This window comes from Lissotriton vulgaris, chromosome 12, assembly GCF_964263255.1.
Source record: "Lissotriton vulgaris chromosome 12, aLisVul1.2, whole genome shotgun sequence".
NCBI lineage: Eukaryota > Metazoa > Chordata > Amphibia > Caudata > Salamandridae > Lissotriton > Lissotriton vulgaris.
In genome coordinates, this window is record NC_141700.1 from 804,973,789 (window position 1) to 805,117,967 (window position 144,179).

Here is a 144,179-nt window from a genome sequence, read left to right on the forward strand (position 1 = left end):
GCTGCTCAAGGGAGCTTTAAGTTACAAAGAGGGGTGGGGTCGCACACTACTCACACACCGGCGAAAGTTGCCCCTAAGGACACTGGTCATTGTAGTAGAGTGTTCGCGATGCATCATCTTTCGATCTTGCTATCTTCGCTGTCTTCGCCATCCCTGGACACGTGTTTCGGGTTAAATACCCGGAAACACGTGTCCAGGGATGGCGAAGAAGGATACATCGCGGAATACTAAACTGCACTGACCATAGTCCTTAGGGGCGATCCCGCTGGTGAGTGAGTGGTGTGCGACCCCACCCCCTTTTGAAATGTTTAAAGCTCCCTCGAGCTGTCGGGCTGACGAGCCTGGGACCCCGCACCTGCGCGCATGTGTGGTACTAGACCTGGCAATATTTGGCAGCCACCGGCAACCCCAGAAGATAAGAAGATGGCCTATTCCCTGCTGATGAGGGGTAAATACCCCGAAACACGTGTCCAGGGATGGCGAAGAAGGATACATCGCGGAATACTAAACTGCACTGACCATAGTCCTTAGGGGCGATCCCGCTGGTGAGTGAGTGGTGTGCGACCCCACCCCCTTTTGAAATGTTTAAAGCTCCCTCGAGCTGTCGGGCTGACGAGCCTGGGACCCCGCACCTGCGCGCCTGTGTGGTATTAGACCTGGCAATATTTGGCAGCCACCGGCAACCCCAGAAGATAAGAAGATGGCCTATTCCCTGCTGATGAGGGGTAAATACCCCGAAACACGTGTCCAGGGATGGCGAAGAAGGATACATCGCGAAATACTAAACTGCACTGACCATAGTCCTTAGGGGCGATCCCGCTGGTGAGTGAGTGGTGTGCGACCCCACCCCCTTTTGAAATGTTTAAAGCTCCCTCGAGCTGTCGGGCTGACGAGCCTGGGACCCCGCACCTGCGCGCCTGTGTGGTACTAGACATGGCAATATTTGGCAGCCACCGGCAACCCCAGAAGATAAGAAGATGGCCTATTCCCTGCTGATGAGGGGTAAATACCCCGAAACACGTGTCCAGGGATGGCGAAGAAGGATACATCGCGGAATACTAAACTGCACTGACCATAGTCCTTAGGGGCGATCCCGCTGGTGAGTGAGTGGTGTGCGACCCCACCCCCTTTTGAAATGTTTAAAGCTCCCTCGAGCTGTCGGGCTGACGAGCCTGAGACCCCGCACCTGCGCGCCTGTGTGGTACTAGACCTGGCAATATTTGGCAGCCACCGGCAACCCCAGAAGATAAGAAGATGGCCTATTCCCTGCTGATAAGGGGTAAATACCCCGAAACACGTGTCCAGGGATGGCGAAGAAGGATACATCACGGAATACTAAACTGCACTGACCATAGTCCTTAGGGGGCGATCCCGCTGGTGAGTGAGTGGTGTGCGACCCCACCCCCTTTTTGAAATGTTTAAAGCTCCCTCGAGCTGTCGGGCTGACGAGCCTGGGACCCCGCACCTGCGCGCCTGTGTGGTACTAGACCTGGCAATATTTGGCAGCCACCGGCAACCCCAGAAGATAAGAAGATGGCCTATTCCCTGCTGATGAGGGGTAAATACCCCGAAACACGTGTCCAGGGATGGCGAAGAAGGATACATCGCGGAATACTAAACTGCACTGACCATAGTCCTTAGGGGCGATCCCGCTGGTGAGTGAGTGGTGTGCGACCCCACCCCCTTTTGAAATGTTTAAAGCTCCCTCGAGCTGTCGGGCTGACGAGCCTGGACCCCGCACCTGCGCGCCTTTTTGTGGTACTAGACCTGGCAATATTTGGCAGCCACCGGCAACCCCAGAAGATAAGAAGATGGCCTATTCCCTGCTGATGAGGGGTAAATACCCCGAAACACGTGTCCAGGGATGGCGAAGAAGGATACATCGCGGAATACTAAACTGCACTGACCATAGTCCTTAGGGGCGATCCCGCTGGTGAGTGAGTGGTGTGCGACCCCACCCCCTTTTGAAATGTTTAAAGCTCCCTCGAGCTGTCGGGCTGACGAGCCTGGGACCCCGCACCTGCGCGCATGTGTGGTACTAAACCTGGCAATATTTGGCAGCCACCGGCAACCCCAGAAGATAAGAAGATGGCCTATTCCCTGCTGATGAGGGGTAAATACCCCGAAACACGTGTCCAGGGATGGCGAAGAAGGATACATCGCGGAATACTAAACTGCACTGACCATAGTCCTTAGGGGCGATCCCGCTGGTGAGTGAGTGGTGTGCGACCCCACCCCCTTTTGAAATGTTTAAAGCTCCCTCGAGCTGTCGGGCTGACGAGCCTGGGACCCCGCACCTGCGCGCCTGTGTGGTACTAGACCTGGCAATATTTGGCAGCCACCGGCAACCCCAGAAGATAAGAAGGTGGCCTATTCCCTGCTGATGAGGGGTAAATACCCCGAAACACGTGTCCAGGGATGGCGAAGAAGGATACATTGCGGAATACTAAACTGCACTGACCATAGTCCTTAGGGGCGATCCCGCTGGTGAGTGAGTGGTGTGCGACCCCACCCCCTTTTGAAATGTTTAAAGCTCCCTCGAGCTGTCGGGCTGACGAGCCTGGGACCCCGCACCTGCGCGCCTCTGTGGTACTAGACCTGGCAATATTTGGCAGCCACCGGCAACCCCAGAAGATAAGAAGATGGCCTATTCCCTGCTGATGAGGGGTAAATACCCCGAAACACGTGTCCAGGAATGGCGAAGAAGGATACATCGCGGAATACTAAACTGCATTGACCATAGTCCTTATGGGCAATCCCGCTGGTGAGTGAGTGGTGTGCGACCCCACCCCCTTTTGAAATATAATTTTAGTGACCTTCAAACGTACTTCTCACTTTCCACCTCCCAGTTTCGCCACCTCCAAATAAGGCCCTTTCCCCTTACACTGCAGAGCTACATGATCTCCCAGACATCAATCCCCTTGGGGCCCACTTGCTCCTCGGGAGACTTGGGCAAAGATTGGATTTCCCAACTATATCGAGCCCTGGTGGATAATGCACTCAGGTTGTTGGACCGATTGCATCACAGGTGGGAGTGATGGGTTGGTGAGCTGGACGATGTGGAGTGGCGTGAGGCTTGTAGGACTCCTAGGGAGCTGGTATTATCCTCCAACTCAGACTAATCCAATTCCATTATCTCCATCTTACTTAGCTGACCCCCCAGCGATTGGGTTGTGGGTTACTTCTTACTAATATCGGCTGCACTCTGTGCCATGCCAAAGAGGGCGACTTCTTCCACATGACATCGAAATCTCCCAGGATTATACCATACTGGTCTAGTGTGGGCTCCACCCCTCCAACGATCTTGTGTTTTCCCTTGCAATTACAACTCAAAGTAGCATTGCTGGGGGTACTGGACAGGTTGGAGGGGTCCTGTGGTGATCAAAGGATGACTGGACTAGCAAGATTAGTTGCAAAGAGAAACTGCTTGCATTTGAAAACAACAGTCTCCACCGACCCCGAAACAATAGTGCACTGGCATGGACTTGTATGCTCAGCTAGAAGAACCTATTTACACTGCCAAGAGCTGCCCCGCTTAATTCTCTAAAATGTGGGGTAAATTGTGGAAGTACTACGGCTTGTCTTCGACGTAGAGATCTTCGGTGCCGCATGTCCATTTAATGTGTTGCCTTTGTGGAGGGTGAGGAGATGGAGGATGTGAGCTTGAAGGTAAACATTGTTTACCACGAATGTGCCATTGCAACGCAGTCGTTACAAAACTTGCCATTACAACATAAGTCGAAACAACGACTTTTGCAACTACTGTTGCACAGACTGGAGTTGGAATAGTACATTATAATATTTCAACATCCAGCGCCACCCCAGAGGATGTCGCTGTTCCGACTTGTTTTGTGATGGCATGCTTTGTTACAACGTGGTCCTTGTAACAACTGCATTGTAATGGCATGCGTTAAAAGCCACTGAGTGTGCCTACTCAATATTAAAGTGCATTTCCTTTCCTTCTGCAACGTTAATGTGCCTCAAGTTTCATCAATTTTTCTATAGTCCTCGGATCCCTTACACTAAGATTATCTTTATGTATTATTCGCAAACCTTCTTCTTTGTTTGCATGTATCCACCCAAAACAGTTTCACTATCATATCATCACAGATTATGTTCCATAATCTTTAGTATTTGAGTAGAAAAGACATTTGTCTATCCTAGTTTTGGCCCTTTTTTATCTGTGTGAAATGCTTCACATAATGAACAAACTACTTTTAAGTAAACCGCACCAATTATCCTGCTCTCACACACTACAGTTGGGTTTGTGGTTAACAAAGCAACACAATAAATTAACAGTTGGTGTTTGCCCTTCATGTCTTCAGCATGCAAATATCTACTAAGACAAGTGTTACAGTGCTAAATAGCCCATGCTGGATGGGAATTTAGTAGATATATGTTATAGCAACAAAATTAGCTCATTGAAACAAAGAACTAATTTGAAAAACAATGCCTTAAGAACTTACTTCAAACACTAATAATGTTGCAATTCTTTTTTAATTTATGCAACAACAAAAAAACAGAATTTCACTACTCACAAATCATTTCTAGTAACTAACATGTAGGAAATTAAACAAATAAAAAATATGAGACCACCCAAATCCAACCAATACGAATTCTATGGTGATTCGTTAATTGTATTTGCTTACTTGGATTACTTTCCGTGCCCTATCCCTGGAATCAAGAATGTACTATTTCTTTCACTGGGTGGGTTCTTCTGAACCACTTCTGCAAATGTGGGCATACTTATCTCATCCGCTTCAGGTAACGCCTCTGCTGCCTCCTCACCAGAGTCTGATGAAGCCTCTAACTTCTCACTCCAATCTAACAATGGAGACACCTCCTCCTGCTCTTCACCAACCTCATCTAAAACTTCGATCTTCTCACTGACTTCCGCTAACATGTCTGCCTCCTCCTCCTCCTCCTCACTAGCTTCTGCTAACATGTCTGCCTCTTCCTCCTCACCAGTCCCAGTCAAAAGGTCTTTCTGTTGCTCCTCACTATTTTCTACTAATATCTGGGTCTCATTCTCTTTTGCTAAAACATCAGTTCCAGATTTACTCTGCTTTCCAAATCTCAAAACGACGTCCTGTCCATTTTGCCAACGCATTTCCATGGAACTGCGAAATCTTGCTAAAGATTTAAGAATTGCGTAATCCCCCTTAAGGAAATTACCACCAGACTTCTCTCTGATTTCATGTATGGCTTTTTCTGCACTTGAGAGGTCGTCGAAGAAAACCATGGCTCTGCTACTTGAGGAATTAAACAATATTTTTATCAAATTTCCAAACTGACAAAAATGGTGAACTAAAGATGAAGGTGTGAAATTGGTCTTACTAAGACCATAGACAAAAATGCAGTGTGAAGAAAAACTATCCCCAAACTTTTCCTTGAGCATACTCCGGGAAAGGAAGAGTCCATTCGTTTCACTAATGACCTTATTAACACTGGCGTCGTCTTGAAACTGCACAACACCATAGTTGTAAAGCCCGGGCAATTTTTGGACCTCAATATACAATATCTCCCCAAACCTATTGCAGTAATGATAGATGTTAGTCCGAAAAACATTTTTATTCAAATTGCTAATAAACAGTGTCCCTGATCCCTTCTCTGCAAAAAATCCATTGACTTCTTCAGCTGTGTGGGATTGATTTTCATTCTTATTCAAATTGCTATTAAACAGTGTCCCTGATCCCTTCTCTGCAAAAAATCCATTGACTTCTTCAGCTGTGTGGGATTGATTTTTTTTGTATGGCCACACAGTGACATCAATTTTAGTGCCAAAGAGACTTGTCCCTTGGGTTCCTGATAAAGCACTGTTACGATCAAATACAAACTTGTAAAACACCATGGCACTACGATGCGTATCCTTTCTGTTGACCTGAATTGAAGTAATCTCTCCATACTTTCCAAACATGTCCTGAAGGGCTTTTTTAATTTTTTTCACTTTACAGTTTCTGGGGAAAGGTTCAACTTTTAGGGAACGCATGCGGGGAAGACCCAGTGGTGTTCGGTTAATCAAGGGTATCGGCAACCCAGAAGCTGGTGTGTCTCTCTGGCGGTTCATCCCTGCAGGAGAGCACTCTGTGCTGCGACTGGTACCTGCTGGAGAATGGTCTCTGCTATGGCCCACACTCATGGGAGGGCATTCCAAACCCTGCCCTGGTCCTCCAGACTTGTATCCCTGGTTCTGGTTTTGAGATGAGATATAGATCCTGCCCTGGTGCACCACAGGCATCTGCAAACCCACACCCGGGTCTATGTTATTGTGGCCCCCCGGCTGCGGTACACATAGCCCTGGATCCTGAGGGCTCAGGGGGGCACCCGTCTGCATGCCCATGCCCTGTCTGTAGGGTCCTCCAGGATGCTGAGGGCTCAGGGGGGCACCCGTCCCCATACCCAGGCTGTAGGGTCCTCCTGGATGCTGAGGGCCCCGGCCAGGCCCCGGTGCACTGCTGGGAATCCCACCCAGCTGGGGCCCTATCCCCGCGTGTCCACTGTAGAGTCCACCATGATGGTTGGTCTCTGGGGCTCGGGGCCCGGGTCCCAGGGCCTGCTGAGGCCACCAGCCAGGCTCACTGCTGCTCGGTCCCCAAGGCTGCTGGCCGGGCCCTCCGGAGTAATGGCCCCCGGGGAGGTGCAGGCCCAGCCCCGGGCCTCCGCCGTACGAGGCCCCCGCCTGGGGGGTGAGCAGGACCAGCGGGGGGGTGTACTGCCCCCACGCGGGAGCGGCAAAGGCCGGCCAGTTGAGGCCGAACGACGAGATCGCACCTCGTCCCAAGTCCATGTCCGAGCAGCGGCTGCACCGGCCTCACCGGCGGCGCCGGTACCGAGCTCCAACGGAAAGAGAAACAGACGCAGGACTACGCGGCGCCCTGACGCGGAGCAGAGTCCGTCTTCAGTGTCTACTGGCGCTTGGGCTCTAGAGTCCGTCTTCAGTGTCTACTGGCTCTTCATAGCATCTAATGCCCGTCTTCTGTGTCTATTGGCTCTTCGTTGGAGTCTATAGTCCGTCTTCAGTGTCTATATTCTCTTCATCGGGTCTAATTCTATGTCAGGACGGAGGCTCCGATTATGCTTACTCAATTTCTTTACTGAAAAACACAGCAGCCAATCAAAATGCAGTAAAGAAAAACAACAACACTACCCAGAACACCAGGTAACCATAGAGTATGAGAAGGTATAAATAGGGTCATAGAGGTGAACACTTCCTCTTTCTTTGCTGCTTCGCAGCCAGTTAAGTGCTTTTACATTACTCGCTTCTATTGTGTTTTGATTTTAGCTTAGTGCTTCATTAATAACTTGTATGGTTTATTGTTAAAGCTTATTACAGTATTACTTGCCGCTTTGCGCTCCGTTTTTCTAGGTGCGTTGTTGACGCGTCTTCGAATTTTACTCGGCTTCTGTGCCGGTGCTTGGGGAGCGTGGGCGACACCTCCCGACAGGGTTATCTCTTAACCCGGGTTTTTTGTGTGGAGCGGGAGCGGGGCTGAAGAGACGCGCGTCTTCCGCGCTTCTCTTCTAGGCGGCAGCGGCTGTTCGCGCATGCGCGCTGGTTTGTTTACACGTCTTCGAGCGTGTATTTCTCTCAGACGCCGCCTGCGCCACAGCTTCGATCTGGTGACTAAATTCACAGCGCCCTTCTTGCTGCCGCTTGAGCTCCTTGACGCCCTCAAACTAATGAAAGTTTTGGGGTTGTAAAATCTTTACTAGGCTTTGCCTGGAGTGGGAAAATATTTTTTGTGTAAAAAATTTTTTTTTTGTCTTTTATAATATTGACATTGTGCAGGTCTGCTCCCTCCACATTCAAATCATTGTATTTTCACAGATTTTTTCTGTGTTATCAGACTTGTGCTAGGGGTACCACTCCCCCAAACTGTTTGGCTTTGCCTCTTTCAACTTAACCTTCACTGGGCATTTTTTCTGATAGACATTGTCGCCATGGCAGATTACTGTGATGAAGAAGGTTATGAATATTATGAGGAGGAGGAATCCTCTACTTCTTTTGATGAATTCATGGGCCAGGCGCTTTCTCAAGCAATCGCGCCTCTGAAAAAACATCTGTCAGACTATGCTGCGCAGCATGGCTGGGTCCCTCCTGCCTCAGGGCGTTCCAAAAAATCGCCCAAAACTTCACATTCCAGTCATTTTCAAAAACTTGCGAAAACCCTTTCTGCTCCTTCTTCAAAGAAGCGCAAGGAGTCCTTTCGTCCTGACCCTCCGTCTGACTCGGATGATGATACTTCCTCATCTTCTTCCTCCGAGACTACAAAGCCTCCTCCTTCCAAAAAATCACGTAAGGAGCATTTTGTTGACGCGCCTTCTTCCCCGCAATTGTTAAATTTCAATCCCGCTGATATTATCCATCCCAATTCTTCTTCTTGGATGCCTGCTCCAGAGGTGGCTGATTACATTCAGTCCCACATCCGTCATTCCTATGACAAGGATGTGAGAGCGCGTTTGCGTTCTGAGTGCCCACGTCCTGATTTACCAAACAAGTTGTCCGCTACTCCTGATGTGGATCCTACAATGGTAACGTACATGAAGAAATATTCTAAAGACCCTACCAAAGGCCTCGATAGATCGTGGCGTTTGTGTCAAGACAAACTTTTGGATCTCTTGGGCCCTCTTACAAAAATTTTGAACTTGGCCTTCCAAGCCAAAGAAACTGGTTCCATTATTGATCCCGATGCTCTGGTTGGTTGGTCTCAGCGGGCAATCTGTATGCTTGGCAACGCAAATTGTGCCTTGTCCTCTGAGCGCCGGCGCTCTATCCTCATGAAACTAGACCCAAGGCTTACGGATTTGGCCTCTTCGGAGTCGGGCCCTATGGCCCAAGGTTTACTTTTTGGTACCCCCTTCCTAAAGGAGTTGTCAAACTTTGTTTCCACCTTTAGTGGCCTTGACAAAGCCCAGTCTAATTTAAAAAGGGCTTTCCGGCCGGTTTTCGGCAGGGCCGGACGAAGGGGGCGTTCGTTCGGCCGTGGTTCCGACAATGCTCCCCAGCGAGGGAACAAGTCCCAACGTGGTCAACAGCAATATTCTGCAAACAAGTCTTCCTTCTACCCCTCTAAGAGGAATAGAGGTCAACCAGGCAAAGGTGGATACTCAGGAGGTTATGGAGGACGTCAAGACTCTTCCCCATCAGGTGAGCTTGATTTCAGCATCAAATGTAATTTTGGGGGGCAGGATTCAGTTTTTTCTCGACAATTGGCGTTTGATCTCAAACGATGCCTGGATTCTGGAGACGGTGAAAGGGTACAAAATAGAATTTTACTCTCGCCCTCACCAAGATCTTCGGCCTCGCCCTCTTGTTTTTTCCCAACAAGATCAGAACTTCATCTCCGCGGAAGTCTCCTCTCTTTTAACAAAGGGAGCCATCACTCTTACCTCTCCTCATCCCCAAGGCTTCGTCAGCACAGTTTTTCTCGTGGAGAAAAAAGGGGGAGGATCTCGTTTGGTCCTCAATTTAAAGGACTTCAACGGCAATGTCGTTTATCGCCATTTCAAGATGGAGGGCATCCATCTTCTGCGAGATCTTCTTCAAGAAGGAGATTGGATGGTACGTCTCGACCTAAAAGATGCTTATCTTTCAATTCCGATTTACGCTCCGCATCGCAGATTCCTTCAGTTCCAATGGATGGGCAGGTGGTACGAATACAAGGTACTTCCTTTCGGCCTGTCCTCCGCACCGTGGTGTTTCACAAAGCTCCTTCGTCCAGTGATGGAGTCGTTGCGGTCACGCGGAGTGCGTCTTATTGTCTATCTAGACGACATTCTCCTTTTGGCTCAATGTCCTGTTCTTCTGCAGTCTCACTTGCACTGGACCATAGACCTTCTGCAATCCTTGGGTTTTCTTATCAATCCCCTGAAGTCCGACTTTTCTCCATCCCAATCTATGTCTTTCCTGGGTTTTCAGATAGACTCGGTCTCTTGTCAGCTTCTTCTGCCAGGTCAGAAGATAAGGTCCATCAAGAGGGACTTGAGATCGTTTCTTGCTCAACAGACGGTCTCGCTCAGGTCAATAGCCAGGATTGTAGGTCTCTTATCGTCTTCAATCCAAGCGATCTTTCCAGGACCTCTACATTATCGGGCTCTTCAGCGCCTCAAAATCCGTCATTTGCAGAAGGGTCTTCGTTATTCAGATCACATCCTCCTCTCGGAGGACGCCAAAACGGAAATGAGGTGGTGGTTAGACCACATGGATTCCTGGAACGGCCGGGCTCTGTTTGGGAGGACTCCCGATGTTGTGATAGAGTCCGATGCCAGCCTTTGGGGCTGGGGAGCCCGTTGCGGATCAGTATCAACCGGAGGTCGTTGGTCTCCGGAGGAATTGACCCTTCACATCAATTGCCTAGAGCTGCTAGCGGGCTCCTTTGCGATTCGGTGCCTCTCCCCTCAGAAGACGAATTGTTGCATTCTTCTCCGAATGGACAATGTTTCGGCGGTTCGTTATGTGAACAAACTGGGGGGTACCAGATCCAAGCTTCTCTCGGAGATTGCAAAGGATTTTTGGCACCTTTGTCTCGAGCGCAAGATCACGATTATTGCAGAATACCTTCCGGGTTCTCGCAATCTGATCGCGGACTGGAACTCTCGTCACCTGAGAGATTTCAGCGATTGGAGACTCCACCCTCGTGTGTTCCGCAAGCTGTCCCGCTTTTGGGGGCCTTGTCATCTGGATCTTTTTGCCTCCCGCCTCAATACCCAGCTTCCCCGATTCTACAGCTGGCGTCCGGATCCGGAGGCGTTTGCCACGGACGCATTTCTCCAGAAGTGGCCTCGCCAACTGTGTTATGCATTCCCGCCATTCCTCATGATTCCCCGGGTGCTGGCCCGAGCACGTCTATTCTTATCGGAATTGATTCTAATCTCCCCTCTTTGGAGGGCTCAAGCATGGTTTCCAGTTCTTCTGGAGATGAGCTGCTCAACGCCGCTTCTTCTTCCTCACAGGTGGAACCTCCTGTTGGATCCGCTTTGCGAACCTCACCCACTGGTGCTCTCCGGTCAACTCCTTCTGGTAGCATGGAGAATTTCGGGGGACGCTGGCAAATCCAGGGCTTATCGAGCGACGCTACCAGATTTATCAATGAGGCTTGGGCACCCAACACACACAAGCGTTATGCATCATGTTGGAAACGCTGGTGTGATTGGTGCTCACAGCGGTCAGTGGATCCCGTTTCAGCGGATATTTCTTTAGTTCTTAATTTTCTGGCGTCCTTGGCATCCTCTGGGCTAGCCTACAGAACGGTTAATAACTTCCGTTCGGCACTTTCTGCAGGCCATGTGCCTTTTGATGGTAAACCAGTGGGGGAACATCCCCTGATCTCTAAGTTGTTAAGGGGCATCCGGATGGAAAAACCTCCTTGTCCCAAATATGTAGCCCTTTGGGATGTCTCGGTTGTTTTGCGTTTTCTGTCAGCCTGGCCTTCCAACATTCTTTTGACACGCAAACAACTGTCAGCCAAGCTCACTATGCTTTTGTGCTTGGTCTCTTGCAAACGAGTTTCTGATGTGCGGGCCTTAGATCTCGCCGGTCGTTCTTTTTCTCCTGAAGGTGTTACCTTTGTTATTTCAAGAAGGACTAAGTGTAATACGCCTTCTGTGTCTTACCCTTCTTTTCCCCACAATCCTCAATTATGTGTGGTTCAGTGTATTAAAGATTATGAGGTAAGTACAGCACCTTTTCGGCATGATTTACATGGCCAATTGCTTATTGCATTGCAGAAACCTTACAAACCGGTGACTCCGGCTACCTTGGCACGTTGGCTACGGTGGCTCATGCATGAAGCGGGCATTGACATTTCTCTGTTTGGTGCTCATTCTGCTAGAGGAGCCATGGCTTCTAAAGCTTTCTCCATGGGTGCCAGCCTTCAAGACATCATGAAGGCTGCAGATTGGTCTTCTGAAACTGTGTTTAAGACTTATTACTTTAAGCCTATTCTTGATGTGGCATCTGTTGTGGTGGCGAAGCTTTAAACAAGCATAATCGGAGCCTCCGTCCTGACATAGAATGGAAAATTTGCTAACATTCGTGCCAAGAATTTTCAATTCTATTAAGGACAGGAGGCGAGGATTATCCCACCCTTATTTCATGATTGTCTTTATAAATGCATCTGACTTTTTTATAATGTATAACTCTGGTTCTTCCTTATGAAATGTTTCCCTCCCTGTAATGGTTACTATGTTCAACTTTTGGGGAACAGTTTTTACGGCTTCTGTCTCTTTCCCTCAGGCTCCGACCTTAAATGAGGTGTGCCGGGATTTTCTTCTCCTAATTGGTCTCCTGCTGTTCCTCTGGTTCTTTGAAGTTCCTTCTCCACGTCAGCCGGACGATGACCTCTCCGGGGGACTCCTTTGATGGACTGTTACCTTGATGTTGATTTTTCTTATTATTGACTATGGACAAAGAAAGAGGAAGTGTTCACCTCTATGACCCTATTTATACCTTCTCATACTCTATGGTTACCTGGTGTTCTGGGTAGTGTTGTTGTTTTTCTTTACTGCATTTTGATTGGCTGCTGTGTTTTTCAGTAAAGAAATTGAGTAAGCATAATCCTCGCCTCCTGTCCTTAATAGAATTGAAAATTCTTGGCACGAATGTTAGCAAATTTTCCATTCTGTCGTCCATGTCTGAGGGCGCTTCGTGGATTAAAAGTAAAACAAGCACTGGCAAGGCCAATAGCTGCCGAGGTTTCAGATAGCCATGGGTGACATTTTCATAATTTGTGTGTAATTATGAATATGAGTGACAGTTCAATGACCATGAGTGACACTTTCTCTCGAGCAAAATAAATCACTTAAGAGAGGGAAACATAAAAATATCCGAATTTAACGCACTTGAACAACGAGAAAAAGATGGTTTTAAAGCTGCTGCAAAGCACCAGCTATTGAAGATCAATAATCTAGTGCTGTTGCAATCTAGTTGTACTGTTAAACTGGGCTGGATGGCCCCGCGGTGCTGGAGAGATCGTTGTTTAATTCGGCGCACAGCGACGCCCATGGCACTATAGTCAGGCAAATTGCATGCAGACCTAACATGGCACCCTCCCCCACACAACCTGACTTTGTTACATTATAGTAATGTGCACTAATGCGTTACTGCTCACACTGTTTGAGCTGTGCAGGTAGCTGACTCTTTTCACAATGGTGTTTCTCGTGTCGGGACTCAGGAAAGACACTGATGCAGGCAGAGATAGTCAGGGTCAAACCAGTTAGGTTAAATGTGCTTCATAGCTACACTGATTCTCCTCTACTACCCGCCCCCACCACTGAATCGGCAACTGTGGCTAATAGAGCAGCACTGTTAGAAGCAAGGCAGAACAATTAAAGCAGGACTGTCCCAGTTTTAGCTGGTACTTGGTAGATGTTCAAGAAGTATGGTGGGGGTTGGTGTTGTGGTTAGTCAGTGGCCTAATGAATCCACTTAAAAATGTGTGTTTGACCTCTTGGTCTCAGCTTTAAAACATAGGAGGTTCACTTAGCCTTTCATCCTTCTGAGGTCGATAAAATGAGTAATATTGACTTGGTTAATATACATCTTTCAGAAAGCACCAAAATACCTCGAGGGATAACCCCTTTCTTTAACTCAGACCTCCTCCATTTGCTTTGCTACTACGCAAGGGTCAATTTACTATAGTGCAAGGAATGGGGTTTCTTGGCTTGGGATTGGCATCTTCAACCATTTCTCCACGCCCCACCCCACCCCGGTTTCATCTGTATGCCCTTTAAATTAATACCTTAGTCCACCGCCTCTCCTTTTAAGTTGGATACTCAATGGTGATTGTCGATGAATCTCTGCATAATAAATGTGATTTGTGTGCCATTTGTGCACCGGCAATTTCATATTCAACATTTGAAAGAGAATGTAAAAAGTATCTTTATCACAAGCAAGGGTATCAAAAATATATTACAGTTTGAAGCAATTTGTCATTATTCACTCCCTCAAAAATTCTTGCGCCCTTTAAAGTGTCATTAGCCCCGCCCATTGCCCCGCCTCCTTGCCACGCCCCCAGCTCAATTTGATGAGTACCTGCACTTCTTTTTTCCCATTTAAAGCACTGATGCAGACCTAGCACGGCACCCCCCCACACAACCTGACTTTGTTACATTATAGTGATGTGCACTAATGCGTCACTGCTCAAGAAAAGACACACTGCTGTTTTACCGCACAGATCCTACAGTACAGGGTATGAACGACGCTCAGAATGAAGCCAACTTTATAGCCAATGCCAATGCATACATGCCAACATTTTAGGACAGGGACGTGGGAGATTTAAAATAAAAAATTGGGAGAATGAAAATTCCCCATTGACTTCTATTGTAGAAAATGCAATTTCAAGGGGGAGATAGCTAAAATAAAGCCATTTTTAGTTTGAAAAACCGGTAGTCTTCCAAAAATAAAACCGTGCAGTGGGTAAACAGCAAGTCATTTTAAATGCTTTTGCTTGTTCAGGCAACGCTCAGTGGGAAGATTAACCAGTGGCATGATGGTAATTAGTAAAACGAAATTCCCCAGTGGCAATGTGTGTATTTCTAAATTCGGTGTTCCAGGCACAGGACATAGAGAGATCTTTCGTGCTGAAGTGCGCAAAAGGCAGAGGGCGAGCCACTGAAACACATAGGGAAACGTTATTGACTGACCAGCCACAGTAAGGACTGTTGCTTGAAGGCAATGTGGAGGGTCATTTTTAACAACATCTTGCAGGGATTGAGACTTCAAACTTCAAGAAACTATTTCTCCCCTGTCCCACAGTGTGAATCCTGCCCGTCCCCCCAATAATAGTCACTTACTGTGGCCCGGCAATAAGTGTAAAGGTTGTCAGCAGCTGCATAGTCCGTGAGATGTGTGTGCTTGCCTGCCGCAGTTCCTGCCATGACTTCAGGGTGGTCCAGTCGTGGCAGTATCACATTATGTTGATTTATTTAAGATTTCACCATGGCAGTACGAGCAGAACTGCCATTTGCCGCACAGTAAGTCTGGTGCCTGAACCCCACTGTGCCACAGGCGGCAAAAGGACATGACGTACTTCGGCAATTGAGATTCGGCTGCTAACAGTTTTGGTACTCTATTGGGGAAAATTATTACAATGTAGCAGTAATGCATGGCCAGCCAAGCCTGCTGGAGATGTGCGCTGCCACCCCAGCTTTAACTTTCAGACTATCATTGCAATTAACAATGCTATGTCTCCACAGCCCGGGGGCAAGCACTAATGCGTAACAATGCATTTCAGTGTGGTGATGCGGACCACCACACTGAAATGCGTTAGTCAAACAAGTGATGCGTGGTACTTGGCAGGGCTGCTCTGCAATTCAATTCAATAATACTTTATTCGTTTTTTTTTGTTGTAAAAACCATAAAAGTTCATATTACAATAAAAATAACATTTCAGGTTACCAGTTAAAATTATTAAAAAACAAGATGCAACATGCAGAGCACCCACAATTCATGACAATGGTAAATCCAGACATTTTCTATACTTCAGAGTACATTTTAAAAAGCCCGCCACATGAGGTATAATTTCGGGATTCAACAGTTGAAGATAAAATAGTGCAGGCCGAGTTTGTACAAAGTTCATCCTTTTTAAAATAGGTTTGAGGTAAAAAAAATCCTTGGGAATTCATAATATTTACAGAAAAACATAAAGTGAAGCAAGTCCTGTGGAGACAAGGAGTCGCAGCCACAGAGTGCTAACACCGTTCCCTTGTGACAACCCCTAGGAACTGCCAATAAAAGATGAAACATGTTAAACATGAACCTGGTTAAAAGAAAACGATCATGTGCTGGTATGGGCCAGAGTAAATATTGCTCCTCCGTTGTCGAGGTTTTTAACAAAAGGTGGAGGCGAACGCTAGGCTTCAATACTTCCCTGGCCTCTCTGTCCAGCTTTTGACAGGTAATAAAAGACTGTTTGATGAGTATAGGATCTTTAGTAGTTATACCAGCCGGGTTTAGAAAAAAGTCGGGTCGCCCTTCCTTACCAAAAGAATCTTTAAGATAACTAAACCAGGGAATTTTGGACATATTGTCTAGGCTCAGTATTTCTTTTAGCAAGCTATGTGTTAGCACTAGATGTTCGTTGAGCCAACAATGCAACCAGAACAGAAGAGGGCGCAGTGACAGAGTGTCACACAAGAAAGGCATGCCAGTTTCTTTGTGTACTGATAAATTAGGGGTTCCTTGAGGGACGCATAGGAGTCTTTTTAAAAATTTGTTTTCGGAAATCTGTAGGCACTCATGGTTACTATATCCCCGCAGTTCGCTCCCATAGGTAGCTATGGCTATACTCTTAGAGCGATAGACTTTTAGCATAGCTGCCAAAGGTCTATTACCCATTCTAGCCGCAAAATCAAAAAGCGCAGCATTGGCCCTGGTGACTTCTCCCCTTTTCCTGTTCATACAGGCGACCAAATTTAATTGTTGGTCTAGAAGAACCCCTAGATAAGAAAAAGAAGTACATATGGGCACCCTGGTACCATTAACCTTGTATAAGTGCTGTTTTCTAGCTGCCTTCCCTACCTGCAATACATAAGATTTGGTGTTATTTATGTGGAGATCTCCTTTTAACATAAAACCAAAGAAGGCATCCAGTCGTGTTTGAAGCCCGTTGGGGGTACGGGCTAACAGGACGGCGTCGTCGGCGTATAATAAAACTGGTAGACCCCGACGACCCACATACGGGTAGTCCGCCCCTGTCTTAACCAGGTGATTTTCTAGGTCATTAATATATAAGTTAAAAAGAAAAGGGGCAAGGATACACCCTTGCCTTACCCCTCGACTAGTACTAAAATTTCGTGTGACTTGAGATCCCTGGTATATCTTACATTGGCCTTTGTGTCACTGTGTAGGTCCATTAAAAAGTTCACAGGGTGTGGCTCTACCCCCATGGCCTCCATGGACTGCCACAACTTCCCCGGTTGACACAGTCAAAGGCCGAGGAAAGGTCCATGAAGGCCATATAAACTGTTCCTGGTTGTGCAATGGTATATTTTCCCAGGAGTAGGTAGAGGTTAAGGCACTGAGCCAAAGTGGAGTGCCCTCTACGGAACCCATATTGAGTGTCGGAAATAATCTTGTTATCTTCGGCCCAAGTGGACAGCCTCTTTAGGATGATACCCCCAGAACCTTTACAATTGAATCTATCAGGGAGATGGGCCTGTAATTTAGTGTGCAATTTCGGTCTCCCTTTTTAAACACAGGGACTATTGTAGAGAGACCCCACGATGCTGGACAAGCCTTATCTGCAGCAGCGTTTCCCACGGCTGTAAGAATAGGAGCCCAGAAAGTTGGGTCAGATTTATAGAGGTCTGGGGGCATACAATCTGGACCTGGCGCCTTTTTATTGGAAAGGTTGCTTATTCCCTCCAGTAGTTCTTCTACAGAAAACACCAATACCTCCAGCCCTTGTCCCTCAGATGATAGGGGTCGCTGTATAGTAAAATTCTGAAAGATGGCAACAAAGTGATCCACCCATTCGCCCTCCGTAATATTTGACCCCACTACGCTATCCCCTGTTGGTTCTAAAGGTGACTGGTTGATTGTATTCCAGAACCTAGTGCCGTTAGAAAGGGTCAAGGGGTTTAGCAACTCCTCCCATAATGCCTTTTTCAGCTCAGACTTTCTTTTAGTTAAAACCTTTTTATAGGTTGACCGGAGCGAGCTGATTAGTGCTTTGTCTCGGGGAGATGTTTTGAGAGAATTTCAAGTCTCTTGCTGCTTTGGAGCAGTTTTTGCAGAACCACTTGGGTTTATTCATGTCTGCAATTCAAAATTCTATGTCAGGACCAAAGGCGAGGATTATGCATTACTTTCCTCACTCTTTATTAACAGAATTTTCAAAGATAAAGTAAAAAACCATATAAAAAAACTACAACTCCATGATCACCGGGAATAACCATGGTCACCAACAGTCCAATCATATCACATTCCGACAGTCCACATATCATAATCAGCATCATAGTCCTTCCTCTTTCTTCAATGCTGCCTCGTCAGTTAAGTCCCTTCATGCCTTCTTCCTCATGTCAGGGGTTAGACTTTAGGGCTTTTTCAGGCGTGTGTTTATTATTATAAAATTGTTTAGTGCTTATTTAGGCAATGCGCTGTGAGCGCTTTTACTTTGTAAGGGTTTTCATCACTTATCGATCATGCAGCAGGCTCTTTGACCCAAGCGCGTCAGTTTCTGTTTCTCTTGCGGGTGCGCAAGGTGGCACTGTTTCGTGCCTCTATCACACTTTAACGATCCTCAGAGCTGCTCGCTGCGCTCCGGTGGTTCGTGTGTGCTTGGGGAAGGTGAGCATTCTCCACTTGTGCCTCCTTCTCCCCCAACCCTTGCCTGAGACCGCGCTGTGGTAGAATTCTATGTCAGGACCGGAGGCTCAGATTATGCTTCTCATTTCTTTCTTTACTGGTAAATTTCTCCACAGCCAATAAAAATACAGAAAAACAAAAAACTTCAATACCCATGAATACACTATGTGTCACATGATCAATCATAGAGTGTATCCTGTATATAAACTGCAGTCTAGATTACAACTTCCTCTTTCTTTGCTGCTCTGCAGCCAGTTAAGTGCTTTTCATCATTTATAATGCTTGCCACTTTTGTTGTGGAATGTTCATTGATTACATTGTAATTTCCTTTGTGATTATTGCATTATTACATCTTTGCGATTGCCCATTGTTATTATATTTTGTTGGTGACTGTTTTTATGCGATTTGCATTGAGAGCAGCATTCCTTCGCCCCTCACCTTGCTGTCGCACTCGTGGTCAGCGGTCTTCTGACTAGTTTGTTGTCAGCGTGCCCCTCTCTGAGCGTGAGTTGGGAGCGTTTAACCTCCCAGACCAGGCGACCTCGCCCGCGTTTTTTTTCTGGTGGAGTGGGAGGAGAAGGGAGTGAGGACGCGTGTCAACTGACGGGTAGTCCTTTCTGTGCACCCGAGCGGCCGTGACTGTGCATGCGAGGTGGCCATTTTGACCACATGGTGTTGATATTATTAGTATTTCATAATTTTGGGCTTGAGTGAGCTCGGAAGCAGCGCGTCCTTTGCTCTTATCCCACTTTGGCTCATCCAGACTCCCAATGACGCCCCCTCTCGTCTCTGAGTGTGCCTGTATAATTGTGCATAGGCTTTGCCTAGAGTGGTTCTGGCAAGCCCTTCTTCCACGTTTTACTTAGGTGTTTTCAACCGTTTACTGTTGTTCCTTTCACTGTTTTGGCTTGCCTGGGGTTTATCCACTTCCCATTATTGTTTACAATTACAACTGTTACTAGTTCTTGTTTATTTACATTAACCCTTTGTGTAAGGGACAGGCTATTCCTCCTGTGGGAACGTGAGTCACTTGAGTGACACAATGTCGGAACACTATTATGATGAGGAGCCCCCTGGGTCCATGCAGCAGGATCATGTGGATGCACTCAACGCAGGTGTGCAACAATTGATCAATAAGGTCCTCATGAGGGCCATAGAGCCACTAAAGTGCCATTTATCCACCTATGCCAAGCAACAGCGACCCTTAACCATTGGTAGGTTGCTCTCCACACCGCACAGCTCCGCCTGTGTGACCGTGCCTTAGCCTGCTATCGTTGTCAGGGGTTCGAGGCCCTCCCTGATCCTGCTCGTGGTTTGAGTTCTTGTCATTGTAATTTGTGCTTTTTACTGCCTTTTATTAAGTTCACTGTTGGTCTTTTGTTTCCCCCTCCCATCTGTGCCATTACTGTGCCATTACTGTGCCCCCTCCATTGTTGCCCATTCCTTCTCTGCCCATCGCTGTTCTTCCCGCCCATTCCCGCCGCTGCGTCCCCTGCGGCCCCACCCCCCGCTCTCCAATTGACCCGCTCCCACCTCCCAGCTGCTCCTCCCTCGCACCTCCCCTTCTTATGACGGCCCAGCGCTGGCACACCAAAGGTGCGCCAAAGGCAAGCCCGACTGCGCCTGTCCGCGCCTGGATCACGCCCAGCGCCAGGACCCCTGGCCCCCGTGAATGCCACGGCGCCCGACTCCACTACAACTCCAGCACCCTCCACGCACTCAATGCGGGACGATCACGCACCTGCTGCCTGGCCGCCCGAAGCACACACAAGGACCCTTCTCCTGCCGGAACTGCAGCTTCACCAGAATCCGACCCGCCAACCCACCGACCAGGAAAGAACCCAACTACCACAGATGCATTCTCCTCAACACCGGCTACGCACGCAAACACGTCGTCGAACCCTGGGACCTTCTTGACTCAACCTACCCAGACGTCGCCTTCCAGCAGCGGGTTGGACTACGGACATGCCCTCTACGGAGGAGCCTCAGCCAAACTCCTGAAACGGCTTCAACGCAGCCAGAACGCCTCTGCACGCCTGATCCTCGACATCCCTCACTGCAGCCACATCACACCTCGCCTGAGAGACCTGCACTGGCTCCCCATCAACAAGAGGATAACCTTCAAGCTCCTCACCCACGTCCACAAAGCACTCCACAACACCGGACCAGCATACCTCAACAGTCGACTTAGCTTCTACACCCCCACCCGCCATCTCCACTCCGCCGACCGCACCCTGGCCACAGTACCCCGCACCCGAAGAGCGACCTCCGGCGGCAGATCATTCTCCCACCTCATTGCCAAGACCTGGAACAGTCTCCCCATCCACCTACAGCAGACCCAAACCTGCTGTCCTCCAGAAGACTCCTTAAGACAGGGGTACTCATAGTACGGCCCGCGGGCCGGTGGCGGCCCGGCAAGCCTTCCCTGGCGGCCCGCGGACCGTCCAAACATAGTACCCGTGTTTTAATAAATATATATTTTTTAATAGTGAAAGCAAACACCCCTGTGGCAGCGCGAGTCAAGAGACTGCTGCTCTGTGGGGGCCGGGGCCGGGCGATTCCGTGGAACTGCAGGGGCCTACGAGGTGAACAAAGCCTCATTAACACGGGAATGGTCTTTTAAAGACCTGTTAATTGCTCGGGTGCGGCTGTGTGTCTGTGTGCTCGGAAGCTGTCTCAGCCCAGGCACACGCACACACAGGCAGGATTTGAAGACAAAGGTGTGTATAAATCTGGTAGGTTTTGTGCTTTAAACAAGGGGAAATCTGGTTGAGATTGATGCTAGCTATACCAACTATAGTTTGGCTTCTGAATCTAAAAACATCTATATTTGGTATTTTTGAGCAAACCGGCACCAGGGGGAGGATGGATGGCTACCTGGTCTTAAAGAGGTACAATTCATCCCCGTCTGCCAACCTACCAAATGGCGCCATTTGAAAGTCAGGGGGAGCTAGTGTAGAACCAGTCACAGGTAAACCTTGCATCTTTAAGGGAATGAGAGCTTTGAACGAGTGAGACCCTGTAAGGCCGACGGGGCTGTGCCAGCGTCAGCCACACTTGTGCAGCTAAACGATGAAGAAAGACTACTAGGCTGGTCACTGCATTTTAAAAGTGCAGAAAGGCAGATGTATGCAACAACATTATATCTATCGTCTCACCTTTAACACCTTCTCGGTTTTTACTGATAAATGACAACTCAGCAGCACTGTTTTTGTTATAGACATGCAAGGACTATTTTCTCAGTTTAGGTCCTATCTGGAAATCAAATGAGGTGGGGCGGAGTCAGTCACGTCATGTTATTAGGTTGGCATAGAAGGGTTTGTCATTCTGTTTGTATCTGGAAGAAAATGGAAAATGAAACACTATATAAAAAGGGAAAAAGTGTTCCAAGAAATGGCACACGTTTTTAAGGGAAGACAAAAGCAAATATATGTTATATTAAAATGTCTATATATGGAGAGGAATTTGAGTTTGATCCTTAGTCTAGATGGGGCTAATGAGTTTTAATTAAGGGTCTCAGTTAAGGTTTGACGGGTTGGGCACCAAACCATTGGGCTGGGGCTTAGGACAGATACACATCTCCTTTCCCCTGACATACACTGGGGTGAGTGTTGGGGGGCTTAGGACAGACACACATCTCCCTCCCTGAGGGAGAGCGAGGGATAGCCAGACAGAGGGAGAGCGAGGGAGAAGCAGACAGAGGGAGAGCGAGGGAGAGTGATGGAGAGGGAGGGAGACAGAGGCAGACAGAGGGAAAGCGAGGGAGGGAGACAAAGGGAGAGCGAGGGAGGGAGACAAAGGGAGAGCGAGGGAGAGCCAGACAGAGGGAGAGCGAAGGAGAGCGAGGGAGAGGCAGACAGAGGGAGAGCGAGGGAGAGCGAGGGAGAGGCAGACAGAGGGAGAGCGAGGGAGGGAGACCTAGGCCGAGGGAGTGAGACAGAGGCAGACAGAGGGAGAGTGAGGGAGTGAGACAGAGGGAGAGCAAGGGAGAGTAAGGGAGGGGGACAGAGGCAGACAGAGGGAGAGGGAGGGAGGCAGAGGCAGACAGAGGGAGAGCGAGGGAGGGAGGCAGAGCGAGGGAGGGAGACAGAGCGAGGGAGGGAGACAGAGCAAGGGAGGGAGACAGAGCAAGGGAAGGAGACAGAGCAAGGGAGGGAGACAGAGCAAGGGAGGGAGACAGAGCAAGGGAGGGAGACAGAGTAAGGGAGGGAGACCTCAGAGTGAGGTAGGGGGAAGGAGAGAGAGGGAGACAGAGGGAAGGAGGGAGAGGGAAGGAGACGGAGGGAGACAGAGGGAAGGAGGGAGAGGGAAGGAGAGAGAGGGAGAGGGAAATAGAGTGAGGAGAGGGAAACAGAGAGGGAGAGGGTAACAGAGAGAGGGAGATGGTAACAGGGAGAGGGAAACAGAGAGATGGAAACAGAGAGACGGAGATAGAGAGCGAGTGAGACAGTCAGAGTGAGTGAGACAGTCAGAGTGAGTGAGACAGTCAGAGTGAGTGAGACAGAGGAAGAGCGGGAGTGAGAGGGAGTGAGACAGTCAGAGTGAGTGAGACAGACGGAGACAGAGAGACAGAGGGAGAGAGAGGTAGAGGGAGGAAGAGGGAAAGAGAGAGGGAGGGAGACAGAGCGAGAGAGAGAGAGACAGAGAGAGAGAGAGACTGAGAAAGAACAAGAGAGAGAGAGATGTGTGTATGTCGGGTCTGGTGGCTCAGTGGACGAGGGCGTCCGCTGCAGGGACCAGTGATCAACCTCATGGTACCAGTTTTTTTTGTTGCTCGAGCCCCGCCCCCTCCCTCACTGACCCCGCCCCCACCGGTGCGGCCCTCGGCCACAAACCACACTGTAAATTTGGCCCCCGAGAGAAAGTTTGTGAGTACCCATGCCTTAAGACCTGGCTCTTCGAGCAGTAGCAGTATTCCCTACCTCCCAGTGCCTTGAGACCCTCACGGGTAAGTAGTGTGCTTTATAAATGCTATTATTGATTGATTGAACAGGATTGGCTCCCCAGCTCCAGCAGTCATTCTAGCGCCAGTTGGAAGGGATCCAAGAACCCCCATGTGGCAGATTTTGCAAAGCTGGCAAAAGCAATGGCTTCTGACCATGACTATGGCATTTCCTCAAAGGAAGCATCCATCACTGAGTTACCTCAGGATGATGGGGATGAAACCTCCTCCAAGCAGGTGTCAGACCAGGAGAATCCTCCTAGACCTGCCAAGAAAATAAGAAAGGAGCGCTATGTTGACAAACTTTCCCAGTCTAAGCTCTTAACTTTCAAGCCGGCTGAGATAGTGCATCCTAATTCCACCACCTGGCTTCCACCTCCTGGGGTAGCCGAATATGTACAGTCTCACATTAGACAGGCTTTTGGTAAGGATGTGAGGGCGCGACTCAAATCAGAGTGCCCTAGGCCTGACTTGGCGCATAAGGCGGGGGAGACACCAGAGGTGGATCCTTCTATCCTCACGTATCTAAAGAAGTATTCTAAGGATCCTAAAAAGGGTATTGACCGGGCGTGGAGGTCATGTCAAGACAAACTTTTGGATTGAACAGGTCCCCTCTCTAAAATTGGGTTTTAGCGCCAAGGAGTCCGCAATGGCTATTGATCTTGATGAATTGATTGGCTGGGCTCAAGGAGCGGTTTGTCAACTGGGTAACGCTAATTGCACTATGTCCAGTGAAAGACGTTGCTCAATACTTTTGAAACTTGATCCAAACTGGTGGAGCTTTCGTCTTCCGAATCGGGTCCACTAGCTCAAGGCCTCCTCTTCAGTCAACCCTTCCTTAAGGAGCTGACAAAGGTTGTTGCCACTTTTAGTGGTCTAGACAAGTCCCAGGGTTCGCTTAAACGTGCTTTCCGCCCGGTTTTTGGAAGGGCTGGATGGTATAGAGCGCAGTCGTCTGGCCATGGTTATGGTCAAGGCACCCCACGTGGTCAGTGCCAACAGCACAGAGGAAGTTACCAGGACTCCAGTTACAACGGTAACTCCTCCTTCTATCCTACCCGTTGTTCAAAGGACAGATGCCGTAAATGCAGATATGGTGGACAACAGGGAGGTCAGCAGGATTCCGGTGCTTCAGGTGAGACTGATTCTATCTACAGAAGTGATGTTGGGGGGCAGGATAGTTTTTTCTGCACACTTGGCACAAGATCTCGCTAGATGCATGGGTCTTAGAGACAGTACAGGGGTACAAGATAGAGTTTTACAATTCCCCCAATCAGGTTTCTCCTCCTCATCCAATTTATTTTTCCTGACAAAGAGATAGATTCCCTCCTAAAGAAAGGGGCCATTGTGGTCACAGATCTTCATCCTAGAGGTTTAGTCAGCAGCATCTTCCTAGTAGAGAAGAAGGGGCTGGATCCAGGCTAGTTTTAAATCTAAAATACATATGAAAATCGCCTGCATGACGCACAAGGCTACACACTTGAAATCACCCGGCTACCTCAATCAAAAGCTGACAATTTCCGGCGGGTCCAGAACAACCAGAAGTACAAACAATCTTCTGCTGAAGCCTCGGCGATTCCGGAAGGAAAAAACTTACAAACGCTCCTTCTCAGGAATGGCGCCTAGGATTTGGAACTCTCTCCCTCCTGAAACCAGGCTCATATCATCCACTCACCTTTTTAAGAAAGAAGTTAAAGCTATCCTCATGGCTAAATACACTTGAACTTCTACTTTGATGTTTAAGACTCTGCGTCGAACTATACTATTTGTTTGTTTGATCCCTTTGCACATATGTTTTACCTGTAATATTGACCTAACTGATTGTTCTTCTCCCCTCTTATTTGTACTACTGCATTGACCTACCTTGCCTTACCTTACCCTCCATACTATGTTACCTCGTGTACCCACTCTTCCACTCATTTTTACCTGTGTAAAGCGCCCTGTTATCTGCAAAGATCTTGTTCGCGCTATATAAAACTTTTAAAATAAAAATAAATAAATAAATGATTTCAATGGTTGGTTCGTATATCTGCATTTCAAGATGGAGGGTATTCATCTTCTGCGTGACCTCGTCCAGGAGGGGGACTGGATGGTCCTTCTGGACCTGAAAGATGCATATCTGTCTGTTCCCATTTACAAACCTCTCAATGTTTTCTTCAGTTTCATTGGCAGGGAGTTTGGTATGAATACAGAGTCCTTCCCTTCGGCCTCTCGTCAGCACCTTGGTGCTTCACAAAACTTCTGAGGCCAGTAGTGGAATCCTTGAGAGCATGGGGGTTCGTCTGATTATCTACTTGGACACCCTCCTCATCATGACTTGTTGTCCCTAACTTGTGATAACCCATTTAGAATGGACAATCAATCATTTGCATTGTGTCATTGAGATCTGTAGCCCGGATCGTAGGGCTGTTAGCTTCCTCAATTCCAGCAATCTTCCCGGGTCCCCTTCACTACCAGGCATTTCAAAGGCTCAAGATTCAACATCTCCAGAAAGGCCTCGGTTACTCAGATCAGATTCCTCTTTCTGAGGAGGCGAGGTTAGAGATGTTGTGGTGGTTGGACCACAGAGAGGCCTGGAATGGTCAAGCCCTTTTCGGATCTACCCCGGAGGTAGTGATAGAATCAGACGCCAGTCGGTGGGGCTGGGGAGCCAATTGTGGTGAGATGTCCAATGGCGGCCGCTGGTCACAAGAGGAACTTGCGTTGCATATCAATTGCCTGTAACTTCTGGCAGGCTCCTTTGCGATCCGCTGTCTTTCAACCCGCAAGACGAACTGTTGCATCCTACTTTGCATGGACAATGTGTCAGCAGTCCGCTATGTAAACAAGCAAGGGGGGACAAGATCCTGGATTCTAGTGGAGACTGGCAAGGATTTTTTGCACTTTTGTCTTCAGAACAAAATATCGGGGATAGCGGAGTACCTTCCAGTCTTGACCCTGTGGCCCATGGGAACAGTCCAGACCGAACTGCCAGACCAGGTCCTCCCTGGACCGGAAACAAGCATCCTGGGACCGGTTTCAGGGTATATCACCCTTCTTCAGTCAGTCTAGCTTGATTCCATTGGCACAGTGAGCAAGGGACCCACGTCTGGGCATACCCACCCCAATTAGGGTGAAAAGTGTTACAGCAAACAAATGATGGATGGAATTCTAACAATGCAAACATTCTCCCCCAGTCAAAAGATCTGGGTTAAATCCATCATTCTTTTGCCCACTACGCCACCCCAGTTTGGACCCAGGCATATGCAAATCAGTCTTGACCGAGTGCCCCATGGGAACAGTCCAGACCGAACTGTCAGGCCAGGTCCTCCCTGGGCCGCAAACAAGCATCCTGAGACCAGTTTTAGGGAATGTATTTGTAAGGCCACAGAGGGTAGCACTGCAGTAGTCTAGCCTTGGCAAGACAAGCGCTTGGACCACCTGCTTGAAATCATTTAGTGGAAGGAATGGTTTTATATTTCTCAGTGATCTCATCAAGTGGTTTGCTCCCTTGCATACATTACTGATATGATTTATCATATGCAGGTGCTTGTCTATGGTGATTCCAAGAGACTTGGCTGAGTCTATGATGAGAGGAGTGCAGCTGAAAGCAGTGAGGTGAGTCAGCCAGAGGTCTAGCTTGGGGATGGGGATCGGAGGAGAGATGAACAGGAATTCCGTTTTGGAAGTGTTGAGCAGGAGATGGTTCTCTGTTAACCAGTTTTGAGTAGATGTTAGGGAAGTGTTGAGTGAGATGATGTTTTCAGGGGATGAGATTTTCAGATAGAGTAGTGTGTCGTCCGCATACTTGTGGAAGAGAGTGTTCATGGAGTTTAGTGAGTTAGCCAGAGGTTCCAAGAAAAGGTTGAAGAGGATAGGAGATAGAGCAGACCCTTGGGGGACCCCCATGAGTACAGGTGAGGGCTAGGGAGAGAGTGGTTTGCCTTGGCTCTTTGTGATTTGTGATGTAGGAAGGATGAGAACCATTGTAGCACCTGATCAGAGAAACCCATTCGGTTTTGCAGGATGTATAGGAGGTTGTCATGATTAACCGTGTTGAATGCTGAGGAAAGGTCAAGGAGGATCAGGAAGCAGGATTCATTTTGATCAAGCATTTTTAAAATTTCATCCATAACGTGAGTGAGAGCCGATTCGGAGTTGTGCCCCTTCCTAAAACCGGATTGATGCTGGTCTAGGAGTTGGTAATTATTTATGTGAGCACAAAGTTGGGATTGTACACATTTTTCTAGGAGTTTCGCTAGGATGGGGATGTTGGAAATAGGGTTATTGAGATCAGATTTGTCAGCACTAGGTTTTTTTTAGTATAGGAGATACTAGAGCTGCTTTTAGGCAGTCGGGGATCGTGCCTTGAGATAAGGAAGCGTTTACAATCCTTGTCCAGGTGGGGATGAGTGCATTCTTGATTTCTTTGAAGATGGACGAGGGCAACTGGTCATTGAAGTGGTTGGAAAGGTTGATATTATGAAGAATATTGTTAGTATCATTTTCACTAAATGGGGTAAAGGTACCCCATGACACATTGTTCTTGGGGTTCATGGTGGTAGATTTGAACTTTTCACAGGGGTCAATGGTTGAGGCGGCACTGGACGAAGATAATAGAGCCATCTTGGAGATGAGGTCAGTCGAGATGAGTCTTGATTTCTCAGTGAAGAAAGCGGCAAGTTTGTCACATGAGGGTGGGTTGCCACCAGGATCCGAGTGGTTAGGACCAACGACTGATTGCTGTTTGACCAATTCGAAAAGTTTCCAGGGGTGGTTTGCCGCTTGATCCAGTTGGTGTCTGAAATAGTCAGCCTTAGCACTCTTGAGTTGTTTGTTGTAGAGGCTCCTGACATCTCTAAGGAGTTTTAGTTGGTCCGAGGAGGGATTGGATCGCCAGGAACTGTCCTAAGATTGCGGTGTTCCATGTTTAAGTTGTCGTTAATACACGGTTTGGATATTTTTGTTGAGGCATTTTTCTGTTAGAAAGGAGCAATGTTATCCATGATATTGGAGATGGTGGAATTGTAGGCGTCAGTGAGTGATTGCACCTCGAACAAGTCAGCATGGGAGGAGAGGGCAGATTTACAGTGGGCAGCTAGTTCGTCAGAGTTTATTGATCTGAGGTCCCTTTTCCATATCTTCGATTTCATTGGTTGAGCCTTCCTCATCAACACTTCCCTGTTAATATAAAAGAGGATGCTGTGGTGATCGGACCAGTCACACGGGGTTATGGAATCTAGGGTGATAGTCTGCCCTTTAGAGATGATGAGGTCTAGAGTTTCTCTTTTGATGTGAGTTGGTGGGTCACAGTCCTCAGTCATTTAAGAATGATTTAAGGCAAGATACACCAGGTCGTTGGGGCTAGACCAGTGGAAGGTGAAACCACCAAGGAAGATTTGGGATACTGCTGAGTCAACATTGCTAGTCTTGACTTCCATTAGTTGCTCAATGAAAGGTAGATTGTCTCCCGGGGAGTGGTAAAAGGTGTGAAGTTTGCAAACCGGTAGGTTCTTACTTGATATGCTGAGACACAGGTATTCACTGGAGGAAGGCGTAGAGGACACTAAGTGAGAAATCAAGAGTGTGTTCCTGTGAATACAGGCTAGGCCAACCCCCCAACTTCAGAGTTCTGTCTAGCCTAACTATGTCATGAGTGAGGGGTACTAGGAGGTCTAAGAAAGGAGTGGAAGCGGGATTTAGCCAAGTTTCAGTGAGGACGATAATGTCTAAATCATTGTGTTGGAATGAAACTTTGTCTAGATGGATGCACTGGCTCATGGGTGAAGCAGGTATCGATGTATCGAAATTTCGAGCACATTCAGCTAATGAAGCTATGGCATCTAAGGCTTTCTCTATAGGGGTCAACTTAGCAGATATTATGAACTCTGTCAGACTAGCACACTAGAGTTCCATCGAAGCCGACGATTGCTCCCAATGCCCCTCCGCCACAGAAGCCGCCAGAATAATATAACTCTTGGCAACTGCTGAAGCAGCAGGGAAAGGGGAAGTGGACAGAGAGAGACACAGCCAGATAGAGAATACGCTTCTCTGGTCTTCTATCTTCGCTGGTGTAGTGATACTGCACCTGTGGAAAGACAATACTTAACACTTGCAATCTATGGAAAAACTCTATTCTAAATTCCCATGGGAAACGTGTGTTACCTGCAAAGACTGGCTTGTAGCTTCTCTCCCATATAGTCTAGACTGACTTCTACACACAGTGGTTGTGAGTTTTCTGCGTCTGTAAATACATATGAGGGTTATCTATATGAGCTTCGCTGTTTCACCACACCTTTCCAACCCAGAAACCTTAACTTACCAATTGGGTCTAGACTATGGCTGTAAATAAAGTTCCAGTAGAATACTTCTACTACGGGTAATGTTCAACTGAATAATACTGTTGCTGCGGTCAAAAATTATAACACCAGATAGCAAGCTGTCTTTGTCTTTGTAAATACCTTCTGAAAAATGCCTTCAAAATAAACAATGTCTTATTTACCAGCTGGAGATGCTTAGGATGCTACACCCAACAGCTGGTAACTCACGGTTCCCCAAGTTACATCCGACTCAAGGAAAACTCGTTCGCTGCATGACAGTTCTTACTCCCTCGTTGCGCATGCGATAAAACTCCGTAGAATAGGTGACTTGAACTCCGACGAATCTGTTCTACAACACTGAATTCGTATAGCTCCAAACAAGAACCGCAGACTTCAATAACGCACGCTCCAGGTGCGTAGTTCAGTTGAAGTGCGAAGTTCCAAATTCTTCCTCAGTTCTTAAGCGGATCAGCAGTCGCGCGACCACAACCGCTAGACTGCGACTTTTGGATTGCGTGTTCTGGACATTTGGCGGCCATACTGGTAGTAATCACCAATGACCGCAGACACTGCCTAAACATGAATTTGGACACTATAAACCTTTTCTTCCAACGGGGCACCATTCTTAACCTATTAACTCTGGGGAGCTTTACCTGTGCCTTACCCTTAAACCTGGTGGCTGCAATGAGGTTCCTGACAAACACAGCTGATTGGTCATCTGACACAATGTTTAAGTCTTTTTACTATAAGCCTATTGTGGATGTGGCATCAGTAGTGGTGGCTAAGCTTTAAACATGCATAATCGGAGCCTCCAGGCCTGACATAGAATTCAAAATTTGCGAACATAAGTGACAAGGCGAGGATTATCCCACCTAAGGACATGTATTGCATATTGTAAATCGCATTATATGATTTTGAGTATCTTCATACAGCATGTATGCTTCTGTGTTTTTCCCTTCCTTTGCTGATGTATTGATGAGATTTAAGAGGGCGTATGAGGTTACGGCCTATCCTTTTTCATTTCAGGTGCTGATCTCAAGTAAAGCACGTTGGTCCTCGTTCTTGGAAGATCTATGCATTTTCACATCAGTTACCGTGACACGCTGGCTCAGGATCCAAGCATGGAATAAGGAGCCCCGTTGGGCTGCACGTTTTTCTCTGCCAGAAGAGGTTCTTCTACGTTCAAGATGGTTCTTCAAGACCATGTTGTTGTTCATGGACTCAACTAGTTGATTGTTTGTCAAAGAAAGAGGAAGTTGTAATCTGGACTGCAGCTTATTTACAGGATACTCTCTATGGTTGATCATGTGTCACATAGAGGCCGATTCCTATTTCGTCCGGAAGGGCTCCGAACCATGTTCGGAGCCCTCCCGACCAAATCAGTCAGTGCCGGCCGGATTCTTCCCGACGGAGCCATTCCGATGGGCTCGGTCGGGAAGGAATCCAACTCGGATTTCCGGATTACGGAAGACAGGCTCGGAGAGCCTGTCCGCAGTCTGGAAATCCTCCAGTACTCCCCCGGTCGCCTCTGTGCGACCGGGGGAGTATGATGGTAGCTTTTCACTGCCTTTTCGTGCCGATCTGTCTGGCACGAAAAGGCAGTCAGAGCTGTGTCTGGGGCCCCCAGCAAGGCCCCCATGGGTGTGAGGCTGGCGGATGGCGGCACCTATGGTGCCCCTCCGTTGATCCCTGAACCCGGTGGCAGGCACCTTGGGGTGCCGGACACAGGGTGCAGGGATGAACTGCACCCCTGCTTTCTACATTGCAAGCATGCTTTCCGGTCGGAAAGCATGCTTGCATTTTAAGGTATACGAATGCGACCAAACCCTGTTCGGTCCCATCGTACTAGCAGGGCTGTAACCCACGACAGCAGGTCGGTCGGTTACAGCTCCTGCCAGATGTCGGACGGACTTAGGTCTGTCCGACATCGGAATAGGCCCATAGTGTGTTCATGGGTATTGAAGTATTTTGTTTTTCTGAATTTTATTGGCTGCTGAGAAATTTACCAGTAAAGAAATGAAAAGCATAATACCCGCCTCCGTGTCCTTCATAGAATGGAAAATTCTTGTCACGTATGTTCACAAATTTTGAATTCTCTTTCTATTTTTAACATGTGGAAGATATACGGGAACTATGGAAACAGACATATTCCTGTACTTTCATCTCAGGCCCATTCCAAAGTGTAAGGTGTGTATCATGATACATTAGATCAGGGGTCTCCAACCTTTTCTGTAGTGCGAGCTAATTCTGCTCACGGAAAGTCCTGCTGAGCTACTAGCATATTTTATCACTGTAAAATGCTGATATGTATTAACATTACACTATGACCACCATAAGAATGATTCATCAGCAGTAACCACCCAAGCATTCCAGATGATGTAAAATCAGTGTTCATTGTTAGAAAATACACCGTCCCTAAACATCAGCTTTTCGTTTTCATTGAGTACCACCATGTAAAAATGCCTCTGATGGACCAATTCTGCTTCAAATACCCAGGAATTGGAATCATAGGTCATGCTTGCTCACCACAACACTAATAATGCATCTGTTATGCTAATAATGCCCACCATCAAACCGGGGCTACCACTGTGCCACAGCTGGATGCCCAGCATATATCAGTTATGGACATCATTATGGGAGAAGCGGTTGCCACTGTCAGGAATGGCTAAAAGCAAGCCAGTCATGCTCTTAATATGTCAGTGATGGCAGCAAGTATGGAATTACTATACTTGTATTCCCAAAATAGTCATGGATGAAAATATTATGGCAATGGCACAATTATACCATGAACTGGCATAATTGCGTCTGAGATAATACTCTTATTATGGGGACCAGCATACATATTTGGCAGCCCTTGACACTAGGAGTAGCTTTAAGGAACCAACACTGTTTATTATGGAAGGACACAATGTCACACACCCACACAAAAATGAATGTGTTGCTTCTAACTTTCTCTGCCCTGGATGCATACTCTCTTCCTTCAGCTCTTTGGTTGATCATGCTCCCAACACATTTTCACTCTAGTTCTTGCAGTCACACACTTTGGTGGGTCAGCCCTGGTTACTGATGCCACTATTCTTTGATGTCATACACAGTCTGACTGATAGAGCAGGGCATATAACAGCCAATATCCTTCTTATGTAGATTTAAAGTGGATAAAGATGGTTCATGTGGCAGACCCATAGGCTAACACCATAGCTTCCACATGCTTAAACACCACTCTGCATACTTCGCAAGACCTTTAAATGGACCCCCCCCAAATCCAGGAAGACTGTCACCCATGCACTCATCACCAGCAGGCTGGACTACCGGAATGCCCTCTATGTCGGAATCAACAAATCTCTGCTCCACAAACTCCAGACCTCCCAGAACTCCGCAGCCAGTTTCGTCCTCACCATCCCATCCATATCCCCCAGCACCTTCACTCACTCACCTTCGAAAAAAGAGTGACCTTCAAGCTGCTCACACACACACACACCTACAAAGCCCTCCACAACACCGGACCCGAGGAACGAAAGAATCACCTTCTACGCCTCCAAGAGAAACCTCTGCTCTGCTGACCAGGCCTTGTCCGAAATCACCTGCATACACAGAGCCAGAACAGGAGACAGATCCTTCTCCTACAACGTGGCCAAGACCTGGAACAAACTCCCCCTCAGCATCAGACGAAGCCCCACACTGAAAGCATTCAGGAAGAGCCTCAATATCTGGCTTTTCGAATGACCGGAGCTGCCCAAATGCCCCCCTCCCCAGCGCTTTGAGACCCTCACGGGTGACTAGTGGACTCTATAAATCTGATTGATTGATTGATTGATTGATAGGCCAACAGAGTGTGTGTTTGAGTTTGAGTGTTATCAAGAGGTGCTGCCTTCTTTAATATACAGAGAATCCCTGAGATCGGATTGGTTTGGCTTCACCTCTGAGAGCTACTTTGAGGGTGCTGGTGAGCTACCAGTAGCTCCCGAGCTACTGGTTGGAGACGCCTGCATTAGATAATGGTAACATGGAAGGTGTGTGAGATTGTTATTGGTTAAATTAATGTTAATAGATACTGATTTAATTCAAGGCTTTCAGAGATTATGACTTTCTAAAATTACTTTGATTTGTAAGCACCAACTGGGGACAGCAGTGAAGACCGTCTTTGGAAATGGCTATAGTGGATTTTTACTGGCTCACAAGGATCAGGCATAAATACAAAGATGGAGTTTGGGCATTTAAGACTGCTGCAGTGCTATACAATTGCTGCTGCCATGTCTGCACTAGCCAATACCGGGCACAACTTTTTTGCGGGGTCTCCGGGATCTGCCTCTCTGCAGCACTCTGCAATGGTCCGTGCTGTCTTCCTGGAACACAGCGTTCACCAGTTGTAGTGCCCCATGACCAAATTCTGAGGATTGCTCCCGAAAAGCCACACCCACCTGGTAGAAGACGTGCTCCTGGGTAATTCTCCCTGCCCACTGCTGTTGGATCTCCTGTTTGGCCGGCCCCCGAGCAGTCAAGCCTTGAGCGATATACACCCAGAAAAGCCCCTGGGATAACATGGTCGGACTCTAGACTTTTGGTAGCAACGCGTGTTGAAGTGGATTTGTCATTGCTTGACCTGCCTCTGCACACCTACCATCTTGGCCTGGTCCTCTCCCACTAATGCTCTTTCCTCTCACAAAAATACAACATCTTTACCAGGCTTTCATCTATTTTGGATGCCTGACTGTAAAAAACTAAAAAGGACAATGGAAGAAGGCCCACTTTTTCCCTAACTATAATGATGATCCGAAACTAGAAAAGTGACATAGGACTCTATCCTACCCAGAGCCAGAAACTGAAAGAGGAATCTCCTCTGATTGTGAGCCTCCATCTGGAAACTACAAAGGAGGTGGCCATCTTGAAAGGGAACCCTGGTTTCGCATCTCTACCCACAACTTGATCTATTGCGTTATTCTTCACCCATTGACCCTTGCCTTCCGCAAACAATGCTTCTTCGTTAAGGTCTTACTAATGGCAGCACCGCCATGTTGTGCTCTTGCTGCAGTGCCTGCTCCCTCTGTGCATATTATGACAGTTTCATCAATCCCCAATGTCTTGGCTCATTTTCGGGAGACTCTTCTTTTTCAGGACTATGCAGGGTTTTATGCTATGTGCCTGTAGGTGCTTGTTGGTTCTGCTCATGGAAAGTGTTTCAGCCCTCTATCCACAGCAGGCTGGATATTGACCTAGCCCCCATCCTAGCCTTTGAGCACCTCCAGTCTACTCCACTCCCTACCACAGAGCCAACCGCCTCTCAACTGACCCCCATTATAGCCCACCTGGAAGTCAAAATCAACTCTATACTGGATGAAATCTCCTCACTACGCAAAGATTCGCTCCAGCCTCCCTCCTCTTCATACATCTATGGAGAACACTGATCCGGCCACAAGCATGCACTCTGACCCCCGCACTCTATCCCATGATAAACTATCCACTACACTCATCACCACATCAAGTCTAGATGCACCACAACTAGAATAGAGCACAGGGAAGCCAAAATGCAGAGCAACAATTCAATTCAATTGCATTTGTGCATGGCTACCCAAACGGGCCTCTCAGCACTAGATGACACCACACCCTTCCACTCAGTCTAACTGCACTTTTTTCTGAACCTCTTTAGAATAGGTGGGTCTTCAGCATTTTCCTAAAGCAAGCTTCTGATGACTGATTTATAGGGAAAGCTGGAAGAGTATTCCAGGGCCTCGGAGTGTGAAATGCAAAGGAGCGCCCTCCAATACTTGCTCTTTTGATCTTGGGCACCAACAGAAGTCCTTGGTTACTAGAGCGAAGGGCTCTACCTGGCGCAAAGGTAGTGAGCAAAGAGCGAATAAGAGGTGGGCCTGTCCGTGAATGGCCTGGTATGCCATGTACAGAGCTTTAAACTGAATTATTTTCTGAACTGGCAGCCAATGCAAGGCAACCAGAGCTGGAGTGGCTGACTGTCGCTTTGGCATTTTTTGAAGGATTCTTGAGCTGCATTTTGTGCCACTTAGAGCCTTGTGATTACGTATTTCGGGCAACCTAGGACTATTCATGCCTACCACTAGGACCTCCATTGTCTTGCCATTGAGCTTTAACCTACTACTAGTCATCCAATCTGTAACCTCAAGACAGCAGTTTAATTGGGAGGTGATTTGAGTGGTATTCGAGGAAATGGCTAGGATGACCTGAGTCATCAGCATATGGCATGTGAGACTGTGGGCTGGGCGGGCCGGAATAACAAGCGGGGAGGCCGGATGTAGTGTGCTATGGTCAAGGATTTATTGATGAAAAGTGAATACAAAGTCCGGGGTAAAGAGTTCGTAGGGAAGAATAGTTCTGCCAAGAAGCTCCCAGCCGGGAGGGAATCTCGATGGTAGGTGGATTTCCTGGATGTGGTCCGCTGCTGGGCTGTTGTCGTCAGGTTACGGCCGGTCGATGGGTCTCCTCGGAGATAAGTAAGAGAGAGTATAGGGGTTAGTCCCGTCCAGTAAGGACTGCTGAGTACTACCACCGACACCGGTAAGTGAATGGCCAGGTAATGAACGTGGGGGAAGGAGGGAAGGGTAGGTAAGGATAAGATCACTCGGCAAGCAGGAGGGGTTTGTGATTGGAGGGTTCGGGATAAGTGTGGGGACTATGAATACAGTGCTCGTGATGTTACTTCTACGTACTAAGGCTGGTGCGGAGTGCTCGTGGGGGCTCTATATACAATATCTTACAGTTAGTTACAATATTTACACTAGGGAAACACGGAGAAGGATAGAGTGTACTCACGTGCCCCGCCGTAACTCTCATCCGAGTTACGGCCGCTCTCCCGCCACCTCCGGAGGTCGCCACCAATCCTCCGTCCACAGGTCTTCTTCCTCGTTCTCTTCTCCGGTCTCTGCCTCCTCTCCGCTCTCCTCCTTCCTTCCTCTCTCCGTCGGGGGTTCCGCGCCGTTCGCTGTCTCCTGCCACGAGTCTACTGGGCTGAACACTGTCACCTCGCTCCTGCCGGCTTTTACAGTGTCTCGGCTGACTGCCGTGGTTGTGCTTCCGGTTCCGGTCGGGTTGGTTTCCGGGTCGTTGGCGGGAGTTCTGTTTCCGGTGTCCTGTTCTGATTCCGGGTCTTCGGGGGTTTGTGGATCCTGTGGGCGAAGAGAGGGAGCCCGGTGACAATGGGACGATGTTCCTCCCGGTGTGGGGGTGTGGCTTCCCCACCTACTCTGTGCTTCCAGTGAGGTAGGGACCGCGGATCTTTCACATCCCCTTTCCCTAGCTGTCCTACTAGTAGGGGTATCCGTAGTGGGATAACGTGAGAGGTAATCTGCATTGCCCTGATCTAGTCCTTTTCGGTGTAGTGTTTTGAACCGAAAGGGTTGTAGGGACAGGAACCACCTGAGTACCCTGTCGTTGTGGCCGCGGTTCCGTGACATCCATTCCAGTGGGGCATGGTCCGTATACAAGAGGAACTCCCGACCCTCCAGATAGTATCGGAGACTGTCTACTGCCCACTTAATCGCTAGAGCCTCTTTTTCTACCACAGCATAATTTTGTTCTCGCGGGAAGAGTTTTCGGCTGAGGTACAGTATCGGTCTTTCGACCCCTCTTTCATCTTGTTGTGACAGGACAGCCCCCAAACCCTGATCGGAGGCGTCAGTTTGCAGGATAAAGGGACGGGAATAGTCAGGACTGACTAACACGGGTTCAGACAATAGGGACTGTTTAAGGAGGTCGAAGGCTTCCAGCAATTGGGGAGAGGGTTGCTGCAACTTCTCTTCTGTTCTGGAGGCTTTTCTCAATAGGTCGGTTAAGGGGGCGGCCATTTGGGAAAAGTTGGGGATAAACCTCCGGTAATACCCCAGCAACCCGAGGAATGCTCGGAGTTCCTTCTTGGTATGAGGGAAGGGTATGGAGTGAATAGCCTGTATTTTATTGTGTTGAGGGCGAATGACCCCCTCCCCCAATAGATACCCTAGATACTTCACACTTTGGGCCGCCAAGGTGGTTTTGGCAGGGTTGATGGTAAAACCGTGCTTACCCAGGGATTGTACTACCGCCTGCAAGTGTTGAAGGTGTTGTTCCCAGCTGTCACTATGAATGACTATGTCATCGAGGTAGGCCCCGGCATAGCTGGTATGGGGTCGTAAGACCAGGTTCATGGCCCTTTGGAAGGTAGCCGGGGCCCCGTGGAGCCCGAAGGGCATTACCCTGAACTGGAACAGACCCTCAGGGGTTGAGAAGGCCGTTTTCGGTCTGTCCTCCGCTTTCAAAGGGATCTGCCAGTACCCTTTGCACAAGTCTAGGGTACTGATGTATTTGGCTTTGCCGATACGCTCCACCATCTCGTCCACTCGAGGAAGGGGGTAGGAATCAAAGGCAGAGATTTTATTCACCTCCCGGAAGTCTATACAGAAACGAGTAGAACCATCAGGTTTAGGAACGAGCACGATTGGGGAATTCCAACTGCTGCAGGAGGGTTCGATTATACCCATCCTTAACATCTGGGTCGTTTCGTCCTTTATGACCGCCCTTCGCGCTTCAGGGATCCGATAGGGTCTCTGTCGCACTGTTTTCCCCGCTTCAGTATGAATGGCGTGTTCCACAATGGTGGAGTGCCCGGGCATGGAGGAAAAAACTGTTTGTACAGAGGACAAGACCTGTCTCAGGTTCTGTTTGTTCTTTTCCGGGAGGTCAGGATCGATACAGTTCTCAAAGGGTAGAGAGGGATTGGTTGTCATTACAGGGACGGGTCCCACCCATTTCTTCAATAGGTTAACATGGTATATTTGGGTGACCCCTCTGGTGGCATCAATATCAAGCTCGTAGGTAACAGGGGTCACCTGCCTTAGGATAGGAAAGGGGCCCTGCCATTGTCCCAACAGTTTATGGTCGGAGGAGGGAAGAAGCAACAATACCAGGTCTCCTGTGTTGAAGGTACGGGCCTTGGTTCCCTTGTTGTACTGTTGTGTCTGAGAGACCTGCGCGGCTACCATGTTTTGTCTCACTATTTCTCGAATTTGTGTTAAATGGGTTCGAAGATTATCCACATATTCCGGGAGGGGCCGGGTTCTGTCGGGTTCGGCTTCCCAGGCCTCGCGGGCCATATCCAGTAGTGTCCTGGGGGCTCGGCCATACAATAATTCATAGGGGGAATACCCGGTGCTACTTTGCACCTTACACCGGATTGCGAAAAGAGCTAGAGGAAGCATCTCCTCCCACCTTTTGCTCTCAAGGCCTAACAGTTTTTTTAGCGTGGTCTTTAGGGTGGCGTTATATCGCTCTACCAACCCATCAGTCTGTGGGTGATACGCCGAAGTTCGTATCTGTTTAATACCTAGATGGGCACAAACCTGACGCATGAGGGAGGATACAAAAGGTGTGCCTTGATCTGTTAAGATCTCCCTAGGAAACCCTACTCTACTAAAGATGGAAATAAGAGCCTTGGCGATATTTTGGGTGGTGGGTTGTTTCAACGGGACGGCCTCTGGGAACCGGGTGGCATAATCTACCAATACTAGGGCGTATCTACACCCCGTTCTAGAGGGCAACATGGGTCCTATCAGGTCCATCCCGACTCGGGAAAAAGGCACATCAATAAGGGGAAGGGGCTGGAGCGGGACTCGAGGGGGCCGGTACCGACTGTTTTTTTGGCAAACTGGGCACTCCCTACAGTACTGCTTTATTTGACCGTGTACGCCCGGCCAGTAGAATTTTTCTAGGATAGTGTGGCCAGTCTTTTCGTCACTGAAGTGGCCCCCTAGCAAGTGACTGTGGGCCAGATATAGGACTTTGTCCCGAAACAATCCTGGGATAACCAACTGGGCCGGTAGCTGTGGTCCACCTTTTCTATAGAGGAGACCATTTTTTCGAAAAAAGTAAGGACCTACGTGTAGTGGATCCTCATTGTCCAGGGCGCGATTCCAGGCTTCCTGCAATACGGGGTCTTCTTGCTGGGTGGCTCTGAATTCGCGGTCTGTTTCCCAGGGGTGGGCCTCGATTTGAGCCGGGTAAGCGCCAGTAAAGGTCCTTTTCTCCCTCTTCTTTTGTTTCTTGGATTTCTCTGGTTTTGAGGGTGATTCGGCTGCGGGGGAATCCTGGGGAAACGGGGCCTCTGCCCACCACCGCTTTAGCGAGTCCGTAGTGTCTTTCAGGAGGTGGGGAAGACCACTGTAGTCGCTTCCTAGTATGACTTGTTCAGGAAGGTTAGGGACCAACCCGACGGTTAACATTCTGCCTCCATCGGCCTGTTGTTGTACCCGCACTTGAGTTGTCGGATAACTCCGAGTGTCTCCGTGGACACACTTGATTGCTACCGTTCCGGTCAGGGGCCCAATGGGGTGGGGTAGTTCCTGGGGTCGGAGAACGCTATGTCTACACCCCGTGTCGGCCAATGCCATCATCCGGTGTCCCTCGATTCTCACGGGACATCGGAACGGCGGAGGAGTTACTTCGTTAGTCAGGCAAACATAATTTCGGGCCATTCCAATGTCCATCGGTTCCTCTTTTTGGGGACACACCCGAGCTATGTGGCCATATCCTCCGCAGTGATAGCACTGAGGACCAGGTGGGGTAGGCCGAGGCATGACGGGGTAGGGTATCAAGGGAGTAGGATCTGGTCTTCTGGCCGTCGGTGGGGGTCTTTGTGGACGTGTGTGGCTTCCCTGAGGAATTCGGGTATGTGGTTCCTCTCGGGTCCGTTGCGACTCCTGGGCTCTGCTATAAGCACTGGCTATCTCCACTGCACTGTCCAAAGTCAGGCGGGCGTGTTGTCTCACCCATTTTTGGGTGGCAGGGTGTAGGGAGGCCAGATATTGTTCCAGATATATTTTTGCGAGAATCTGGTCTTTGGTGGCTGTGGCGGGTTTCAACCACCTGTTTGCTAGGTCCTGTATTCGGAATGCGAGAGCCCGTGGTGTTTCTTGGGGTCCTTCTTTGGCCTGTCTCAGACGTACCCTGTATGTTTCGTCGTCTATTCCCAGCCTCTCGAGAATACAGGTTTTTATGTCCTGGTAGGGAGTCTGACCCTGGATATTGGCCTGCTGATATGCGGCCTGCAGTTCACCAGTCAAGAGGGGACCTAGATAGTGGCCCCAGCGATCCTCAGGCCATGCTGCTGCTTGAGCCAGACGCTCGAAATTGGTAAAGAAATAATCGGGGTCTTCACCCGAGACGTATTTCTGGAGAACTACGGAGGGTAAGGAGGTTGTGGGTCTTGGTTGTCCCATGACTGTAGTTAGTTTTTCAAGGGCTTGATCCTGAGCGGTCCCTTGTCCCTTAAGGACGTCATGGAGTTGACCACGATCATCTTCGGCAGTTTTCAGGAAGCGTTCCATCATCTTGCCAAGCTGCTCTTGGCTCTCAGCTAGCTGCTTGACTGCGGCCTCCATGCTTCCGGCTGATCCCACTTCTGACACCACCTGTGAGACTGTGGGCTGGGCGGGCCGGAATAACAAGCGGGGAGGCCGGATGTAGTGTGCTATGGTCAAGGATTTATTGATGAAAAGTGAATACAAAGTCCGGGGTAAAGAGTTCGTAGGGAAGAATAGTTCTGCCAAGAAGCTCCCAGCCGGGAGGGAATCTCGATGGTAGGTGGATTTCCTGGATGTGGTCCGCTGCTGGGCTGTTGTCGTCAGGTTACGGCCGGTCGATGGGTCTCCTCGGAGATAAGTAAGAGAGAGTATAGGGGTTAGTCCCGTCCAGTAAGGACTGCTGAGTACTACCACCGACACCGGTAAGTGAATGGCCAGGTAATGAACGTGGGGGAAGGAGGGAAGGGTAGGTAAGGATAAGATCACTCGGCAAGCAGGAGGGGTTTGTGATTGGAGGGTTCGGGATAAGTGTGGGGACTATGAATACAGTGCTCGTGATGTTACTTCTACGTACTAAGGCTGGTGCGGAGTGCTCGTGGGGGCTCTATATACAATATCTTACAGTTAGTTACAATATTTACACTAGGGAAACACGGAGAAGGATAGAGTGTACTCACGTGCCCCGCCGTAACTCTCATCCGAGTTACGGCCGCTCTCCCGCCACCTCCGGAGGTCGCCACCAATCCTCCGTCCACAGGTCTTCTTCCTCGTTCTCTTCTCCGGTCTCTGCCTCCTCTCCGCTCTCCTCCTTCCTTCCTCTCTCCGTCGGGGGTTCCGCGCCGTTCGCTGTCTCCTGCCACGAGTCTGCTGGGCTGAACACTGTCACCTCGCTCCTGCCGGCTTTTACAGTGTCTCGGCTGACTGCCGTGGTTGTGCTTCCGGTTCCGGTCGGGTTGGTTTCCGGGTCGTTGGCGGGAGTTCTGTTTCCGGTGTCCTGTTCTGATTCCGGGTCTTCGGGGGTTTGTGGATCCTGTGGGCGAAGAGAGGGAGCCCGGTGACAATGGGACGATGTTCCTCCCGGTGTGGGGGTGTGGCTTCCCCACCTACTCTGTGCTTCCAGTGAGGTAGGGACCGCGGATCTTTCACATGGCATTAATACAAGCCCATGTGATTGAACAATTTCCGCCAGAGGGCGTATATATAAGTTAAATAGTGTGGGGCTGAGCGAAGAGCCCTGTGGGACCCAACCCAACAGCGGATGAATTCAGGAGGCAAGGAGTCTTCACAAACTTGGAAACTTCTGTCTGCTAAAAAGGCTTTCAGCCATTTAACGGCAATAAGACAATGCTCCAAGTCATCCTTGCTACTGCAAGATCCCGGTCATCGTGGGCACTAGTAGGGTCCCTGCCACTACTCGCCATCCCAGGGTGACCTGCCCAACTAGCTACCATCCAACGCAATCAGTTTGGTCTGAGATCAGTTCCTATGCTATGTCGCATGCTATTAAACTGTCGGTCAGCAGTCAAGCATGCCACTGAACCAGCTGAAACCATCATACAACACAACATTGGCATCTGGTTTCTGACTGAAACCAGACCACTCATTCCCTATAATCGATTTCCTCCTCCCACCTGGCTTCTCATTCATTCATTGCAACCGTAAGGATCATATTGGTGGGGGATTAGTTCATACTCAAAAAACGATCTTTGCCAAACTCCCTTCCACACAACCAAATACCTTTGAATATTTAGGAGTTCATCTCTCCTCTACAGGCCCCAACCCAATCAAATTTCATGTCGTCTATCTTTCACCAGGTGAAAAACCTCTATTCTTTCAAGACTTAACAGACCTGACAACGCAAAACCCCCTGAAGGGCAGCACAGACACTATACTAGGAGCCTTAAACCTCAACAATGCAGAGGATCCAACAGTACCTGCCTTATCCACCATCCTTGAATCAAATGATCTCACCCAACACTGCATAAAGCAAACCCACAATAAAGGATCCACTCTCAATGCAATCATTTTTAACTATAGCACGATATCCCACCATTCCATCATACCCACCGACTGGACCGACCACCACCTCATTCTATTTGATCTCAATGTCAACCTACCCAGTTTCCACTCCCAGACTAATCGGCCTAAGCACTGGGTGATGAACACCCTCCGGCTCCACCAGTCAGAGTTAGAAGCACTAGTCAGTTCCCAAATCCAAACTCCACCCAACCTCACTTCCACCGATGACCTCATCTCCTACCACAACACAAAAATGGCAGAACGTCTTGACACTGTCGCCCCTCTGAAACTCAAGAAACTAAGAAGTATCCCATCCAGATCCTGGTTTAGCAAAGACCTTAACAAAGAGAGACAACTTAGACGGGCTGAAAGAAACTAGAGACAACAACCCTTGCGTACCCACCTCTTCGTCCTTCAAGCTGAACGCCTAAAATACCCAAAAAATCTTGCGAGTCCAACTTGACCACTCTTGGAACAGCCCTATAGACCTCTCCAACATTATCCAACAGCAAACTTCCTCTTTCTCGCAACATTCACTTACTAACTCTTACAAGCACTGTGAAGAGTTTGCCACGTTCTTCGCTGGAAAAATAACAAACATCGAACTCTCACTAGACTTAAAATGAGGTTTGGGTTGATCCAGGGAGGGATAAAGAAGGGAAGTCTCTAGAAATGGTTATTTTGGATATCACAGTAGTAGAATGGAATTTGGTATGAGTCAGAGAGTGGAGGTAGATGATATATTGAGAGAGGTATAGGGTGGAATATAGGGTGGTGCATTGGAGAGTCTCAATTTATTTGTTTACAGTAGGAGTAAAGTAATAAATATAGAGACATAAGTACATATTATACATATTTATATCAAGAAATACATATAATCAAATTAGATGTTTATAAACACAAGTAATATGATGTACATTTGGGTTTGAGTATAGCGATTATGTAGGAAAGAACCAACTCTTGAGTATTCTTCTGCAGATAAGATAGGTATCTGTAGATCTTATGTTTGGGGGTAATGAATTCCATAGTTGGGCTGCTTGATTTTTTTCTAGTATGGTGGGATTTTGAGGCGAGGAGCCAATCTGGAATAGAGGCTCCTTTGTAGAATGTATTTGGTGATTTTATTCCTGATGAAGAGCAGTCCTGTTTCAGGTATTGCTTCCTGGGTGACACAAAGCAGCTTCAATGTGGATCTTCTTGCAACTGGTAACCAATGTTGGGCTTTCAAAGGCAGGGGAAATGTGCGCTTGTGGCTTTATATGTAAGAGTAGTCTGCTCCGGGGCTGCTTCCTATGTACGAGCTGCTGATCTGCCGCTCCTTGCACTTATACCAATGCCACCGGAGCAGACCCAATTTTACAGAAAAAGCCTCACACCTCATCCCCTTTGCAGAACCTTATTCCTCATCCCCCTTGCAGAGCGAGACCATTTCCTCTGCTATCCTAGCGTCCTAGGTTAACAGGCTACACCATCTTTCCCAAGCACCCCAGCCCTACAATATCTGGATCTTTCTTCCTGCTTCCTCCTGAAGGCCAGGTTTGCTCCAGGTGGGCGCCTGCTGTCCTGTCCATTTTCTCTGCAGCGTTAGTGCGTAAAACCTGGAGCTGTCACCCACCTCAAACACCACTTCTTTTTCAAGCCAGCAGAGGTTGGGGTGTGCGCGTCTGTAGGGAGTCTCCTCTGCTTGGAAATTACAGCAGCCCTCCTGTTGAAACTCTGGATCTGTCTTGTTCTCAGGAGGAGCAGTCACTGGAATCCATGTTTAACTTGTTTGTGCTTCAATTCAATGTAGACATGGAGGGAAGGGGTGGCAGTGGCACAAAAAATAAAGACATAATTAACTGTATTTAGCCTGGCACATCTTCTAAATAGAACTGACTAAATTAATCTGTAGAAACCATGCTGTCATGGCAGCTTGGGTATTACAATATATGTATTTGTAACCGCTATATCCACCTCTTATGCATCAAACAGTCTTCTACAGGACCGATGTACCAGTACGAAGAGGCTGCTTTACAAGTCTCTTTTTACAAGGAAACAAGTAGCAAAATAAATTGAACTTTATTAAATCAGCATAGCAGAAGGAGTTATAATGGAGAATAACATGTCTATAGGGAAGCGGGAATACACAACGTGTATGGTTTTGTGGAAGAGCAAGCATCATTGATGAGAAAGGGGCAGCTTAACGTAGGTGCTTCCTGAATACAGAGAGGCTGGGTCAGCTCTGAAGGTGAGAATGAAGGAGGTCAAGTAGTAACTGCGACAACAGTGCAACACTGCTTCTGGGATCCGGGCGTTCCAAAATCAGTGACTTTAAGATGTAGGGTGATCTGACTTCTTAGGCCTCTTTGTCGATCAGAGGTAGACAGCAGTTCAGTTTAAATAATTAGCACTACATAGGAAGCAGGCTAGTGCAAAACTGAGGCTTGTGATTACCTTCGGTAGGCCCGGATGGCCAAAGTGGTCACGGTTAACTGGACCAACACCACAGCTCACTTAACTGCTCTGGACTATTAGAGCAGCACCACACATACTGAGCAAAGCTATGGTACATTTAATCAGCACCTTTCCATATATGAGCAAAACATTATTAGAAGCAACATAGAAAACCGACCGATACACATCAGGATGCAGCCCTCATATTTCAGTCACTCCCAAACAAATAACACTGGGAATTCTGTCAGGAGTCTATTCTGTTGTGCACACATTCTTGTGGTGCTAGAAGTCATGGAAATGTGATGGGCATCATATTGTTTGCCCAGTACTTAAAGCCAGGGGCGGTGCCTCCTAAAGGACCGAGGGGTGTTGCACCACCCGCTGCGAGCACAGCATGTACACATGTCAATACTATTTTATTAAAGGCACAGGCTGGACTGTTTGCCTGAGGGTGGGGGCAGGGCAGCAGCATGATTCCTCTGTAAAGCTGGCTGCCAGTGCGGATTGCGCATGTGGGTTTGGACAGCTGTCTTGCAATGGCCAGCTCGACATGCGCACTTCAGACTGCAAAAATAATAAGGGTGTTAACCTGCTGGGGATTGCAGGCACAGACACCTAAGCTCAAAAGGAGCGCTAGGTAGGCCTGCTCAAACCAATCCTGGTGCTTCTCTCACTGCATGAGAGCAGCTCCAGGATTGGTTAGGTTCACGTTGGCTACGCCAGGCTGAACCACCTTCTATTCACCGTAGCCCAGCAGCAAAGAAGCCACCCCCCAACTCTGGCCGCAACTGTCAGCCACCATAGGAGTTTGTTTCTACGGTCAGCAGGTGCCACCGCTCTTCCCCCTCCTTGAGGCAGTAAGAAGACAGCCGCTGCGGTGGGAACAGATATCTGCGGACATTAACTGGTGTAGGATAATGACGAGATGCTCCAAACCAGACACTGAGAGCAAAAGCCCAGCTTAGAACTTAGTCATCCATAATTATACTCTCTGACATCAAAGCTGGGATGGTTTCTGCAAAATATACAACAAAAAATGTATGCACCACCTATCCTGTCATCGAAAGCATACCCAGCTGTAACAAAATCGTTAGGAGGGCTGGGGAAGCAGGGCGGGTTCGAGAGGTCAGCCCGCCTGGTTCAGCAGCAGCGAGCTACACCCAGTGCTCCTCGGTGGCCAGCAGCTTCTGGCACTATTCCGGCTGTAGCCTCAGCGAGCATAGCATGGTGGTCCTCTCTGCTCCGTCGGTAGTCGGGGCCTTAAGGCCCATTCATGACAGACAGAGGGCAGGCACAGAAAGAATGCACGGGGGAAGGCCGGGACTCAGTGTTGGGGTACTGGAATATAACAATGCGAGTTCTGGGAATGGGTAGGTGAGCTGTTAGCATTTCGATGCATTAAGGAACCAAAAAAGGTGCAGAATATTCCCTAACTCTTGAGAATGTCAGAATGTGCAACACACGGAACATGTTGGAAAGGGTGAGTACAAGGCCTGGGGGTGAACTCCGCTCGCAGAGTTTTCTGCTCTCCGCGGAGGTTGCAGAGTGCAGAAACTCCTCTCCGCGTAGTGTAGCTGAGTTTTTTGCCCCGCTCATGAACGGTAAGTTTCTAATCGAGCGGAAGGAATATCAGCGCAGAGTTTGTACGTCACTTCTGAGTTAAGCATAGCGAAACTACGCCCAGGCCTGGTGAGTACACAATTATATGTTACATTTAAATAATTTACGGTAGCCGAAAAGGTATTCTGTAGCTTTATTTCTGAAACAATTTAAAATGATTGTAAAATACTGCTGCTCTAGCTTTCAACAGCGTTAACAGGCGATTACATGTTTGGAAGATGAGCATTCTTTGTCGCTTCAATTTATCACTGCACGCCGGCTAGCTACTCTCAGATTTACAACAAATTGCACAAGAGGGATTAATAATATCTGAGAGTCTCTCTTTCCGCTCATTTAATCATCAGACAATTTATAAAGCAGTGAGGTAGTGTAGGGAGGTAGAAGTGCATTGTTCGGGGACATAACTGGAAATACGTGAAAAGCGGCTGGTGAGGTCAACATATGTCCATTAAAATGTGCTCTGTTTATCGCCAAAAACGCTACATTTTGCTGGTTGCCCATACTAACCAAATGCATATGGCTCAGACATGTGTCAGCCTTTTCATGGTGTAAAATGTTCCTCTTAGCATACAATCGTAACCCTGGCATTTGAATGGGCTTTTGTGGATCCTCAGCGTGCCCTCAAATCACAGACCAAAGGTGTCCAGTCCATCAGACAAATACAGTGCTCCCTTTGTACCTGGACACCCCTCCCCCCCAACCCGGGCAGGTAGGAGGCCTCTTTATAATTGTGGATAATTTTATTTTGTTAACATGAGGCAGTTAAAATGAAACACCTTGCTCAGTCTGGACACAGTAAAGCACAAAAGTGGCCGCGAGTTAAATCACAGTCTAACATTTACTCGGAATCCAAAAACGGGTCACAGGGCAGCCACAAATTGAGTTGGGGTTTGCTGCAAGAAGAAGAAGGTATATCTCAGTTCCACATAGTTTAGGATTGCCCACGCGTCAACTAATCCATGATCCAAAATAAGTTGCCATAGAGCTTTTAAGACCTTGGGTTTCCAACCAAAATACTTTTTCTTATTAGGGTCCCATTCCCGCCCTTCCACATGGGTATTGAAGTCTCCACATATAATCAACGGAGCGCCCCACATCAGTAATTCAACATTTAGTCCTGCCAATATTTCTGCTTCATCAAAATTTGAGCCATAAACTGTACATATGACAATCTTCTTAACCCCTTATTACCAATTCTGCAGTAGCCCACCTCCCGAAATTATCAGCCTTGGTCTTCCTAATCACCACCAGTCCATGCCTAGCCATTATAGCTACACCCCTATTTATAGAAGTCTGATTGGATGCTACTGCTAAGCTAAATCCCAATTCCTTCATCACCATACGTCTGTCCCAGGGTATATGCGTTTCCCGTATACATACAATATCAGGATTAATTAACCGCAAATCAGCTGTGATCTGTAATCTTTTACTGTTGTGGTTCAGACCAAAAACATTAAACGAACAAAGCCTTAACCCAAAATCCCTAATTTTATCTACCACGTCTTATACAGTATCCAAACAATACATACATTATAAATTTAACCTCAACAGAGCTGTTCACAATTGTCATGTTTTTATCATCATGGATTGAATTCCCCCCATTCCTTCCCCACATGCCCTGTGTCTCAACCCTAGCCCCTACTCAAAACCACCCCCGTGTCCCAATGAATACCCCACTCCCCCTCCACCTACTCCCGAAAAAATAGGCAATAGGGCCAATGGCCCTTGTAATGGAAAGTGAGTTTGTAACCCTGTGTTCCCCCACCCTTCGAGCATATTCCTGACTAAGCTTTAATCTAGACCAACCATTTACATCACAAGAAGACATCAATTACTTTCTTAACCTGTTTTACCACAATCTACAAAATCTTCATATGCCCCCATTTATCCTTGCTTCAAAGCCAGATAGGGAGAAAACTCATTATATAGCCCACAATCCCTTTAAATAGGTGTCAGATACTCTTTAGCTTGCACCTCTGAGGTGAAAAAACGTGTTTGACCCTTAAGAATTACTTTAAGTGTGGCAGGCTGCAACAAAAAAGTGTGTGCCCCCTTTCCATGAAAGGGAGTGATTAACTTACGCAGCTGCCACCTTTTCTCCACTGTATGATGACAGTAATGGGGTCTCACAAAAAATTGCATGCCCTTCCCCTCCCTCTTTCTATCGGGCCATGCAAGATCATAAATGGCCTGACATGCCAAAAAATTGTTCAAGCCGATCAAAATCACCCGTGGTCTTAGATCAGATTGCCCAGCTTTCACCATCTGTTGTTTAAATGGGAATCTGTGTGCCCTCTGCACTTCCATCAGCACAGTTCCACCCTGTCAGTTCAGGAAAAGCCTCTACAATAACTCTACCACAAACTTACGAACATCATGTCCCTCAATACCCTCAGGCATGCCTAAAATCCTAAGATTGTTCCTCCGAAGTCTGTTCTCCAAGTCCACAAGCGTATTTTGCATGTCATCTCTGTGTAGCCTTATATCTCCTATAACCGCCCTCTGTACCACCATTTCATCCTCCAATGAAGAGATTCTTGCCTCTGCCTCGTTCATTCTCTCTGTAAACTCATTGCATGTTTTAGCAATCCTTCTCACTGTATTTTGAAGTTTGCGACACGCCGTATGAGTTTTCACGTTCTCAGTGCGAGTCTCCACTCTGTGATCTAAAATGCACTTATAGATTGATTCCAGAGATATCTCATAGTGTGGTTTTTCCACTGGGCCGGCCGCCATTAAATCAATGGATTTAGAAACTTATGGGGTTGATTCTCCTGAGGAAGATAAACCCCATAGTAAATGCTTGGTTGCATCAGACCAATCCCCCTTCTACTTGTTAACCCTTGCCTGCCCACCATGGTTGACTCCAAATGTTCATCTTCCAAATTTGAGCTATTCAAATCACTGTCAATGTTCCTTACTGAGCCCTCCAATGATCCGGATTTGAGCCCCAATTCACTGTTGTCATCCTACAGATCCGAAGGGTCTGATGAAGAAAAAAACATTTCCCCTGAATCACTCTTCCCCATTCATGACCTCAGTAATTAGCCCAGTTTCTACTACCAAAGGCCTACTAGCCACTTGCAACACCATTATTGCTGGGTTTAATTCAGTCACTGCCCCTGGCATTTCCGAAACTAATCCAGTATACATAACACTTTGTTCAGGCTCTATTCGTGGCTGTCGGCTTTCCTTCTCCTTCTCCATCAATTCCATTTGCTCTATATCTGTCGTAGCCTTGGTCCCATGCTTGTTTAGTTGTTTCTTCTTGTTTGCTGCTAAAAATATCTGGGGTACTTTTTTGCTCACTTTCCCTTGTTCACTACCTTGCAGCAGTTTCTCCATTAACCCCTCTGTTGTCGCCAAAACCCCCATAGCTTTGCGTCCAGCAAGTGCCGCTCTGTTGCCGGTCACTGTCTCAGTAATACCTCTAGTTTTTCCACCACGGGCCGTTTTGGGAGGCATTTTTAACACACGTTTTCAAAAGACGTTCACTAGGTATTTAAGACCTGACCCCCCGCAGCCAAATTGCTAGCTAACTCTTTTATTAAAGCCCTACATCCACACTCAGCCACTCTCACCACTTTTCGCCTTTCGCCTGGTCTGTCCGTTTTCCGACTCAACTGACTAATGGCTTCCCCGCTTCAAAGCTATTGCAGCGTTTTTCCCCCAATCAACCCAGTCGCCGCCGCCACCGCTTACAACAAACCAGCCAAATCGCCAGCCTTAAGGCTTAGTGCTTACTATTTCCAGCTTCCAGCTCCTTGCTGCCTTCTCCACACTTTGGCACTCCCGTCCAGCAGCCCAACTCCCACCGCCGGATCTCCCAGGTTCCACAGGTGTGTTCAGCAGCTGATTGTGCCCTGGCTGGGTAAGCCTTCAAAGGTCTTTCCTGCTTAATTGCTTTTTTGCCGCTTTCAATGCTTTGATTTATTTGAACAATGCCTTCCAAAAGCGTAGTTTTAGCTTCTTGTGTTCACGCCTTTTAGGTATTTTAGCCTCCTTCTGCTCTACAACGTTCATGCCGTTTTTCCTAGACCTGTTGGTCCCAAAAATGAAGGGTGGGGGGAAAAACATCGGGGAGCTCCTCACTCACACGTCCAGGCAGTGGACGCCATCTTGACTTCTCACCTGCAAATCAAATTTTTGGACCTTCAGAAATATTTATTACAAGCCCAATACACTGGCGAAGTAAGATTTGTAATATTTTGGGAATATCACTTATAAAAAGTTAGCATATCATTATCTGAAGTCCTAAAAGCTAAATCTGCATTTTGCCCGCCTGCTACGGCCAGCCAATAATGCGCATTTCATCAGGCATGCCTGAGGTGTAAACTTGCCGACAAGAGGCCTTAGGGAAAGGTATTTTGCCCTTGACAGGATGGCCTGCGGGCTGGGCCCAAGAACTTGATTAAATTAAAAGAGGCGTACCCTTTCAAAACCAGACATATCTATTATATCTATTACCCAGGCTTGCACCCTTCTTTTGTTCCCGCTAGCCAAACAAGTGGGCCTCTTGTTGACATCAGTGTAAGATCCTGCTGGAGTCTCAAGACCTGCTAGACAGGTCTTTTGGAAGTTTTTCCACAGGACACTCTCAGTCACAGGAAAATGCATGCTGAACCCCCCAGCCTCCCTCTGACCCAGAAAGGCCCCTAGCAGAAAGTACAGCGGCAAAGTCAATTTGACAGACCTGCTGGGTTTACATATAACATTTGAGGAACACGTCAACGCAATGTGTGTGTATCCATTGTCTGGTCGCTGAAAGCTCAGCTCTGATCTGTTCTAACAGACTTCTGTCTCTGAAATGGTTGGGAGCACAGTGACGGTCGGAAACTTGGATTTTAGTATTACATCTGGGATAACACTAGAATAACCATATTCCAATTCCTCACATCCACACCCAACCTTCAGAGCTAGATGTTGTGAGCCCGAAACCTTCAGCCATCTTAAAAATGCTCAAAGTGGGTACGGTAAGCCCAGGAAGTTTTACCCCATTAGTAAGAGCGCCCCCAATGTTCTCTCCCACCCACTAGCTTGAGCCGAGCATTAATGCAGCTCCTCCAGGCACCCACTTCAGAACACTCCTGGATCTGTGGAAGAACTGAAGAGGACTAAACTTGCTGTATGAGACTTGAGAGAGGTTAGAAGAATGCACCTGCTCTCCCTCTGGGGTCCTGGACAAAGAGGTGGACTAAACGGTCAAAGTCTGACCTTCTAATAAAGCTACAGGGACACAAAAAGTTACAATACGCCTTTCGCTGCAACTGGACTGGACCCTCCTGTTAGCCTCTGCCTGCAGCCTGGTGAGTTTCTAACTGTCTCCCCTAAGGTCATTGGGGAGCTTTAGAAGTATACTCCTGTGGCGAATTGGGAATTAAAGGACTAAAGTCTAAAGGTAAAATCTTTGACCAAGACAAACTTGGTTAGTGTATACGACCCGTGCTCCTTCGTGGTCATCAACAAATTGTTCTAACATGACCATTGACATTTTGTGCTTCTTGGCACCATTTTTATTTAAAAATTAAAAAATTATTTTCTATGTTCCCCTTTTTGGATTTTTATCATTTTCTTTATGACATTTTTCAAATTTCTTTTTTGGATTGTTTTGCATTTTGACTTTATTCCTGTTTTATTGCTACATACATACTTTACACATTTGTCTCCAAGTTAAGCCTGTCTGGTCTGTATCATATCTACCAGGGTGTTAGCTCAGGTTTATTTAAGTACTTCAGTGGTTTGCCATGTCAAGGATTGAAATTATCACTTGAGTGGGTACTTATCCCCCATCCCCACTAATAACCCAATTTCTAACACTGGTGTTTAACAGTGGGATTCAGGACTTCTGCTTTGCAGTACCACTCAGTGATTTCAGTTAAAATCAAAAATCTCTTTTGTAACTCTGACAAAACCGAAATACTTCCCTTGACCTTTTCTTGTCTTCCACATATGTTCTCTTCGACTGGTTTTGCTTGGAACACAACAAAGATCAAATATCTTGGCATTGTGTTCCCTGAATCCATTTCTTCTTCGGTCACATTAAATATGTCTGTAGTTTTATCCCGGATTGAGAAATGATTCTCCTCATGGAATCCTCTTTTTGTTTCCTGGGGGGTCGTCTTGATTCTATCAAGATGATGGTTGCTCCTATTCTTATTTATACTTTTTCCATGTTACCTGTTCATATCCCCGCTCTTTATTTTAAACGAATTGATTTGTCTCTACAAATTTCTCTGGAATGGTAAAAAGTCTAGAATCTCTTTGCCTATTCTTCGTAAATCCAAATCGAATAGTGGTGTTAAATTTCCGGACTTCCGTCTCTATCATAAATCTTTTTCTCTACGACAAGCTTCCAGATGGCTTCCTCCCGATCTTTCTCCCTTTTCTCCTCTTTGGCTTGATATTGAACGTATTCTGTTGCTTCCCTTTTCTTTCAAAGAATTCTTGGGATTCTCTACTAAGACTCCCCTTTTTTCTCTTTCCCTATTTAAGCATGCCTCTTCTCTCTTAAAACCTTTGCTCTTTCCACATGATATTTAACGGGAATCTTTTCTAAATACTCCAATTTGGCATAGTTCTCTCCTTCTTTTTAATAATAGGCCCATTTACTGGTCTTCTTGGAGATCAAAAGGTATTATGTGGGTCAATCAACTCTTTGATGGTATTTCACCTTGCTCTTTTCCCCAGTTTCAGCTTTTGTTCCGTTGTCCTAATTCTTTCTTACACAAATTTACTAGTCTCATGGAGATAATTCTTGATCGTTATTATTCCCTACCCGTTTTTACCCCGTTACTTTCTCAGTCTCCTCTTCTCATTATTCTTTCTGCTTTTCCTAAGGCTTCTTTAATTTATAAATTATTTTCCTCTCCTAACCCGGAACGCTCCAAAACTAAAGTGGAACTTTCTTGGGAACACGACTTTGATTGTACTTGGCCTGTTCAATTTTGGGACAAGATCTGGTCTAGATACTTAAATATTTCTCGTCTGCTTCTCTTATGCAATCCTTATTTTTTCTATACCATAGGCTTTATTTTTCTCCTCTATCTTTATCTCGATTTTCTTCTTCCACTGATTCTAAGTGCAGGTCCTGTGGCTCTTTCAATGCCGATGTTTTCCATCTATTTTTTCTCTGTCTTCCTTTTGGAATAAAATATGGTCTTGTCTTTCTCGCATTTTCTCACTTTCAACTCCATGCTCGAACATTCATTTCTTTCTGGGTAGCCTCTCAGACTCTTTAGATCTCCCTCCACACCCACATGGTCTTTTTGATCTCATGTTGGCACTTGCATTTCAACATATCTCCTCCAATTGGAAGTCCCTTTCGAAGATTTTTATACAACACTGGTAGAACTCCTTATGTCATTTTCAAAGACTTGGTGTGGCTTATGCTTATTCTTGTAAACCACGTCGTAATGTGGACCTTTATTGGTTACCCCTTACTACATATTTAGACCAATTAGCTCGTCCACTATCTACTCATATTACTTCAGAGAATTTTAAACCTCCTTGAAGGGCTTATACTCTATCCCTATGCGATTATTTGATGTTTTTGGAGATTCTTCTGTTTTATATTGTTTTTCTCTTTTGCATATGTATACTGTTATTTGATCATATGTTTCCTTTTACAATTTGAATTGCCGCCATTATTCTTTTATATTGTTCTATTGTAACATTACATCCCTTCCCCCCCTCTTTCCCCCTCTTTCCCTCTAATCTTAAAATCCCATAAAATGCTTTAGAATTTGTTATGACGTTAGCACTTACATTGTTTTAGATTTTGTTCTTGTATTTATTTTATTTTTTTATTTGCTGCTGATGTCTCTTGTTGTTTATTATTATATTGCATTTAATAAAAGCTTTCAAACATAACATAAAAAAATAATCTCTTTTGTATAATCCAGTGAAGCTCAAAGTACAGCCTGGGCCGCATACAGCCCTCCTGACCTTTACATGCAGCCCCCTGGTCAACAACGGCTCTGGGCTGCTGGTTGCTCGACTCAGCAAAAACATTAAAAAGATGTAAATAAAAGGGCTAGCATTTATTTAAAGGTTATTTGCCGTTAAAGAAAGGACGTAACCAGAGTGTTCTGCACCACTTACTTTAGGAACACGATAATTTTTAAAGACAACTTGAAGAAAATGTATAAAAATATGAAAAAGTCTCTTCAAAGTTCAAAAACAGTATTTCATTACCCTACAGAACGGCTTCAGCTTAGTAAAACAAATTATATCAGTGCATTGAAAAATATATATATTTTTAAGTGATACTTTCCAAACATCAATTTAGAAACATACATGGTTCTTTCCCCACCCTGACAACAATGCAAATAGGAACTAAGCAGCAAGTCAGTTATGTGCACTCTTTGTGTGCCGGGGTTGCTATTATACATGAACATTATAGTTTATTAAATCAAATACAGGAGACTTTTTTGTGTAGCGCACATCCTGAAGTCATGTATTTTGAGGTCCTAAATGTGATAATGAATAAAACAATTGCATAGGATCACATAAATTGGTCAAGAGGAGAAGCCGGAAACTACCCCCGATTTTCGGGTTCTACATTGTGCAATTCAAGTCAACCATTAGATGTACATGCTGTGCTTACCCTACACCCATTTACACCCCACCCCAACCACCACCATGCTAGCATCAGTGCAGTCCTCGTTTACACCACAGATCAAGCATTTTGGTCCCTGGGAAAAGGTTTGCGAGTACCCATGGTATGAACTGACATCAAAATTGTCTTTTTGATTTTTTAACTTTTCTTTTTCTTTTCCTAATTTCAGTCTGACCCTCCTAGGTTTAGAAGAATGAAAGTGGATCAGAGCAGCATTGAGTGTCTCAGCCTGACAGCGCTGGGAAAGCTGTGCAAGGACAGAGGCTTGTAGCTGGCAAAGGGGTGCAAGGAGAAGTACCACATAACCATCAGGGCCTGGGAGGAAGTTGTATGTTGGAGTCTGAACACAGAAGCAAGAGGATTATGAGGTAGAGGATGATTTGGAGGAAGAAAATGATCATGTAGGGGGCACAGTGCCAGTGAAAGAGCGTGTACCCATAGAATCCAGGTCACCAGTCTTGACCCAAACAAAGAGCCCGAACCAAAAGCAACGCACCTGAACTGTCAGAACTTCGCTGGAAGCAAAGATCTTTCACAAGTTCTCCCTGTTGTTGTTCCCTATTATCAGAAGAAATGACTTGATCCCAATGACTGGGGAGGCAGAGGTGGAGAGAGGGAGTGTGTGCAAGTGTATGTATTCTGGTGAACCCTGAGCTCATATGGAAAGAATGCCAGTTGTGTGTTGATGCTTTTAACCAGGACCCTTCATGTTCTAGTGGTATGGCACACTTCTTCTGCAGGAGAAGTAGTCGATGAGAAACAAAAAACACAGGCACTTTAGACAACCATTCATGAATGCTTTATAATTAGACAGTACCCTACCGGATGAAAATCAGCTGACCCGGTTTAAACCGAGTGTCACTGATGTTCATGGTTATTGCCCCACTTGGCCACTTGATGGAGCCAAAGCATTACAACACAAAACTCACAACATCGTCTGGCTGAATCTGCCGCTAGGGGCACGAAGTGCGACATGGAAGGAATTCTTGGCGAGGAGCAGCAGCAGCGTTAGAGTACCTGTAAAGATGTACATAAACAACAGGCAGCAGGTGTAGTTGATCAAACTTGTATTTATTAGCATACAAGTAATTCAATTCCGAGGACCGCCGGCCGGCGCTCTGCTCCATACAGTTCTCAGCGCGCTAGTGAATGCGCGCGCATTCGGCGCCAACATGGCCGCCGCACGTCACGTACGCGTGACGTGCAAAGACTAGACCGCTACATATCTCCCCCTTTTCCCAATGTCTTAATTAGACACTACTCTTCGTTGTCCAGCTCAAAGTCTCGAAATATGGAGGGTCTTACCACTTGCCTTCCACTCCTGGTTACTCTACCAGTGTTCTCTTGAGTGCCTTGTAACTGCGTTCCAGTTCCTTCCATGTCTTCACCTACTGTTCCACCACCGTTGGCATTTCCTCCCGACTGGACCCTCTCAGCTCCTTGATTCTCCATCACTTCTTCACCTTCTCGTGCCTCCACTGCACTCGCTCCATCGCTTTGCTCACTTTCACCTTGCCCGCTTTCCACGTTCAACTCATCCATGTCTTCACTTCCCGTTCCAGTTCGTTCCCACCTCAGTACCTTGTTGCACCGGGCCATGCGGTCCTGTGACCACACATTACCGTCGCTCAGCAGGGCCGCCCGATCGTATACTTCTTTGACTTGCAACGGCTTGCTGTACTTGCTGTCTCCTTTGTTTTGTAGAGTGGCTAACTTTACTCTCACCCACTCTCCCCTTTCCAGGCCAGTCTCTTTCACATTCCTCCGTTTGTTGAAGTGGTCGGTGTAAATTGTTTGTGCTCTTTCCAGATTTGCCCGTACCACTGCAGGGGACCACTCACTGGTTATCACCCTTTCCTTCCAGACCCTGTTGTCATGCGTGAAGGGTTCACGTCCTCTCAATATTTGAAACGGGCTGTACCCCGTGCCTGTGGGAGTTATTCTGTAGGCCCACACCATGTTCTCTAGCGCTTTTTCCCAGTCTTTGTTGCAGGATATGGCCGCTTGTATGGCTCCCATCACTACCCTGTTAAATCGTTCAACTAGGCCATTTCCAGCTGGGTGGTAAATTGCCGTGTGTCTGATGGTGATGCCATTTCTCACCATGAATTGTTTCCATCTGTCTGACGTGAATTGTGGCCCATTATCGCTTAAGATGGACTTGGGGATTCCTTCCCTTGTGAACGTTTCAGACAAAAACTTCAAAATGTTCTCGGTGTCCATGGATTCGCTCACCTTTATCTCTGGCCACTTAGAGTAACGATCTATGAGGCCACACACATACTTCTGCGTGCCCTGGTCATCTAGCACCGGTCCTAAAATGTCTATGGACAACTCTTCCCACGGGTTGGGGGGAGTATCGAACTTTCCAAGGGCTGGACGTAGTGGTCTCAATGTTTTGTCAGCGCCTTGACATTGTGGACACTCCCTGACATGCCTCTCTGCTCTTATGTCCATACCTGGCCACCAATAATTCTGTTTTGATCTGGCCTTGAGTTTCCCGATGCCCAAATGGCCTTCATGTAATAAGTCCAACAACTTGTTGATGAGGTTCCTTGGGGGAATCACCTTGTCTCCTCTGTATATGAATATCCCCTTATCTCCTACTGACAGTTCCTCCTTCACTTCATAGTATGGCCTAAGGTTCGTCTTCACGTTTCTCTTGTCTGGCCACCTTGCATGATATGCGCCCTCACTTCCTTGATATCGGTATCTTCTTCATATGCTTCAGTCCATTCTTGTTGGCTGATTAGCCTCTCTTGGTCTTCTAGGAGAGCTACCATCTCTCCTCTGTCCGCCGGGTCTTCCTCTCCAGGCTCCATGGCCGCTGCTCTACTCAAGTAGCCCGCTACTCGGTTCTTGTTCCCTGGGATGTACTCCACATCGTACCTGAATTCTAGCAACTTTAAGGACATTTTGGATATCCTGGGTGTGGCACTGGCATGTCCGCACGATGTTAATACTTTCACCAATGGCTTGTGATCTGTCTTGAGCAGAAATCGGGTACCCCACAGGAATTGCTGGAACCTCGTCATGGCCCACACCACCGCTAGCATCTCCTTCTCGATGACGCTGTATTTGCTTTCGGTATCCGTCAATGCCCTGGATGCGAAGCTGATTGTCTCCATGTCCCCTCTTCCACGGTCTTGCATCAGTACGGCGCCCAGCCCTTTGTCGCTGGCGTCGGTGGTGAGCACTGTGGTGCCCTGTGGGTCGTACCCTTTGAGCGGTATGGCTCCTGAGACCTCCTCTTTGATGGTTTCCAACTCTGCTTGCGCTTCCGGTGTCCACTGAAAAGTCGTGCTCTCTCTGGTCAGCAACCTCATGTTGTAGGTCTTGGAAGCAAAGTGTACCACAAACTTACTATAGTACTCCGCCATTCCCAAGAACGACCTGACTTCTTCCTTGTTCTTGGGGGGCGGTGCTTCAGCGATGGCCTTTACGTTCTCCGCCTTTGGTGTGACCCCTTGTTGTCCGATTTCATGGCCTAGGTAAGTCACCGATTGCAGGCCCAACCGACATTTTGACCATTCTGCCGTAAGGCCCTTGACTTCCAGTGTTTGTAGCACTTTCTCTAGTTTCCGGTCATGATCCATCCTATCACACCCCATCACTAAGATGTCGTCCTGGAAGTACTGGACGCCCTCACAGTCTCTGAATAGTTGGTGCATCATCTTCTGAAAGACTGCAGCCGCCGAGGCCAATCCGAACGGCATTCGACAGAACCAATAGCACCCAAACGGGGTGATGAAGGATGTGAGGCTTTTGCTGTCCGGATGCAGTGCTATTTGGTGGTAGGCCAAGGTCAAGTCAATTGTGGAGTACCACCTTACTCCTCTGGTCTTGGCTAGCATCTCTTCGATTCTGGGAAGGGGGAATTTCTCCACTACGATGTTTTTATTCAGTTCTCTCAGGTCCACACAGAGCCTGACCTTCCCGTTGGGCTTCATTACGACCACCAGGGGCGCCAGCTATTCCGCACAGGTGATTGGTTCTATTATGCCCTTCCTCTCCAACTCTTGGAGTTCCGTCTGGACTGCTTCTCTCACTGCTATGGGTACGTTCCTCACCTTGTGTGCAACTGGGGTGGCACCTTCCTTAAGCACGATCCTGTGTTTGAACTTTTCCATTCTGCCCACCGTGCCTCCGAACACCTTCGGGTATTTCTTCTTCCATCTGTTCATGTCCGGCCATTCCTCCTGTTCCGTGAGTAGAATTTGTTCCTTCCCTCCGGGGTCTAGTTTTATTCCTAGGTCACCCTGGTCTAGCTATCCTAGGACGGAGGGTCCTTTTTCTGCGACGTATAGTTTGCACCATGCCGATCGGCCTCTGAATTCAAACAACAGGCGTCGGAATCCCAGCATGGGAATGCGATCACCATTGTAGGTGACCGGTCGAATGTCTAGTTTCTCCAATTCTGGGCCCAGCTGGGGTTGGAACTCTACTTCCCATACTGCCCGTTGAATAATGGTAAATGGAGATCCGGTGTCTGCCACTACTGTGATGGTGATGCCGCCCATGGACATGTCTAGGACAGGTTTGGTCGATCTTTTCCCGTCTACACTTAGTACCTGGTCGTATATGCATAAGACGGTGACCACTTCTTCTTCTGTGACTTCCTCTTGGTCATCTCCTTCTTGGTCGACATATTTCACCATCCCCTTTTGTTGTTTCTTCCGGCACACCTTCTCGTAATGGCCTATGATGCCACAGTGTAGACATTTGGCTCGGAATGCCGGACACCTTCTGTCGTGTGCTTCATGGGACCAACTTCCGCATCTGTAGCACGTTTTCTTGCTCTCATTGTTCGCCTGCTTCCCTTGCCATCGGTTGGTTCCTTTGGTCCCTGGCGTCTTGCTTCTTTGGTCTCTGCGGTGTTCCTCTTCTTGTATTCTGTTTACCAGGGTCGGGGCGGCCGCTTCTTTCTTGGTTGCGTTCGCACACCTCCGTGCGAGTTCCGCCCTCTTCACTATAACCAATAAGTCTTTGAGTGTGGTGTCGCCGCTCGCCCACAGCTTGTCTTGTACATTTGCGCTCGTGGTGTGCATGACAACCTGGTCTTTGATGAACTCGTCCTCCCATAGTGCGTATTTGCACGTGGCCGCCAGTTTCCTCAGGGCCGCTACGTATTCTTCAATGGCTTCTCCCGCCTTTTGTTTCCTTTGCTGGAAATTGTATCTGTCCACTGAAACGCAGATGGTGGGACGATAGCGTTCATCTAGGTCTTCCACAGCATGTGCATACACATCGTCGTCGGTGTCTTCTCTCTTTTTCGGTACCAAGCTTTTGTAGATCCTGAGTCCCTCCGGACCCAGATTCAGCAGCAGGATACGTTTCTTCCTTTGGGGGGTGAACTTTTCTTCGTTTTCATCCTCCAGGACCCCTATGAAATTGTCTGTGTATTCCTTCCAGTCCTCCCACTTCATCAGTGGTTCTCCAGGTTTCGGCAGGAATTGTACAGGTGCTATCGCGTACCCCGCCGGTGTGCTCATTTTCACTTCCCTGGTGACTATTGCGTCGGGGCTTTTGCCGGTGGGGCTGCCTGGGGTGTTGTCCTTGAACCCTGTGCTTGTGTCTTCCTGGGGACTCTTGGTGCTGGTCCCCCCTTGCTCCTCCTTGGTAGCCAGCGCAGCACCTCCCTGGCGTCGGTTTTCAGGAATGCCACTCGTGTGTGCTGTTGCCTGTGGGGTGGTTGCGCTGCTGCTCTGGCCTATTCGCCGCTTCTACGCTTAGCTGTGGCACTGCCACGCTCCTCGGATTCCCCTCGTACCTCTGATGTGTCCTGCCGTGTCTCCACACTCCATTCCGTCGGCTGGGCGGCGTCAGGTAGCTCTTGCCTGTGTCTGGGTAGGCCTGGAGGCTGTGTCTGGGTCCTTTTGTGCCTCGTGGCTGCCACGTGGGGCCGATGATTTTATATATGTCCTTTGTGGTTGTCTGGCTGTACCTCCCGACCTCGTCGCCACTGTAAAGATGTACATAAACAACAGGCAGCAGGTGTAGTTGATCAAACTTGTATTTATTAGCATACAAGTAATTCAATTCCGAGGAGCGCCGGCCGGCGTTCTGCTCCATACAGTTCTCAGCGCGCTAGTGAATGCGCGCGCATTCGGCGCCAACATGGCCACCGCACGTCACGTACGCGTGACGTGCAAAGACTAGACCGCTACAGTACCGAGGCAGACTCATGATCGAAGAGCACGCGGGTCGGAGTCTCCAAAGTACTGGGGTAGCAAAAGAGGCACGCACCAGAGAGGGCTAGAGAAGGTGGGAGATACACATTTGAGCTCACATAAACGGTAACTAGGAACAAGGTGAGAAAAGCGGTATTTCAGCTGTCCCGAGCTCACGGACAGCCAGAGAAAGGAAGGTGAGGGGGGACGCTGCAGCCGCAAGCTCCCTGACAGCCCGGTGAGGGGTCCAACATCCTCAAGAACAGTGACAGGGCAGATAGGACAGAGCAGGGGGAACTGCTGCAGTCCTGGTCACACTGACAATCGTGGTAGGAGCGTGGGACAGACAACTGGGAATTTGAATGCTGTCTTGGATAAATACTGAAAAAATCAGAGTAGGAGAGAATTTAGCTTGCAAGCCTGAGCACACACTAACGGCAAGAACACACTGACATTGAGGGACAGGAGCTATTTCTGCTGGTGAACATCCTGGTGGTAAAAGCAAAGAAAGGGGTGGGTCTGCTTCTTAGGGTGAGCCACTGCCAGCAAGGTTAGAATGGGAGGCAGACTGGAGCACACTCAAGGGAAGAGGATGGGGAAGGTCTGCTTTTAAGTTGAGCTCACTGACGGCCAAGGAACCTGAAGAGAAGGAGGCGCTGAGCATGCTGGTGGCGTCTAAGCACTCGTCAGAGTCCTCAAACTGCACCCGACACCGCAACTACTCCACTGCTCACCACTTGTCTTAACACCTATCCACTGATCGCAGCCTGTGGTGGCAGAGCACTGCACGCTCCAGGCACTAGAATTCAGTAAGCATGGGCTGGGTGCTGGTGGTCTGCTTGATTTCTCTGGCTATGTTCTTGGGGTGCTTCCTCCTCAGTCTCATACCTCTGGACATCAAACTCTCAGAGGTAAGCGCATTCGTTCAACATGGAACATATTTAGGATTCCAGGAAGGCAGCCAATAACAGTTTGTTCTCTGCAGCCTTCAGAAATTATCAGCAGTGCCCTGCCCAGGCTGGCAGTTTTTAAAATCCCATCGTTCAACACCAGGGTCCTTAAGTGGCCGCAAGTAGTAGAAACTGTGGTGCAGAATCTACATATCAATTCAAGTGCTGGCCTATTTACGAAAAATGGCCCGGTTACTTAAACGCTCGCTGCTAACACCTGTGTGTGACGTGCAGATCAGAGGGTGGAATTCCGGCATCCTTTTGATACTTCTGAGGTCGTCAAGTTGAATACCATTACGGTATGGGGTCTTGAGGCCATTCCCATCGCCAAGTGTGGCGTGTAAGAATATGTATTCATAGGCGTGCCTTTCAGGTGCTGGCACTGAAATCCCATCTGTTGTATGAAACAGTGTTAATGTGTCTCAACTTTTTGGTACACCAGACTGATGAAATATCTCTTTCTAATGCAACCAACTGGAAAAATATGCATATCCGTTTCTCTGCAGCATAATTTGCCTTTTGGACGTGGCTGAAGCCGACGTGGATCCGGCAGAGTATGTTTTAATAAACATGTGGTTTGTACGTTCCAACAAAATCAATAACTTTGAGAGGCTGTTGTGGTCAATTGTTTCAACCCCATCAGCATCATATAAAGCATCACTTGCATTGCAAACATATGCGAATGAAAGTTTTGATACGTTTCAGTTTGGGAAGACTGTGACCTTTTTACACTTCAAAACGCCTCAGCCAGGATCATATTAGACATCCCGCGTAACGAACACATCTCTGGTCACCTGAAAGACCTCCACTGGCTACCCGTCAATAAAAGGATCACTTTCCGACTGCTAACCCACGCACACAAATCACTCCACGACATCGGACCAGAATGCCTCAACTCACGTCTGTCCTTCTACACCCCCTCCCGCCAACTATGTTCTTCCAGCCAAGCCCTCGCCACCGTACCTCGCATCAACAAGACCACCATGGGAGGCAGATCCTTCTCATACCTGGCAGCTAAAACATGGAACTCACTCCCCACTTACCTTCGCCTTACCCAGAACCACCTAGCATTCAGAAAGCAACTTAAAACGTTGATATTTGACAAGTAATCCTTCTCCCCTCCCTTAGCGCCTTGAGACCCTCTGGGTATGTAGTGCGCTATATAAATTCTTTGACTTGACTTGACTTGACTCACTTTACACTTTTTATCACTCATCAGACAAATCTCGTCACTGTGGAATCTTTAGCAAAGGGCGGTGAGTTCAAGAATTTTGCCTACGGCCTGTAGCCGTACAAACATTCAGCTGAGAGGGGCGCCGGGGGAGGCCGCGCACAGCCGATGGTCCGCCCTGCCGTGTTTTTTGATTGGAAAGGAGAGTTCACATTTGCAGCCACGTCAAAGAGACAGTGTTCAGCTAAACAAATTGGTCTCAGAAGTGCACAGGCGCTGGAGCGAGCCCTGCTGCAGACGAGGCTGTATGTCACCGTAATGCCACGACTTTGTGTTTTTATTTCCTTTATGAGAGGCAAAAAAAAGAACCAGGATCAAATTGGCAGCCCTGACATTATGCATGCTTTGTGACCAGCTAAATCCCATTGGATAGCGTTATTCCACAGATAATTTCTTTACTAGCAGTTAGGCCGGCACTATCTACTGGAGCAGGTGCGGGCACGTTTACAGAACAATGCGTCACCGTGGCTTAGAAAGAGGCATGGAGAAAGACAGTGTGTAGTTAAAAGCATTTCAAAATGGGAAAAAGAAAACGGGAGCCACAAAAGAAAGAGTATATTGAAAGGTACAAGTTAATTTAAAAATAAGAAAGAGCAAATGTGCAATTTAAAAAGCAATAAAGAAAATTAAAAAGCCAAACAAAGAAGCACAAGCATAAATAAAAAAGCAAAGTATGTACAGTAACTGCAAAAAGACGACAGAAGGTGCAAAGGCAGAAAACTAAAAGACGTTTGACATTAAAACAGAATTGATCCCACAAATATTAGTATTAACATGTTCACTAGGCAGAGAGGTACGCAGTGATACACTCTTCGACAATTATTTTTGAGTGTGATAAGAACAGCTCTCATGGGAAGCCAATGGATCTCTCACTACACTTGCTCCACTCACTTAATGCCTGGTATTAGCACTCTCAATTAGAGGTACGACATCCCTTGTATTTCCCCCCCCCCCCCCCCCCCCCCCCCCATTGGCCTGCCTGTGGTGGCTTGGCCGGGAAGTGTCGGGGGGAAAAGACTGCTCCTGGGCCGGTCCGGCACATGGGGAGCCGAGATGTAAATGGCCCAAGGGCTAGAGCAATGACTAGAAAAGGAGATTGGAGGTGCACAGCTGAAGTGTGAAGCAAAGTTCAAAATAAAGATGTTAAATTGTGGGAGCACTCCTGGGAGGTGTTTCCGTCAAAAACACCGGTAATTTGCGAGCAAAGTAGTGTAGGCACAAAGGTGCTAATACATCCCCAAATGAGGCAATCCAAGGGTGGTCATAAAATGACTCCAAAGCTTGTTACTCAAATGTTTATTCGTAGTTCAATGTTTTTCATAATCGTTTCAATGATTTTAACAGCATATCAATCCAACATGTGGTAATTCCTTAGGTAAACAATAAGCACGAACTCCTCCTATGCTCTCCGTGACCAAGGGCTTCCCGCCCGAAATGCATAAGAGGAGTTCGTGCTTATTGTTTACTTAAGGAATTACCACATGTTGGATTGATATGCTGTTAATATCATTGAAACGATTATGAAAAACATTGAACTACGAATAAACATTTGAGTAACAAGCTTTGGAGTCATTTTACGACCACCCTTGGAGTGCCTCATTTGGGGATGTATTAGCACCTTTGTGCCTACACTACTTTGCTCCCAAGGGCTAGAGCAACACCAGGACCCCTGCCTGGCGGCTCACGTGGGGGAGAGGAGCTGTTGTGGTCTGCCACACCCGCACCCGAGTACTTCACAGGTCTTTAAAAAGACCATTTACTTAACAAGGCTTTGTTGTTCTTTCACCCTTTCTTAGAGCCCCTGCAGCTACACTCTGCTGATTTTTACTCGAGTTGCGCCTCTGAGAGCTATGTAGATATGTAAACTATGTAAAGTATATTTACTCACTCATGACCCTCTGTTGTACATTTAGACTCTGTACCCTCTACCTCCTTGTACTTCTGCTCAGCTCCTGGAAGCAGCTTAGGGGCATATTCTCAAGGACTTATCGCTGATTTATCTGGACTTTAGCGCGGCAAAAGTGGCGATGGATTAATCGCCCCATTCCAATGCTGGTGCAAACTGCCAACATTGCCAGGGATAGCTGCCGCAAAAAACATCGCCACGGATGAGAGCGACAACTAACACTAATGATATGCAGAGTAGGCGTACCCAAAAACACCACTTCGCGATATTGGGAAGGAAAGAGAAAGCGCGAATGACCAAAGACTCCCTGAAGAATTATTGTATGGTGTACTACAATAGGTTTGACTTGTGAAAATGTATTTGGACCTCATGTACACTGTACATACACTGTCTACATACCATGCATCAATGAAGAAAGCAAGCAATAATAAAAGCAAAGTGCTCCATAAACACCGGTAAAACACTGTTTCAGTTGTTTTTTATGGCGCGAAAATGAGTCATCATTGAAAAGCACTGTTTTTGTTATGTATTGAAATCACCGGAAAACACTGAAAAACCACAACCAGAATTCACCAAAAATAGAAACTGAGAGTAATTGAGAAAATATCAAACACGAGTTACTGAATAATATCTGAGTCCACTTGGGGTCTTCTGAACAATGACCCTGAGGCTAAAGTCTAAGCCGTAGTTTTTGTTTCTTCAAGGATGATAACATCATGTTTAACTATTTTTTATGTTGCGTTACTTCACATAACTCACACAGTCTGTCCCTTTTAGGGTTGAGTCTTTGAGAGCATGCTCTTGTGCACGTGTCTTGCTTGTGAGACACTATTGTATACAAAAAGGGCTTAAAACATGCCCATTGCTTTACCATTTGTTGGCTGCACGTCACTCTTCTTTGAAGGGTCCATAATTGGCCAGTACAGACACAATGTCATTTTCCATTATTTCTGTGGAGCAGAGATCAAGCACAGATTGATTCAAGTTAACCTATGCCCATTCGCTGCTTCCAACATGATTAAGGAGCTATTTCTTTCCCTCTCCCACTTGCTCCCTCCATAGCGCTTTTATTCTTATTTTAACTTGTCCCTACTCCTTTCCAGTTTCTTCTCATTGCGTCCCTCTTTCTTCTCCCACTCTATCTCTTCAATTTTGACTTGAAAAGCGTTATGAAGCGGTCACAGTCGGCCAGTTTATATCACTTTTTAAAATAATTTTGTTATTCTCCACCACCACCTGCACACCCCCGTTAAGCACCCCGCCAGAGTGTATCTCTCTTGCATACCTCTTCCCCCTCCGTGTCTTCCCTCCCTCGTTGTGTTGTTGCTTGTACTGCATTCTGTTGTGGTTGCCTGCCCACACCCCCTCCTACCCTCAGTGATCCGCGTAGGCCACCCTCCCCGCAATTAAAAACAAGCTTTGGCAAAGCCAATCGATCTTGCCTATGCAAATTCTATTGGCTTTGCCAGTGTTTGAATACACGTTGCACAGCGCGTCTGCTGTGCAACATTGCTGCAAGTGTAGCATTAATGATGGGGTTCTGGGGTTCCGGGTTGACATTGCTAAGTTGGATTGAGTTTTTCTTGCCTGTGTCTTTGCTCTGCACACTTTACACACTTTCACTCTTGTCGACAGTTTCACTGTGGCCTTCAGACTCTGCCTAATGTAAATTGTTTTTCTGTCTCTAGCGTTTCCCTTGAACAAATGTCTGTACATGTGGGCACAAAACGATAGCACTGCTCTTGTTGTCTTTCACTGATAATGCTATTTTCTGGTTAGCCTTTGGTACATAGCCATAATATTGTGCGCTCGACAGAATAGCTGCATTCCTCGAAAAATAAAGCTTTTAATATTGCACGACATTCTGTTTTGAGAGCACTTGCAACAAACCTTTCACTGAAGCGGTCCTGTGGAATCGTTAGGATGTGATATTGGGCCAGATGTAGGTAGCCCTTTACCGATCGTATTCGGCAGAAAATACCGATTTTCGGCCGTTTCCGATCAGTAAAGGGCTATGGAGATGTAGGTGCACATATTCGGTAATTTAACTGAATTGGTATTATTACCGAATCAATAATTTTACCGATTCTGTAATATTTACCGATTCGGTAAAATTATCGAAAATGATATGTGGGTAGCCAATTTTCCATTGGCACATGGCTTTCAGAATCGGTGTTTTACCATGGAATACAAATCCACGGTAAAATACCGATTCCTGTGCACATGCACATCTGTGCATGTACACATGTGCCATGTGACAGACAGACGTGCCCTTAGGGCATGTCTGTGTGCCACATTGCACACATGGTCGTTTTGGGGGTGCTAGAGGGTGTCAAAGTGACACCCCCTGCACCCTTGACAAATTCGGTATTTTCCGAATCGGTAAATACCGAATCGGTATTTGAATTGAATCCTATGGGCTTCAAGGCCCATAGGATTCAATAGCAAATACCGATTCGGTATTTACCGAATCGGTAAATACCGAATTTCAAGGTATCGGTAAAAAATCCAGATGTTGGTACCTATTTACCGATTTTGAAATACTGAATCGGTAAAAATCGGTATTTCAAAATCGGTAAATGGGATTTACCTACATCTGGCCCATAGTCCTTAATGCTTGCAGGTGAGGGGGTCTGCTAAAGAAATGCTCAGAGATCGCTTTTATATAATCTAAACATCTTACTAGTTAGGGGAGGGAGATGCTAATGTTTTCCCTATCACTAAAGAATAATTTCCCCGATTGTATTCTATGGCATTGTAACCATGTTTACAGTCTTAATACTGTTTATTGGGCTTATGGTAGTGGGCCGTATAATATATTGCAGATCATTATAGATAAAATAAACTTTATAAACTGTCTCAGTGACTCTAGCAATTCTTGTTTTCAACAGGTATGAGACTACGATATACAGCCTGATTCATCATTCTCCCGTTTTGCGAGCCCCTAATAGCGATTCATAGCGAATCGCTATTAAGTACTCGCAAAACGGGATTCATGTAGAAATTGCATAAAGAAATGGGATTCCTACATATTCCTTATTTGCGATTAGCAAATTGCTAATCGCAAATAAGGAATAACTCGCCAATCATTCCTATGGGCCAAAATAATAAGATAGCGATTTGAAGGGTGCCAGGGGTGTCCAAAGGACACCCTGTAGCACCCCTCAAATGAAATCTTACACAGGTGTTGCACACACACATGTCCAAAGGACATGTGTGTGTGTAACATGCAACTCAGAAAAATGCATTTAAATGCATTTTTCTGAGTTTTCGCAATTTACCACGAGGTCTGACCTCGCGGTAAATTGCGGCCAGAAATTGCGAATTCGCAAAAATAAATTGGATGATGAATTGCATTTAAGGAATCTCAAATAGAGATTCCTTAAATGTAATTCCTCGCAAAATTGCGAGGTCGCAATTAGCGATTTTGCATTTGGGATGCTGAATCCCAAATGCAAAAATCGCCCTCGCAAAGGGCCAGATTCTCAGAATCTGGCCCTTTGCGAGCCGATTTCAGCTTGATGAATCAGCCTGATAGTGTTTTGCTCCCACGATTGCTGAGGGGTCAAATGTGCTCATGCTCTGGGTTATCAAAGTCATCACATATCTTCTTGTATGTTTTATAGAAGGACGGATGTGATTCTATAGCTAGCTGGTCAGAATATTTAGGGCGATAGGTAATGGTAGGTGCATCGCTATTTCCTGGGTCCTGGTTTTCCTGCGCGTAGCTCTGTATGTGCAGAAACCACATAAAATGGTACAACCAACGCGGGTTTTTGGCTTGGTTCTTAACAGTGAGACCACCATGGGAGGTAGACCCTTTTCCTTCCTCGCAGCTAAAACCTGGAACTCACTCCCCACTCACCTTCGTCTCACTCAGAACCATCTAGCATTCAGAAAGCAACTTAAAACTTGGATATTCGACAAATAACTCCCCACCCTTCTTCAAGCGCCTTGAGACCCTCCGGGTATGTAGCGCGCTATATAAATCTTTTGACTTGACTTGACTTGTGTAGTATTCCAGCTTGTCCACAAACCCCTCACTTCTGTTTCCTTAGACAACTGTGACAGCTATTGATACTTATATAGGTTCTTTCAAGCTTGAAAAATTAAAAAAAGGTTCTTTATTTAACCTGTAATTGCGCTGCCACGCATATCTGTTGTTATTTAATCTTTAAAATGGCGGTCAATATTGCTGCTCCATGCAGAACTGCTTTAAAGCAGCAATTGACCACCTCTGGAGTACTAGAGGACGGTGCAGACTTTATATTTGTCGTCGAGGCCGATTAAGCATACCGCTTTGAGATTTTCTACTCATGGGTTACGGTCCCAGCAGTTGATGTCGACGACCACTTGTTTAAAAAATACAGTGTAAAAGCTGCTCCTAATGATTATCCTCCAAACAGGGTTCTTGAAGTTCCGCTTACAGCTTGGCAACACACAATCTGGTTTAATGGCGCCCTCCCCCATTCAGTCTCATCGGTTCAATTAGGACCTTTATCAAAACACGGGGCTACTGGGCTCGTGTTGGCTACGTATACCCAAGATCCGACGTATATGATACGAGTGTGATACACAGATTCAATTAGTATACACTGTGCAGTGATACAGTTTGTAGCGCGCAACTATCAGGTGGGACCACCTGGTGCTTCTTCGCAACGGATTAGGAAGAGGAAACTACAAGCTTAACAGTGGGGATTGAGATGAACGTGGTATACCTTGCTTTTTGCACATGATGAGTCCTTTTTAAATCTGATCTTTTTACTGTTTTTAAATTGTATTGTATTGTATGAAAATTTTTAAACTTGTACTTGGATTGTCTTTTAACTGTTGTAGTATGCTTTTATGATTTTTAACAAAATCGAATAAAGTGGTTTTTGACTTGACTTGACTTCTTCGCAACCTAGAGGTCCTGCTGGTGTACGTTTCAGCCCGGTTACGGTTCATTCTATCATGGGAAATCCGTCCCAAAATAAAGAAGACTTGCCTTACTGGCTTGCTGATAAATTGAGTCCGCTTGAGGCTGTTTTTCCTAACACGTCTCCTGTTGATAAACACATAATTCTGATCATAAGTTTGACAAAAAATATGGTTCCAAATCTTGCTGATTGTAACACCTGGGAAAAGGTGTTTGCGACAGTATACTCTGTTTTTGAACCCCTTCAATGACAGTTCTCACCTCTGTGATTAAATGTGTTCAGGATGAGCATGGCGCTGAGGCCACGGTAGAGCTGGGTATGCGACGTTTGGGGGTGTTCGACATAGTTGCAGACATGACTTTATTCTAACCCCCACAGCAATATGCCCCTTGCTCTAAAAAACAATTCTTTTTGGGCATCCTTCGAAACTTATACTGAAGACTCTATCAGCAAGATTCTAAGTACTCTGAAGCCCTCCAATCACCTATCTGACCCTCTACCCGCTAACGCGGTACATGACTTTATCCCATTACTTCTCCCGCTTTGGACCAAAATCATAAACAGCTCTCTGCAACAAGGATGCATCCCGGACCCTTACAAAATAGGACAGGTTTCGCCCATACTAAAGAAACCTTCAGCAAACCCCTGCGAATTGTCTAACTATCGTCCTATCACCAATATTCCTACTTTGGCCAAACTCCTAGAAAAATGTGTACATCTCCAACTGACAAAACACATCGAGCACTTTCAACTCCTCAATTCACACCAATCAGGCTTCCGAGCAGGTCACAGCACGGAATCAGCTATGACACATATAAATTGTAAATTGTTGTGTCTTGTAAAGCGCACTGCTACCCGGAGGCCTCGTAGCGCTATAGACCGCTGGGGAACCCGTCCTGGCTTTCCCTGTGAGATAGTCCCTCCTGGGGGTCTCCAAGGTGAAACCAGGCATCCCCGGCGTTTGTGTGGGGCCGTTGTGGAGATGAGGCAAGCTAATGCCCAGAGTTGCCGATTGTGCTCCCTGGTCGGAGTAGGCACCGATGCGAGAATTATCAGTCCGCTGATCCTGGTCCAAGACCCTGCCGCGTCGGGAATCGAACCCTGGTCCCGGGCCGTTCTCTGCACTCGGGTCTGCCGCCTCTAACCAGTGAGCCACACCTCTCCACATATAATTGATGATGCACTGCAAATTCTTGATTGGAATGGCACCTGCCTCCTCATCCTTCTCGACCTCTCATCAGCATTCGATACTGTCAAACATGAGAACTTACTCGACTTGCTAAATCTCAGAATGGGTATTTCAGGGACAGTACTCAAATGGTTCACCTCTTTTCTACATAACCGGACTCAGAAATTCAAGATTAACAACAATATGTCTACCCCAGTTCCTGTAACTCTAGGTGTCCCTCAAGGATCCTCCCTTTCCCCTACCTTGTTCAATCTAGTCATGGAACCACTCACCGCACTGCTTCAAGCATCTAATGTACAATTTCACATGTACGCGGACGATACCCAGATCTAACTTAAAATTCACACCCTTGAAGACATCAAACTTCTCAACACAACGCTCAGAAACACACAGACTTGGCGAGCAGAGAATCATCTCAAACTTAACGCCCTAAAAACAGAATTCCTCTTAATTGCTCCTCCTTCCAAAGTCCCCATAACTCAGTCCTGGCTTAATCATCTCAATGCACTTAACGTCCAACCTACTATCGTTGATTCAGCAAAATCATTAGGCATTACCCTCGACTGCAATCTCAATATGCATCACCACATCAGCAATGCTACGAAAGGTGCTAATTTCCAAATCAACACATTAAGAAAGCTGAAACCTTTCCTACACGCTAATGACTTCAGAACTGCAGTTCAAGCCCTAGTAATCCCTCAAGTGGACTATGGAAGCGTTGCCCTCTGTGGCCTCCCCCTTTCCACTACCACACCACTAAAAGCCTCTATCAATGCTGCAGCCAGACTTATCACAGGCTCAAAAAAACGGTCACACATCTCTCCCGACCTCAGATCCCTAAACTGGCTACCATAAGAAGCTACAATACACCTGAAAATAGCGTGCATTACTCACAAGGCCATATACCACAACTCGCAAAGTTATCTCGCTCAGAAACTGACAATCTCGGGTGGCACAAGAGATACAAGAAGCGCAAATAACCTTCTTCTGAAACCCCAAAGATTCCACAAGATGAAGACATATAAACGCTCCTTCTCTGGGATGACCCCCAGGATATGGAATTCCCTTCCTCCAGAAATCAGACTTATCCCATCCACGGCTTCCTTCAAGAAAGAAGTAAAATCCCTACTCTTAGCTAAACTCACATGAATTTAGTCTAATATACCTTCGTTCTCATTATGTCTCCTCCAGAAAACTTTGCAGAGTTGATCTCCCATACACCGCTGCAACCTTCACCTTGTTTCATCTGCTTAATTTGTTTTTGAGCATCTATGCTGGACATATTTTCTGAACGTTGGCCCACCTTTACAACGTTGCTACCTCACCTGTTTTACATTTGCCTAATTTGTTTGCTCATATTTGCTTGATATATTTTGTCTAGCTTTCATTCCTTTATTACTGTACAGTTGCCCTCCTTTACACTGTTGCCACCCCACCTTGTTTACATTTGATCAATTTGTTTTTGTTATATCTTGTTTAGCTTTATCTGTTTTTATCCCACTTGTGTGTAAAGCGCTCTGATATCCGCAAGGATCTTGTTCGCGCTCTATAAAACTTTCAAATAAATAAATAAGGGCGATGCAGTCAGCTTTCAAGTAGCAAATCGCTTGAGCTATTGATGACAATGACAAACCAAGAGAGTTACCAAAAATTATAGGTAAGGCCTATCACACTATTGGTCGTATTAGCTTAGGCAATAAGGTTTTTCTTCCTGCGAAAAAGTCTTAAGGACAACAGTCCGACCAACAGGATAAAGATGGCCGTCCGTTCTTTCCTAAAAGGAATTGGAGACTTTCCAAAAAACAGGGGAAAACAGAACAGAAGCAAGGGGCGGGTGAGGAGTCACCCGCTCCTGCGGCTACTGAGCGCACTAATAATTTGCGTGATCTCATGAAAATTAAGTCCCCTGACAGATTCTATGTCCCTGAACAGCGTTCTCCTCGTTCTTTACAGGACTCATTAGGCTCACAAGCCGGTGGAGGGGATCGCCAGGAACTGGGCAGATGTCAACCTGCTACAGTCTTGTGATAAACCTCGACCAAAAGTCAAGGAACCACAAGAGACTTTTCCTCATACAAAACCACCTCAATCAATCAATCAATCAATCACAGCATTTATATAGCGCGCTACTCACCCGGAGTGTCTCAAGGCGCTTGGGGAGGGGGGGGGTCCGCTACTGCTCGAACAGCCAGGTCTTGAGCTGCTTCCTGAAGGCGAGGTGGTCTTGGGTCAGGCGGAGGTGGGTCGGGAGGGAGTTCCACGTCTTGGCGGCGAGGTAGGAGAAGGACCTTCCTCCTGTGGTGGCTCTTCGGATGCGGGGGACGGCGGTGAGGGCGTAGTTGGTTGATCGAAGCTGGCGTGTGGGAGTGTAGAAGTTGAGGCGGTTGTTGAGGTATCTTGGGCCTTGGTTGTGTAGGGCTTTGTGTGCGTGGGTGAGAAGTCGGAACGTGATTCTCTTGTTGACCGGGAGCCAGTGCAGGTCTCTCAGGTGTCCGGAGATGTGGCCGTGTCGGGGGATGTCCAGGATGAGTCTTGCTGAGGCGTTCTGGATTCGCTGGAGTCTCTTCTGGAGTTTGACTGTGGTTCCGGCATAGAGGGAGTTGCCGTAGTCCAGTCGGCTAGTGACGAGGGCCTGGGTGACCGTCTTCCTGGTCTCGGTGGGGATCCACCGGAAGATCTTACGTAGCATGCGCAGAATGTTGAAGCATGACGATGAGACGGCATTGACTTGTCTGGTCATGGAGAGGGAGGAGTCCAGGATGAAGCCCAGGTTGCGTGTGTGGTCTGTTGGTTTGGGTGCGCTGCCCAGGGCAGGGGGCCACCAGAAGTCGTCCCAAGCGGAGGGCGAAGATCCTAGGATGAGGACTTCCATCTTGTCTGAGTTCAGTTTCAGGCGGCTGTTCTTCATCCATTCGGCTACGTCTTTCATCCCCTCGTTTAAGTTGGCACTGGCGGTGGCGGGGTCATTGGTGAGGGAGAGCATCAGCTGGGTGTCGTCGGCGTAAGAGATGATGTTGAGATTGTGCTGGCGTGCGATGGCCGCAAGGGGGCTCATGTAGACTTTGAAGAGGGTGGGGCTGAGCGAGGAGCCTTGCGGAACGCCGCAGATGATCTGAACGGGGGGAGGCGGGCTCTCTGTGTCCTTTCGGCGAGGAAGGAGATGGTCCATTCTAGTGCCTTCTCTTGGATTCCGAAGTTGCTGAGGCGCTGCTCTAGGGTGCGGTGGCAGACAGTGTCGAAAGCCGCGGAGAGGTCCAGGAGGATGAGGGCCGCTGTTTCCCTGTTGTCGATCAGGGCTCGGATGTCGTCAGTGGCTGCGATAAGGGCGGTCTCGGTGCAGTGGTTGGCCCGGAAGCCTGACTGCGAGTAGTCGAGGGATCCATTCATCTCGAGGAAGGCGGTCAGCAGCTTGTTGACTGTCTTCTCGATGACTTTGGCCGGAAACGGGAGGAGCGAGATGGGGCGGTAGTTTTTGAGTTCGGTGGGGTCCGCTGATGGTTTCTTCAGTAGAGCGCTGAGCTCGGCATGCTTCCAGCTCTCCGGGAAGGTCGCGGTGTCGAAGGAGGTGTTGATGATGTCCCGCAGGTGGGGAGCGATGACGGAGTCGGCTTTGTTGAAGACGTGGTGAGGGCAGGGGTCGGTTGGAGATCCGGAGTGGATGGAGTTCATCGTGCGTAGGGTTTCCTCGGTGTTGATCGGGGTCCAGGCGCGGAGGGTGGTGGTGGGGGGTGCAGGTGCTGTCGTGGGGTGCGCTGGCTGTGTGCTGAAGCTGTTGTGTATGTCCGCGATCTTGTTGTGGAAGTAGGAGGCGAGGGAGTTGCAGAGGTCTTGTGATGGGGTGATGTTGTTGTTTCCGGCGCTGGGGTTGGAGAGCTCTTTGACGATGTTGAAGAGTTCCTTGCTGTTGTGGGCGTTGTTGTCCAGTCGTTCCTTGAATGCGGTTTTTTTGGTGGTGTGGATCAGTTGGTGGTGTTTTCGAGTGGCGAGCTTGAGGGTGCTCATGTTGTCTGGTGTTGGGTCTTTCGAGGGTTCGGCAGTTCCTCTTGGAGCTCTTGAGTTCGTCAGTGAACCATGGAGCTTTCTTGCTGCCGGGTCTGCTGGGCGGGGTCCTCAGCGGGGCGAGGTGTTCTGCGCAGTTGCTGATCCCCTTCGTGAGGTTGTTGCCGGCCTGGCTGGGGTTCGCTGAGCTGGCGGGGGGGGGGTCCTGGCTCAAGGAAGCAGCGAGCTGGTCGGCTGTGATCTTGTTCCATCTTCTGCGTGCAACCTGTTGCTGGTGGTGGTGGATCGTGTTCTTTCTGTAGCTGAAGTGGACGCAGCTGTGGTCCGTCCAGTGGAGTCCGGTGGCGTGGCTGAAGGTGATGTCCTTGCTGGAGGAGAAGACGGGTCGAGTTTGTGTCCAGCGTAGTGGGTGGGGGTGGTCACCAGTTGCTTGAGACCGAGGGTGGCGAGGTTGTCCAGCAGGGTGGCGGTGTTGCAGTCGTTGTTGTTCTCCAAGTGGAAGTTGAGGTCCCCGAGGAGGATGTAGTCAGCGGAGGGGAGGGCGTGCGGGCTGATGAAGTCGGTGATGTCTTCACTGAATTGTGTGCGTGGTCCCGGGGTCACCTCTCTCGTCTCAGAAAAAGATGGCAGCTTTAACAGCACAATATGCCACAGACAGTGAGGACCAGGCTCCTGAACTAGTCCTGGGCGGTAACTCTGCTCGACAGCGCGGCGGAGATTACCATAGTACGGGAAACTCTTCAGCCGTATCTGGATGTGACAGTAACTGACACCATTGTAGAAATCGAGACTGCTGATACCCGGGTGGCTCCCCCATGAAAGACTTTTGTGTAGTCCTTTTTCAAATTGAGGGTGATATTTCACGTATTATCAAAGTGTTTTTTGGGGAAAATCTGACCTCTACAGATGACATTTTATTAGCGGAGGCAGATTGGCCTCCAACCATTGTCTTAGCAGCTCCTCGTGGGGAAGAAGTAATCCTTCCCAGTTTCTCTGAATATGTCTCGGTGGAACAGGCGCAAGCTTTGACAGAGGAGAGGGCTTTAAACCTGGCCCCGGCAGCGTATCGCAATCAGGTGGGGTGGGGTGGGATGTTGATTGACCTTACCATGAAATTCCTCTGCGTTCTATGCCACAACCACAACCTCAATATCCCATTAAGCGTGAAGCTAAAGCCTCTATAAGTGATATTCTGACTCAGTCAGAAAACCAAGGTTTAATCAACCCTTGTACCTCTTACATGAATAATCATCTTTTTACGGTCCCTAAACCTGAGTGTACTTTTCGGTTTGTATTGGATGACAGGAATTTAAACAATCACAGCCGTACCTTTGCAGTGCAGAATGCGCACAGCTCTGCGCTGGTCAAAAACATTGTTCGTAATAAATATAAAACTACCTTATCATTTTCAACGTTTTTTCAGTCATAACCTCTTTCCTCTGAGCAGTAACTTCACCGCATTCACTGCGACTGGAAATCAGAAGAAATACTTATGGCTTCCAATGGGCTATAACAGTGGTTCCCAAACTTTTTTGACCTGTGGCTCCCTTGGCCTAAACGGCAGTTGGCCGTGGCTACCCACCATTTTTTTACCGGTGGGTGGTATGTACCTCCTGTTATCTTCCTTAAAGTAATTGGGACGCAATGAAGGTATTATAATGGTTGGAATGCTTGAATTATTAATCTCATCCACTGGCAATCACTTTGGCTGCAACTCAATCCATCGTTTTTTTCCCCAACAGAGTACCTGTTCCTAAACCCTTATTTATGCCAGCTGCTGCTGTCAGTAGCTTTTGGTACTGAGACCCGCTCATAGAAAATGGAACATTGAGTTTGGTCTGTCGTAATCAGGTCTGTCCTTCCATCTGTGTGACCATCTATATCCACACATATTCAACCATTTGCAAACCTATCCACCAAATATCCTTCCGTCCATCATTTAACTCACCCATTCCTCCATCCACCCTTTCACGTATCCATCATTATTCATCTACCCACACTTTCACTGCATCCATCTGTACAATCATCCATCCATCCACTCTTCCACCCAGCCATCCATTCACTTACTCATCCATCCACCCATTCACTTACTCATCCATTCACCCAGTTATTTATCCTTCCACCCTTTCAGTCATTCATCCTCCCTTTCTCTCTCCATCCCCCTTTCACTTATCCATTCCTTTTGGGCACTTTGCTAACAAGACGCCAGCCTCACCTTGGACTTTTGGTGGGTTCCTGCTCTTTGCTGCCGCTGTTACCGCTGCGACTTGCCGGACCCGCTTCGCGGGTCCCGCAGCGCGGTTAACAGCCTGTCATCGTCAATTTCCTGTGGAGGCTTGGGCATTTCACCTGACCGGCAGGGCTGCGAGCTCCTAGCGGGGGACTCCGAGGACCAGGAGCCCCCGCGCGCCCGTTACCACCTGGGCTGCTCTCCCTGCCGGCTCCACCCCCATTCTGTGCTCTTAATCGGCGCCTCAACACCCTCTGAGTGGATTCCTTTTGGGCACTTTGCTAACAAGACGCCAGCCTCACCTTGGACTTTTGGTGGGTTCCTGCTCTTTGCTGCCGCTGTTACCGCTGCGACTTGCCGGACCCGCTTCGCGGGTCCCGCAGCGCGGTTAACAGCCTGTCATCGTCAATTTCCTGTGGAGGCTTGGGCATTTCACCTGACCGGCAGGGCTGCGAGCTCCTAGCGGGGGACTCCGAGGACCAGGAGCCCCCGCGCGCCCGTTACCACCTGGGCTGCTCTCCCTGCCGGCTCCACCCCCATTCTGTGCTCTTAATCGGCGCCTCAACACCCTCTGAGTGGATTCCTTTTGGGCACTTTGCTAACAAGACGCCAGCCTCACCTTGGACTTTTGGTGGGTTCCTGCTCTTTGCTGCCGCTGTTACCGCTGCGACTTGCCGGACCCGCTTCGCGGGTCCCGCAGCGCGGTTAACAGCCTGTCATCGTCAATTTCCTGTGGAGGCTTGGGCATTTCACCTGACCGGCAGGGCTGCGAGCTCCTAGCGGGGGACTCCGAGGACCAGGAGCCCCCGCGCGCCCGTTACCACCTGGGCTGCTCTCCCTGCCGGCTCCACCCCCATTCTGTGCTCTTAATCGGCGCCTCAACACCCTCTGAGTGGATTCCTTTTGGGCACTTTGCTAACAAGACGCCAGCCTCACCTTGGACTTTTGGTGGGTTCCTGCTCTTTGCTGCCGCTGTTACCGCTGCGACTTGCCGGACCCGCTTCGCGGGTCCCGCAGCGCGGTTAACAGCCTGTCATCGTCAATTTCCTGTGGAGGCTTGGGCATTTCACCTGACCGGCAGGGCTGCGAGCTCCTAGCGGGGGACTCCGAGGACCAGGAGCCCCCGCGCGCCCGTTACCACCTGGGCTGCTCTCCCTGCCGGCTCCACCCCCATTCTGTGCTCTTAATCGGCGCCTCAACACCCTCTGAGTGGATTCCTTTTGGGCACTTTGCTAACAAGACGCCAGCCTCACCTTGGACTTTTGGTGGGTTCCTGCTCTTTGCTGCCGCTGTTACCGCTGCGACTTGCCGGACCCGCTTCGCGGGTCCCGCAGCGCGGTTAACAGCCTGTCATCGTCAATTTCCTGTGGAGGCTTGGGCATTTCACCTGACCGGCAGGGCTGCGAGCTCCTAGCGGGGGACTCCGAGGACCAGGAGCCCCCGCGCGCCCGTTACCACCTGGGCTGCTCTCCCTGCCGGCTCCACCCCCATTCTGTGCTCTTAATCGGCGCCTCAACACCCTCTGAGTGGATTCCTTTTGGGCACTTTGCTAACAAGACGCCAGCCTCACCTTGGACTTTTGGTGGGTTCCTGCTCTTTGCTGCCGCTGTTACCGCTGCGACTTGCCGGACCCGCTTCGCGGGTCCCGCAGCGCGGTTAACAGCCTGTCATCGTCAATTTCCTGTGGAGGCTTGGGCATTTCACCTGACCGGCAGGGCTGCGAGCTCCTAGCGGGGGACTCCGAGGACCAGGAGCCCCCGCGCGCCCGTTACCACCTGGGCTGCTCTCCCTGCCGGCTCCACCCCCCTTTTCCATCAGCCTCACAGGCATAAAAGCCAAGCACCTTTCCCGCGGCGCGGGAGCGCGCGGGAGGGCGCCGGGAGAAGCCCGGGACAAGGGCGGGACCGTTTTAGGCCGTTCGAGGCCTAAGAGGACTGGACTGGGCTACCCCTCTTGGTTAATTTTGTTTGATTGCATCGGTAGACAAACTACTTACCGAGGGGAAATAGATCTATCCTTGTCACAGCGCCCGAGAATTATGGATCCAAGGGTAACGCGTAGCAAATCTTCGAAACGGGGGTCACTAGTCAGCGGCCCCATGGATGATTTTATAACCCGCACTAATATAGCTATAGACGAGGAAATATCTAAGCTTCAGACCCGGGTCTCGTTAGAATTAGACGCCGCAAGAAGAGTGTCCCAAGTAATTGCACTCTCTAAAAAATCCTCCCTTGGTCACATAGCTGCCTCTGTTACTCCGGAGCGTCCAGCCCGCCTTAATTGCATAGTCGCCCAGGTAGACATCCACCATTCACCGACCCCGGCCATTCCCACGCTTGCCGCAGAAAGTAGGATTGAGGATGCTACATTAACACCTTCTAGCATCCCCATCCCCGCCCCCATCGTACCCCTCTCGAATTTGACTCACAATATCCCCAGTGGTAATCAACCCAAGAGGAAACGCAATTCCCGCTCAGCTTATTCCCGTAAGAAAGCGAAAATTGCGGTTCCAAAAAATCTGCCCACGAATAACATCACACCTTTGAATACGGGAGTTAAATCTACCATTAATATCCAGCCTTGTAGTGAGGGACAGGAAAAAAATCCATCTAATTCCCTTCTGAATATCACAACAGACGAGGTCCTTGAAGTAGACGGGCTAACCAAGAACAATAAAGAATTTATAGAAGTGGTTTGGGACACTCTTAAAAAACTCTTGTCTCCTTTGGACCTAAGACTTTCAAGGATTGAAAATAATTTGTTAGAAATGGAGAAGAGCATTATTGCGCTAGCCACCCTTGGGTTGAAAAGTCTGGAAAACCAGGGCGTTATTGCAGCTGACCCAACCCCGCAACCTGCCGCACCACAAACCAATCCAGCTTCCTCTTCAGCTTCACTCACAACAAAACCTGTTCCTAAACCAAGGTCAGTTACGGTGGAGCAAGCTCGTGTTAAACCTAAGCCTCCTCCACGAGGCTCCACCCGCAACTCGCAACATCCCCAACACGAAACAGTAACTAGACCGGTCCCTAGTGAAACTCAGGTCCTCCCAGCCAAAGAAAACTTCAGGGGTGGCTACATTGACCTTCCTCCAGAGGCAAACGACTATGTCGCTGTCTTGATGGGTGTCCCTACGTTAAGTAATGGTCAATTTGAAAACCATTGGTCGCTTAAAAATAAAATAATGCATTGGTTGAATGTCAACAGACCAATTCCCAATGGTAGAAGAAGTAGGGTATTGATGGTTCGCAGAACCCCTTGGGTAGGGCCAACGCTGAAATCTAGCCCGGGGGACTGCATAGTAGTGACTTTCGAAGATCCTCACACGGCGCACCATATTTGTAGTTGGCCCAACAATGATGACTCTCTAGTGAAAGCCAAGCCACTATCTTTTTTCTATCCTCCCCGATCGAGTTGTAACCAGGGGGATAATTGGACACTGGTTCAGCACCATCAACGGCCGAATAACTCTAGGGGCCATAGGGAGAACCTGTTACATTGGAATGGCCTCTCCACTTACAATAGATTCGGTGGTTTGGAGGAGGTGGATTGACTCCCTGTGCAAGCAGTTGAGCAAACGCGAAGGGTATCCATAACTTTGCAAGGACAACATTTCACCGATTGTCCAGCTTCAGAACCTTCGTCAAACCGAGCAGGACGAACCAACAACGTAAGGGTTGATGGGGTGGAAACGTCATTGGACACAACAGTTATTTGCAAAAGGGAAGAGCGGCCAAATTTGTCTTGTGTGACCTTTCCTGTACTTACCACTCTTGAACAATCGGATATCACTTGCCTCGCCCCTTATGTGTCTTCCAATCTCCCCCAAATTGAGCCACTTGCGATGCCTCTAAAATCAGTGGATGCGATTGTCCCTTTAATGCCTGTGCTCACTGACCCCGTCAGAGTCCTTCCTGTATCTGACGCAGTCCTAAAAATCTTATCCTGGAACGTGGCTGGTCTTGGCCGCAATTTTGACATCCCCGAATGGAACGCCTTTTTGGAACCCTTCCACATCTGTCTTCTGCAGGAAACCTGGTGCTTGGAACCAAGACACCGAGTGGGATTTACCACCTTCTTTATCCCCGCAGTCCAGGAACAAGGGTCCAAAGGTCGCCCGTCAGGTGGACTCATCATATGGATCAGTATTGCTTTAGACTACAGGGTAAAAGAAAGGAAAACTCAATCTTTGGACCTCCAGTGGCTTACGGTAACACATAAAGGGGGAAGAAATATGGAAATTTTCAACATCTACTTGAGGGGTGCTAAAGGCGGTGCATCCCATCTACCATCTACAGGCTTAAACCACAATCTGGCCACTTGCGATGCAGATTCCCTTATAATGCTTGCAGGGGATTTCAACTGCTGTTTCGAGCCTTTAGCTAGAGAAGACATCTTGGACACCTTTGAGGAGGACAACAGGAGAGGTATTCCGATTTTGAACCTTGACCCGATACCTAAATGGTCGCAAAACGCAATAGAGATCAATGCCTTGTGCATGGAGCACAATTTGCGACCGACAAATGGCCGATCTAAATCTGACCTTATGGGTGCCCACACTTACAATAGACAAGACCACACGTCTAGGATTGATTACATCATGCTTAATTATAACCTTTGGCAATATCACCTAGATATGGAGGTTATAGTGTCGGTCGATAGCGACCATAACCCCTTATCGCTATCTATTGCACCCCCTTGGCAGGCTGGAAGGCAAGGCTTAACTAGTCATAAGTGGAAATCCTCTCATGAAGTGGTCCCCACAAATTGTAGCAGGCGTTTAAAATGGGCAAAAGTTTCAGCTGACGAGATAAGGATGGCCCAAGCCGGGGCAATTTTGGAAGAGGTGGAGCCCCGGTTGAGCCCTCTTAATCAAAATGATACCAAGGTCCTACCTCTTTTCACTGAGACTGTATTGGCACTGAGCGACCTATTTATTGTTCCCCAAACCACTCGAAGAGGTCCCCCAAAATTCTTCCCCAAGCAGTCGGAGAAATGGTTCACTCAAAAATGTCGTGAGGCCAAGAAGGAACTTGTTGAGACACTAAAGACCAAAGACGCGGCTGCTATCAGGGCTGCCAGAAAATCTTATAAAAAAATCATAACTGAAGCCAAACGGACTTATGATTTTAACTTTTGGGGAGATCTAGTAGAGGCCAGTACCAGGAAGGATGCAAAGAGGTTTTGGAACCTACTAAGATCTAGGGAAAAGCCCATTGACCAGCAACTAACTTGTAACATCACAGGGGGAGCATGGTTTGACCATTTTTCGCAACTGTATTCCATTCCTCTAGGTACATCCCAGGCAGCTTGCCCACTCATGGGCTTTACTACTAACCTCCCGTGCCACGATGGCCTTTTCACTAAACTAGAAGTAGAAAGAGCAATTCAATCCATTGTCTCAAATAAAGCAGCAGGTCCAGACGGTATTCCAGGAGACCTAATTAAGAACTATCCATCTTCCTGGAGTAGATTAATTTCCTCGCTTTTGAACGAAGTGATGTTGGGTGGAGTCTTTCCCGACTCATGGAGGGGCGCTGAGGTCGTACCTATTTTTAAAAAAGGCTCTAGGGACGACCCAGCAAACTACCGCCCAATCAGCTTACTAGATTCTTCTCAAAAGGTAGCAGGAAAGGTGGTATTGGGCAGGATTATCGAGTGGGTAGATAACAACCATATCCTATCAGATCTCCAAGCAGGTTTTAGAACAGGTACGGGTACAATCGAGCAGACGTTCCGTTTTCTAATGATCTATTGGAAAGTGGTGGTGCTGGGAGGGGGCAGTCTGTATTTAGTCTTCATTGACCTGCGGACTGCCTTCGACCTGGTACCACGCACGCTTCTATGGAACGTCCTCGATGGGTTAGGCCTCCCCCCCTATCTCCTTTCACTGCTTGTAAAATTTCATGATAGGAATTTTGCCCAAATTAGATGGGGTGCCCAGGGAGAGAAAACATCTCGTATCCCCGTGGACAGAGGCGTCCGCCAGGGGTGTGTGCTTGCCCCCACTCTGTTCTCTCTTTATATCAACGGAGTGGTGGAGCATCTTTTACAACAGCCATCAGATGCACCCACCCTGGCTGGAAGGAAGATCCCAACGCTTCTGTTCGCGGACGATACCCTCCTAATCTCAAAATCACCAATGGGCATCCAATTGCTGCTTTCCAGTTTCCAAACCTTCTGCAATGAAAGGGGCTTGGCAATAAACATAGGTAAAACTAAGTTTTTAGTTCTTAATCCGCCAAAAAAATCTGTTTACCCTCCGGTCCTGGATTCTGTCCCACTTGATCGCGTGAAAGAATTTGATTATTTGGGCATACGCATTAGTGATACCATGAGCTGGAAGGCACACCATCAAAAAATCTTCCTTACCCACAAAAGGGTGGCAGGTGCGCTACTTAAGGAGCAGCGAGCATCTCCATCAAAACCTATAGGGGCCCCCCTAGACATCTACAGGGCAAGGGTTGTAAGCGCGGCACTTTACGGTGCCGAGCTGTGGGGCACCCAAAAAGTTGACACTCTGGCCCATCTTGAGAACAACTTTCATAAAGACCTTATGGGGTTGCCCCACAGCACGCCAACAATCCCATTGCTGATAGATGCAGGCACCCGGGCAATCTGCGACCAAGCGAAACTACGCCCACTCCTGTTATGGTCCAGAATTTGGAATGTGCAGGAATTAAGTAGTTACGCAGACGCCTTAAATGACATTTTGTCAATATCGGGTTCTCATAAGATCACCTGGCTCAAGGAAGTTAAAAAACTGTTATACAATTTGGGCCTAGGCGAGGCTTGGACCAACAAATCTGCACCCTCGAAACAACATCTAAAGAAGGTTTATTGGGCATGGGTGGACAGCGAGAGGGCCCGAAGCACAAATCATTGTAAATCTGTGGCCCTGTTTCTGTCAGTCAAGGAGTTGCCTTTAAGGGAATCCTATCTAGACGCCATTCAGAACCCAAGGGACAGAGCATTATACATCAAGTTCAGGTTGGGGGTACTTCCATTATGTGAGTTCATGTCAACTTGGAAACCGCCCGCTCAAACTGTACCCTATTGCCCCTTTTGTGATCTAAGGGTAGAATCTGTGTCCCATATGTTGTTCGAATGTAGCGTCTATGTAGCCCCAAGACGTAGGTGGTTGAAGCCTATTTGTAGAAGCCTGGGAACTCGCTCTCATTTGGAAGCTCTGCGTATTTTACGTACAAATCCTAGACCCTTCTTTTCAACTTGTATGGCAAAATTTTTGGGTTGGGCATGGTGCCTAAGAACTGCAAGGAAAATGTTAATTCAGTGAATGATCCTACTCACCCAATATGCTGTTTTGTATATGAAATGTTTTTTATGTGTGATAATTGTTGTCAAAAATGTGTTTTAAAGATGTGTAAATGCTTTTATGATATGTTTTTATCGAATAAAGCTATTACTTACTTACTTACTTATCCATCCATCTACCAACCAATTCACTCTTCCATTCATGAATCCATCCATTGATCCTATTACTCATCCATTCTTTCACTCAACCAACCATCTGTTCACTCATCCAGCCATCCGTTCTCTCATCCATCCACCCTTTTACTTCACTCATTTATCCATCCTTTGGTCCATCTACCCCCTTTCACTAACTTATCAATCCTTACATCCACCCTTTCACTCATCCATACATTCACCATTTCACTTATCAATTCATCCATCCACCCATGCACTTGCCATCATCTACCCTTTCATTCATCCATCCATCATTTCACACACCAATCCACCAATTCACTCGCCCATCAGCTGCCCTTCCACTCATCCATCCATCCTTTAACACACCCATCCACACTTTTACCCATCCATCTACCCTTCCACCCATACATCCATCTATTTACCTTTTCTCTCATCCATACTTCCACTCATTCATTCACTCATCCATCCTTTCTTTCGTTATCTATCCATTCCCCCTTTCAATCATGCATTCATCCTTTCAGTAATCCATCCAGCCATTCAGACATACCTTCACTTATTTACTCACCCATCTTTTCACATTATGAGATGAGCCTTTGTCTGCAGAGTTGCAGAAGAGGCCTATCAAGAACGAACTACAGCAAGGGGTGGGGTGGTGGAGAGTTCACCCTGCCCCTGCACATAGGCAGACTGAAAACGTAGAAGTCATGCATGATGCACAGTGCCAGGATGTGAGGTGACTGTAACATGGTGTTTCCAGGGCTTCAAGCGGTTTAAAAAAAAACTGGGGGGGGGGGGGGGGGGGTCTCTTCAAAGGGGGTATTGGATGTAATTAAGAGGGAAGTTTAAAACACCTAGGCTCAAAATCTGCGCTTAGCATAGTGTTGCGCCCGACTGGTATTATGTAGTTTCTGTCATTGCAATCAGATATATAATACAGAAAGTACCATTACACCAACAACAAGCCAGGACTATTGGCTTTGTCAATGGTTGCAAGTTCCTTAAAATAAAAAAGCAGCAACCATGGCTTTGTTGAATATAATATTGAAAACACTTCAGTTCTAAATGACGAGACAGTGAAAGAACGATAACCCGTTCTTTTTAACTTGTTTCACAGGCTTCTTTAAATGAAGTGTTTTCTAACTTTGCAGCGTGGGCGTTTTACTTTTTATCTAACAGAAGGCCCTTCTGTACACTGAGGCAGGAGGAGCCCGCCACATGCTTTAACACCCCAGACTGCCTCATTGTCATTCAGTAAGTGGCAATCAGCCCCACACAGAATGACAATGGGCGGGAGGGGCTGCTCTTGTGCTCCTGGAGGAGTGTGAGGCGGCTCCATCAGCTGGGGTGAAGCCTTTCACAGGGGAGCAGCGCTGCTCCCTGTGATGGCCAAAATTACAGACAAAAAGCATACGGGCGGTCTGTGGAATTTACAGATGGTTGGTTACCCGTGTGTGCACAGCGCCCCTGGCACCTCATTACGGCGCACTGGGGTGCCGCGGCGCACAGTTTGGGAACGGGAGGACTATAAGAATTCCCCTGGAGCTTTTTCGGCACGGATAGTGTCTTTGTTACATGACATTGACCCCGATGCACTCTCGTATGTAGATGATATTTATCGATGAGCTCAACCACCATCTTCTCCGAGTCGGCAATACTATAATTAGGGCTCCCGGTTTTCCGTTTTTACAGATTTTTTCATATAAATACGAACGGAAATCTATATTTACTTTGTCTGTATTTATATTTAGAAACTGAAAAATACTTGAAAATGTTTCCACACTGCCCTGCTCGAATCCAGCTAAGCCCCCTTCCTGCTTCTTGAAATTCCTTCCTGGGCGCGCACTCAGCCGCAACAGAGTACTTCACAGGTCTTTAGAAAGACCATTTACTTGTTAACGAGGCTTGATTGTTGTTTCATCCCATGCCGTAGCCTCCCCCAATGTCCCGGACTCCTCCTGTCCCAGGCTCTATACAGTGCATGTTTTAAGCCCTTCCTTTCACAGTGCTGCAGCAGGAGAAAAAGAAGAAATGGCAGCTGTTCAGTTATACACGTGGGGCTACAAGTACCGGAATATGTTAGGTGGCACAACGTTGAATCTGTAGAGACGCAGTGCCAGCTCTGATTATTATTGCAGAACTACACGTTCTAGAATATAAACAAACTGTGGAACGGCTCAAGCCCCCAGTTCAAAAAGAGATGTCCTCGGGTAACTCGGGAGATGCAATTACTGCATAAACATATATGTAAACTTCAGGTCCGGGATTTGACTTACAGTGCGGCGGCTAAGTGGGTTAAAGCGCCTCTTGCAGTGCTATCTCTGTCTGTAACCTGCAGAGGAAGCTCTAGGGGCCAGGTGGGTAGCTAAGCGGGTTAATGCGCCCTCTGCTGAGACTTGTGAGAATTGCCAGCACACCTTTCAAACCGAGAGCCACATCTTGAGTAGGTTAAATGTGTGCTTTACCTGCAGGATAAAGCATCAGATCGCAGTGTAACACTTAAACGGGTTATACACCAACTGCAGCTCTCTGTGTGTGCCCCACTCCGCCACACCACCACAGTCCACATCTACTGTCCTAGTAAGATAACCAGGTACCGCTGGGTACACTCAGGGGTCTAAGTCCCAAACCCAGAAAGACAGCTCCGGTGGTCAACGCGCTTGCTGCAAGGGCCTGGCGATCTTAATATAATGCCGATGCTAGGCTTGTCTACAGAACAACGGTCAAAGCCTACCACCGGGAAATCCTCCAGAAAAAAAAGGCTATTTCGCCAGGAGAATTGAGGCAGCAGCCAACTCTTGTAAGGAGATCTTCTCGATTGTCAGAGAATTCACGACTCCTCGGTCTAATTCGACTCAGATTGCCCCCTCTAAGTCATGGGTGTCTGCCCTTGCCAATTCCTTCACCAATAAGATAAAGCTGATTCAGGATTCTTTCCCCATGAGGCAGATTGATGCTCCTCTTAGCCCCGTGGATGGGCCAGTTCCACCGATTTCCGCAGGTCCAGTCCTGACGGTGTTTCCGCCATTTTCGATATCCGCATCTTTGGCATTCATGGCTAATCTTAAATCTGGTTCATCTTTGGATCCTTGTCCTGCCAAATTCCAGGCGAAAATGGCAGATATTGTAAATCCTTTGGCAAACCCGCTCTTGAATCTTTCTTTGAGTCGAGGGGTGGTCCCGCAGGCGTGGAAGCAGGCAATGGTCATTCACCTACTTAAGAAGCCCGGCCTTGCCCTAGGGGATCTCGCCAATTATAGGCCTATCCCACTCCTTCCCGCACTGGCTAAGATCTTGGAGAAACATGTACATATCGTGCTCACCAACTATTTGGAGTCCCACGATCTACTACATTCCTCCCAATCTGGTTTCCGCCCCAATTTAAGCACCGAGACGGCGCTGCTGGAGGTGTCTGAGGCCATTAAAGGGGCGCTGGATTTGGGAGGCAAAGTCATGCTTGTCATTCTTGATCTGTCGGCGGCTTTCGACATCGTCCCCCACGAGGGTCTCCTCGCCAGACTTTATGAGATCGGTCTGAGGGGGACGGTGCTCAGCTGGTTTAGATCTTTCCTAGCTGACCGCCGACAAACGGTCTGGGCCTCTCCGAGCTCCGCCGAGATGCCGCCACTGGGAGTCGGAGCCCCTCAGGGCTCCGTGCTGAGCCCGACTCTCTTTAACATCTTTATGACCCCTCTGGCCACATTGGTGGAGTCTTTTGGGGCCTTGATCGTATCTTACGCCGACAATACCCAGCTCCTCTTTTCATGTCAGAAAGGAGAAGAGAGTATCCGTGAGTGTCTTGGGGCTGTTTTCAAATGGTTCCAGCTAAACAGCCTCAAGTGAAACTCAGATAAATCTCAGTTACTCTTCTTCGGCTGCTTATCTGGCCCAGAGTGGCATGAATGGTGGCTTGCTGACATGTTCCCTCCAGCACACTCGTCCCAGATAGCTAAGAATCTGGGGATTAGGATCGACAACGGGCTGACATTAAAATCCCAGGTTCTGGCTCTCTCGGGAACCTGCTTTGGCCTCCTCAAGATGCTCCGGAAGTTCTTCCCCCTGCTCTCGGAAGAGCACAGGAGGACTACGGTCCAGGCATTAATCGGCTCAAGATTGGATTATTCCAACATCCTATATCTTGGCCTACCGGAGTATCTCCTGCAACGCTTGCAGGTGGTGCAGAACGCGGCCGCGTGGGCTATCTTTGGCCTCCACAGACGCGCCAGAGTATCCAGCCTATTGCAGTCGCCCCATTGGCTGCCCAATTGGAAGCGGATAGAGTTTAAGGCCTTGACACTGGCCCATAAGGCCCTGCATGCCACGGGAGCTCAGTATCTCCAAAGGAGACTTGCCTTTTACCACCCGGCTCGTTCTCTGAGATCTGAGTCTCTGTTCTTAGCTGTGGTTCCCCGAGTAAAAAAGGCTCGCATTGGAGACCGCTCTTTCAGGCTGCGAGCTCCGCAGCTTTGGAACTCTCTTCCACTGTCACTGCGCAGTACATCCAATCTACTGGCCTTCAGGAAGGGCCTTAAAACATGGCTCTTTGCCCGATAGTGTTCTTTTTTGCCAGTGCTGGATCTCTCTACTCACTGCAGTAGTTCTGTTCTATGTTGTAGATGTCTGTCTTTTCCGGTCACTAATTAAAGCGCCGGGACACTCCTTTGGAGTAGCCGTGCGCTATAGAAGACCAACCTAACATCTAACATTTGTGCAAAATCTGAAAGCGGAACGTTGAGCATTGTTCGACCAACAGAGACTTTTGTGCCTCTGATGGCAATGTATCCGAATTAGTAAACTACACCTGTTGCTTGCAGTGCCCAAGAGCACCTGCTGCTCAAGACAATGGTGTGAAAAATGAGGCGGCTTGAGCAGATTCTGTCGACTGAGTTGTTCTATTCCCATCTATTCATCCAGTCACCCATCCATCCATTCACAAGAAAACCTGGAGGCGCTTTAAGGAAATTGGATCGCGTCATTCCTTACAAGCCAATTCATCCATTCAGAAGAGGTGCGCCCAGAGTCCTTCACTGCCATTTTCTTTACTACATCAGGGTATTACAAATGCCTGCTATCAGCAGAGTTACAGAATAAAACCCAGTACATTATATATGCACGTATAAGGATTGAGCAAGGACTGGAGACCAGATTTCGAATCCCAACTTCCCTGTTTGAAGCCCTGTTTAATCTTGGGCAAATCAGTGACATAGCCAGTGCTTCAGACGCCCGGGGCGATCCTTCAGATATCCGCCCGCTTAGAGCCGGTAACTGGGGGAAGGGGGGTGTTAGGGTGGGAAGTCGGGTGTAAACGGACGACGAGCAGCAGGCGGCGGTGGATTGGCCGGGTTTAACTACGCTTCTCTACTTCACTGCCCAAGGTGAAAGCAAAGGTCGGAGGTGATGCGTGCCCATCAGGTAATACATCTACAGCGTATGTGCCCACCCCACAGACGCTTTACATCAGCACTTGTTTTGACGCTTTACATCAGCACCGGTTTCGTCACAGGCAGACACATTCATTTTTGTTATGCACAGGGAGATTAAGTGATCAAATCACTTAATCTCCAAGGTCGACCGCCGCAGCCATTAGGCCACATTCTCCCATTTATATATGTATAAGGGGCTTTCTTTGAGTCTCTTGTGGCTGTTCCTGGCTGGTTAAAGATGGCGCTTACATGTTGCCACCTTCAATGTAAGAAGCGTACAGCGCTCATGATGCTCTGTGGGCTGGCATGGTGCTCTGCAGGAGACTGGCATGAAGGGCCTCAACTCCTGCCCAAGCACAGCCACACGTTTCCTGACTAATGTGCGTTGTGGCAAACAGTTCAGTTTTTATTTAGCATTTTGGTCAAACTACATATGAATAATGCAACATAAGAAACACTCCCAATATAAAACGTTGGAAAGCAACTAAATTAACTGTGTACAATAGGTGATACAGAGTGCATTCTACGAGCATACACACAGGTCCATGCATACTGCCCATCATATATAGGTAGGCGAATTACTATTTTTTCTAATAATAAATCATCAGGCTGCAAAGTGATCGCATGTTATAGAGAGAAGAAGTCATATTTTAAAATAAGTACTCACAAATGCAATAGGTTTGGACATGTAAGGTTTTAGGTTCAGTGTCTGACTGCCCTCAGTTATTGAAAAATGCAGTCACCAGTGTATCGCTTGTGTGCATTGTCAATTTAAATAAATGTGGAAAAATACTAGCTGTAGTGTCGTCTTTTACTCTGGCAAAAATAAATGTGGATAAATACAGAAAAAATGCCCAAAAAATAAATATGGATAAATACAGACGGAAATGGCAAAAAAATAAAAATACCATAAAACCGGGAGCCCTAATTATAATTTGCTTTTCGGACCTTGGATACAAGTTCAATTTTGCAAAGTCACGTATTGCCCATTTGGCAGTTCTCTTTGTGGGTTAGGAACTCATTAATGATGGGCGAGGCTTTACTCCCCACTTCTTGGAGGAATGTGCACGTTTGCAACCCGCTTGCTCGTTGAGGAAATTACAATCTTTGCTGGTTTTTTTAAACTTCGGAAGGACATATATTCCAGACTATGCCCAGCGAATTAAACCACTTTATGCTTTGATTCAACCAAGGTTTACTTCTGCTTGCTGGCTCCCGGAACATACTCAAATTTTACTTTCTTTGCAAACTGTGCGCCTTTACATCGTCCCATACAATGAAACGTGCTGTTGTTGTTTTCCCTGCCCCTCCTCCCCGCTACCGCCTCCCAGCTGCTGACCCTCCCACGCTCCGCCCCCTCCACCCTCCATTTATGGCCAATGCCTCCACGCGCAGCGTCCACGCGCTTCGGACACGCCGAAGGTGCGCCAAAGGTAAGCCCGTCTACGCCCGTCCGCGCCTGGACCGCGCCCAGCGCCAGACCCTCGCTCTGCCCACCCCCGCATTACCTACGATGCAGCCACCCTCCTAGCCCTTAACCCCGGCCGCGCCCCCAACTGCGTCCAAGCCGCCCCTGGCCACACCCATGGACCTTTCTCTTGCTACTCCTGCAAATTCAGCGGCACCGTCAACATCTCCGCTCCGACCACACCACAGATTCCCGACCCCAACCACCTAGAATGCATCCTTCTCAACACCCGCTCGGTCCACAGGCACGCCATTGACCTTTGGAACCTACTAGACACCATCTCTCCAGACGTCGCCTTCCTAACGGAAACATGGATGAACGCCTCCTCCGCCCCTGACATCGCCATCGCTATCCCTGACGACTATAAGATTACACGCAAAGACCGCACCGACCAAACAGGAGGAGGAATCGCTATCGTCCACAAGAAATCAATCCGCATCTCAACCAGCTCTGACGCCAACCTCGCCAACTCCGAACACCTTCACTTCCAGATCCACATCGACCCCAAGACCACTCTCAGAGGCACCCTCCTCTACAGACCACCAGGACCCCGCGCAAAATTCAGTGAAGACATCACGGACTTCATCACCCCACACGCGCTCCCCTCCAAAGACTACATCCTCCTGGGAGACCTCAACTTCCACCTTGAGAAGATCAACGACCGCAACACCGCCACCCTCTTAGACAACCTCGCCAACCTCGGACTTAAACAACTGGTCACTTCCCCCACCCACATCGCAGGTCACACACTCGACCCCATCTTCACCTCTAGCAACCATGTCTCTTTCAACCACACTACGGAGCTCCTCTGGACTGACCACAGCTGCGTCCACTTCACCTACAACAAGCCGAAACCCATCATCCACCTCCAACCAACTCTACAAAGAAACTGGAACAAAATCACCACGGAACAGATCTCCTCATCGCTCCTTCAAACCTCCCCAGCCCTCTCTTCTGACGCCAACGAAGCCGCCTCCAACCTCACCCTTTGGTTATCCAACACCGCAGACACCTTAGCACCACTGAAAAAACGCCTACACAAAATCAAGAAGGCCTCATGGTTCAACGAGGACCTCAAGAAATCCAAGAAACTATGCCGCTCCCTTGAAAAGGCCTGGAAAAAAGACTCATCCACCAGCAACAAGGACGCCTTCAAAAACGCCATCCGTACTCACCACCAACTGATCCGAAAAGCCAAAAAAACAGCATTCAAGGATCGACTCGACAACAACGCCCACAACAGCAAGGAACTTTTCAACATCGTCAAGGAATTTTCCAACCCCTCGGCCAACTCCAACGACATCACCCCCTCTCAAACTCTCTGCGACTCCCTAGCCTCTTTTTTCCACAACAAGATTGCTGACATCCACAACAGCTTTGACAACCAACCCGGAAGCCAACCCACCCTACCATCAGCTGACTATCTTCCCCCCGTTAACACCCTCAACGCCTGGAACCCAATCACCACTGAGGACACCATCCGCCTGATGAATTCCATCCACTCTGGATCCCCCACAGACCCATGCCCTCACCACATCTTCAACAAAGCAGACTCCGTCATAGCTCCGCACCTCCGAGACGTCATCAACTGCTCCTTCAACTCCGCTACCTTCCCAGAAGACTGGAAACACGCTGAACTCACCGCTCTTCTGAAAAAACCAACAGCAGACCCCACCGAACTCAAAAACTACCGCCCCATCTCACTTCTTCCATTCCCGGCCAAAGTCATCGAGAAAGCTGTCAACAACCAGCTCGCCGCCTTCCTCGAAGCCAACAAATCCCTCGACTCCTCACAATCTGGATTCCGAGCCAAACACAGCACTGAGACCGCCCTCATCGCAGCAACAGACGACATTCGAACTCTACTGGACAATGGAGACACAGTCGCCCTCATCCTCCTCGACCTCTCTGCAGCCTTCGACACAGTCTGCCACAGCACCCTTTTACAGGGCCTCAAAAACATCGGAATCCAAGGAAAGGCACTGGAATGGATCACCTCGTTCCTCTCCGGAAGAACCCAGAGAGTCCGCCTCCCACCATTCAAGTCCGAGGCCTCTGAAATCATCTGCGGCGTACCACAAGGATCCTCACTCAGCCCCACCCTCTTCAACGTATACATGAGCCCCCTCGCGACCATCGCCCGCCAACACAACCTCAACATCATCTCTTACGCGGATGACACTCAACTGATCCTTTCTCTCACCAAGGACCCCAGCACCGCCAAAACTAACCTACACGAAGGAATGAAAGAAGTCGCCGAATGGATGAAACAAAGCCGTCTGAAACTGAACTCAGACAAAACAGAAGTCCTCATCTTAGGTAAATCCCCCTCTGCTTGGGACGACTCCTGGTGGCCGGAAGCCCTCGGAAAAGCACCCATCCCGACAGACCACGCACGGAACCTTGGCGTCATCCTGGACTCTTCACTTTCAATGAACAGACAAGTCAGCGCCGTATCCTCATCCTGCTTCAACATCCTTCGCATGCTCAGAAAAACATTTCGCTGGATCCCCACCGAAACAAGGAAAACAGTCACCCATGCTCTGGTCACGAGCCGACTGGACTACGGAAACACCCTCTACGCAGGTACCACCGCCAAACTACAGAAGAAACTACAACGAATCCAAAACGCCTCAGCCAGGCTCATATTAGACATCCCACGCAACGAACACATCTCTGGTCACCTTAAAGACCTCCACTGGCTACCCGTCAATAAGAGGATCACTTTCCGACTGCTTACCCACGCACACAAATCACTCTACGACATCGGACCAGATTGCCTCAACTCTCGACTGTCCTTCTACACCCCCTCCCGCCAACTTCGATCTTCCAGCCAAGCATTCGCCACTGTCCCTCGCATCAACAAAACCACCATGGGAGGCAGATCCTTCTCATACCTGGCTGCCAAAACATGGAACTCACTCCCCGCTTACCTTCGCCTCACCCAGAATCACCTAGCGTTCAGAAAACAACTTAAAACGTGGATATTTGACAAATAACCCCCCTCCCCTCCCCAAGCGCCTTGAAACCCTCTGGGTATGTAGTGCGCTATATAAATTTTATGACTTGACTTGACTTTCTCAATACATGGTCCGACAGAGAAAATTGGAGTTACGTATTTATTTCGTGTTTCACTATGTGATGTGGTTTCTACAGACATACATACTGATGACTGGGATGTTAAAGCTGTTCATGCATTGTTTAATGATTTGAAATATTATGCCACATTTAAAACTGAAGATTTGTATTTGAATTCGGCCAACTACGAAGATTTTTTTTGCTTCCAGCACTATGGACATAATTTTTTTAACAACACAAAAAATGTGCAACCTGTGTTTAATTATACCCAATGGGAACACTGTCCTACTCCCGTACAGGGGAGTTCTCAAACACTAATGAAGAAGTATACATATTTTACTCTCACACACCAGACAGTATCGCCCACGAGTTGCTGTACACGCTGTTGCACCGAAAGGACCTATCAAAGCCCCTTCTGCAACGAAAAACGACGTTCTTCCTTAGGCACTTATTGGCCTCGTTAGCACACCAGCGAAATCCTTAGTTCAAAGATCGACCAAACTTCTTTCTTTGCACTACCTCAGAAGGGGCCAAGAGAATCATTGTATCTTGCCTGCAGGATCATTTAATGGAATGATCACCGACCTGGGTTCCTAAAATAAGGATCAGAAATTTGAATATTAGCAACAAGACCTGAATGCACCTAAATTGTGGGCGTATTCGATCGCTTTGTTCTGACCAAGAATCTACATATAGAATACACAAGGTTTGGGAACCCATTTATCTCGGAACCTCAGCGATAACAGATCCGTTTTTTTGTTAGGGATATGGAAAAAAAGGTTGCAGCCTTGAGAAAGTTACGTCCAGTAACGAAACACGTGTCTGCTGCCTTTTTCAACTCTTCCTGCTCAAAGTGAAGAACCTTTCAGAAATATTGTTGTTCACTAATATCCTGTACTAAATCACTAAGTATGCATATTGTACTTCGTCAGCATGAACTGTATAGAGAGAAAAAAATGGAAAGAGCTTCAATACTGATAAGATATTAAATTACACAGTCAATACAATGATTTGATGTTCTCTTTTCTTGTAATAATATATGTACTGTTTATATTTCTATATCTGTAATATGAAACATTGAAAATCACTATAAAGTCAGGGTGCCTTAAGCGGGCCATGATTGAATAACTATCCCAAAAATGTGTATGGTATTAAATATTTGAGTGCCGAGGTACAACCATTGTTAAAAGTATCTAATAACCAGTGCTCCAGGAACACTCGTTGAGCCAACATCCGTGGTAGTGGGAGGTTATTGCTACCTTGAGGGGCACCTTAACTTTGAAAATATAAAATCTTTTGAAATAAGAAAATCAGAAAATCTTTTGTTGAATTTGATGTACGATTGTCAAAACCAAAACTACCATTGCTGTGACATTGTGATACATATTTTACTGATTATAACCCTGCAAATCCTGGCTCTTACTTCTTTAAATTATCGATATCTGTGTCTACTAATTTGAAGCTCACTCGTACTAAATTGATTTACAACACTTCTTTTCGAAATGAGTTGGCCGAAAAAGGTTATGACCACTGGAAAGACACCGCTGACCTAAAACCGGTTTGGGGTTCACGGAATTGGCAAGTTAGCGGCTCTGATGCCTTACATCGTGCCTGCCTCATTCTTAATCAAATTTTATTTTTTAATAATTCCATTTACCAGACATCTTGCCTCGGTTTGGCTTCCGTTCAAAATTTTAAGACACCATCAGTTCCATCCCTTGCTAATTATTGCAATTGGAACACTTTTACGAACTACTCCATAGTCGACTTACAAGCTATGCTTGCAAACAAGTCCAATTACATTTCTGGTATTGGTCCAATGGGTTGGTTAATTTGGCCCCTAACTTACAAACCTTGCCAATTACGCTTTTATAATATCACTCCTGGTCTCACGTTAACACGTCCGGACCCTAGATATTCTGTAGATCACTATGTCACTACATACTCTGTAGGAAAACTAGGCCAGCAGTGGCTACAAACTTCCACATTGTCCACTGTGAAAATGCACCTTTCACTTCTGTCTGATGATATAGACTGGGCTGACTTTTGAAAGGCCCTCGTAATCCAAGGTCCAAAAGGTTTATATATGCCACCTACAATGACATTTGGAAGATTTCACAAATGGAAGCAGCGCTTCGGCTGCGACAACTTGATCAGCCCAATTTAGAACAAGTATTTGCAATGCAATAGGTCTCGCATTTACGAGAGTTTGAGCTATTAGCACTGTAAATGACAATGCTTTTTATTTATGTTGTTTTAAAAAAAGATAAATAAAAGGCATTGTCATTGGCAATGCCAATAGCTTAAACTCTCGCAAATACGAGACGGCCTATTGCATTGCAAATGCCAGCGCATGTGCTATAATTTCTTTTGCAGAGGGTTAGGAGAGAGTGTGTCTTGCCTGCAACACGTTGGGATTTCAAAACCTCTAGTTCTAAACGGGAAAACTAGACTGCAATCCGCATGAAGCAAACACTGCGATAAAAACAAGGGCAGTGGCGAAGTGGCAGATGACGTGGGGCACTGCACAGCCTTGCAAATGAAATTCAAGAAAAACTACCCCGGCCCGCCCTATATTACACCCCTCTGCCCCAGCATTACAGTACAGTCACCCTAACAACCTCACATGAGATCACCTAGTGCAGCAGAAGGGTCATACTTGGCGCCACGGGAGGGACGCCCGCAGCACTAGAAGCGTGTCCTCAGCAGCAGTAGGCGTGACAACCTCAGCAGCGATAAAAAGAAGCGCCCCTTTAGCACTGCACAAGTATGTCCTCAGCTCAACTGAAGAGCCCCAATGGAGCCGGAAACACAGGAGCAACAGGCAGGGGAACTCAACACTAAAGGAGAGTCGGCCTCACTAAGGAAGAGAGACACTCAGGACTCTGTAATACTACAAATGAGACAACTTCAGTATACTACAGGACTGACATTCATTGCACTGCAGGACAGACAGCCTCAGCAACACTACAGGAAGTGCACACAACACTACACAATATTGACCCACAGCACTGCACAATATACACCTGCAGCACTACTGGAAGGATAGTCTCAATAATACTTATAGAGAGACAACCTGCAGGGAAACAGCTTCAACAACACCACCTGCAGTAGGGGAGACTTTATTCTTAGTGGGGGCTTACCCAGGGGCTGTGGCCTCTCCTCAGAGAAGCACTAGTCACACTTGATAATGTAAGAGCAGCCTGCTCACAGGCCCCTCGCATTCTCCCAGGTGACAACGTCCTTCCTTACCAGGTCCTGGGCCGCGGGGCTCAGGCAGTTCTCCGTTTCCTCCATGGTGGCCTCCACTAATGCTGCGAGTTAAGCCTTCCGTGCCGTCGTCCCAGTGCCGGGCAGACCTGCTTCTCCTGACCCGTTGCCGCCTCGGTCCAAGGTGAGCCTGTGGTCCAAAACTTCCAATGAAGCCAACCTGCCCACCTCACCTCGCTATGCCTACTTCACATGCGTACAGCCTGTTCTACACTGCAAGAGCTGTCTCTTCTCTTGGGCACTGGATTTCTGCCTCTCAAACACGTGGTGTCCGAACCCTGATTAGGGTCGGTTATTGAGTACATTAGAGACCCATGACATGACTTGTGTGGGGGACGATCTATTCACACGTGCAGCTTTTCTTGGCTTCCTGGATGAATGGGACACCAGTGCAGCTGCACAGCGCTTCCTGCAACATAGTTACATTGAATATCACCCAAGTTTGCTGCTCAATCTTCTGGGTGCACCGATCTATGAGGAACGATTGCTCCTTTAATTTACTTAATTGGATGGCTTCTAGTTTTTCCGCTCCTGATGACAATGCTTTGTTGGAAGGAAATGCATTTTTCTGTTCGCAAACTTTAATGGATTAGGTGATCCTCCTGTCCATCGGATTTGTGTAACGATGGGGAGAAGAAGTCTGTTTCCCTCTCGTTTTGCCACAAAAGAACCATCTTTCCTCCGTTGGCCTAAATTGAACTACGACATGCTGGATTTTTTTTAACTCGGTTTTACTTTTTTCTCAGTGGTTTCGAATTTCGAAAACTACCAGCTTCTTTTCCTTACCTTCTTCACACCTTTTTCTCGCTGTACCCGGAGAGGTTGAGAAGGAAGCAAATCTCTGGATCAGCACTAGGGTCTACAAAAAAAGTGAGTGGGCGTGACCCCAAGAAGTGTGGTTCAGGTCCCCCTCAGCAGAAGGGGAGGAGGGGGTCCTGGATAAAACAGAGAAGTTCTCAAAAGGGCCCAAAAGAGTTTGGAGGGAAAGGATTCCCATAAACCTTTTGTGGTCGAAGTAAGAGGTTCTAATGGGAGGCAGCCAGGGTGACATTTTTCCCATCTAGGGGTTTTGACTAATTAGTAAGGGTGCAAGCGGGAGACTCTGCCTGTCCCAGGAAATCACCCACAGGGGAACACTCCACAGAGCCTTGTTGAGGGAGGGGTATGTCCATAGGAGAAGAGAGTAGAGCATGTACTAGTGTCCCTTCAGTGGGAGGTGGACCCAGACAGTAAGCTGGTAGTCCCTGGCAGTGGGAGTAGTCACTTAGCCAGATCACAGAGAATGGAATCCCTGTCACTGCTCTGAGGGTAACCTGCCAACCACACCATGGTGGGGGAAAAGCTGGTTTCCACAGAGCAGCATCTTTATTTATATTATAAGTGTACTCCTGAGGTGGATTCAGACTTAAAGCGCCAAAGTTAGAAAATATAATCTTGGACTAGGATGATCTTGGTTAGGGTATCTGGCATGCACTCCATCGAAGTCTGCATCAAATTGCGCCTAGTTCCCATTCGACCACAACCCTTGACTATCACTGGCATTGTGTGCTTCTGGGCACAATTTCTACTTAAAACTGGAAAAATTCATATCTCCGGTTCCCACTACTGGATGTTTGTTATTTGATTACATTTTAATCTATTTTTCTAATTTGTTTTGGGCTTTTTGTTGTTTTGCATTTCAACGTTATTGCTATTTAAGTACTGCACAAATACTTTACACATTGCCTCAAAGTTAAGCCGGTCTGCTCTGTGCCAAAGCTACCAGGGGTTGAACTCAGGTTTACTTTAGTCGTTCACTCAGAGGACTGAGATTATTACTTGAGGTGGGTACTTAACTACCTCAACTAATAACCCAAATTTCTTACACACAGAACACCATCCTCTTTAGTTCAGCCTCAAATATATGGAACTTCCTTCCAAAGTAAGAGGTAAAATCACACAAATATTTTTAAGAAAGGCTGAAAATATCTTCCCCTTATTGGATTGTAAAAATACTCTCAGTGTTGCGTTTCCAAGTTAAGTAGATAAGGTAAGTCAAACAACCCCATCTGCTTATTAAAGCCAGCCTAATTGACACAATATACTATAGTGAGGTGTTAACCTGCAGTGGGATATGTATATTCTCTTTTATTTAATGTTTCAATCCTTGAACAAGGCCCTGGCCCAGTATCCTATTACTTCTCAATCAAAGACCAGACAAAACATCTGCATACATGTTAGCTTCTCGCTTGTCTACATATTGTATACAGAGCCACCAAATTTCTCTCTTCCCATTGTCTCAATGTAGCTCTAAATTTTCTTCTGTAAACCGGACAATAAAAACAAAAATCAAGAAGTGGAAGGAACCCCAGATAAGGATCAACTGCTAAACCTCTTTGTGGTAGAATCCCTTCAAACCTTTACCCAATTCATGTAATGTAGACACATTCAGAGACTTTTTTTTACAGAAACTTGCATCAAACAAAAGACGCACAGAAGACCACAATCAAGAAAAAGAAAGACAACAGAGACAAAACCACAAGAAGGAAGAAAGAAGACAAATGCAATAGAGAAAAAATAAAGATATCACTGAATTACAAAAAGAAACAGAAAAGCAACTAATCACAGTGTACAATCTATTAAATAGACAGTTACAAGCAGAAAAAACTACTCAAAGGGCTTACCCTTGTACCTTCTGAACGCACAAATTTCTTTTTTTAAGTTAAAATTGATTTAAATTGATTAGGCATTTGAAACCGAAGAACAAATGTCTAAGATGGCCACCCCACAGAACAATGAGTTCCAAATGAAACATCACATTCAACAATTCAAGAGCTTGACGATACCCAGACAGACATTTCCTGAGATTACTCTGATAAAATAATTCTGTAGGACATACCATTCAGGCTCAGTATCGCAACAGATCATATCTCTGAAAGCTGTTCAAAACCTCAATCCACTTTCTTCATAAAACTACCTAATAAAGATGTAATTAACATCTTGCAGCGCTGCATGTTAAAGATTTCGATGACCTAACTTTTGACAGAAACACTCCTAACTTGACATAGGACCAAACCATATCAATAATATTTTTGACAGAAGAAGTGAACATAGTCATCAGAGCTGAAGATACAGGGGAGGCCATAGCTGTTTAGAACTATGCAGCTTAGACTAGAGAAGCCCTCAATCAAATGAAGGACTTGTTGTGCTACAGACATGTGTCCATTTCAGAACTCAAACTTGAAAGTAAACTAAAGGAAATACTTGCCAATTGGAAAGACCAACAGCTTCTTAGAAAACATTAATATAGTACTTTAATAACATGAATATCAAGGTGTCAGTCATGTATTTTTTATCTAAAATTCACAGAAGCCCTACTCAACCACCAGGGATACCAATAGTATTGGGTACTGATTCAAACAGAGAAAAAAGTCCTATCTTAGTAACATCTACATTACATCATTAGTTTATGCTACCATTAAGGACACAAGTTTTTTTGTAAATACATCTATAACATATCATTGGAAGGTGGTATTTAACAAGTTTTGAACATCATACCATACAGGAAGACTCCAAACTGACACTCCGTTAGAGGTCTCATTCCGAAACACTATAATCACCAGAGATATCTATAATCAGACCCTCCAGGATATCGCGATTTCGCGATTTGCCGCGAAATTGGCACTTTTTAAAAAATGCCGCTATTTTTACAAAAATACCTGCGAAATCGGCATTTTTGTAGAAATCGCGACATTTTTCGCTATATTCTGGGGGTCTGGTTTATGTGGCAGATACTCAGCACCATTAAAGCTTCACAGCGGGATGGCAACCCTCACACCTGCCGCCCTTGATGACCTGTTAAGAGGTGCTTCGAAGGTGACTGAGAGGGAGGGGCTGCAGGTTCAGGAGCTGCGACATCTATTCACATGCAAACAGCCCTGAATGTGTCATGTCTCTGCTATTTAGAGGGGGGCTCACACATTCCATTTCTACCCAGGGCTCCAAACATCCGAGACTCGCCAGATTACACCCCTGATTACACCAAGGCAGCACATGGTTCTCTTCACGGAGCCTAATTACGGTCACTAAATTGTTAGCAAACCTCGGTTCTTCAAACATGCAGTCTATAATTTAAGAGAATACAGAAATGGCACAATCGCACCCACACTGATTAACAGAGTATGGAGGACAATCAGTTCAATCAGTTCTCTTAGAGTATCTCCTGTAAGTACTGTACATCACAGTGGGGGGTGGCATTTTGGACAGAGAGCCTGTCTTCTCGTTGTCTTGTGCAGGAGGGGGCGAGGAGCACAAGATGATACTAGAATACTGCATGCCCACCCCTGTGCCCACCCTGGTGGATCCTGTTTCCTCTCCTGTGATGCTCCTGCCCTCCCCTCAGTGATGGCTCCTGTCCCCCCATGTGGTGGCTCCAGTCCACCCCCCCCGCCTGTGACGGCTCCTGTCCCCCCATGTTGTGGCTCCAGTCCACCTACACCTGTGATGGCTCTTGTCCCCCCCTGTGGTGGATCCTGTCTCCGCCCTGGGTGGCTTCTGTCCCAGTCCTGGAACGGCCCCTGCAGCGAGGGTGAAGTTCTTGATGGGCCTCTTCTCAAAAGGGCTCAGCTCAAAATTAATATGGAAAGGTCGGCGAGTAAGTAAGTGAAGGGATGGGTGAATGTCTGGATAAATTAGTGAAAGGGTGAATGGATGAATGAAAGATTGAATAAATGGATTATGAGAGAGGATGGATGGATTGATGAGAGGGGAAGGATGGAGACAAAATGTAAATAGCTGGATGTATGGGTGGAAGGGTAGCTGGATGATGGAAAAGATGGATGAGGGGAAGGATGATGGATGAGGAGATGGATGGATGGATGGAGGGGAAGGATGGATGAGGGGAAGGGTGGATGGATGGAGGGGAAGGATGGATGGATGGAGGGGAAGGATGGATGGATGGATGAGGAGATGGATGGATTGATGGATGGGTGAGGGGGGAGGATGGATGATGGATGAAAGGAAGGATGGATGAGGGGAAGGATGGATGGATGAGATGAAGGATGGATGAGAGGAAGGATGGATGGATGAGGGGAAGGATGGATGAGAGGATGGATAGAGGGGATGGATGGGTGGGTGAAAGGATGGATGGATGATGAAGGGATGGCTGGATGGATGGTTGATGAGGGGGTGGGTGAAAGGATGGATGATGAGGGGAAGGGTGGATGGATGGATGATGAGGGAATGGATGGATGATGAGGGAATGGATGGATGATGAAGGGGCGGGTGAAAGGATGGATGGATGATGAGGGGAAGGATGGATGGATGATGAGGGAAAAGGATGGATGGGTGATGAGGGAAAAGGATGGATGGGTGATGAGGGAAAAGGATGGATGGGTGATGAGGGGATGGACAGATGGATGGATGGATGATGGGTGGGTGGAAGGATGGCTAAGTGAAAGGGTCGATGGAGAGAGAAAGGGAGGATGGATGGATGACTAAAATAGTGGATGGGTGGAAGGATTAGTAAGTGAAAGGATGGCTGGATTGGTAAAAGGGTAAATGGCTGAATGGATGAGTGAATGGATGGATGGGATGAAGAGTGGATGATAAGTGTACAGATGGATAGGGTGAAAGGGTGGATGGATAATGGAGATGAGTGAAAGGATGGATGAGGGGATGGATGAAGGGATGGATGAGTGAAATTATAGATGGAAGGATACATGATGGATAGGTTTGCAAACAGTTGAATATGTTTGGAAATGGCTGGGCTTACTTATATACTATTGCGCGACCTCTGATGTGTCTGTAAAACGTACCTATTGTCCTGAAGTTTTGTCCTGAATTTTGAGCTCCTGTCCTGAATTTGGGTCCTGAATTTTGACCCTTTGTCCTGAATTTTTACACTCACCGTCCTGAATTTGCACCAATGCCAGTTGGTCACCCTATTCGCTGGCTTGGAGACGGAGCGCCGTGCAGAGATGTCTGTCCCTCAAGATAAACAGACAGAACCACTCAGCCGAGAGAGCTGAGGCTCACACGGGACGGGGTATCTGCAGAGGCGCGCTGGACAAGGGATGAAGTCAGAGGGTTGAGCTCACCTATTGCAGACCATTTCTCCCTGGGAGTGAGCCATGGGAAAAATCCTAGAGGCGAGAAATTTAACACGGGCGTCAAGTGGCCCCATGTCATGGGTGTCAACTTCAACCAGTCCCCGCTTTTAAATCGGAGACGATTTGCAGGCTGACATTTTGCAACGAAACTACAAGTACCAACATGCAGTTCGCTACTGTTTAACAAGTGACCACTTGGCGGTTTTGACTGCTCTTTCTCTAGTGGTTAGGTCTGTCGAACGGGCATCCGGTGGGATAACAGTTCGTGTTCAAAATACACTGTACTATTTAACGTGCTTACTAATAAAATGGGCGATAGGTATAGCCATCATTAGTGCAGCAGGTACAGTGGCACCAAGCTCTAAGGCTATTGCAAGACACAAACTGACCTGCAATGGTACGCCTCTTCTGGTGCAGGGCTCTGCAACGTGACGCATCTCGGATATGCGTCACGTAGTAAATACCCCGCACCATGGTGCATCTTTTGCGCCGCCGCTGCGTCACAAAAGTGACGCAACGGGGGCGTAAAAGCAGCGCAAGGGGCTTGCAAATCTGCCCCAAAGTGTCTACATTGTAAAGAAACTAAATATACATAGCTTCATGTTGTTAAATAACTTAAAAAAACTAAGATATCTGTGTTTGTTGTAGGAAAAATGGCTACAAGAAATGCCGCAAAATTGCCGCTAAATTTCCATATTTGTGCCGCTAAATTTCCATTTTTGTGCCGCTAAATTTCCATTTTTGTGCCGCTAAATTTGCTAATCCATGCCGCTATATCCTGGGGGGTCTGCATAATGGATGCAGACCATTACATTACATGTTTAACATGCATGCAGGTCTCAAAATGTTGACACAGCATTTATCCTTCTTGCCGACCCCCTCATCATTACAAGTATACCACGAATTCAAGACACATTCAACAAGTGCAGTTCTATGCTGCCTATTATACAGCCTTTTTCTGTGAAGCACTAAAAATTCCAACGACAAAGGTTTATCATGAAATGTATTACTTCTAAATAATAACAGCCTATTATTCTGCCCTGATGAAGCAAGGTTTAAATCCTAACCGTCAAGACACACTTCTTAGCTATAGTTTGGCTTTATAAATTCACAAACTGCATGTGGCGCCACCTTCCATTAAATCTCCTCAGTAGAGTAGCAATGATTAAAATAATGGTCCTACCTAGTTTATTTTATGTACTGCAAAATTTCCCGCTTCATATTCTAAACCTATGGTTCAAAGACGTGTCATTGCTCTTTTATTTCTTCCTCTAGCGTTGACATCCTCCTCGACTATACAGGGCACTTGCTGATCAGTGTATGAGGGTGGGATTGGGCAGTGAACATCCACCTGTATTATTGGGCCTCCCAGCTTCTAATTATTAACGACTGGCTGACGGGTGGTTGGAGCGACCCGGCTTATCCGTTGAAACGGCCCTCAATGGTGTGATGGACAATATGTAAGGGTTCCAGCTTCCTCTTTCCCTTCCAGTGTTCAAATGAGTGGTCTTTATGGTATGGAGAGCGGCTCTTAGTTTTACAGGTTGGAACAGGTGCCTCATGGGGATGACCACCCAGTGGCGAGGCCGCTGGTTAACACACTGAACACGACTTGAGTTACTGTCTCGCTGGTATCAGATTATCATCACTACTCTGGCTGATATTTGGCACAGTCACAAATATATAATTTTAGTGACCTTCAAACGTACTTCTCACTTTCCACCTCCCAGTTTCGCCACCTCCAAATAAGTCCCTTTCCCCTTACACTGCAGAGCTACATGATCTCCCAGACTTCAATCCCCTTGAGGCCCACCTGCTCCTCGGGAGACTTGGGCAAAGATTGGATTTCCCAACTATATCGAGCCCTGGTGGATAATGCACTCAGGTTGTTGGACCAATTGCATCACAGGGGGGAGGGATGGGTTGGTGAGCTGGACGATGTGGAGTGGCGTGGCGTGAGGCTTGTAGGACTCCTAGGGAGCTGGTGTTATCCTCCAACTCAGACTAATCCAATTCCATTATCTCCATCTTACTTAGCTGACCCCCCCAGCGATTGGGTTTTGGGTTACTTCTTACTAATATCGGCTGCAATCTGTGCCATGCCAAAGAGGGAGACTTCTTCCACATGACATGGAAATCTCCCAGGATTATACCATACTGGTCTAGTGTGGGCTCCACCCCTCCAACGATCTTGTGTTTTCCCTTGCAATTACAACTCAAAGTAGCATTGCTGGGGGTAATGGACAGGTTGGGAGGGGTCCTGTGGTGATCAAAGGATGACTGGACTAGCAAGATTAGTTGCAAAGAGACACTGCTTGCATTTGGAAACAACAGTCTCCACCGACCCCGAAGCAATAGTGCACTGGCATGGACTTGTATGCTCAGCTAGAAGAACCTATTTACACTGCCAAGAGCTGCCCCGCTTAATTCTCTATTGTGGAAGTACTGCGGCTTGTCTTCGACGTAGAGATCTTCGGTGTCGCATGTCAATTTAATGTGTTGTCTTTGTGGAGGGTGAGGAGATGGAGGATGTGAGCTTGAAGGTAAACATTGTTTACCACGAATGTGGAACAACGCGTGCCATTGCAACGCAGTCGTTACAAAACATGCCATTACAACATAAGTCGAAATAACAACTTTTGCAACTACTGTTGCACAGACTGGAGTTGGAATAGTACATTATAATATTTCAACATCCAGCGCCACCCCAGAGGATGTCGCTGTTCCGACTTGCGTTGTAATGGCATGCTTTGTTACAACGTGAATTTTAGAAGAAGTGAGCAATCCGAAATACCCTTGAGGGCTTGGGTAATAAAGTTGAAAAGGTAAATTTGCCTTCAAGGGAATTTATTCAATCTATATTTTGGTTAGTTGAAGTTGTTCTGAAAAGGACCAGTCACTTGTCCTTAAAGTGAATATATCAACAATTTGCTAGTTTGAAAAAAGAGCATTGCATCAACATATAACATGTAAACATATAAAACAAAGACACAAGGTGTATACGAAAAAATATATCTTTATCAAATAGCTCAGTCAAAGAAATCAACTACATATACAGATCAATAAACAAATAAAAATTAGGACTGTAGGTACACACATAAGTAAAAGAGGCGGGCGGGGCTTAAAGCCCGTTGGTGGCTCCTGAGACAGCTCCGCCGGACGGGAGACTGCTGTGACTGATAGCGGGCTGCCAATGACCCTAAAACGGACGGACTTTGCTACATAGGTCGTCGGAACATGTCGGGACCTCCCGGCGGGTGTTTCCGAGGTCTGGAACTGCCTGAATAAGCAAAAACGGAGGTGGACGGAGCGGACCTCGGACGACCTCCCAAAATGGCGGTGACCGCGTTATGAAGTAACGGACCAAACGAGCACCCCATGGGCAATATCTGCGCCCTCTGGTCATCAGGGAGGATACAAGAGGTGTCCGCCAATAATGTGGCGCGGAAAATCGTGTGCAGACCTAACAGACAACGGACCGTGAGTAAATTGCGATATGCGTTCCACGGAGCGCAAGATGGCGGCCAGCGTGAAACGCACAAAAGTAAAGAGCTCCATGGCAATGTACGGACATTAAATGTGTGGCTCTCTTGCACTAAACTAGCGACAACGTTGATCTGCAACTGCCGGCAAGCCCAGCACCCGGGTCAAACCTTTCTCTGGGGCGCCTGCGACTATCGACTGTGTGTCTGCCCACAAGGAACCACGGAGTACGGCGGCGGCTTACTCAGGCACGCATGCTAGAAACACAAGAGACATTGCGGTGCTGCTGTGGAGCGAACTGAGGGTTAGCAGCCATTAGGGACGTGATCGAGCAGTGTCAATGTGGCGATGTTGGACAATGCGCGGGGAAGGTCGGGACGACAGTAACATCGGTCGTATCCCCCTGTGCGTGGTAGCAATATGCGACCGTGGGCTGCCATAAGAGGTGTACCAATATTGGCATAGCAACCAACGCGCATCCAGCGGGCTGCCCACGCCATCCAACAGGGTTCTGTATGTACGGCGAAAACCATGCTCGGTGGAAGTTAGCATAGAGCCTCTGCAAACAGGCAAAGCAATATTCTGGGAGACAGCCCCTACTTCTCCCCAGCCTCCTGCCTATCCTGCGGCCCTCTCTCAGGCTGTCGGGGCTGCCTCCCGTCCGGCTGCCGCTTTGGGGGCCTCTGCCACTTCCGTTTTGCCCTGTGGTCCTGCAACATGCCGGATCTCCTGGTTCACCAGCTGCAGTGTGTTGTGTGTAGCCCCCGATCGGCAACAATCGCCTGACTCCAATATGGCGTCCATTGTTGAAAACGGCCGACGGAGCCGATCCTGGATATCTGGGGGTGTACAGCACCATCGGGACAGAGGTGAGCAGCGGACCACGCGCTTCCAGGGACAAACCTAAAGGGATTTTCTCTCTCTGCAGCAAGGACATAATTAACACACGAGGGTAATCACCCAACCGTTGCTTTGGACTGCCTTTCTCCCCCCGGACTTGCAGCACTCTTCCTGGACTTTCAGACTTGGACCTCTGTGTTCCCCGCCATTTTCTCTCTATGACTCACTTCTTCTTCTACCTTTCTACTCCACCTTTTTAGCGATCTCTCACCTCCCCCTCTCTGTCCTAGTGACCTCTCTATTGTCTCTCCTGATGCCTACATGTGACTATCGGCCTCCCTCTCTGGTTTGTCTCACTTTCCTGCCCTTCTCTGTCCCTCCCTTGGTGATGTGACTTTAAAACCAGTCTTATCCCCTCCCTATGTATATAGAGATAACTCTAATCACTAGTATATACAGTTGATGTGACTCTTAGAGTATATCCATGTGTATCCGTCATGACTTCAAACAAATTAGTTGTAAAGGGGCAGCTGAAATTCCAGGAGCCTAGTCCCGACAGCTCGACGACTTCGGAGGGCTGGAAGTGGTCCCCCGCTACACGGCGGAGGAGGGCACTGGACATCGAATGCTGTCTTATGTAAAGCGCTTTGATAACCTAATCGGTTCAAGATCCTGAAATGTGCAACGTAACTGATTCTATGTAAACTGCTGTGATAACATGTAACGGAACTGGTGCTATGTAAAGCGCTCTGATAACCTAATCGGTTCAAGTTCGCGCTATAGAAAACTCTAAATAAATAAATAAATACAAGGTGACACAACAGAACCTAGAAAGACACCTATCCCAAATCACATTGAGTAAAACAAAGAAAGGGATAAGGTGTATAGTCGACGTTTCGGTTTCTTAGGCGTTAGTTTGCTGAAACCATCTCCAGGACTGTTATTAAATTGTGGTCTGTATAGAGATATTGTTATCTGTTTATAAAATATCGTGACTGCATCCCATGGATGACTTTGGATCGAACTGTCTTTTAAAATCTATTAAAATTGTAAAATTGGATCTTGTCAATCACCGGTATCAGAATCAAACTCGTCCCAATCGAACCCGCGTACAGACGAGACGTTCTTAAACTCTACTCTGTCCGAGTACTAGGTGGCGCAGGATTATTAACTGCTCTACGTATTACCGACTTCATTTCATATTCATTTGTTTGATTCTGATACCCGTGATTGACAAGATCCAATTTTACACACACGGGATGTTTCGTGTCCTTCTGTAATTTCTGAGTTCTATGAGGAATATCTATGAGGAATATCTCATCTACAGTTTGAATTATCACGTGAAGCCCCTTGTCTCACAACTAATAGATTTTAAAAGACAGTTCGATCCAAAGTCATCCATGGGATGCAGTCACGATATTTTATAAACAGATAACAATATCTCTATACAGACCACAATTTAATAACAGTCCTGGAGATGGTTTCAGCAAACTAACGCCTAAGAAACCGAAACGTCGACTATACACCTTATCCCTTTCTTTGTTTTACTCAATGTGATTTGGGATAGGTGTCTTTCTAGGTTCTGTTGTGTCACCTTGTAATTTACTTATGTGTGTACCTACAGTCCTAATTTTTATTTGTTTATTGATCTGTATATGTAGTTGATTTCTTTGACTGAGCTATTTGATAAAGATATATTTTTTCGTATACACCTTGTGTCTTTGTTTTATATGTTTACATGTTATATGTTGATGCAATGCTCTTTTTTCAAACTAGCAAATTGTTGATATATTCACTTTAAGGACAAGTGACTGGTCCTTTTCAGAACAACTTCAACTAACCAAAATATAGATTGAATAAATTCCCTTGAAGGCAAATTTACCTTGTTACAACGTGGTCCTTGTAACAACTGCATTGTAATGGCATGCGTTAAAAGCCACTGAGTGTGCCTACTCAATATTAAAGTGCATTTCCTTTCCTTCTGCAACGTTAATGTGCCTCAAGTTTCATCAATTTTTCTATAGTCCTCGGATCCCTTAAACTAAGATTATCTTTATGTATTATTCGCAAACCTTCCTCTTTGTTTGCATTTATCCACCCAAAACAGTTTCACTATCATATCATCACAGATTATGTTCCAAAATCTTTAGTATTTGATTAGAAAAGACATTTGTCTATCCTAGTTTTGGCCCTTTTTTTATCTGTGTGAAATGCTTCACATAATGAACAAACTACTTTTAAGTAAACCGCACCAATTATCCTGCTCTCACACACTACAGTTGGGTTTGTTCTTAACAAAGCAACACAATAAATTAACAGTTGGTGTTTGCCCTTCATGTCTTCAGCATGCAAATATCTACTGAGACAAGTGTTGCAGTGCTAAATAGCCCATGCTGGATGGGAATTTAGTAGATATGTTATAGCAACAAAATTAGCTCATTGAAACAAAGAACTCATTTGAAAAACAATGCCTTAAGAACTTACTTCAAACACTAATAATGTTGCAATTCTTTTTTAATTTATGCAACAACAACAAAAACAGGATTTCACTACTCACAAATCAGTTCTAGTAACTAACATGTAGGAAATGAAACAAATAAAAAATATGAGACCACCCAAATCCAACCAATACGAATTCTATGGTCATTCGTTAATTTTATTTGCTTACTTGGATTACTTTCCGTGCCCTATCCCTGGAATCAAGAATGTACTATTTCTTTCACTGGGTGGGTTCTTCTGAACCACTTCTGCAAATGTGGGCATACTTATCTCATCCGCTTCAGGTAACGCCTCTGCTGCCTCCTCACCAGAGTCTGATGAAGCCTCTAACTTCTCATTCCAATCTAACAATGGAGACACCTCCTCCTGCTCTTCACCAACCTCATCTAAAACTTCCATCTTCTCACTGACTTCAGCTAACATGTCTGCCTCCTCCTCCTCCTCCTCCTCACTAGCTTCTGCTAACATGTCTGCCTCTTCCTCCTCACCAGTCCCAGTCAAAAGGTCTTTCTGCTGCTCCTCACTATTGTCTACTAATATCTGGGTCTCGTTCTCTTTTGCTAAAACATCAGTTCCAGATTCACTCTGCTTTCCAAACCAACGCATTTCCATGGAACTGTGAAATCTTGCCAAAGATTTAAGAATTGCGTAATCTCCCTTAAGGAAATTACCACCAGACTTTTCTCTGATTTCATGTATGGCTTTTTCTGCACTTGAGAGGTCGTCGAAGAAAACCATGGCTCTGCTACTTGAGGAATTAAACAATACTTTCATCAAATTTCCAAACTGACTAAAATGGTGAACTAAAGATGAAGGTGTGAAATTGGTCTTACTAAGACCATAGACAAAAATGCAGTGTGAAGAAAAACTATCCCCAAACTTTTCCTTGAGCATACTCCGGGAAAGGAAGAGTCCATTCATTTCACTAATGGCCTTATTAACACTGGCTTCGTCGTTAAACTGCACAACACCATAGTTGTAAAGCCCGGGCAATTTTTGGACCTCAATATACAATATCTCACCAAACCTATTGCAGTAATGATAGATGTTAGTCCGAAAAACATTCTTATTCAAATTGCTAATAAACAGTGTCCCTGATCCCTTCTCTGCAAAAAATCCATTGACTTCTTCAGCTGTGTTGCTAATAAACAGTGTCCCTGATCCCTTCTCTGCAAAAAATCCATTGACTTCTTCAGCTGTGTTGCTAATAAACAGTGTCCCTGATCCCTTCTCTGCAAAAAATCTATTGACTTCTTCAGCTGTGTGTGATTGAATTTTTTTTTTTTTTTTTTTTTTGCATGGCCACACAGTGACATCAATTTTCGTGCCAAAGAGACTTGTCCCTTGGGTTCCTGATAAAGCACTGTCACGATCAAATACAAACTTGTAAAACACCATGGCATTACGTTGCTCATCCTTTCCGTTGACATGAATTGAAGTAATCTTTCCATACTTTCCAAACATGTCCTGAAGGGCTTTTTTAATTTTTTTCACTGAACAGTTTCTGGGGAAAGGTTCAACTTTTAGGGCAGGCGAGCGCTGCAGAGTCGGTTTTGTTCGGTTAATCAAGGGTATCGACAACCCAGAAGCTGGTGTGTCTCTCTGGCGGTTCATCCCTGCAGGAGAGCACTCTGTGCTGCGACTGGTACCTGCTGGAGATTGGTTTCTGCTATGGCCCACACTCATGGGAGGGCATTCCCAACCCTGCCCTCGTCCTCCAGACTTGTATCCCTGGTTCTGGTTTTGGGATGAGATATACATCCTGCCCTGGTGCACCACAGGCATCTGCAAACTCACACCTGGGTCTATGTTATTGTGGCCCCCTGGCTGCGGTAGACCTAGCCCTGGATGCTGAGGGCCCAGGCCAGGCCCCGGTGCCCCCAGCTGGGGCTCTATCCCCGCGTGTCCGCTGTAGAGTCCGCTATGATGGTTGGTCTCTGGGGCTCGGGGCCCGGGTCCCTGCTGAGGCCACCAGCCAGGCTCACTGCTGCTGGGGCCCCCGGGAGGCTGCAGGCCGGGCCCTCCGGAGTCAGGGCCCCCGTGAGGCTGCAGGCCGGGCCCTCCGGAGTAAGGGCCCCCGGGGAGGTTCACGCCCAGCCCCGGCCCTCTGCTGCCGGGTCCTCCGGGCTGCTGCAGGCCGAGCCTCGGACCTCCGTCGTACGAGGCCCCCGCCTGGGGGGTGAGCAGGCCCAGCGGGGGGTTGTACTGCGGCCCCCGCGCGGGGTCTCCCGGGGCTCCCCCTGACCCCCGAGCGGGACCGGCAAAGACCTGTCAGTTGAGGCCGAACGACGTGATCGCACCTCGTCCCAAGTCCATGTCCGAGCGCCAACGGAAAGAGAAACAGACGCAGGACTACGCGGCGCCCTGACGCGGAGCGGAGTCCGTCTTCAGTGTCTACTGGCTCTTGTGATCCAAAATCCGTCTTCAGTGTCTACTGGCTTTTCATAGGGGCTAATGTTCGTCTTCAGTGTCTACTGGCGCTTCATGCATTCTAAAGTCCGTCTTCTTTTTCTACTGGCGCTTGGGATTAGTCTGTCTTTTGTGCCTACTGGATCTCCTTGGGAGTCTATTGTCCGTCCTCAGTGTCTAGATCTGTCGTCCATGTCTGAGGGCGCTTCGTGGATTACAAATAATACAAGCACTGGCAAAGCCAATAGGTCTCTGCCATAGCTGCCGAGGTTCCATATAGCCATGTGACATTTTCATAATTTTTGTGTAATTATGAGTAACATTTCAATGACCATGAGTGACCCTTTCTCTCCAGCAAAGTAAATCACTGAAATCTAAATCTACTGGCTCCTCATAGGGTCTAATATCCGTCTTCTGTGTCTACTGCAGCTAAAGGGTCTAATGTCCGTTTTCTGTGTTTACCGGCTCATCATTGGAGTCTATAGTCCGTCTTCAGTGTCTAGATGTCGTACATGCCTGAGGGCGCTTCGTGGATTAAAAATAAAACAAGCAGGAGGGCGCGCAACGCGGCAAACAAGATGGCCGCTCCCCCTTGAGCTCTGCGATTTCGGCGGCGCTTTTCACACGAAGGGACTGCTTCTGGGCTGCATTTCTTGCCGAAAACGGCTGATTTGTGCGTCGGAACTGCCCCCCCACAGCTGGGTGTTTCTGTACGCTGCCTTCGTTATTTTGAGGCTTTAATTTGCACAAATGTTTTTTCCTCGGAAACGGCCAACATTTTTTTTTTTTTCATCATCGTTTTTGGGTGAATTTTTTTTTTTTTCTCTCCAATGATTCAATTTTTAGGGCTCGGCCTCCGTCAACCCTGCGTCAGCAGGGGAGGCGGGGCTTCAAGCTCTTATGTTATAAAAAAAAAAAGTATCTCTAGGGGTCCGGGCTGCCACATTCCTGCCACATTCCTTAGGGCGCGCCCGTGTTTTATGGCATCTGCAGAGTGATTCGTCTTCGCTGTGCTGTGTTTTTATTATCCTTGACGTGATAGGCTTAATGGAATTTGTCGGTCGCCATGTTGGCATTTTGTGTGTGGTTACGCGCACATCAGTGCATTAATTTCAATTAGGAGCTATCAGGGTGCCGGCGATAATGTAATGCAGATGTTGTGGGCGCGTTCACCAGTCTGCAGTGAATGGCGCGCGTTCGTGCTTTTCTTGTGTTTTCTTTCCGTGTAGGGCAGACGTGAAAGGCATGGTCTTATGAGGGTGAGGGCAGAGTAGTGAGGGCAGAGTAGTGAGGGGCGAGTGGTGAGGGGCGAGTGGTGAGGGCAGAGTGGTGAGGGCAGAGTAGTGAGGGCAGAGTAGTGAGGGCAGAGTGCTGAGGGCAGAGTAGTGAGGGCAGAGTAGTGAGGGCAGAGTGCAGAGTAGTGAGGGCAGAGTGCTGAGGGCAGAGTGCAGAGTAGTGAGGGCAGAGTGCAGAGTAGTGAGGGCAGAGTGCAGAGTGGTGAGGGCAGAGTGGTGAGGGCAGAGTGGTGAGGGCAGAGTGCAGAGTAATGAGGGCAGAGTAGTGAGGGCAGAGTGCAGAGTAGTGAGGGCAGAGTAGTGAGGGCAGAGTGCAGAGTAGTGAGGGCAGAGTGCAGAGTAGTGAGGGCAGAGTAGTGAGGGCAGAGTGCAGAGTAGTGAGGGCAGAGTAGTGAGGGCAGAGTAGTGAGGGCAGAGTGCAGAGTAGTGAGGGCAGAGTGCAGAGTAGTGAGGGCAGAGTAGTGAGGGCAGAGTGCAGAGTAGTGAGGGCAGAGTAGTGAGGGCAGAGTAGAGTAGTGAGTAGTGAGTGCAGAGTAGTGAGTAGTGAGTGCAGAGTAGTGAGTAGTGAGTGCAGAGTAGTGAGTAGAGTAGTGAGTAGAGTAGTGAGTAGAGTAGTGAGTAGAGTAGTGAGGTGAGTAGAGTAGTGAGGTGAGTAGAGTAGAGTAGTGAGGTGAGTAGAGTAGAGTAGTGAGTAAAGTAGTGAGTGCAGAGTAGTGAGTAGAGTAGTGAGTCGAGTAGTGAGTTGAGTAGTGAATAGTGAGTTGAATAGTGAGTAGAGTAGTGAGTAGAGTAGTGAGGTGAGTAGTGAGTAGAGTAGTGAGTAGAGTAGTGAGTAGAGTAGTGAGGTGAGTAGAGTAGAGTAGTGAGTAAAGTAGTGAGTGCAGAGTAGTGAGTGCAGAGTAGTGAGTAGAGTAGTGAGTAGAGTAGTGAGTGCAGAGTAGTGAGTAGAGTAGTGAGTAGAGTAGTGAGTGGTGAGTAGAGTAGTGAGAGCAGAGTAGTGAGTAGAGTAGTGAGTGCAGAGTAGAGTAGTGAGGTGAGTAGAGTAGAGTAGTGAGTAAAGTAGTGAGTGCAGAGTAGTTAGTAGAGTAGTGAGTAGTGAGTAGAGTAGTGAGTGCAGAGTAGTGAGTCGAGTAGTGAGTAGTGAGTAGAGTACTGAGAGCAGAGTAGTGAGTAGAGTAGTGAGTGCAGAGTAGTGAGTGCAGAGTAGTGAGTGCAGAGTAGTGAGTGAGTAGAGTAGTGAGTAGAGTAGTGAGTAGAGTAGTGAGGTGAGTAGAGTAGAGTAGTGAGTAAAGTAGTGAGTGCAGAGTAGTGAGTAGAGTAGTGAGAGCAGAGTAGTGAGTAGAGTAGTGAGTAGTGAGTAGAGTAGTGAGAGCAGAGTAGTGAGTAGAGTAGTGAGTGCAGAGTAGTGAGTGCAGAGTAGTGAGTGCAGAGTAGTGAGTAGAGTAGTGAGTAGAGTAGTGAGTAGAGTAGTGAGGTGAGTAGAGTAGAGTAGTGAGTAAAGTAGTAAGTGCAGAGTAGTGAGTAAAGTAGTGAGTGCAGAGTAGTGAGTAGAGTAGTGAGTAGAGTAGTGAGTAGAGTAGTGAGTGCAGAGTAGTGAGTAGAGTAGTGAGTGGTGAGTAGAGTAGTGAGAGCAGAGTAGTGAGTAGAGTAGTGAGTGCAGAGTAGTTAGTAGAGTAGTGAGGTGAGTAGAGTAGAGTAGTGAGTAAAGTAGTGAGTGCAGAGTAGTTAGTAGAGTAGTGAGTAGAGTAGTGAGTGCAGACTAGTGAGTAGAGTAGTGAGTAGTGAGTAGATTAGTGAGAGCAGAGTAGTGAGTAGAGTAGTGAGTGCAGAGTAGTGAGTACAGAGTAGTGAGTGCAGAGTAGTGAGTGAGTAGAGTAGTGAGTGAGTAGAGTAGTGAGTAGAGTAGTGAGTAGAGTAGTGAGGTGAGTAGAGTAGAGTAGTGAGTAAAGTAGTGAGTAGAGTAGTGAGAGCAGAGTAGTGAGAGCAGAGTAGTGAGTGCAGAGTAGTGAGTGCAGAGTAGTGAGTGCAGAGTAGTGAGTGCAGAGTAGTGAGTAGAGTAGTGAGTAGAGTAGTGAGTAGAGAGTAGAGTAGTGAGTAGAGTAGTGAGGTGAGTAGTGAGTAGAGTAGTGAGGTGAGTAGAGTAGAGTAGTGAGTAAAGTAGTGAGTGCAGAGTAGTGAGTAAAGTAGTGAGTGCAGAGTAGTGAGTAGAGTAGTGAATAGTGAGTAGTGAGTAGAGTAGTGAGTAGAGTAGTGAGGTGAGTAGAGTAGTGAGTAAAGTAGTGAGTGCAGAGTAGTGAGTAGAGTAGTGAGTGCAGAGGAGTAGAGTAGTGAGTAGAGTAGTGAGGCGAGTAGTGAGGCGAGTAGTGAGTAGAGTAGTGAGTAGAGTAGTGAGTAGAGTAGAGTAGTGAGTAGAGTAGTGAGTGCAGAGTAGTGAGTCGTGAGTAGAGTAGTGAGTAGAGTAGTGAGTAGAGTAGTGAGGTGAGTAGGGTAGAGTAGTGAGTAAAGTAGTGAGTGCAGAGTAGTGAGTAAATTAGTGAGTGCAGAGTAGTGAGTAGTGAGTAGTGAGTAGAGTAGTGAGGCGAGTAGTGAGTAGAGTAGTGAGTAGAGTAGTGAGGTGAGTAGAGTAGTGAGTAAAGTAGTGAGTGCAGAGTAGTGAGTCGTGAGTAGAGTAGTGAGTAGAGTAGTGAGTAGAGTAGTGAGGTGAGGTGAGTAGAGTAGAGTAGTGAGTAAAGTAGTGAGTGCAGAGTAGTGAGTGCAGAGTAGTGAGTAGAGTAGTGAGTAGTGAGTAGAGTAGTGAGTAGAGTAGTGAGTAGAGTAGTGAGGTGAGTAGAGTAGAGTAGTGAGTAAAGTAGTGAGTGCAGAGTAGTGAGTAAATTAGTGAGTGCAGAGTAGTGAGTTGAGTAGTGAGTAGTGAGTAGAGTAGTGAGAGCAGAGTAGTGAGTAGAGTAGTGAGTGCAGAGTAGTGAGTAGAGTAGTGAGTGCAGAGTAGTGAGTAGAGTAGTGAGTAGAGTAGTGAGTAGAGTAGTGAGGTGAGTAGAGTAGAGTAGTGAGTAAAGTAGTGAGTGCAGAGTAGTGAGTAAATTAGTGAGTGCAGAGTAGTGAGTAGAGTAGTGAGTAGAGTAGTGAGTGCAGAGTAGTGAGTAGAGTAGTGAGGCGAGTAGAGTAGTGAGTAAAGTAGTGAGTGCAGAGTAGTGAGTAGAGTAGTGAGAGCAGAGTAGTGAGAGCAGAGTAGTGAGTGCAGAGTAGTGAGTGCAGAGTAGTGAGTGCAGAGTAGTGAGTGCAGAGTAGTGAGTGCAGAGTAGTGAGTGCAGAGTAGTGAGTGAGTAGAGTAGTGAGTAGAGTAGTGAGTAGAGTAGTGAGGTGAGTAGAGTAGAGTAGTGAGTAAAGTAGTGAGTGCAGAGTAATGAGTAGAGTAGTGAGTAGAGTAGTGAGAGCAGAGTAGTGAGTAGAGTAGTGAGTAGAGTAGTGAGAGCAGAGTAGTGAGTAGAGTAGTGAGTAGAGTAGTGAGGTGAGTAGTGAGGTGAGTAGAGTAGAGTCATGAGTAAAGTAGTGAGTGCAGAGTAGTGAGTGCAGAGTAGTGAGTGCAGAGTAGTGAGTGCAGAGTAGTGAGTGAGTAGAGTAGTGAGTGCAGAGTAGTGAGTAGAGTAGTGAGTAGTGAGTAGAGTAGTGAGTAGAGTAGTGAGGTGAGTAGAGTAGAGTCATGAGTAAAGTAGTGAGTGCAGAGTAGTGAGTGCAGAGTAGTGAGTGCAGAGTAGTGAGTGCAGAGTAGTGAGTGAGTAGAGTAGTGAGTGCAGAGTAGTGAGTAGAGTAGTGAGTAGTGAGTAGAGTAGTGAGAGCAGAGTAGTGAGAGCAGAGTAGTGAGTAGAGTAGTGAGGTGAGTAGAGTAGTGAGTAAAGTAGTGAGTGCAGAGTAGTGAGTAGAGTAGTGAGTAGTGAGTGCAGAGTAGTGAGTGCAGAGTAGTGAGTGCAGAGTAGTGAGTGCAGAGTAGTGAGTGCAGAGTAGTGAGTAGTGAGTGCAGAGTAGTGAGTGCAGAGTAGTGAGTGCAGAGTAGTGAGTGCAGAGTAGTGAATGCAGAGTAGTGAGTAGAGTAGTGAGTAGAGTAGTGAGTAGTGAATAGGGTAGTGAGTAGAGAGTAGAGTAGTGAGTAGAGTAGTGAGTAGAGTAGTGAGTAGAGTAGTGAGTAGTGAGTAGAGTAGGGAGTAGTGAGTAGAGTAGTGAGTAGAGTAGTGAGTAGAGAGCAGAGTAGTGAGAGCAGAGTAGTGAGTAGAGTAGTGAGTAGAGTAGTGAGTAGAGTAGTGAGGTGAGTAGAGTAGTGAGTAGTGAGTAGAGTAGTGAGTAGTGAGTGCAGAGTAGTGAGTAGAGTAGTGAGTAGTGAGTAGAGTAGTGAGTAGAGTAGTGAGAGCAGAGTAGTGAGAGCAGAGTAGTGAGAGCAGAGTAGTGAGAGCAGAGTAGTGAGAGCAGAGTAGTGAGTGAGTAGAGTAGTGAGTAGAGTAGTGAGTAGAGTAGAGTAGTGAGGTGAGTAGAGTAGAGTAGTGAGTAAAGTAGAGTGCAGAGTAGTGAGTAGAGTAGTGAGTGCAGAGTAGTGAGTAGAGTAGTGAGAGCAGAGTAGTGAGTAGAGTAGTGAGTAGAGTAGTGAGGTGAGTAGAGTAGAGTCATGAGTAAAGTAGTGAGTGCAGAGTAGTGAGTGCAGAGTAGTGAGTGCAGAGTAGTGAGTGCAGAGTAGTGAGTGCAGAGTAGTGAGTGAGTAGAGTAGTGAGTGCAGAGTAGTGAGTAGAGTAGTGAGAGCAGAGTAGTGAGTGCAGAGTAGTGAGTAGAGTAGTGAGGTGAGTAGAGTAGAGTAGTGAGTAAAGTAGTGAGTGCAGAGTAGTGAGTAGAGTAGTGAGTAGTGAGTGCAGAGTAGTGAGTGCAGAGTAGTGAGTGCAGAGTAGTGAGTGCAGAGTAGTGAGTGCAGAGTAGTGAGTGCAGAGTAGTGAGTAGTGAGTGCAGAGTAGTGAGTGCAGAGTAGTGAGTGCAGAGTAGTGAGTGCAGAGTAGTGAGTGCAGAGTAGTGAGTGCAGAGTAGTGAGTAGAGTAGTGAGTAGAGTAGTGAGTAGTGAGTAGGGTAGTGAGTAGAGAGTAGAGTAGTGAGTAGAGTAGTGAGTAGAGTAGTGAGTAGTGAGTAGAGTAGGGAGTAGTGAGTAGAGTAGTGAGTAGAGAGCAGAGTAGTGAGAGCAGAGTAGTGAGTAGAGTAGAGTAGTGAGTAGAGTAGTGAGTAGAGTAGTGAGTAGTGAGTGCACAGTAGTGAGTAGAGTAGTGAGGTGAGTAGAGTAGTGAGTAGTAAGTGCAGAGTAGTGAGTAGAGTAGTGAGTAGAGTAGTGAGTAGAGTAGTGAGTAGAGTAGTGAATAGTGAGTTGAGTAGTGAGTAGAGTAGTGAGTAGAGTAGTGAGTAGAGTAGTGAGGTGAGTAGTGAGGAGAGTAGTGAGTAGTGAGTGCACAGTAGTGAGTAGAGTAGTGAGTAGTGAGTAGAGTAGTGAGTGCAGAGTAGTGAGTGCAGAGTAGTGAGTAGTGAGTAGAGTAGTGAGGTGAGTAGAGTAGAGTAGTGAGTAAAGTAGTGAGTAGAGTAGTGAGTGCAGAGTAGTGAGTAGTGAGTAGATTAGTGAGTAGATTAGTGAGTAGAGTAGTGAGTAGAGTAGTGAGTAGAGTAGTGAGTAGAGAGTAGTGAGTAGTGAGTAGTGAGTGCACAGTAGTGAGTAGAGTAGTGAGTAGAGTAGTGAGTAGAGTAGTTAGTTGAGTAGTGAGTAGAGTAGTGAGTGCAGAGTAGTGAGTAGTGAGTAGAGTAGTGAGGTGAGTAGAGTAGAGTAGTGAGTAAAGTAGTGAGTAGAGTAGTGAGTAGTGAGTGCAGAGTAGTGAGTAGTGAGTAGAGTAGTGAGGTGAGTAGAGTAGAGTAGTGAGTAAAGTAGTGAGTGCAGAGTAGTGAGTAGAGTAGTGAGTAGAGTAGTGAGTAGAGTAGTGAGTAGAGTAGTGAGTAGAGTAGTGAGTAGAGTAGGGAGTAGAAAGTAGTGAGTAGTGAGTAGAGTAGTGAGTAGTGAGAGCAGAGTAGTGAGAGCAGAGTAGTGAGAGCAGAGTAGTGAGAGCAGAGTAGTGAGTGCAGAGTAGTGAGTGCAGAGTAGTGAGTGCAGAGTAGTGAGTGCAGAGTAGTGAGTAGAGTAGTGAGTAGAGTAGTGAGTAGAGTAGTGAGTAGTGAGTGCAGAGTAGTGAGTAGAGTAGTGAGTAGTGAGTAGAGTAGTGAGTAGTGAGTGCAGAATAGTGAGTAGTGAGTAGAGTAGTGAGTAGTGAGCAGAGTAGTGAGAGCAGAGTAGTGAGAGGAGTAGTGAGAGGAGTAGTGAGAGGAGTAGTGAGTAGAGTAGTGAGTAGAGTAGTGAGTAGAGTAGTGAGTAGAGTAGTGAGTGCAGAGTAGTGAGTAGAGTAGTGAGTAGAGTAGTGAGTAGAGTAGTGAGTAGAGTAGTGAGTAGAGTAGTGAGTAGAGTAGTGAGTAGTGAGTAGAGTAGTGAGTAGAGTAGTGAGGTGAGTAGTGAGTGCACAGTAGTGAGTAGAGTAGTGAGTAGAGTAGTGAGTAGAGTAGTGAGGTGAGTAGAGTAGAGTGGTGAGTAGAGTAGTGAGGTGAGTAGAGTAGAGTAGTGAGTAAAGTAGTGAGTGCAGAGTAGTGAGTAGAGAAGTGAGTACTGAGTAGAGTAGTGAGTAGAGTAGTGAGTAGTGAGTAGAGTAGTGAGTAGAGTAGTCAGAGCAGAGTAGTGAGAGCAGAGTAGTGAGAGCAGAGTAGTGAGTGCAGAGTAGTGAGTGCAGAGTAGTGAGTGCAGAGTAGTGAGTGCAGAGTAGTGAGTGCAGAGTAGTGAGTAGAGTAGTGAGTAGAGTAGTGAGTAGTGAGTAGTGAGTAGAGTAGTGAGTAGTGAGTAGAGTAGTGAGTAGTGAGTAGAGTAGTGAGTAGTGAGTGCAGAGTAGTGAGTAGTGAGTGCAGAGTAGTGAGTAGAGTAGTGAGTAGAGTAGAGTAGTGAGTAGGACATCACAGGCAGCAGCTGTGCAAGCTTCTTACACTCACAAGGAGACCACAGGCAGCTGAGGTGCAATCTTCTCCCACTCACAAGAACGACATCACAGGCAGCAGCAGTGCAAGCTTCTTACACTCACAAGGAGACCACAGGCAGCAGAGGTGCAAGCTTCTCACACTCACAAGAAAGACATCACAGGCAATAACGGTGCAATATTCTCACACTCACAAGGAGATCACTGGCAGTACACACCACATGAACACACTCCATAACACATAGCAACAATACATTGGCATTTACAATGCCATTAGCTCAAACTCAAATAAATCCGAGCCCGATTGCATTTCTATTGCTTGTTCTACCTGCTGATGCTTCTTGTCTCCTGGCTATGCCCTTGCGGGCCTGGCTAACACAGTCGGCCAAGAGGTGACACATATTGTGAACCTCTCTTTTTCCAGCGCCACAGTGCCAGCTTGCTGGAAACAGGCAAAACTGCTACCACTCCTTAAGAAAAATGGCCTAGATCCAAAAACTCCCGCTAATTTCCGGCCCATTTCTTTACTGCCAGCTCTAACAAAGATATGCGAAAAAGTTGCATTTTCACAGCTAGACCGATTCGTAGAAAACTCTCAAGCTCTCCACCCTGCGCAATCAGGCTTTAGAGCTGCTTTCAGTACAGAGACGGCCCTAGTTGAGGTCTCTGAGCTATCCGTGAGTGCTTAGACGAAGGTGGCAGAGCGGCGCTGATTTTATTGGACCTCTCTGCCGCCTTCGATACGGTCCCTCACTCCCTCCTACTTACCAGACTAGCAGACATAGGCATAACTGGCCCTGCTCTCGGATGGTTAAGATCTTTCTTAGATGACAGGTCCCAGCAAGTGTGGATGCCGCCTTTCTCTTCTTCTCCCAAAAAACTTTCAACTGGCGTACCACAGGGCTCCACCTTAAGCCCCCTGCTTTTTAATGTCTATATGACCCCCCTTATCTATCTTGCGGAACAGCTGGGGGCCAAAATTATGGCCTACGCCGATGATACCCAGCTCTTGTTTACATGGCCCAAAAACAACCTGGACACGACGAGAGTCCAATTCTGCTTATCATCGGTCTTCCGCTGGCTGGCCTTGGCTCAACTCAAGTGTAATGAGAGCAAATCTGAAATTCTGCTGTACGGCTCCTTCCCAGATAATTTCTATGATTCTCTCTGGCCCACCGATTTTCCCAGCCCCAAATCCACAGGTGGACCTGCAAAAAACCTAGGAATCTGGTTTAGCAATAATCTCAGATTTGAAGATCACCTGAAAAAACTCACCGGAATCTGCTTCTCCACTCTCAAAACTCTACGCAGATTCCTTCCTTTGCTCCCGCGATCAGCTAAGGAGACGGTCATTCGCGCTCTGATATTATCCAGATTGGATTACGCGAATGCTCTCTACTGCGGACTCCCAGCCTATCTGGTCCACCGCCTCCAAGTCATCCAAAATGCTGCGGTCCGGCTGCTGTTTAACATCCCCAGAAGATCTAGCGTCCGCCAACCACTCCGAGACCTTCACTGGCTTCCAGTGGCTCAAAGGATCTTATTCAAGATCCTTGTGTTAGCATACCGTGCACTCCACCTAACAGGCCCTACCTATTTGAGAAAAAGATTTTCTCTTTATGCCCCCAACCGCCCTCTCAGATCAAGCAATCTTCATCAAATGACTGTACCAAAGTTCAAATATAGCAGGCTTGGTGGACAATCCATTTCTATTAGAGCAGCGAGAGCTTGGAATGCCCTCCCCCTGCAACTGAGAACAGCCCCTTCCATCATGGCATTTAGGAAAGGCCTAAAAACCTACCTCTTTAACACCAATGCCTAATGGCTGTCCCTCTTTTGCATTTACTGTGATCTGCCCCCTTCCTTTTCTCTCCGCGCCAGGATACTATACTATTTAGTAGCAGAGCGCGTTACAAAAGCCTCTATAATAATAATAATAATAATATGCCCCTTCAATGTTGCAGTGCTTCCACGATTATTTGACATCTAATATGTCGTTCTGAATCCTTTTTACTTCTCCTCAGCTTGCTGGACCTCTGCTGCAGTTTTTTCTTTCCTCAACTTTTGACTTGTCTGTGCGCAGTTGCTTTTCTGCTTCCTCCGCACTCATAATTTCTTCATTTTTGCGCTCTGTTGATATCCAGTTAGACTGTCCTTGACGGTGGTCTCCATTTTTCTCAGTTTCTGTGTTTTTCTTCAGAGGATTTTGCAGCCTTTCACCATATTCCGTCGCTCCTTCTTTACCTCAAGCTGTTCCTCTCTCAGGCTTTTACATCATGGAGCACGGATACGCCTCCAAGACCTCTAATGTGGCTACAGCTACACTCAAAGACGTTGTTCCTGCGGGCAAACGCCCCAAGAAGGACCCACCATCTCCCTCCAAATCTCCTCTTCCCGTTACCCTTGAGGATTTAATGGAGGAACTCAAATTAATCCGCCCTTTTATAGCGGACACCACTGCTACATTGCAAAGGCTGGACGATAAGTGGTCCAACCTTGATAAACGTGTCACCGAAGTTGAACAGAAAATCAGTGACGCACAAGATGTTGTTGCCAAGGTGGATACCCTCACCAAAGAGATTCAAGTCCTCAAGAAGACGTCTGAGGATTTGGAAAATCAAAATAGACGCAACAACCTTCGTATTTACGGTGTTCCGGAAAATTCGGAAGGGTCGGACATCATTCTATTCCTGAAGACACAAGTTTTACCGATTCTTGGCCTGCCGAAACATGTGGATGCCAATATTCAACGAGCGCACCGTCTGGTTCCCAAAACATCTTCCACTTCATCAAACCTCGTGGTATCATCGCCTATTTTCTCCTCTACTCTGACCTTATGACTATCCTTCACTCAGCTAAACAACACAAGCAACTGATATGGTCCGGCCATAAACTTTTTTTCTCTCAGGATGTCTCCAAACAGACAGCGGCGCGTCGTAAGGAATTCCTGGATCTGCGGCCTACACTTCGAACCATGAACGCCAGATACGGCTTGATTCATCCCTGTTTTTTCAAGGTTACATACAAGGAACGGTCCTACAGTTTCGAAGACCCGGCTGACCTCCGCAGATTCATCCACTCCCACAGAGAGGACTCCATGGAACAAAGCAGCTCCTAACTTTTTTTTCTTTTATTGTTTCCTTTCTGTGTTTCTTTTATTGTCTGTTATGGCTTGTTGTTTCTCCTCACATCACCTCACCTTTTTTTTTTTTATTTCTTAGGTGCGTTTCCTGATGTTTCGAAAGTCCTCCTCTGAATTGTTTTGTTTTATCGTACGTCTCCGTCCTCCCAGTATGCTGTTTTTTCCTGCATATCTGTTTGGTAAGTCTCCTTCACTTGTTCTTATGTCGTACTCAGTCCCAGGTTCCCCGTGCATTTTTTCCTCTCTCCTTCGGTTCTTTCTCTTTTGTTCCTTGGACTGTGTTTTCGACTTATTCCCTTCTTTTTGGTCGTCTTTTATTGCTGCTCCCGCTCTCACCTCATTGTTTTTCTCTGTTACATGTTCTGTATGGCTAGAACCCCCTTGGTTCTTTTTGCCGTCCTTGTTTTTGCTGTCTTCTTTTGGGTTGCTTTTGGCTCCCTCTTTCTTCCTTCTTGCTTCACTTTCCTCTCCTTCCCTTTCCTTTTTTACCCTATTCAGCTTTTTCGACTTTATTCACCCTACTTTGCTCCTCTCATCCTTTCTTTTGGCACTGTGATGTTAGTCATTCCTTCCCTTTCTCCTCCATTTTTATCTCTTCTCTTCTTCTCATCTCACCTTCCTATGATGGCCTTTCTCCTTTTTCCGTTTATTCTCTCTACTTGGGCTCCTCTATTACTTCCGTCGTTCTTCTTTTTACTTCATCTAGCTAGTTTCCATCTCTCCTTGACATTTTCTCCATATATTCTCTCGTTTTACCTGTATTACTCTCTCTTTTTACTTTCCTTTAATCTCCTCTTATGAAAAGTTTCCGACTCATTTCCTGGAATGTTAAGGGTCTTCGTAACCCTATCAAAAAACAACGTGTTTTATCTCATCTTGCTCGTTTAAAATGTCAAATTGCCTTTTTACAAGAAACACATCTTTCTACTCAAGAGTTATCGATGTTACGTAGACAATGGGTTGGGGATGTTTTTTGCTCTCCTGCTATTAATCGCAAAAATGGTGTTGTTATTTTATTTCATAAAGCGTTGTCTGTTTAAATTCTCAATGAAACTATTGACACTAATGGCAGGTGGCTGCTCCTTGATTGCATTGTTAATGATGTTCATCTCTCTCTCTGTAATGTCTATGGTCCGAATGGCATTGACTCTAATGGCAGGTGGCTGCTCCTTGATTGCACTGTTAATGATGTTCATCTCTATCTGTAATGTCTATGGTCCGAATGGCATTGATTCTAATGGCAGGTGGCTGCTCCTTGATTGCACTGTTATTGATGTTCATCTCTCTCTGTAATGTCTATGGTCCGAATGGCATTGATTCTAATGGCAGGTGGCTGCTCCTTGATTGCACTGTTAATGATGTTCATCTCTATCTGTAATGTCTATGGTCCGAATGGCATTGATTCTAATGGCAGGTGGCTGCTCCTTGATTGCACTGTTATTGATGTTCATCTCTCTCTGTAATGTCTATGGTCCGAATGGCATTGATTCTAATGGAAGGTGGCTGCTCCTTGATTGCACTGTTAATGATGTTCATCTCTCTCTGTAATGTCTATGGTCCGAATGGCATTGATTCTAATGGCAGGTGGCTGCTCCTTGATTGCACTGTTAATGATGTTCATCTCTATCTGTAATGTCTATGGTCCGAATGGCATTGACTCTAAAGGCAGGTGGCTGCTCCTTGATTGCATTGTTAATGATGTTCATCTCTCTCTCTGTAATCTCTATGGTCCGAATGGCATTGACTCTAATGGCAGGTGGCTGCTCCTTGATTGCATTGTTAATGATGTTCATCTCTCTCTCTGTAATCTCTATGGTCCGAATGGCATTGACTCTAATGGCAGGTGGCTGCTCCTTGATTGCATTGTTAATGATGTTCATCTCTCTCTCTGTAATGTCTATGGTCCGAATGGCATTGATTCTAATGGCAGGTGGCTGCTCCTTGATTGCATTGTTAATGATGTTCATCTCTCTCTCTGTAATGTCTATGGTCCGAATGGCATTGATTCTAATGGCAGGTGGCTGCTCCTTGATTGCACTGTTAATGATGTTCATCTCTCTCTCTGTAATGTCTATGGTCCGAATGGCATTGACCCTAATGGCAGGTGGCTGCTCCTTGATTGCATTGTTAATGATGTTCATCTCTCTCTCTGTAATGTCTATGGTCCGAATGGCATTGATTCTAATGGCAGGTGGCTGCTCCTTGATTGCATTGTTAATGATGTTCATCTCTCTCTCAGTAATGTCTATGGTCCGAATGGCATTGATTCTAATGGCAGGTGGCTGCTCCTTGATTGCATTGTTAATGATGTTCATCTCTCTCTCTGTAATGTCTATGGTCCGAATGGCATTGATTCTTCCTTTTGGAATGATTTCTCCTCCCTTCTCTCTTCTAATGCTAATGAAGATTTGATTGTTGGGGGAGATTGTAATCAATTGATGGCCCCTTTTTTGGACCGCAAATCACAAGCTCGCTACATTCCCAACAAAATGCAAAGGTCCTTCCACAAAGCCATCTCCTCCAGAGGCCTTATAGATTCATGGAGGTTGTCCCACCCTGACTCTCTAAACTTTTCCTTTTTAGGTCTCGCCCTGGAATAGCATCCGAAGGATGCGTCCAGGGTCGGAGACTATAGCGAGCTGACACGGGGGAATGAGGGACAAAAAACTGTCACGCGCTTCTCCCCGGCTGGATTCAGCTGCTTGCACGCGCACCAACATTCACGCATGCGCACATCACAGCCACACGCATACACAGCACTCACGCATGCGCACATACACACGCATACACAGGCACACCCCGTCACCTACACGCATACACAGAGACCCCTCCACACACACCAGCCCCTCTCCTCTCGGCTCCACACACACGCACACGCATTTACACTTACACAGACACGCAGGCACCCAGACAGGCAACCCCCCCCCCCCGTCACACACACGCATACACACAGACTCCAGGACACATACACATACACACACACATGCACGCTCACACACATACACAGTCCGCCGCCGCGCGCACACAGATGCCCCCCCCCCCCCAACAAGGCGAAGCCCCACTCACCGGCATCCTCAGTGCAGCGGCTCCCACCGGCAGCAAGACTCTTCTTCCCTTCTTCGGCACCGGGGCGCAGGGTAGGCTCCTGCCTGCTCCGGTGCGCCAAACAATCGCGGCTCTTCCGTGGGAGGCGGGGTAGGCTCCCGCCCTCCTACTTCCGGTTGTCCAGCCCGGCCTGCCTGACTTCCTGGTCGCAGGCCGGCGCAAAACGCTGCCTCCAATTGGGGGAAAGGGTAGTAGGACTACCGGTTTTGGCCGCCATCTTGGAGTGGGGTCATATTCCTTGCAGATAACTAGATAAATCAAGGGAAGAAATCCGCCATCTTCAAGGATGGAACAAAGTTTATACTGTGGGTCTGTCACAGTTAGTTGCTAGGTGCCAAGTGCATATTTGATCAATTGAAACGGCGGAACGGCGCAGTGATAGTGAAGGTGCTAATTTATATAAAGCTAATTGTAAAAAAATGATTGTATTGATGGCAGAGATGCAACAATGGTTAAGTTACTCAATGATTACAAACAAACAACAAACAAATAACTTGCATTGATTAATTCATGTTAATGTTCATTGTGAGTATGGACGAAGCCGTGAGGGCAACTCAAGTCTCTCAAGCTGAATACTGAGTGCGTGCAGAATGACAGTGCGTGCAGAGTGACAGTGCGTACAGAGTGCGTGCAGAGTGACAGTGAGTGCAGAGTGCGTGCAGAGTGACAGTAAGTGCAGAGTGCGTGCAGAGTGACAGTAAGTGCAGAGTGCGTGCAGAGTGACAGTAAGTGCAGAGTGCGTGCAGAGTGACAGTGAGTGGGGAGTGACAGTGAGTGCAGAGTGACAGTGAGTGCAGAGTGACAGTGAGTGCAGAGTGCGTGCAGAGTGACAGTGAGTGCAGAGTGAGTGCAGAGTGACAGTGAGTGCAGAGTGACAGTGAGTGCGGAGTGACAGTGAGTGCAGAGTGCGTGCAGAAACAGTGAGTGCAGAGTGCATGCAGAGTGACAGTGAGTGCAGAGTGACAGTGAGTGCGGAGTGACAGTGAGTGCGGAGTGACAGTGAGTGCAGAGTGACAGTGAGTGCAGAGTGACAGTGAGTGCGGAGTGACAGTGAGTGCAGAGTGACAGTGAGTGCGGAGTGACAGTGAGTGCGGAGTGACAGTGAGTGCGGAGTGACAGTGAGTGCGAAGTGACAGTGAGTGCGGAGTGACAGTGAGTGCAGAGTGACAGTGAGTGCAGAGTGACAGTGAGTGCAGAGTGCGTGCAGAGTGACAGTGAGTGCAGAGTGACAGTGAGTGCAGAGTGACAGTGAGTGCAGAGTGCGTGCAGAGTGACAGTGAGTGCAGAGTGACAGTGAGTGCAGAGTGACAGTGAGTGCAGAGTGCGTGCAGAGTGACAGTGAGTGCAGAGTGACAGTGAGTGCGTAGTGACAGTGAGTGCGGAGTGACAGTGAGTGCAGAGTGACAGTGAGTGCGGAGTGACAGTGAGTGCGGAGTGACAGTGAGTGCGGAGTGACAGTGAGTGCAAAGTGACAGTGAGTGCGAAGTGACAGTGAGTGCGGAGTGACAGTGAGTGCGGAGTGACAGTGAGTGCAGAGTGACAGTGAGTGCAGAGTGCGTGCAGAGTGACAGTGAGTGCAGAGTGACAGTGAGTGCAGAGTGACAGTGAGTGCAGAGTGCGTGCAGAGTGACAGTGAGTGCAGAGTGACAGTGAGTGCAGAGTGACAGTGAGTGCAGAGTGCGTGCAGAGTGACAGTGAGTGCAGAGTGACAGTGAGTGCAGAGTGACAGTGAGTGCAGATTGACAGTGAGTGCAGAGTGACAGTGAGTGCAGAGTGCGTGCAGAGTGACAGTGAGTGCAGAGTGACAGTGAGTGCAGAGTGACAGTGAGTGCAGAGTGACAGTGAGTGCAGAGTGACAGTGAGTGCAGAGTGAGTGCAGAGTGAGTGCAGAGTGACAGTGAGTGCAGAGTGACAGTGAGTGCAGAGTGCATGCAGAGTGACAGTGAGTGCAGAGTGACAGTGAGTGCAGAGTGACAGTGAGTGCAGAGTGACAGTGAGTGCAGAGTGACAGTGAGTGCAGAGTGCGTGCAGAGTGACAGTGAGTGCAGAGTGACAGTGAGTGCAGAGTGACAGTGAGTGCAGAGTGACAGTGAGTACAGTCACTCAGCACCACCACATTATCAGTCAGAACCACCACAGCATCACTCAGAACCACCACAGCACCACTCAGCACCACCACAGCATCACTCAGCATCACTCAGCACCACCACAGCACCACCATAGCACCACTCAGCACCACCACTGCATCACTCAGCATCACCACAGCCCCATTCAGCACCACCACAGCATCACTCAGCACCACCACAGCACAAATATGTTCTCTCAATGTTTCAAGCTTTATTACAAATGTCACAAAAAGATGTTAATATTTCACTTCTGTTCTTGGATTTTGTTACAATAAAATACACTGAACATAATCTTCACAAAAGTTATTTACAAAAGTTTAAGCTATTGCCATTATAAATTACAATCACTTTTATTAAGTATTAAAAAAAATTAAAAGCCATTGTTATTTGTAATATCAATACATCTAAGTCATGTAAATACAAATGTTGCATTACAAATGCTATAGGTGTCACATTTGCGAAAGTTATAACTATTGGCATTGTAAATGACAAAGCTATTAATTTAGCTATTTTCAAAACCAACACATAAATGAACATTTGGTGAATTTCCATTAAAATATTTGACTTTTTTACTAAGATATTATTATACTGTTTTATGCAAACAAAATTTAGATACTGCATAAATAACTTTAATAAAACATATTTTATATGAAGCTTTTTATGTAAAAAAAAACTATAGCATAAAGCAAAAAACAATTGCCATTTACAATGCTAATAGCTCAAACTTAAATAATGCGAGACCTATTGCATTGCAAATGCTTGTTTTCTCCTGTGCATAATTCCCTCTCCCGTATTGATTATATTTTTCTCTCCCACCATGCTTTCCAATTTATGACCAACTCAGAAATAGGCTCTATCCTCATCTCAGATCATGCCCCAGTTATTTTAGATATGGATTATCCCTCTCCCACGCCTCAGGCCCGCAGATGGCGCTTTAACAACTCCCTTTTACTTGATCCCACTTTCATTGAACACTTCACTCATTTCATGGATGACTTTTTCACTACCAACTTACACTCTACCTCTGACTTTCACTTTCTTTGGGATGCTTTCAAGGCCACTGCTCGGGGTTGTATTATTGACTTTGTCTCACGTAAAAAAAAGAAAGCACTATCCCAGACTTCCTCCTATCTAAAACGCATTAAAGAACTAGAGCATCTTTATTACACTTCTAACTCTCCTGATTCTCTGTCCTCTCTCATTTCCGCTAAACTGCAATTTAATAAACATTCCTGGGAATCGGCCTCCAATCAGCTTCTTCAATTTAATGCGAAGATATATGGTGGTCGCAATAAAGCTGGTAGGGCTCTGGCAAATTATCTCAAAATTAAAAAACAGAAATCGAAAATAGTCTCGATTAAAGATTCACAGTCTTCTGATGCCAAAATTTTGGATTGCTTTGTTTAATTTTTTTCTTCTCTTTATACTCCTGGGTATTCCCCCTCTGCAGAGCAATTAGACTCTTTCTTTAACTCTGTCCCTAAATCTTCCAATCCTTCATTGGAATTCTCTTCTCTTGATGCCCCGTTTTCAGAAAAGGAAATTCTTGCTGCTCTCTCTCTTCTCCCCAAAGATAAGACACCTGGCCCTGATGGCTTTACTGTTCGTTTCTTTCTCCAATTTAAATCTATCTTGATTCCTCATTTTCTTCAGTTAATTAACCATTTTCTCTCCTCTGGTGAATCTAAAGGTTCTTTTTCGCAGGCTATGCTTGTTCTTCTCCCCAAGAAAGATAAGGACCCTTCCCTATGTAAAAATTACCGACCCATCTCCCTCATTAATACTGATTGTAAATTGTATGCGAAAATTCTGGCTTTACGGATTAATTCCATTGTCCCTGATTTGGTCAACATTCATCAATCCGGCTTTGTTAAGGGAAGATCCATTACAGACAATTCTAGAACCCTTCTTAATATCATTCATCTTTCTGCTAAAATGGACAGTCCCTTGGCTGCCATTACTCTAGGCGCCGAGAAGGTATTTGACCGTGTCAACTGGGATTTTATGTTTGGCGCCCTTCGCTGGCACGGTTTCAGTCCCACTTTTCTTAAATTTGTTCGGTTGCTTTATTCTGCTCCTTCCACTTCTATATGGATTAATGGTATGCAATCTGATTATTTTCCCCTTCATAGAGGAACCAGACAATGCTGTCCACTTTCCCCCCTTCTCTTTATTCTGGCACTCGAACCCTTCCTTGAGAAAATTCTACAATCCCCTTCCTATTCTGGCTTTCTTTATAAAGATGTTGAGATTAGGTTTACTGCTTATGCAGACAATATTTTGCTTTACATTTCTAACCCTGTTGTTGCCCTTCCCGCTTTCTTTTCTTTATTACATGATTATTCCTGTTTCTGGATATAAATTAAATATTGATAAAACTGAAGTCCTTCCCCTCAATAAATTCTGTCTTCCTCACATGTTTCAGGGTTCTGGTTTCCAATGGAACTCTGGCTCTATCAAATGTCTTGGCGTTTTATATGCTAACACTATTAGAGAAACTATCAAAATTAATCACCCCGATATCCTTAAAAAGCTCTCTTCTCTAATAGAACGTTGGTCCCCTCTTTTTCTTTCCTGGTGGGGTCGTCTCTCCACTATTAAAATGATGCTCCTTCCTATTGTGAACTTCTGTCTCTCCATGCTTCCTATCTCTCTCTCCCATTTCTTTTTTAAGTCTATCAATAGTCTTTTTTCCAAATTCCTGTGGAATAAGTTTAAGGCTAGAGTCTCTCTCCTCCGTCTTCAACAACCTAAACATTTCGGTGGTGTCAACTTCCCCAATATCTCACGCTTTCATTCTGCTTTTACCATCAAGCAAATTTGGCCTTTTCTTGATACCTCGTCTCCTCCTTCTACGGCTTGGAGCTCTCTGGAATTGGCTCAACTTCACCCCTTCTCCTTCCTAATTGCCTCCAATCTCACTCAACCACCTCCTAAACTACTTTCTCCTATTTTCAAACACTCCAAAGCTTTAACACTCGCCCTTTTTCGTTCATTCTCTGTACCATCTACTCTTCATATGAATACCCCACTTTGGTATAATAAATCTCTTAAATTACGCAATTGTGCGCTCTTTTGGAAGGAATGGATTGACAAAGGAATTCTCACTTACCGCCATCTTATTTCTGACAATTCCTTATTAACCTTTCCGGCACTTCGTGACTCCTTCGGTATCTCTAACAAATACTGCATACACTTTCATGAACTTCTGCCCAAACTATCCACTGTTATCCTACACAACACTCCTTCATCCTCTTCACCTCCCCTCCTTGCCTCTCCACCTAACTTTCAGGTTACCCTTAAGGCCTCTGCTATTTATAAATTACTTTCTCCCTCACTTATCGACAGGCCTAAAACTAATCTTGAACTTATCTGGGAATCGGACCTCAATCAAACTTTCCCCTCACTTACCTGGGACTCTATTTGGTCCAAACTTCATTCCACCTCTCGTTCCGCTAGTACCACACAAACACTTTATTTTTTTTATAATAGATTATTTTATACTCCCTGTGACTTGTTTAAATTTAAATTGTTAGACACTAAGAAGTGTTGGTCCTGTTCATGCACTCCTGGTGACTTTGTTCACATGTTCTTTCTTTGTCCTAAGGTCCAACTTATGTGGTCCCACATTTGGTCTACACTTAATAAGATTTTATCTACTAATGTTCCCTTTGTTATTTCTTCTGTATTCCTGGGTGGTTTGGCCCCAGTTTAGGATGTCCCACTCCATACTCGTAAATTTATTGATCTTTGCATAGCTATCGCTTTTCAAATTATAACAACTAATTGGAAAGACACTACAAACGTGGTTTATAATGCTTGGTGGAATTTGCTCTGCCATCATCATAGACTAGATCGTGCATGTGCTTCTTCTATTCCATTGTTGATAAAACGTGATTTACTTTGGTCCCCTTTAACAGACTTTTTATCTAAAAGTGCCTCTTGATCTCATGTTATTGTTATATTTAGTATTACTGTTATTATTATTACTGTGAACTTTTCTGTATTTCATACCTCTTTATTTCTCTTACCATATATTTTTCTATTGCTGTTCCCCTTCCATTCCCCCATTTTCCCCTTTCTTCCCTCTTTCTTTCTCTCTTCCTTCCCCACAAAATGAACAGTTATAAAAGCATTTTTTCTTTGTATAGCGTTTTCCCCTTTTGGGGCCTTTCTTGTTTATTGGCACATTATTCTCCACAATTATTTTAATTTCTATTGCTCTTTATTTGTGCTATTGTACTGATGTTTAACATTGTTTTCTTCAACTCAATAAAGCTTTTCAAACTTAAAAAAAAAAAGTAAAACAAGCACTGGCAAGGCCAATAGCTGCCGAGGTTTCACATAGCCATGAGTGACATTTTTATAATTTTTGTGTAATTATGAATATGAGTGACAGTTCAATGACCATGAGTGACACTTTCTCTCGAGCAAAATAAATCACTTAAGAAGAGGGAAACATAAAAATATCCGAATTTAACGCACTTGAACAACGAGAAAAAGATGGTTTTAAAGCTGCTGCAAAGTGAGGGGCGCGCGACGCGGCCAACAAGATGACCGCTCCCCCTTGAGCTCCGCGATTTCGGCGGCGCTTTTCAGACAAAGGGACCGCTTCTGGGCTGCATTTCTTGCCGAAAACGGCTGATTTGTGCGTCGGAACTGCCCCTCCACAACTGGGTATGTTTCTGTACGCCTTCTTCGTTTTTTGAGGCTATTATTTGCACTAATGCTTTTTACTTAGAAACGGCCGCCATTTTTCTTTTTTCATCATCGTTTTTTGGTGATTTTTTTTCTCCAATGATTCTATTTTTCTACCTGCTGATGCTTCTTGTCTCCTGGCTGTGCTCCTTCAATTTTGAAGTGCTTCCATGATTATTTGACATCTAATATGTCGTTCTGAATCCTTTTTACTTCTCCTCGGCTTGCTGGACCTCTGCTGCAGTTTTTTTCTCTCCTCAACTTTTGACTTGTCCGTGCGCAGTTGCTTTTCTGCTTCCTCCGAACTCATCATTTCTTCATTTTTGCGCTCTGTTGATATCCAGATTGACTCTCATTGACAGTGGTCTCCATTTTTCACAGTTTCTGTGTTTTTCTTCAGAGGATTTTGCAGCCTTTCAACATATTCCGTCGCTCCTTCTTTACCTCAAGCTGTTCCTCTCTCAGGCCTTTATGGCTGAGATACCCGCCACCCCCTCTCGACACAATCCCCAAGGATGGGAAACCGGAAACGGTTCTGAACTTTTGGAAGGCGGGAGGGAGTGACCCTCCCGGCCGTATTTATTAAAATATGAAACAAAATCAAAACATTAAAATAACAGTTTCATATTATGTACAATTTCATTTCCACATTACGATGTTTGGCTAACCTTAACATATTTCTAATACAAAGGTTCTCCTAGCCGAACTAACATCCTACAAAACATTTAACTTGAAATTGTACATCCTAACGTTAAGGGCCAACGGCAAGGTCGTAACCGGTGTCAGATCCCTAAACCCGAAATACCCCCCTCACTTGTGAGGGGCGACCGCACAGAGGCGTACCTCAAGTGCATCTACCAATTTCCCTTGACTTGACGGGGGCCCCAATGAACTCGACGCCATTTAAAGGTCGTCCGAGGACTCGTGTGAGGTGTCCAGAAGGTAGCGTAAACCCCCTCCCCAACCCCACACAACTTACCACATCTGCTGTCGCAGACGTCCTGGCCCCGGGAAATTCCCCAGGAGGGGCCCGTAGCCCCTCCTATCCAGAAAAAGGGCCTTGACCGCCTTTCCTTTCCTTTCGGCGGCCCATCCTTAGAAGGGACCGCCTCCCCGTTGAGGGGCCAATGGCCACCTCCCCCGAGCGCTCCCATCCATAATGGGTGACGCCCCCCCATAGGGATCTACCAATTACTGCTCACCGATCATGACCTTACCGCCCGACCAAAATAAATACGACAAGAGACTAAAATTACTGAATTAAAGAAGGCAACCATAACTATTTACGTATGATTACTGATCAATACTAGTGCAACATTACTTTATTAAAACAAACATACAGTAAATGACAGTTCTCTTTATTGCATACCAAAAATAGCACAACAATCATCACAACCTGTAAGAAATAGGGTTACCACATCCAAACTTTATTTAAAAAACAACTGGCTGTCTTCAGGGGCTGGTGGGTGGGTCAAAATTGGCTCTTCGTTCCGTCTCGAGCTCACGTGCAGCGGGGAGGTGCAGCTTCAGAGCATAGGAACAAGAGGATGCTTTCTTGGCTTGTTGCTCCTTTTATCCGTCTTCGGGCGGGCGTAAACCCGCCTCCGCCTGCCTCCGGGGGCGTGGCCGGCCGCGTCAGTGTCTAGGACAACCCACTCCAGGGCGGGAAAAGGCGCGCCCCGGCTACGCCGCTTCGGGCATACCAGCCGAGACTCGCCTCCCGCCCAAGATGGCCTCCCGGGGGGATCGGGGTACTCCACCATACGTTCGGGGGGACCGAATGGTCGCCCCTTTCCATACATCATGGAGCACGGATACGCCTCTAAGGCCTCTAATGTGGCTACCGCTACACGCAAAGACGCTGTTCCTGCGGGCAAACGCCTCAAGAAGGACCCACCATCTCCCTCCAAATCTCCTCTTCCCGATACCCTTGAGGATTTAATGGAGGAACTCAAATTAATTCGCCCTTTTATAGCGGACACCACTGCTACATTGCAAAGGCTGGACGATAAGTGGACCAACCTTGATAAACGTGTCACCGAAGTTGAACAGAAAATCAGTGACGCACAAGATGTTGTTGCCAAGGTGGACACCCTCACCAAAGAGATTCAAGTCCTCAAGACAACGTCAGAGGATTTGGAAAATCGAAATAGACGCAACAACCTTCGTATTTATGGTGTTCCGGAAAATTCTGAAGAGTCGGACATCATACTATTCCTGAAGACACAAGTTTTACCAATACTTGGCCTGGCGAAACATGTGGATGCCAATATTCAACGAGCGCACCGTCTGGTTCCCAAAACATCTTCCACTTCATCGAAACCTCGTGGTATCGTCGCCTATTTTCTCCTCTACTCTGACCTTATGACTATCCTTCACTCAGCTAAACAACACAAGCAACTGATATGGTCCGGCCATAAACTTTTTTTCTCTCAGGATGTCTCCAAACAGACAGCAGCGCGTCATAAGGAATTCCTGGATCTGCGGCCTACACTTCGAACCATGAACGCTAGATACGGCTTGATTCATCCTTGTTTTTTCAAGGTTACATACAAGGAACGGTCCTACAGTTTCGAAGACCCAGCTGACCTCCGCAGATTCATCCACTCCCACAGAGAGGACTCCATGGAACAAAGCAGCTCCTAACTTTTTTTTTCTTTTATTGTTTCCTTTCTGTGTTTCTTTTATTGTCTGTTATGGCTTGTTGTTTCTCCTCACATCACCGTACTTTTTTTTCTTTTTTTTGTTCTCCTTTATTTTTTAGGTGCGTTTCCTGATGTTTCGAAAGTCCTCCTCTGAATTGTTTTGTTTTATTGTACGTTTCCGTCATCCCAGTATGCTGTTTTTTCCTGCATATCTGTTTGGTAAGTCTCCTTCACTTGTTCTTATGTCGTACTCAGTCCCAGGTTCTCCGTGCATTTTTTCCTCTCTCCTTCGGTTCTTTCTCTTTTGTTCCTTGGACTGTGTTTTCGACTTATTCCCTTCCTTTGGGTCGTCTTTTATTGCTGCTCCCGCTCTCACCTCATTGTTTTTCTATGTTACATGTTCTGTATGGCTAGAACCACCTTGGTTCTTTTTGCCGTCCTTCTTTTCGCTGTCTTCTTTTGGGTTGCTTTAGGCTCCCTCTTTCCTCCTTCTTGCTTCACTTTCTTCTCCTTCCCTTTCCTTCTTTACCCTATTCGGCTTTTTCGACTTTATTCACCTTACTTTGCTCCTCTCCTCCTTTCTTTTGGCACTGTGATGTTAGTCATTCCTTCCCTTTCTTCTCCATTTTTATCTCTTCTCTTCTTCTCATCTCACCTTCCTATGATGGCCTTGCTCCTTTTTAGGTCTCGCTATTCGATGCGCATGCGCATCGAGCTTGCGAGACTATGGGGGCTTAAACAGTCTTTAACTAACTTGCAAGGAATCGTGGCGATTCCTTGCAGTGCCCGTGAAATTCAAGCTCAATGCGCATGCGCATTGAGCTTAAAAGCGCGTGCACATCAGTTCCCTCAGCCGCACTCCAGGCCCCTGCTGCTTTCACACCCTCTCCCCGCTCCGCCCCCTCCCCTGCCCGCCGTGTCGCATTTCTCCTCCCCACAGCAATGCCCTCCGCCGTACTTTCACTTTGACGGCCGCAGGCCGTCTCTCGTGTTTATCCTTGTTTCGCTCTGTCCCTCATACTTCTTTTGCTCCCTTCTTATTTAGAAGACTGTCTTCCCGTCACTTCAAACCCATCTTGCACACAGCGGCGGAGGAGGAGACGCAGCAGCAGTCTCATGCGGCACCGGTCACCTTTCCGCTTCCTCCCCCGGGTGCCTTCTCCCATTCACGGACTCCACCTCCCTGCTGTGACCCTCCGTCCCCGGGAAGCCCCTCTGAGAGCCCAGACTCCGCCCCCCAGGCACCAACGGCAGCAGCAGCACTTTGTTTCATTCACCTAATCCACCCTCTGCTAAGAAGCTGCCCCTGCTGATAAAAGGCTGAGCCTAGTTTGGAACGTCACATTACCATTTTGTGAACAGAATTTTAACCGCTGGACCGGAAGCTGAGGTTGATAAAGTAACTTGACATGGATGGGGGAGGGGCAGGATGAATGGGGAAGGCTAATTTCTATCACTTAAAATTGAGTCACAGCCCCTCTGCTTTTTAATTTACAGATCTCTCATCTTTGCCGGTAGTTAGCTGCTGGTGACGTCTTGCCTCCACATTCGCATGATCGCCTTATGTTATTTGATATATGCAGGCAATTACATGTTGGATTTGATTGTGCTCGTTTTGTATTTAATGGTGCAATTGTTCTTCTTTTGAGAGGATTTTGGACGCAATGAGCGCTGTTCTGGTGTTTTAGCTTATTAAACGTAGCTTCGTGAAGTCACACGATGAATATTGACCCACTCTGTAACTTATTGTTTAGAATTCGCCCCCAAAGATTTTCCGATTGAGGTGTTAAGCAAGGGCAAGTGCATCTTTCAAGACCGTTGATAGTCGTTGTTAATGAGAAAAGAATGCGTTAAATTTTCTAAACGCATAAATGCCCACCCTTCTGATTCCGGCGGGAGAGTTATGATTTTAAGGCTAGTCTCCACTCTCTCGATTCCTGAATGCAGAAGCCCAATTCCTTGGTGTGCTTCTGCGGACAGTGACTGGTCTTGTCTGCCTCCGAGTATGCACTGCCGGTGCACAGCATTTGTCATGCTCTTCCTGCCTCGCACAGCGCGTCCTCCTTGCTCCGAATAATAAGGAAAAACAGTATTTTTTGCATTTCTGATATCTGATCCTGCCGCAGCAGTTTACAGTCACATACATGACATGGACCCGATTCAGGCCCGAGTAGAAATCAATGGGAGAAATACGGGCTCTCGATTCTTTTTTTTAATCTCCCACTTTAATCTTCTAAAATGTAGTTATGTAGGAAAATGAGTATACTTTCAGTTGCATTTCGAAAGCCAACGATATGGCAGCAAGTTTAGGAAACCTGATTAATGCTTTATCGAACAGCGTGTTTTTCCACCTTGTCTTTAACCTGGCCTGTAAACAAGTTAATGCAAAACTCCTTTGTTACCATAGAAACATAAATGCACCACCACATCCACCATCAACACCACATCCACCACCACCACATCCACCACCACATCCACCAACACATCCACCATCACCTCCACATCCACCATGACATCCACAGCCACCACCGCATCCACCACCGACGCATCCACCACATCCACCACCATCACATCCACCACCACATCCACCACCACCACCATCACATCCACCATGACATCCACCGCCACATCCACCACCACATCCACCTCCACCACCACCACCACATCCACCACCACTTCACCACCGCATCCACCACCACCACATCCACCACCACCACCGCATCCACCACCACATCCACCACCACATCCACCACCACCACATCCACCACCACCACCACATCCACCACCACCACCGCATCCACCACCACATCCACCACCACATCCACCACCACCACATCCACCACCGCATCCACCACCACCGCATCCACCACCACCTCATCCACCACCACCTCATTCACCACCTCATCCACCAACCCATCCACCACAACCACCACATCCACAACCACCACATCCACCACCACGACATCCACCACAACACCACCACATCCACCATCACCACCACATCCACCATCACATCCACCACATCCACCATCACATCCATCACCTTCACATCCACCATGACATCCACCACCACATCCACCACCACATCCACCACTTCCACCGCATCCACCACCACCACCACATCCACCACCACCACCACTTCCATCACCGCATCCACCACCACCTCATCCACCACCTCATCCACCACCACCGCATCCACCACCACCACATCCACCACCGCCTCCACCACACCCACCACCATCACTTCCACCACCACTTTCACCACATCCACAACCACCACATCCACCACCACCACCACCTCCACCACCACCACCACCACCTTCACCACCACCACATCCACCACCACCCCCATATCCACCACCACATCCACCCCCACATCCACCGCCATCACCACCACATCCACCACCACCACCACATCCACATGTGTGTGGCTCTGTGTGTGTAGGTGCAAATGCAATGTTCTTGGATTGTCGTCACAATAAAATACACTGAACATAATCTTCACAAAAGTTATTTACAAACGTTTAAGCTATTGCCATTATAAATTACAATAACTTTTATTTAAGTATTAATTATTTACAAAATTAAAAGTCATTGTTATTTGTAATATCAATACATCTAAGTCACGTAAATACAACACACATTGCATTACAAATGCTATAGGTGTCACATTTGCAAAAGTTAAAACTATTGACATTGTAACTGACAAAGCTAATTAATTTTGCTACTTTCAAAACCAACACATAAATAAAAAAAGTGTCATTTACAATACCAATAGCTCAAACTTTCCTAATGCGAGACCTATTGCATTTCCAATGCTTGTTCCTTTTGCTCTCTCTACTTGGGCTCCTCTATTACTTACGTTGTTCTTCTTTTTACTTCATCTAGCTAGTTTCCATCTCTCCTTGCCACTTTCTCCATATATTCTCTCCTTTTACCTATATTACTCTCTCTTTTTACTTTCCTTTAATCTCCTCTTATGAAAAGTTTCCGACTCATTTCCTGGAATGTTAAGGGTCTTCGTAACCCTATCAAAAAACAACGTGTTTTATCTCATCTTGCTCGTTTAAAATGTCAAATTGCCTTTTTACAAGAAACACATCTTTCTACTCAATAGTTATCGATGTTACATAGACAATGGGTTGGGGATGTTTTTTGCTCTCCTGCTATTAACCGCAAAAATGGTGTTGTTATTTTATTTCATAAAGCGTTGTCTGTTTAAATTCTAAATGAAACTGTTGATACTAATGGCAGGTGGCTGCTCCTTGATTGCATTGTTAATGATGTTCATCTCTCTCTCTGTAATGTCTATGGTCTCAATGGCATTGATTCTAATGGCAGGTGGCTGCTCCTTGATTGCACTGTTAATGATGTTCATCTCTCTCTCTGTAATGTCTATGGTCTCAATGGCATTGACACTAATGGCAGGTGGCTGCTCCTCGATTGCATTGTTAATGATGTTCATCTCTCTCTCTGTAATGTCTATGGTCTCAATGGCATTGATTCTAATGGCAGGTGGCTGCTCCTCGATTGCATTGTTACTGATGTTCATCTCTCTCTCTGTAATGTCTATGGTCTCAATGACATTGATTCTAATGGCAGGTGGCTGCTCCTTGATTGCATTGTTAATGATGTTCATCTCTCTCTCTGTAATGTCTATGGTCTCAATGGCATTGATTCTAATGGCAGGTGGCTGCTCCTTGATTGCACTGTTAATGATGTTCATCTCTCTCTCTGTAATGTCTATGGTCTCAATGGCATTGACACTAATGGCAGGTGGCTGCTCCTCGATTGCATTGTTAATGATGTTCATCTCTCTCTCTGTAATGTCTATGGTCTCAATGGCATTGATTCTAATGGCAGGTGGCTGCTCCTCGATTGCATTGTTACTGATGTTCATCTCTCTCTCTGTAATGTCTATGGTCTCAATGGCATTGATTCTAATGGCAGGTGGCTGCTCCTTGATTGCATTGTTAATGATGTTCATCTCTCTCTCTGTAATGTCTATGGTCTCAATGGCATTGATTCTAATGGCAGGTGGCTGCTCCTTGATTGCATTGTTAATGATGTTCATCTCTCTCTCTGTAATGTCTATGGTCTCAATGACATTGATTCTAATGGCAGGTGGCTGCTCCTTGATTGCATGTGAGAGCGAGGGCTTGATAAACAGGCGTGGAGGCTGCAATATGGGTTTAAAAGTGGGTTTATTGATTTTAGAGGAATGAGGAATTGGAGGGGGTTTAGGAATGTCTTCTTCGTCTGAGGTTTCCCGAGATGAGTTCGATGAGCCCGAAGTCGCTGTAGTTGTTCTCTTGCCTTCGAGGTCGTCTGGACCGGGTTGGGTGTTCCGGAGGCTCATAGAAAAAAGGAAATAGACAAAGGGGAACCGTCAGGTTGGAGTCCTTTTTACAAAATCATAACTTATACCGTCCACCACACCCTTGGTTGTCAGGATTTCTCAAAACATGGACGAGTGGTTCTTTTAACTAATAACATGGCACGAAGTGTGCAAATTAAGCATTTAGGCAAGAATTCTGGTATTTACACTTTTGTAATGGTGAATCAATACTCTTGGAGGGATTCGTGTACCAACACTCGCCTACTGAGCAAAACAGCGTGGTACCGTTCCGATTTTCACATTTATGCTATGCAGTGGATTTTCCCGTTTCACAAGACTTTTACCCGCCCTACCCTTAGTGTCCCCGAGCCAGTTCACTCACCGACCCCGCCGTAACTCTCCTCCGAGTTACGGCCGCATTCCAGCCTCCTCCGGACACCACCAGTCCTCCGACCAGCTTTCTTCTTCAGGGTTGTCAGGGCCGCTACTCTCGATACCGGGTCCCGCGTCTTCTCTCTCGGGTCCCGCGTCTTCTCTCTCGGGTCCCGCGTCTTCTCTCTCGGGTCCCGCGTCTTCTCTCTCGGGTCCCGCGTCTTCTCTCTCGGGTCCCGCGTCTTCTCTCTCGGGTCCCGCGTC

The 144,179-nt window shown here is 47.0% G+C and overlaps 1 protein-coding gene across 3 annotated transcripts; it reads right to left on the reverse strand.

Annotated features, from left to right (window-relative positions):
* Positions 1–2,748: 2,748 nt before the first annotated feature.
* On the reverse strand, positions 2,749–114,142 carry LOC147678804 (uncharacterized). 3 transcript variants are annotated; one of them, XM_086946260.1, is made up of 3 exons: positions 113,946–114,070; positions 113,773–113,899; positions 111,725–113,733 (listed from the first exon to the last, which is right to left on the reverse strand). In XM_086946260.1, the coding sequence occupies exon 3, from the start codon at positions 113,510–113,512 to the stop codon at positions 111,902–111,904; it is 1,611 nt and encodes a 536-aa protein (XP_086802386.1). In that variant the 5' UTR covers positions 113,513–113,733; positions 113,773–113,899; positions 113,946–114,070; the 3' UTR covers positions 111,725–111,901. The 3 variants fall into 3 exon arrangements, with proteins under 3 accessions (XP_086802385.1, XP_086802384.1, XP_086802386.1); XM_086946259.1 differs by lacking the exons at positions 111,725–113,733; positions 113,773–113,899 and adding an exon at positions 2,749–6,679 and having other exon boundaries at positions 113,946–114,142; XM_086946258.1 differs by lacking the exons at positions 111,725–113,733; positions 113,773–113,899; positions 113,946–114,070 and adding an exon at positions 2,749–6,851.
* Positions 114,143–144,179: the final 30,037 nt, after the last annotated feature.

Coding starts and splice junctions, on each gene's coding strand:
- LOC147678804 (XM_086946258.1), bottom strand. CDS start 6,787: ATGGACTTGGGACGAGGTGCGATCTCGTCGTTCGGCCTCAACTGGCCG.